The sequence below is a fragment of the Nyctibius grandis genome, chromosome 1 (assembly GCF_013368605.1).
Source record: "Nyctibius grandis isolate bNycGra1 chromosome 1, bNycGra1.pri, whole genome shotgun sequence".
In the NCBI taxonomy this organism is placed as follows: Eukaryota; Metazoa; Chordata; class Aves; order Nyctibiiformes; family Nyctibiidae; genus Nyctibius; species Nyctibius grandis.
Window position 1 is genome coordinate 92,597,544 of NC_090658.1, and position 144,179 is coordinate 92,741,722.

Below are 144,179 nucleotides of genomic sequence, written 5' to 3' on the forward strand. Positions count from 1 at the left end.
TCCTGTGTTCAGTTTTGGGCCCCTCACTACAAGAAAGACATTGAGGTGCTGGAGAGAGTCCAAAGAAGGGCAATGAAGCTGGTGAAGGGTCTGGAGAACAAGTCTTAGGAGAAGGAGCTGAGGGAACTGGGGTTGTTTAGTCCAGAGAAAAGGAGGCTCAGGGGAGACCTTATCGCTCTCTACAACTACCTGAAAGGAGGTTGTAGCAAGGGGGGTGTTGGTCTCTTCTCCTGGGTAACAAATGATAGGATGAGGGGAAACAGCCTCAAGTTGCGCCAGGGGAGGTTTAGATTGGATATCAGGAAAAATTTCTTTACAGAAAGGGTTATCAAGCATTGGAACAGGCTGCCCGGGGAAGTGGTGGAGTCACCATCACTGGAGGTATTTAAAACATGTGTAGATGTGGTGCTTAGGGACATGGTTTAGTGGTGGACTTGGCAGCGCTGGGTTAATGGTTGGACTCAATGATCTTAAAGGTCCCTTCCAACCAAAACGATTCTATGATTCTAGAAGTTCCTAAAATTCGTTGTGATTAATATGCTCGGGTCTTTATTACACAGAAAGGTGTGTGGGGTGCCCCCATGGATGGTACTGAAAGGAATTTTTTTCTGCAAGACTGATTTTCAAGCGACCAGTTCCAGAATATGAAGGGTACAGTTCTAAGACTGCAATCTGTTAGTTTCAAAGTCATCATGATGGTTCTCAAATTTATTCAGGCTTCATAATAGTGAACAGTTCTTATGGTTATAAATGACTTAACTGCAAAAAAAAAAGCAAAAAGAGCATTCAGCTTACATAATAAATCTTTTAGACTTTGTCTGAAGACAAGTAAATATTTCTAAAATATTGCCAGGGAAAATCTCATAATATTTATAAATCTTCTACTCAGTGACTAATGTTATCAGCCAACATTTTATGAAGTCTAATTTTATTCTCCAGACTTGGGATAACAATAAAGAGGAAATGTGATTCCTTTTCTCATTAAACTATTCCAGGATTCGGTAGGTGAGAAACAGTTACTTTTTGGAAAGCTGACAATCCCCACTGGTTTTCTGACGCATTGAGTATGACTCTACAGGTCGTGTATTTCCAGTTAAAATGGTGCATTTGCATTTGTTTTTCTTCGAAGATACTTACAAATACATTTGAGATTTAATTCTTAACTAGGGTTGGTGGTGCTTTTGGAGCTATTTAAAAGCAGTGATCTTCACAGAGGTGATGGGACTTTCAATGACTAACTACATGCCTTCACAAGCCCCTGCGATGTAAAGTGGTTAGATTTCTAAGCCTCTCTTTTCCTGAATTTAGTAGTAGCAGTTACAACGTAGAGCTCTCAAACAGTTCTCTGAAATTGTCTAATCAACTTTATATGCAGTAGCAATCAAAAAACCCCCACAAAACATTGTACATTATCAGGAAGGATATTGCGAACAAGATAGAGGTAGTTGTTTGGCTGCTATATAAAATGCTGGCGCAGCCTCAGATTGATTACTGCATCAGTTCTTATCTTCACTGCTCAAGAAGGATGTAGAGGTGTCAGGGAAGGCACGGAGGAGGGGATGGCACCGCTGCCTTATGGCGAGAGCAGTAACAGCTGGAGCTGTTTGGTATGGAGAGAGAAGGCAGGGGAGAGGACTGATCAAGACTTACAAAATCATGAAAGATATAAAGTTGTTGTTAACCAAATCCCACAGTATGAGTATGAGGCAACATCTCATGAAAACAGTGTAAGCTCATTTTTGAGACATGTTAAGAAAATGCTTTTCTGCAAAGCAGATTGTGAACTTCTAGAACATACTGCCACCGGAGGCTGGGGACTTGGACACTCTCCATAGGTTCAAGGAAGCCTTATTCATATTGATGGCAAACACGTCCGTAAGTGGACACTGAAGGAAATAGGCAGGGATGTACCCTCCAGCACCCCTAACACAGTGAGAGATGCAGGGGAAGTACCGGGAAGTGACCACACTAAGGAGCTCTTCCTAAATAGTATCTCTTTTTACTGATGTTGGAGTCAAAATACTGGGCTAGATGCACCACTGATGCTAGGTGCACTTGCTCTGTAGGACATCTACGTTCATTTCTGTGTAACTATTTCACTACAGAAATTGTGAGAAACCTGTTATAGACAAATTTGAATAAATGAAGCTCACACCCTGCGAATACTTAAGATTATTCATAACTTTCTAGCTTTGTGTGAGCCTTTGTAAAGTCAGGGGCTAAGGCCCTTTGACTAATACTAGGAGTCGATTCTCCTATAATTACATGGATTTTATGTTTGACATGTGACCTGCTTGCTCAGAACAATTTAACCTGCAATATGTACATTGGTTTGTGAAGTAATCAGAAATGAAAGCCACCATGTGGACTAAATATTTTTCTTCCTGAAAAAAGCAAACAAACAACAACAAAGTCCCAAAACACCACCGGCAGAAAGGCATGTAGAGAGTAGAGTCTGCATCTTACAATACTTGAATAAATTAATGGTTTGAAAAAAATACTTGGTTGAGACAGTTTAGCTGACTATTGTCTGCCATATTTTTCCCACAAAAATCTAACCTTACTCTGTCTCTACTTCTTTGAGACTCTCCTAAGACATCTACTTGTTTTTACCAACTCCAAGGACTAAGATTACTTGAAAGTAATCAAGTCCTAGGTAGTAAATTGCTATAAAATGAACATGTGCAAATCTGCCTTTTTGCTTGAAGCTTTGCAGATCATGTTTTCAGATAACTCTCTGCAATCACAGGTGGTCTTATGACTTTCATAGAAAGTAAACACTTAACGTTGCAAAAGACTGTTTTTTCCAAAGCAAAAGCTGCTTTCCTTGGCATCTTCAAATACAGACCACCAACAGCCTCTTACATACTGTGAGGGCGGTGTGCTGGATGAAGCGTGCAGTGGTGGCAGTGCTCAGGAGCTAAGGGACAGTCACACAGGGGTGTCATGGTGAGCTTAGAGTCTCTTGATCAAAGACCTTGTGAGAGGCAGCAGGAAGCTTCACCCCAGAGTGGCAGATGCCTGTGCCAAGGCTCTGTTTGGTATGAGTGCAATGTGATGGCGTTGGAGAGCTGGGTGAATGTGGATTGGGAGGAATTTGAGCAGACCTGTGATGTTTCAAGAAAGGGCAGAGAGGGGGTTGTTCACAAGGCAGGGGGTGGGGGGTGGTGGTGCAATGACGTCCCACAGGACACAGTCCCCAGCACTGACTGGGGAGCCTGCCCCTGGCCCGGCAGAGGCCTCTGCTCAGACAGAACTTTGTGGGCATGGTCGGTTGACCCCAGCCAGCTGCTAGCTCACTGCTCTGCGGGGGGAGAACCAGAAAGGTGAAAGCAAGAAAAGTTGTGGGTCAAGATAATGATGGTTTAGTAAGTGAAGGAAAGAGAGAAAAAAAAACATAAAAGACAATCACTTACCACCTCCCACAAGCAGACCACTGACGCCCAGCCAGTCTCTGAGCGACAGCTACTTTGGAAAGACTACACTCCCAGTTTTTATTGCTGAGCGTGACGTTATGTGCTATGGAGTATCTCTCTCGTCAATTCGAGTCAGCTGTCCTACCTCTCCCCTGCCCCAGCCTCTTCCCTACCTCCAGTGTACTTGCTGGGGGGAGCAGAGTGAGACACTGAGAAGGCCTTGGCAGTTTGCAAACACTGCTCAGCGATAGCTGCAGCATTGGTGTGTTATCAACACTATTTGGTCGCAATCCTAAGCACAGCATCATACAGGCTGCTGTGAGGAAACTCCATCCCAGCCAGACCTAGTACGGGGGGCTGCAGCTTCAGAGGCCTGGGGCTGCAGGGACCACCCTGCAGAAGTGGTGCCCTTGCTTGCTGGATGTGTGTTGTGGTGAGGAGTCGTTGCCAATCTAAGGAGCTTGAGGAGGAGTCCAGCAGACTGTGCAGTACCAAGGAAGGCGAAAAAGAGTTTGACAGGACAATCGGGGCATCGGGGCCAGCCAACATGGGTTCATGAAAGGCAGGTCATGCTCGACCAACCTGGTCTCCTTCTATGACCAAGTGACCCGCTTAGTAGATGAGGGCAGGGCTGTGGATGTAGTCTATCTAGACTTCAGTAAGGCATTCGACACTGTCTCCCACAGCATCCTCCTGGACAAACTGGCTGCCCGGGGCTTGGATGCGTGGACTCTTAAATGGGTTAAAAACTGGCTGGATGGCTGAGCCCAGAGAGTGGTGGTGAACGGGGCAAAGTCCAGCTGGCGGCCGGTCACTAGCGGTGTTCCCCAGGGCTCAGTTCTGGGGCCGGTGCTGTTCAATATCTTTATAGATGATCTAGACGTAGGGATTGAGTGCACCCTCAGTAAATTTGCAGATGACACCAAGCTGGGTGGCAGTGTCGATCTGCTGGAGGGTAGGAAGGCCCTTCAGAGGGATTTGGACAGGTTAGATAGATGGGCCGAGACCAACGGCATGAGGTTCAACAAGAACAAGTGCCGGGTCTTACACTTCGGCCACAACAACCCCATGCAGCTCTACAGGCTGGGGGAAGAGTGGTTAGAAAGCGGCCCGGTGGAAAGAGACCTGGGGGTGCTGATCGACAGCCGGCTAAACATGAGCCAGCAGTGTGCCCAGGTGGCCAAGAAGGCCAATGGCATCCTGGCCTCTATTAGGAATAGTGTAGCCAGCCGGTCTAGGGAAGTGATCGTCCCTCTGTACTCGGCACTGGTGAGGCCGCACCTTGAGTACTGTGTCCAGTTCTGGGCCCTGCACTTCAAGAAAGATGTTGAGGTGTTGGAGCGAGTCCAGAGGAGGGCGACCAAGCTGGTGAAGGGTCTGGAGGGTCTGACCTACGAGGAACGGCTGAGGGAGCTGGGGTTGTTTAGCCTGGAGAAGAGGAGGCTCCGAGTTGACCTTATTGCAGTCTACAACTACCTGAAGGGAGGTTGTAGTGAAGTGGGAGTTGGCCTCTTCTCCCGGGCAACTATCGATAGGACAAGAGGACACAGCCTCAAGCTTCGCCAGGGGAGGTTCAGGTTGGACATCAGGAAGAATTTCTTTTCAGAAAGGGTTATTAGACATTGGAATGGGCTGCCCAGGGAGGTGGTGGAGTCACCATCTCTGGATGTGTTTAAGAAAAGACTGGACATGGCACTTAGTGGCATGGTCTAGTTGACAGGGTGGTGTAAGGGCAACGGTTGGACTCGATGATCCCAGAGGTCTCTTCCAACCTGGTTGATTCTGTCATTCTGTGATTCTGTCTTCCCAGAGATCCTGCAGAAGTGAGAGCCCAAACTGCACAGAAGGAGGAGCAGCTAGAGATTGTGGTCAGGTGTAGGGAAATGGAGGGGAAGGCTGGGAGCTTGTGACTTCTAGCAACAGGAGGACAGCTCCTTCTCACCTGCAGATCTGCAGCTCGAGTATAGTCTCTATGCCCTGATAGCAGATGACAGGGAGAAAGGCTTTTCTGGGGAAGCACCACAGTTGGCCAAACCTGAACCACACAGCAGCACCACCAGGAGAAAGTGGTGGATGAGAGCAGAGTCAGGTTGGCAGATGGGGTCCTCCATCCCTTACAGCAGAGGGGGACACTTGCTGTCTGGGTTTTTTGCTTGCTGGAGGCTTGGATCCAACATGTTGCAAGGACGCTGATGAGGCTTGCCCGTCCCTTGGCCTGCTACCGCCAACTGCTTATCCACGTGAGCACCAATGATACTGCCCTCCCCGTGAAGCTGCGTCTTGGGTATGTGAAGCTCTTGTATGGGCTGGGCAACGGGCTGGGTCAGAGCTTGTGCATCAGTATCAGAAGAGAAGCCAAGAAGGGTGACACCTTTGTGGGAGCATGTTACAGACCACCAGATCAGGGTCAGCAAATGGATGAAGTCTTTTGGTACAACCCAAGGAAGTCTCTGTAGTTATCATGGGGGACTGCCGCCCCTGGGAAGGACGAGCCCCGGGCACCAGTAGAGACCAGGAGTGCCTGGCTGGGGAGCAGCTCTGTGGTGGAGCTCCTGGGGCCCTGGTGGGCAGCAAGCTGAGCTGGCCCTGGCAGCAATGAGGGCCAACAGCATCCTGAAGCAGAGCTTGTAGATCAAGGAGACTGATTATCCCCCATTACTTGGCACTTGATAGACCACATCTAGGAAACAGTGCCCAGTCTTCCCCCCATGCCCCTTGCATGGAAGGTGTCTGTAAACAGGACCAAGTTTGTTGGACGCCATGAGGACAGTTGGGGCTGGAGCACTATGAGGTGAGATGGCTTGGGGGGGGCGGGGGAGTACCCAGCCACAGCCCCCAGTGCCTGTGGGGAGGTGCCTGAGAAGACGGACCCAGGCTCCTCACCGCGGTGGTGTGGCAGGAGGACAGGAGACGACAGGAACATGTTGACACACAGGAGGTTCAGGCTGGGCATAAGACAACCCCGTGAGGCCAACCGAGGCCTGGCGCGCCTGCTCGGGCACATTGTGCAGGCCTCGACCTCGGGGCTTCGGGACCCGACGGGACCCAGCCCGGGGCACCCAGGCCCGGCTCCACAGCCCGCCGCGGGGCGACCAGCGGATGGGCGGCGGCCGCCCTGCGGCGCCTTCCCGCCGCTGCCCCCCGGGGCGTGGCGGGTGCCGAGCTGTGGGCGGCGCTGTGGCGCGCGGCCGCCGAGCTGTGGGCGGCGCTGTGGCGCGCGGCCGCGCCCCGCCTGCCCCGGCCGGCGGCGGAAGAGCGGTCGCTTCCGGGGCGGGCGGCCGGAGGTGTTCCGTTCCTGGCATGGCGGGAGGGTTCCTGCTGGAGATCAGGCGGGGGACGCAGAGCGCATTGCTGGTTATCCGGTAGTGCGCGGGCGCTGCCTGCGTACGCCGCTCGGGCCGTGCGGAGCGGCCGGTGCCGGCAGAGGAGGCGCAGGGCGCGGCGGTGGGGCGGCGGGTCTGGCTTTTAGCGTCCTTAGCCTTAAACGGGGAGGGGGGAACGGGGTTATGTACCAGCGCCTCCCTCTGCCTTTCCCTTCTTGCGCGACTCGGAAAAGCCTGAGTTACCGTGCAAATAAATGCTTCCTGAGAACGGTGGTTTATTTCTCTCGAGTGCTCCTCACCCCCACGGGAGACCCCGGTTTACCGCGTGGGTCTCGGGGCGCAACTCGGGCCGCGGGCGAGCTGCAGGCCGACCCCGGGCTGGGTCCACCCGGGCTGCAGACGAGGCGTCCCGCCCGCCCTCGACGCCGCCTTCGCGTCGTGTCTTCACCGGACGCTGAGCTTTTACTGTGTGGCGCGACCCGCGGCCCCGCTCCGGTGCCTTTAGCGCTGAGGTCGTTCTCGCTCGTTTTGCCCTGCGTGTGTAAAGCAGCAGCTCGTCCCGATACCTCCTTTCTGAAGGTAAACCCGTTACTTTGCCTCCCCAGGGAGGCGGACCTCCTGGGCCGGCCGGCGGACTTCTCGGTGGCCGCGGACTGCCTGGAAGTGAGAAGCGGCGGGAGATGCGAGGCGGCGGCGCTGCCGGCAGGGGTCAGGCTGGCGCCGTCCTCCTGCCGCGGCCTGCGCCACCTCCCCGGCGAGGGCCTGCACCTGCGCATGCGCTTGCGCTGCCCGCCGCCGAGCGCCGGTAAGGCTGGGGCGGGGCCCGCGCTGCGCTGCCCGCGCCCTCAGCGGGGCGCGGGGGCTCGACCCATCGCTTAAAAAAAGAGGCTGCTTTGCTTAGGGTTACCTCACACCTTGCGGCTTTAAGCGACGTGCAAACACAGGCTTTAAAATTTAGATTCTGCAGCATAAAAAAAAACAACGGGAGTTTATGGTTTGCGATGTGCAAGTGCTGTTGCTTTTTCTAAAAGGCTTGCTTTAGCTCTGAGTGGAAGATGTAAACAGCAACTGATAAAATGTAACAAAATTGTCAGTTTAAAAAATCAAAAGTGCAAAAAGTGGCATAATGACAGGGAAACACGGTTGTTGAGTAAGTGTTCCGTGTAGGAGCTTGAGAACTGCTCTCAGTTCCTCCCCCGTGCTTTCCTGTATTACTTCAAAATTATTTTCTTTTCCGTCCTATTTCGTGTCTGGTAGCTGAAAATGCAGTAATATGATTCATCCAGGCTATTGCACTAAGGTTGTCACTGACCACTTCTGTGATTTTGTCTTGGAACTTGTTCTCACAGCCTGTTTGCAGAGCCTGATGCTGCAGGTGACATCTGCAAAGTTACCGTCTTCATTTCCATGATGCTAATTCAGGTCTATGATATGATTGCATAAATAGGAAGCATGGTAATATAGCTGGTGCTTGCTTTCATTGTAGCATCCAAGCTCAATATGTTAAGATTCATTTAATAGGATGTGACACAGAAAGATATATTAAATAACACAGAATTGTCATTCTGTGGCTTCAAAGTAGAAATGACCAATAAAGTATGTGATGTGCAATAATGGTTTCAGCACCAGAAACACACTCTGTTGATTTTATGGTATTGCTGAGATCGCTTCTGTACGTTAATCTGTAATCATGTGCTTTGACAATTTGATAATTACACAAAAATTATTGTGTCTTACTAAAGACTTAAAAAGATGCTTAATGCTTAAAAAGATAAAAGATGAAGTTTTAAAAATTTAGTTTTGAAAGTCATACAGTGAAAACCATGTATGTGAACCAGATGGTAATCGATGTATATGTTAGATAACCTTAGCTTTTAATGTTTTATATTTGTGTGCAAAACTAATTGTCTCTTATATGAAATTCTGGAACCTTTTAAAGTACTTTTCATTTGTGGTTACAACCTAAATCTTCAATACTGAAGGCCAGTGCTGAGAATACACTTTGATTCTTAAGTTTGAGAAAGTGGACAATGCAAAACCTATCATACATAGAGCTAGGCTTACGGTTTTACTTTTCTGCCACCTAATGCTATTTGATAATTTGTGGAGGCTTTTATAGGTTCTTTTTTAATTTGGAAAAGTTTTCTGAGCCGGCTTTAGTGAGACTTCTTTTGCTTTGCTGGCCTGCAGAGGGTATTGCTCACTATCTATTCCTTGAGCGGTACCACAGTGGCTGGTATCTTACCTGTCTGAAAATTTAAAACTAATGCCCTTTCCTACCCCCCTGCCTGACCATTTTGTGTTACATATTGTGATGTACCCTCATATTGCAGAGACACTGATTAGCAGAAATATCATTACAAAAGAGTGGCACTGAATTTTAATTTATACACTCTCTGTAATGATATCAATATCTCAGCTCCCGCTGTGGAGGGGATTTACATCTTTAAAATAATTATTCACATATGCAATTCCTGCTCAGTAATATGGGGCATGAGGTGGAGATGGCAAGTTTTTCCTAAATCTAAGTACTTGCTTCTACAGGTAAATACATCAAGGTTGTGTTTAAAATGTCAGCATTTTACATTGCTTGTTAGATTCGTTTGTTTGTTTTTCTGAGGTACTTGGCAGGATTCTTCTGTACAAGTGACTGAAAATTTTAAACAATTTTGAAGATTAATATGTCTTCTTCTATCTATAGATTTGGTTTTTACTTTGAGGGAGAGCCTGAAACCCCAGAAGAATTACATCTTTTACTGTCAGTCCTGTGGTGACATCATAGTGAAAGACCGGTGAGTACTGCAGTGTCTTGTATTTATAGCAATAAATGCCATCGTGATTGGTATTCATGTTATTTTGTGTGCTTAGAGAGACAGCTAAAAGGTAAGAACACTTTTGAAGCACTACGGATGACTAAAAGCAAAATTACCTGAAACAGTTGTTCACTGTTTATTCATTTACTTCTTGATTTCATTCTGGCTGGAAAGTAGAAGTGCCTTACAATGGGAGTTTGGTGCATTGCCCTGGAAGCTGGGAAATCCGGATTCTTTTCCTGCTTGTCTGCTGTACTTTGAGCAAGACATTTCCTTTTGTAGCTGGACTTCCCTATGTGTAAAATTTCTGCTTTGAGATCTATGGCTTTTTGTTCATGCAGAATCTCTTTGGACTCATCATAATAGATTCTGGTTTTGCTGTACAAATAAAAAGCTGTAACATTTTGGCCTGGAAATATTGCAGATGTTCATAGTTTTCATTGATTTAAAAAATAGTTGTAGTCTATTAGTAGCTGACATCTTTGCTATGTTGAAGGGAATAAAACTGAAAATTTGAGTCTAGACTTCTTTCTTCTTCTGCACTTCAGGGATCCTCTTCAGTTCTGCTCTTACAAATTCCCTTCAGTTATTGTCCCATAGTTATAGAGTGGCTGCTCAGAATGGGGGGGTGTTGACCACAGCTCCCTTCTATCTGTTAAGCAAAGCCAGCCTCCGCATAGTTCAGGGACACTGAATTTGGGAAACACAGGAGCTGTTTCTTAGCTCTTTGTCTTGGCCTTATCTCTGTTCCTTATGAAATCTGCAGAGTGAATGAGAATTTTGATAAAAAGCTGCTGTGTTTTCTGGCTCTTCTGATGAACAATTTTGACAGCTTCTGCCAGATATACACGAATTATTAGAGACAGACTTGCAGCCTTTTATGATTTGTGTCACTCCTAATACTCAAAATGGTAATACAAATGTGGTATATCCTGTAAACTCCTGTTATTTTATCGTCGTGCATATGGATTTATGGCTGACTTCAATGTAACAGAATGAGGATTTCCTGGCTTTCTCTTCTGAAATCTAATCAGAACATCTAGTAATAACTTTTATACATTTGTAGAGTAATGAAACTTCTAGTTAGTAACATTTGCTTTCAAAAGATACTCCACTTTTATACTTTCATCTCTGAGTGGGTGTTTTCCTGAATTTCGCCACATCAAATTCATATGCATGGAATTTACATCTTTTAGTTCTGCATCCTATAACGTGATGCAGTCACACTTTTTGAGAAAGGAAAAAGAAGGCACGTTCATGGCTCTTTGCTTGGCATTTCTCCTTGCGGGGAACCTCTGAGCCCCTCGAATGTTATCACAAAAAAATTACTGATTAAGACAAGGGTAGAAGAGTGGAGCTGCCAGTGTATCCAACACCTTCTGTTCCAGCACTTACAAAAGGAAGACGGTAGCGTAGTCAGTACTTTTAGCTACAGAATTCTCTGTGTTGGTCTCTCCAGGGAGAGCGAGTATGCCAATGGCAGCACAGACGGTGGGATTGAAGGGAAATTGCAGAACTGTGTGAGCGGAACTTATTAAAGTGTGAATTACTAGGAAAGGGTCTGTAATAAGAAAAACCTGAGATCTAGAAAAATGATATCTTTGAGAAGAAAATGAAATAAATTGGATTTAGTTTGGATAAGACTGTGGAGGAGACATAAGAGTCTTCCAATATGTAAGATGTTGCTGCAAAGAAGGTGGCAGTGGTCTTCAGTTGAAGCAAGTGGAATTTAGGTTAAAATGAAAAAAAACCACCTGAAACCTATTCTGAAGCTTATTTTTTTACTGTTAGAGATTGCCTAGGAAGCCATCATTTTGATGACTAGATTAGAGAAATGTGTTAGGAATGGTTTAAATATAAGTGATCCTTCCTGATGCAAGAAAATGGACTCTATACATTTTCTGAAATTCGCTGGCTTAGTCTATTTCCTTCCGTGAATCTGATGGCTCCTCAGAGGTGAGGGTTATGCTCTCTACTTCTTGCCCATTACCCTCGCATTAACCACCCTGGAGGAAGTGATTAGATTTTTTTTTTTGTTCCATGATGTAAGAGCTGCAAAGAATTTGGGATACTTTCTTTCTTCTTTCTCTCCTTACAGTTAGGCTTAGTGTAGCTCATATATAAAATAATTCTTTAACGCTTTATTTCTGTCATGAAGAAATTGTTAAAGACTGAATGTTGTGAAAAATAAATTTCATAAATTGACTAAGCAATAACCCTTTTCCTTAGTCCAAATGCTAAGAATTCATACTACATAAGTATTCTATTGAAAAACTGATTGCAGGGGAAATGTTCTAATTACACTTTTCCTACATAAAAAAAATTTAAGCATGACAATTAACTGTCCAGCGGGACTGTCAAGATTTAGTAGTAAGTAAATAAGGAAGACTGCTGTTGAAGAAATTCAGTTGGATCTTTTGTCTTTCTCTTTTTCTCTGATGGAACAGAAGGGTTATATGTTTAAAAGTCTAAAGTCCATTTTACTTCCAGTTTTCGGAATTTTCAATAGATAGGGTGATATTACTGGGTTCTTGGATATTAATTAATAATGGTATTAGAGATTATTTTTCCTAGTCCAGTCTCATAAGGATCTCTTTGGCCAAATCTTTACTGTAGTATGGAAGCCCACCTAAGAATTACATCCTTATGGCAGGACTCTTTTAGACTAGTCTCTAACTTCTACCTTTTTAAAATTAATTACCTAGACTTCCTCTGTTTGGAAACAGAGAGCTGTCTCCAGAAGGAGATTCAGCCTGACTATATTAGCCACTTTCAGAAGGAGAAAGTTCTTCTTAAAGGTCCCAACCTAAGAACTGTTTGTCTCTCTCTGACTGTGAAGGCAGCTTAGGCGGCTATCTTAAAGTAGAAAGTCAGTTGTTATTATGAGCAAGTCTGGGGTGATGAGTCCCCCTCTTATCAAGGCTTTAACACCGTATTTAGCAGCCTGAAGTTAGTCAGCACCCAGTAAACGTCAAGCTTCTTTTTTTGGTGTTTTTTTTGTTTTGTTTTGTTGTGGTTTTTTTTGTTTTTCCCTGGGAAGCTACATTTTTATTAGTGTTACATTTTTCCAGTTCTAGTGATCCAGAATATGGCTTCCCACCTATGAATGGCAAAAGCCTAAAATATAACAAAAATGCTGTGTTTTCTGTGTAGTTCAAAGTTAGGAGGAGTCTGTTTAGGAAATTCCTACTGGTTGGAGCAACTGCTTTTGTTGGGCAAGAACTCAAGATCTTGATGCTCTAGACTGTGAGGGTAAATAAAGGATAATGTAATGGAACAAAGGATAATGTAATGGAACTGGACAGCATTAGTCTGTAGCTTAAGGTAATCTCTGTCTTTTTTTTCCCCTGTGTGTAACACTTGAAAAAAACATTGCTGAGCAATACCAGCTTTTTGTTGCTGTAGTGTAAAGAGCAACACGTAGGAACGAAGTCGTCTTTTTTTCAGTGTGAGTCTGGGCATTGGAACTAATTGTACAAGGCTGATGAATAATTAGCCATTAGGCCAACACCAGAATTAAGGTCCCACCATGGCAGAATTGTGATTGTATCTCAGGCAATATATAAGACCATGGAGAGTGAAGACAGAGATGGGTAGTGCCGAGAGGTGATCTTATTTAGTTATGGTAAAGCTGGGTCAGAGGACCCAGTTATTCCAACTTTCATCTGCAGGTGGGGCAAGCACAGTTTAAAATGTATTGTCGATGTAGAAGGAAGGAAGTTTTTATAAAAGATTTTACTTTCACCCACTCAGTGATACAAAAGGCAGAAGAAACTACAATGGGAAGAACTGGCATCCTCAGAAAAGAATAATCTGTGAACTGCAAGAAAGGGAGGGCATCTGAACCGTTGGCTTAGCAGCTGTGTGTTTATTGGCAAAGCAGCACCATAAGCAAAGTTGTATTTGCAAGTTTTTGTAAAGAGTAGAATGAAGAAACTCTATATAAAGGTTTCAGGCAACAGCAGAAGAAGTAAGGGGAAAAAAAGGAAAGCATTCAAGGAAACTAGGCAGAGAGCAGAAAGCGCAGCTCTGCAACAAACAGGACATCTAGAAAACTGTTGGAGAGGTGCACGCTGTTAAAGCCATTGCCCATTGTTTTGGTAAAGGGGCTGAATTTCTTCCCAGTGCAGTAGTTTTCTAGAAAACACAGATTAAAGAAAGTGTACATATGTGGACAGTATCCATCACTACTTCTACATTCTTAATAAAATCACATGTGGTGGGATCACAGAATGGCTATAAGGAACTGTAGGCAGGAAAGTATTGAGAAGAGAAGGCTCCGTGGAGACCTCATAGCAGCCTTCCAGTACCTGAAGGGGGCCTACAGGAAGGCGGGAGAAGGACTTTTTACAAGGACAAATAGTGACAGGATGAGGGGGAATGGTTTTAAACTGAAAGAGAGTAGATTCAGATTAGATATTAGGAAGAAATTCTTTCCTGTGAGGGTGGTGAGACACTGGAACAGGTTGCCCAGAGAAGTTGTGGCTGCCCCCTCCCTGGCAGTGTTTAAGGCCATGTTGGATGGGGCTTTGAGCAGCCTGGTCTAGAGGAAAGGTGTCCCTGCCTGTGGCAGGGGGGCTGGAACTAGATGATCTTTAAGGTGCCTTCCAACCCAAACCATTCTATGATTCTATGATTCTATGACCGCTGACTCATGATGACCAAGCTGGTATTTATATAGGCACATGTATATATTCTCACTTTGAGAGTATATTTTACAACTTAAAGCAGTGATTCCCAGACCTTGGCTTATAAAGTCCTCTGGCACCGTGCGTAGCCAAAGCAAGTAAGTTAAAAATGACGCTGATAACGAAAGCAAAGTCTGGTATTGCCTGGAGTAGCCTCCTTTGTCTATACAGCTGCCCAGGAGAAAGGGTTTTGGGATTTTTTTTGTATGAGACTTCTGAAAGTTGAATCTGAATCTAAATTAAGACAGCATTGTCCCCCCCCTTTTTTTTTAATGAGGATATATTGTGGTATTTTTGTCAGGATTTAGCTTTTTCAAAGTATGGTATCTGACTTTGAGGGGCTTCAAAGGGCGTGCTCTCCCTTGCTGTGGCAGCAGTCTGTTTCTGTTGGTTTTATATCAACATTTGGCACAAGGGAACTTACAAGAACTAATAATAAATATAATTGCAAAATGCCCGTTGTTATATTTTTCATAACTGGATAGAACTGTTTTATTTTTGCCATGTGATTCATTTCAACAGAGGATTATTCCAAGTTCTGCCTTGTAATCATTGGAGATTCACCCCTTGGGAAATGCTTCATCGCAAACTTGGCAGGAACACTCAGCCATTGCTTTCTCAGAATTCATCCGAAGAAAGTGCTTTTGACTGAAAGGAGAGTCAAGCACTTTTGGAGAAAATGCCATACTTCCCCCCTTTTTTGTAAGGAGTCCAAGCTCTCTTTCATTCTTAGGAAAGAATATAATATATTGAAATATTTTTTTCTTCTTCCCTCTTAGGAAATTTCTCAGAGTTCTTCCTCTACCAAGTGAAAACTGGAGTGCTTTAGTTGAAGAGTGGTGTTGTCACCCTAACCCCTTTGCCAGAAGCACTTTGCACCCTCAGCGTGATGACTGTTTTCTTGGAGACACTTTTTTCCTGTTGAATTCAGGAAATGAATCACATGTGCCTGAATCTCTCATGTGCTGCTCAGAGACTGGACACCATGCTTCTCAGAGTGGCCCCAAGTTGGTAAAGTATTTTGTTTTAACAATTCTTAAGTGAATGTATTTGGACTTTTTTCCTTGTAAAACACTTTTTTGTCACTGGTTTATTTAACTTGTATGTATTACAGAGCTGTTTTGAAGGTCATAAGGAGTTGTTGACATTCAGTTGTACAGGAGCCAGAAAATATTCCAAGCTATGATTTACATTTTCTAAAGCATGCACCATGGTCTTGATATTGACCTAGATATGCAAGAACTTCTTCCTATGAACTGAATTAGAAACTACTTAATTATGTAGTTCAAAACCCAAGTATTTCCCCCAAGAATATCCTGAGTGAAAGACATCAACATTTAGTAAGATAATAACTGTAATGGGTAAGATGTTTGACAAAGGGTAGTGGATCAAAGAATGAGGAGGAAACTGGAGTAGCAATGCTTTTTCTTCTGAAACTATGGCTGGATACATAACCATAAATATGATCAAAGGAAGGTGTGATTTGCTTTTTTCTTTTTTTTTGTTAGCTTTACAGAATCAGCTAGGTTGGAAGAGACCTCTGGGATCATTGAGTCCAACCTTTGACCTAACACCACTGTGTCAACTAGACCATGGTACTAAGTGCCACATCTAGTCTTCTCTTAAACACCGCCAGGAATGGTGACTCCACCACCTCCCTGGGTAGCCCGTTCCAATGCCTAATAACCCTTTCTGTGAAGAAATTTTTTCTAATGTCCAACCTGAACCTCCCCTGGTGCAGCTTGAGGCTATGCCCTCTAGTCCTGTCACTGGTTGCCCAGGAGGAGGCCAACCTTCACCTCACTACAACCTCCTTTCAGGTAGTTGTAGAGAATGATAAGGACTCCCCTCAGCCTCCTCTTCTCCAGGCTAAACAATCCCAGTTCCCCCAGCTGCTCCTCATAGGACATACCCTCCAGACCCTTCACCAGCTTTGTTACCCTCCTGTGGACTCTCTCTAGCACCTCAACATCTTTCTTGAAGTGAGGGGCCCAGAACTGGACACAGTACTCAAGGTGCGGCCTCACCAGTGCCGAGCACAGAGGGACGATCACTTCCCTAGACCGGCTGGCTACACTATTCCTAATAGAGGCCAGGATGCCATTGGCCTTCTTGGCCACCTGGGCACACTGCTGGCTCATGTTTAGCCGGCTGTCGATCAGCACCCCCAGGTCTCTTTCCACCGGGCCGCTTTCTGACCACTCTTCCCCCAGCCTGTAGAGCTGCATGGGGTTGTTGTGGCCGAAGTGTAAGACCCGGCACTTGTTCTTGTTGAACCTCATGCCGTTGGTCTCGGCCCATCTATCTAACCTGTCCAAATCCCTCTGAAGAGCCTTCCTACCCTCAGGCAGATCAACACTCCCACCCAACTTAGTGTCGTCCGTGAATTTACTGAGGGTGCACTTCATACCCTCATCCAGATCATCAATAAAGATATTAAACAGGACTGGGCCCAGTACTGAGCCCTGGGGGACACCACTAGTGACCAGACGCCAACTGGATGCAGTACCGTTCACAACAGTCTCTTTAGAAAGACTCAGAAAAATCAGAGTGTGTTTTGGGTTCACATGTGGCTGTCTTATACTCTTAGAATATAGTAAGGAAATTGAGTTTGTTTGACTGCTCTCTGTCTAGTGAAAGGGACCTTCCACTCCATCTTCATGTTGATGTTACTGAGGTGTTCCAGGAGAGAATTTATTCATCAGCTGAGTCTCTAGAAGAGGGCTATTGTTTGGCTTAGAAACATCAAAATTTGTTATTGCCTAGGAAAAAAACATTTGTAGGGATACTGATGTTTCAATGGTGGGATAAAACTCGTGAAGAAAGAAAATTCAGTGCTTTGCTCATCTTGGAAATCTAGCACTTGTATAAAAGTTCAAGCAATAATCTTTTCTTTTTCTACCAGAAGAATATCCAGGAACTTTATTCACCAAAGCCTACATTTCTATAAAGCCTTTTTTGTTAATCTGTTGCTTGTCTGTATTTGTGCTAACAAAAGTTGGGCCTGCAGATACCATCTTTTCTTCCAATACCATGTATTAACCCTAATTACTGAAATCCTTCTACAGTTATGGGAACCATTGCTACCTTGGCAACTTGTGTCTGTAATAGCTGGTGACTTGCTATGTACAGATGCCCATCGTGAAACTTTTGATCTCTTGAGAACTTACACTAGAGGCCCTGATTTCTGTCTGCTGCTGCTGCTTATCATCATTAGGGATTTGTATTATCCCCTGTTGAATCACTGGGATTCTTGCAGTTCAGTGGTTGCTGGTGCAATGCATCCAAGCGAGCCATCTGCTTGGGGAGCAGTTCTGTCCTACGGTCCATATCTGCAAGTCTTGCAGCTGTGGTCCCTTTGGTTTCTTGTTCCATTGTTCTTTGAAAGGCAGAATATGGGGAGGGAAAAATAAGAACTGATCCCCTCAAAGGATATCAGCATGGGAGAAGCACATTAATTTGGATTAACTCTGTGGCAATTGGAGTTATTTCTTCTAAGTATCCTTAAGAAGGAGGCTGAGCGGAAGATTCTGAATTTCCAAGAGGACAATGCTTTCTGCCAAAGGTCCCCAAAATGAATTATCTCACATTTCAGTAATCTCGAAAGAGATCTTAGAACAATGGGAACAAAGACGGGAAGAGGCAGGGTGCATGGAGTTCATATTGCAGCTCGAAGACAGGGAAGCAGTCCGCCCAACACACTTCTTAAATCAATCAAAGAGAATGTTAGCCAGAAAAGGGTTGTTTATGAGGCAGAAACAGGATAAAAGGATGTGGGACAAAGATGTTACTGAGATGTGGGTCAAACAAGAATAACAGCAGAACTTTTGAATGAAGGAGGCGGCTATTTTCTGTCAGAGGCATACAATATTAGGTTAGTGTGATGAATTTTCACATTTGCTTCCTTAAGCTTGCATTGAAGTTGAGAATTCTTTCCCTGTTTGTGTCAAACCCCTCTTTCTACATCTTTCACACTTGCAATGAATTCTCATTTCTGTGTTTGCTTATTTCGAGCATCACTTGGTTGCCAAGCAAATGAGCAAAACCGTAAGATCCAGCAGAAACTGGACTAATAAGGAAAAAACCCCTCATACTGAAACAGAAAATTCTTCCATAATATGAGTAATAGAAAGTTACAGGCAAGATAGATTGCTACTGGCATAAATGTTCTTATTTCAGAGAATATTGTTGCAGTCTGCCCCAGCATGAAAGTTCTTTTTTAATTGCATTGCAGTTCTTTGGGAAGTGTTTGCCTATGACCAAAATAGTAGCAGGAATGTACCAGAGCTGCTTAAACAATATTTTCCAGCCTCCCATGGGACCAAGACAGCATCCGTCCGTTGCAAACATATTTCTCACATCTATTAGTCTTCCAGTGTAACACAGTTTTTAAATGTCACATGGTCTTGCAGCATCCTAATAGTATCTCTTGGGGAAAATATTTTCCCTGACACCGTATCAGGGATCCTTAGGAATAGAAACAGAAAATATTAGGCTGGTGATCCACCTCCACCTGCAGATTGCCAGCAGCTGCAAGTTGTCAAATAGATATATTGATTTAATTAGTCTAGCTAAAACTATTGCTTTTTCTCTGGAAGCATGATACAACACGTTAGTGGTGTTTTTTAGGTACCATACTGCACAATTCTCATCTAGCATCTGTAATTGTCATTAGAAAAAAATGTTCAAGTTGTAGCTTTCAAGGAACTACTGTATCTTACATACTTGTACTGTGCTATAGTTGTAGAAACCTCAAATACTGATTTTCACAAAACCCAATCTGCTTATCATTGCTCTTCTTGTTAAGCAAGTAATTTTAATGTGTATGTTTGAGAGAAGTAGCAAGGTAGGAATTGGGAAAGGGGATAACTACATATATATATGAACTAGATGTTTTGTCTGATCTCCATAACAAAGGGGCTGTACTTCCAACATAGTCAGCTTTCTGAAGCTTTAATAGAGACTGTCAGGCTCCCCCAGGGGCTTTTAATTTGATTGCTGGTTTGTGAGGAACAAGCAGGACTTTGTGATCATGAGTTCCATGTGGGACGCTTTCTGTTTTTCATGGAGGTAGAGTGGTCCTTTCTGCTAATTTTATTACTTGCATAGTATAGATCAGAGAACTCTGTTAGGTATTTCCAAAATCAAATCCATCAGTTCTGTCTGAGCTACAGCTTTGAGAAAGACATCCATTATTGATTTAATACTTCAAAAGATGGAAGCTTTATCACATTTCTTGGTGAGCTGTTTCAGTGGTTAATCATCCTGATTCTTTGCTGCCATCTTATTAAATTAGGCACACTAAGAATTGCAAGTCTGTATCTTTTTTTATCTCTAAGTTGTATTTATTTTCTATAAATTATTTTTGTAGCAGTTTTCCAAAGAATTTTTCAAATTTTTAACACATTTTATACATCCATTTTTGCAGTCATCATCTAATTCTGAAGATGTTACATTTTTCTATTTATCCATTTAGCCCCCTGAATTTCTGAAGACTTTTTGAAGTTGTATATACTTTTAATATGAAAAATGCTTTCTGGTGCTGAGTACCAAACTATATTATGCATTGTGTGACAAATACCTTCCTTTTCTTTGATACAAACCAGGTTATAATTTCATAGCATGAGCTATGAGAGTAAATGTTTTTTTCCTCTTCAGCTTTTCCTAAACATTTGTGATTTTATGTATCTCAATGATACCCCTCAGTTTTATGTCTTTCATGCTTTCTCCCATTACGTGTGCTTTCTTGCCGCATATGGAAATTGTTTTTCACTTCTGACAATTATTCTTATTCTTTGTCAATACCTTTTCTGTTTCTGCTTGAATTGAGGGAGACGGGTTGTTCAAGAACAGAATCCACCACACCTTTCTGGAATATCGTGCTATGTTGTGTTCTTCAGCTGTTTCCAAGTGATTCAAAATGCTGTGTGCACATTTTCTGCTCTCTCCTGGGCATTGAACTGGTATTCCTATAAAACTGTCCAGTGGCGAGAACTTTTTACTGAGTGATGGTAGTCACATTGCAGCAGAATATTTTATGTATATATTTGGGAATACTCTTTTCATGTGCATTAGTTTGCCCTTATCAAAATTGAATTTACTTTGTCATTTCATCATCCAGTCACTCAATATTACCACATTCTCCTGTTAGCTGTTACAGGTTGTGCTGTGTCATCAGTATATATTGCCAGATTTTAAAACTAGTATGAAACTTGCAAGCAAGTCAAAGTGTAGAAAGCTGAAATAGTGAATGCAAATCTCTGTGTATGTAAACATAAAGAGAACAGAAACTAGTACAAAGTTCACTATCTACTCTGGATATATAAATTATACATTCCCTTTTCAGAATAACTGAGTGACATTTAAATGACATTTCTTTGTCCTACAGAAAACAAAGGAAAATACCAGAGTGATTTGTAAGCGCTGCAAGTCAATGCTGGGAGAAACAGTATCATCAGGTATGGGATGTACAAACCAAAGTAGACTTCACTGCATCAGCCATTGAGCACTGGAGTTTAAAAACTTTGGAGGAAAGTAGTTTATCAGTAAGGTGCAGGGCTGATTCCTCTGTGTTTGTCTCATTCCCTTCTGGAACATGTGAGGTTGTTGCTTCCAATGTTAGACTTTGAAAGTGATTTACGACAAGGGTTTTCCTCATCCTTGTTTCTGTGGCATATTTGGCTAATTCCAAAGCTTTGGAAGACTCAATCATGGCTCCAATTTACTAGGAATCCCAGTAAAAAAGGAGACCTGAGAAATTACAGGTTGTTTATTTTGTTGTCAGTTCTACATTATAACGGAAAGGTTAATTCAGAACTTGATCAACACAGAACTAGAAGCTAAAGATATGATTGCTAACAGCCAGCATGGCTTCAGGGAAAGGAAGCCTTGTCAAAGAAACAACTCATTTGATGATGAGATGATGAAATTATTGGTTTAAAAGCTGTCATTATATTGAATCAGCAGGGCTTACCTGAAGTGATGTAAAGATGAGTGTCTGGTGGTTTTTAAAATGCAGTTATTAACAGGAGAGAAGCAATGATAAGACTAGCAGGGTTCATTCTTCTACTTGACTGCATCAGTCAGTGTGAGCCTGGCTCAGTTCAGAGATCTGGAGAATATAAAAAATTTTCAGAAAATGCAAAGCCTGTTTAAGAAATCGGTCAGGAGACACAAGACAGAAGGTCTTCTGTTACAGAGGTTCCGATTGTCCTGTACAGGGATGTGAACAGTACAGACTTCAATAAAGCCAAATTTAAGGTAGGATGCATGAAAGCCCACAATGCAGGTTGTAAGACTTTGGGGAAACAGCATTTGGAAAAGAGCTTTACAGATCATCATCAATAATGGATGCCTTAATCTAAGCCTTTGGACAGTTGTAGCAACCAGTAGTTGATGTGATCACAGGGTATGGGAAAAAGCAAATACTATGTAGACGTGCAGGGAGTTGTTCTGGACTCTACGTGGCTGAAGTTAGATAGCATGTCCATTGTTTTACCGTGTTTCTTCAGTACTGTAGGAACTTTATGGAGAGTTCAAAGAACAGACAAAAAAACTAACCAGAGTTGTGTGGTATAAGTCTAGATGGAACCATCTCTGTGAAAAGAGACTAGAGAGCAGACTTGACTGTCATGCTTTGGTACTTCCTCATGAGCAGATACCAGTGTCTTGAAGGTAAAACTGGATTAGAGTGGTGTAGCTGTGGAGGCCAGATTTGGCTTTGAAATTCTTCTGTCAGCTGTTCCTTCCCCCAAGGAAGGAATATATCCCCATATAATCGTATGATTTTTTTCTTGGGAAATCTCAACTTCTATCTCTCTGCAAGCAAACATCTCCTTAATTCCCAATGCCCTTGCAGCAGTAGCACCAATTCCTTACTCAAGGTCACAGCTGGGGAGCTATTGTGACTGAACTGGCTTCGTTTCCTTCTGTCTCCCAGGACTAGGCACAACATGGAACAGACTAAAATTAAACTTAGAAGTAAAATATAATTTCCTAACAATGAGGATAATTAAAAAGGTGTAGTACTTATCTGGAGAAGGAGTGGGATTATTAAGCCTTTGGAATCTTTAAAACAGATTAAGTGTCTTTCTGAAACGCTTGCTTTCATACACTTTTAGTGGTGTGTGTGGACAGAGATCATAGAATCATAGAATGGTTTGGGTTGGAAGGTGACCTTAAAGATCATCTAGTTCCAATCCCCCTGCCACAGGCAGGGACACCTTGCACTAGACCAGGTTGCTCAAAGCCCCATCCAACCTGGCCTTGAACACTGCCAGGGAGGGGGCATCCACAGGTTCTCTGGGCAACCTGTTCCAGTGTCTCACCACCCTCACCATAAAGAATTTCTTCCTAATATCTAATCTAAATCTACCCTCTTTCAGTTTAAAACCATTCTCCCTCGTCCTATCACTACATGCCCTTGTAAAAAGTCCCTCTCCCACTTTCCTGTAGGCCCCCTTCAGGTACTGGAAGGCTGCCATAAGGTCTCCGTGGAGCCTTTTCTTCTCCAGGCTGAACAACCCCAACTCTCTCAGCCTGTCTTCATAGGAGAGGTGCTCCAGCCCTCTGATCATCTTTGTGGCCCTGATCAGATGAGACAATTCCTTCTCCACTTAAAATTTATGGAATTGATCAATCTTTACTGTTGTTTACGTGCTAATGCTTAGTGGAATGAATATATTTAGTCTATATGCTTAACGTGTTCTACTGGCCCTCTGGTTAGGCTGTGTTTGTAGCATAGACCCAGAGCTTCAATCTGATAATATTTGACCTGACTTTATTGATGGGGATTAAATTCTGTACTCAAACACTTCCATTTAGCTGTCTTTTGGGCAACAGTTACTTTGAAATTCAGAATGTATGCAGTATTAGTGTTGAGTTAGAGCGATTTTTGGAAATAAGTTCTATTCTACTCTTTGAGCAAAGAAGAAAATTATTCCCCTGTGTGTGCTGTTATTAAAACTGTCTCTTGTGATTCACTGCAGCATTACTGAGCAGCAGTGGGTACTAAAATACTTATGTAAGCTATGCTGATCTCAGTGCTTTAGGAAAGTTCTTTCAATTCATCTTCAGGTTTGGCTTGAGCTCTTGCTTGCTTTGTTTCAAGATGATTGTTCCCAGCATTAAGTAAGGATCAATATGAATGACAAATCGCTGATCATGTAATTAGCTCAGAGCAGTTTTCTACTGGCAATGTATGTTTTCTGTTATTGGTTTCTTCTCCTCCCACAAACCAAAGCAGAATTTGACCATCTGCTGCACCTCTTAATTGAGTGCTGAACAGAAGTTTAATTAGTATAGTGAGATGGTGACTTACAGTCTATTCTTAAGAAGTCTGTTGTTCTGTTGTGCTTGAAAAATATTTATGTTGTTTTAGATACTGTTAAATATTTTGTCACCGAGGTGATTATTCGGCCATCTGAGGGAAGTTTCAGCACAACACCAAGGTAAAAAAATAAAAATAAAAATAAATCAGATAATGTGCTCAGGTTTATGTTTTGGAAAGGATGCAACAAATGTAGCAAAATTTTAGTTTCCTGAATAATTACTTACAATAACAAAGTGCAGTCAAATTATATGTAATCATCACAGAATTAAGCACTGTAAAGGTAATGTAGTCTGAATTCGCTCATGTACAATTTCGTTTGCTTGTCTTTGTGTATGCTTGTGTGTGCTTGTTTGTGTGTGTATGTGTATGATGCAGAAGGAGAGAGATGGTGTATAATTGGTCACAGTGTCTCACTGTTCAGACGATAAGCCAAAATACAATACTTATTTATTTTGAACTATTCAAGTTTGCATGACATATGGTGACTAACTGTGGAAACGAAGATTACATTATGTAAAGTTAAATTAAGTAAAGCTTGAGATGTTTAATTGGAAGTGAGTTTTTTGAATTTTCAAGTAATTTCATTTGAAGTTGAGACTAAAATGAAACAGAACTTGATCTAGCTATCTGGTATCATGCACTATGTGTCAGTCACAGTTCTTCCTTTTGTGAATTGTATTTGAAATATGTGCATCATTCTGAACTTTGTGTTCATTTGTGTAAAATACGATAGGGAAAAGCTTTTATTCAGCATTTGACATTTGGTATTGGTCAAAATAAAGGATGTGGAGCAATTTAGACTGCTGATCTATTAAAAAGATTCCTGTTGCAGGAAATAGAAAGTCCTCTGGTTTTGGGGGAGAGAAAGATAAAGCTCCATTGCTCAATAAAAAGTGGTTGTAGGATGTGGTGGAATTGACAGTATGGAGATGCTCATATACTTGTACTGCATCAATCGGAATGACTGCCCATGTAGTTGTTATGAAAACATATGTGGTTAATTCTTAAACAGGTCTCAGTTCGTACAGAGCATGGTTGCTCAGTGTCTGGTGGAATTGTCTTCTGCTAAAAGCACGTTTAGATTCACCATAAAAGGGGATGATGGAAAAATCTATATTCTGGTAAGTTTTTTTTTAATCTTAAAAAAGTTTAACCTATGAATCCCAGCTCCTAAAATGTGTTATTTGTGCTGATCACGATTGAGTAAAAAAATAATTAATTCAGTCTTGTGCTGAAGTAGTTCTGAATAGTTCTGTTCAAGTAAGAAGCTCCCCCCATTTTTTAATCATAGAAATACATATAGAAATTTTCTCTATTAATACAGTAATGAAAGTACTACAAATGCACCACAAGTAGCACAGAAGTAACAGTGTATTCTGTTCAGAATATATGGAAAACTTAAGTTTTGACTTTCTAATATATATCTCATCTTCTTGCTCCAGTGCTTATCTTTAATCACCAGAAGTTCGTCAAATTGTATAGCATCTTTCACAAATATTGTCTTAAGTCAGCAGAGACTACTAATGTAGTCAGTACATTGCAAAGTGAAGTGCAAACAAAAATAAAATTGCCTATTATACTTAATGTTCTAAAGCTGTTAAACTTGGTTACGCTTGATATTTAAATAGTGACAGCTCAATTCTTCAAACTTTTGAGATGGATAGAAATTTCGTTGTAGAATTATCTTAATGCTATACACTTGGTATAACCAAGGATGTTTTCTTTTATTCATGAACTAAATATAGGCACAGAATTTGTAATTTTGCAGTTTGTATGAGTAATTCATAGACACAAAGATAAAGAAATACATGATTGTAGATTCCTGCCCTAGATAATCTTATAGATATACTTTGTTGAGGTAGGCAATCTAATTAAATAAAGTGTTTTATATAGACATTGTCCAAGTTCTGTAATTTCCGAACATCCAGATTCTGAGGTGAGTGTATATCTGTTGCTTTTAAATAAATTTTAGCACCAAGGTAACATTTATACAACCACTGAGAAATACTTCTTCTGTGATGGTAAAATAAGGTCTCATCAGCAGACTCATAATTGTCACTATGTATAATCTAATTGAGGAGTCATTAAAAATTGTTGTGATTTTTCCCTTGTGTTTCCAAGTTACCTAATATTCTGATGCCTAAGTTTAGTAGATTATGTATAATGAATCAGTTATTTTCTAACAGAAAAAATCAACTTATTTAGCAGATTGCCATTACTTTTAGCTCTGAGTTGCATTTTTGCCAGCATATTGGTTAGAGGAGCAGGCTGAATTAGCAGAGAGACTGGCTTCTGATTGTCATCCCTTCTTTTTTATTAGTGAGTAATTAGTATTTTTTTGTGTGTTTAACATCAGAAAGCCCTTACTCATGACCAGGGTGAGGTTCTAGGTACTGTGTACACACCAACAGGTGTTCTGGAGTCACGGGTTAAGTCTTAGGACTCAGAGGCCTTGTGGACACAAGTGTAATGTAAGCAGTGTTTGTATTAATGATTGCGAGCAGCTAAATGGTAAAAAATGTAGGTGCTTGAGGCTGTGAGTACAGAGCCAAGTTAGACAAGTCATCCCGTTGCTGATGCATCATGGACCAGCTGTCTCACTTGTTTGTTTTCACAATGAGCCAAAGATTCTCATTCACAGTGCTTATGCTTACGTACCTGAATGCACACAGCTTAGGCTGTGTGTGTGATAATTAAGGTTAAGGTCCCTCACAAGTCCTTCTAATTTTTTTTTTAAACCACAAATATTATGTATACTCATTTTCCTTATTTCCTCTGCATGTGTCACTTAACATTACCAGTTATGTTATTTGTGGATATCTTAATATGAGTTTCTGTTGTTTAAGTTGGTGATAACCAAGTTCCTGAAAGCTATATACTACTTATGGTTTGTTGTGGGTTTTTTGTTTTGTTTTGTTTTGGTTTTTTGTTTGTTTTTTTGTTTGTTTGTTTTTTGTTTGTTTTGTTTTTTGTTTGTTTTGTTTTTTGTTTGTTTTGTGTTTTTTTTGTTTGTTTTGTTTTTTGTTTGGTTGTTTTGTTTTTTGTTTGGTTGTTTTTGTTTGTTTGTGTTTGTTTGTGTTTGTTTGTGTTTGTGTTTGTTTGTGTTTTTGTTTGTGTTTTTGTTTGTTTGTGTTTTTGTTTGTTTGTTGGTTGGTTTTGTTTGTTTGTTTGTTTTTAAAGGATGACAATAAATAAAAGTCTCTTTGTTTCAGGAAAAAAAAATGGTGTATACAGATTTCCTTATTTATCCTAACTATGTCTCTGCCCTCTTCACATTCTCTAAAAGATGAATCACTTGCCTCCTCTCTTCACTCCACTGTTGAAGGGTTCCCTATCTTGAAGTTGCATGACTTACAAGCTAAGAATAAGATGAGGACAGCAAATGGATAGTGAAATAGGAGAACACAAGCAAAATGGTACATTATTGGTCGGCATAGTTTGAAGGATCTTCACCATTTGAAAAGCATCCCAGGAGGCTCCTTCACAGGGAAGTGTTAATAATTTCAAAAGGAAGGAACTCTGTATAGTTAAAGCTAAGTGTGGTGGCAGTGGCCTATGTGTATAGGACACTTCTCTTTTCTCCTCCTTTTCTCCAACACGTCTACAACACTCAGCTTAAAGCTGTGTGTAATGGTCCTGGCTAATGAGGTGTATTTTGCAGTTTAGGCTAGGAAAGTGAACTATGAGTTACCAGAGCAAAACTGATGAACAGCCACTTGCTAAGCCAAGTGCAGTTGCTTGTCATCATTCATGTCCATATGCTAAAGCGATTCTCCTCCTCCCATCCCCTCCCAAGACATCTTTATCAATACATCTCATTCCTCCTTTATGGAGCTTCCACTGTAATGTTCTGAGCCTTGGGCTCTGATAAATTTTGACTGTCACATTCAATTATGACATATACTATGTGACCTGTTAACAGTGGCTTTCTCCCTCCACAGGGGATATCGTGTGTCTGCTACCTAATGTCATGTAACTTGTTTTACTTGAAGCTGATTAGGCCATGAGAAGCAGATTACTCTCTAGTGAGCAGCACTGCATAAATCCTCTTTTCTATGATAAATATTTCATATATAAACATTACATACAGGCTCAGGACTTGTAAAAATTGATTTCCATTTGTAACTCGGATCACTTCACTACTGCAGGCTGTGAATAAAGGAAAAGTCTGACTTTTTTTACAGTGGTTAGCATGAAAGCCCTGAATCCAGTTTGGAACACTGATGCACAATCACACAAAGATTAAATAAGATTCATAATGTGATGCAAAACGTTCAGATTTCTCAAAACTCTCCCCAGTAAATATCCCATGAATTGCTGAGAGCAAGTAGTGCTGAAGAATGGAAGTCCCATTATCAAATTTGATAAAGATTTATTTTCCAAGTAAGGGTCTGCTCCAGCCGTTTGTAAATCCCAGCCTTCCTTTTAGACCACATTAATTGCTGTGTTTTTCCTTGCATGTCTTAGCATTATCCAGTCATAAATATCATGCTGCTTCTAAAAAACCTTCATTTTTGGCAATTCCAGTGAGTAGCCTTTCAGTTCCCTGTCTTTAGCCCTCAGTTGTTCAACACCATATGCTGAACTAATTCCTAAAAAACTATCAGAGAAATAATGCTTTTGGTACTGAAACAGATGACTTGGGACTGTTTCTTTGGTTCTTATCAAAGGGAATGTGCTGCAGCCACAAAAAGAGGCAGCTTCACAGAAATAATGAACTTAAAAGTGACTGTGATAAATCAGGCATCAGTTTATTGTATTAACCCATTGTTCTCCACCGGAGGCTGTGCAGAGTGTGCTGAATAATAAAATGTCAATTTATGTCTGTTAACACTTTGTTAGAAACTTTGTAAGAATGTGGCTTTAGTATCAGCTGATTTAGGATCAGGGTAAAGGAACAAATTGAAATTGACGTCACCTTCAGTAAAATAAATGATTTCTTCATTTATAGATATGGCTTTTAAATTCTGACACATTGCTGGTGGAGTCTTTAGGAAGTTCCTCCTCCCATGGTGTTTTTACACTGTTTGGAGATACTCTCATGCCTAGCTCTGGACCAGTGGGGATGTGGAATGCTGTCAAAGTCCTTTACCAGCCATGCATTAAAAGCAGGAATAAGGAGTAAGTATAGCCTTTTCTTACCTCAGGTTCTGATCTTTGATTTGTTTTGCTTTTTCAGGGCAGCGATATTTCTTTGAGGTTCAGTGCTGGTTTTGGCTGGGATAGAGTTAATTTTCTTCACAGTAGCTAATGTGGGGCTGTTTTGGATTTGTGCTGAAAACAGTGTTGACAACACAGGGATGTTTTAGTTACTGCTGAGCAGTGGTTACACAGAGTCAAGGCCTTTTTTGCTTCTCACACCACCCCACCAGTGGGTAGGCTGGGGGTGCACAAGAAGTGGTGAGGGGACACAGCTGGGAGGGCTGACCCCAACTGACCAAAGGGATATTCCATACCGTACGATGTCATGCTCAGCAATAAAACTAGGGGGAAGAAGAAGGAAGGGAGGATGTTCAGAGTGATGGCAACTGTCTTCCCAAGTAGCCACCGTTACGCGTGATGGAGCCCTGCTTTTCTGGAGGTGGCTGAACCCCTGCCTGCCGATGGGAAGCAGTGAATTAATTCCTTGGTTTGCTTTGCTTGCACTTGCGGCTTTTGCTTTACTTTTTAAACTGCCTTTATCTCAACCCACAAGTTTTCTCACTTTTATCCTTCCGATTGTCTCCCCCATCCCACTGGGGAGGAGTGGATGAGCGGCTGCGTGGTACTTAGTTGCTGGCTGGGGTTAAACCACGACAGGGTGTTTGGACAGTCCATTAATGTTGGAGGTGTATCTCTTTGAAATCGCATACAATTTAAAACTTTTTTTTTTTTTAGCAAAATGCCAGAGGAATAGTATTTGGTTTCTGTTACAGCTAAAGAGAATCTGGTGGTTAAATTTTTGCACTGTAATGTTAAAATGTAGACCAAAGGGTTATGTTGTTCCTAAAGGCACATGTAGATAACTTAGGTATATGATACAAATAGAAGTTGTCTTCCTTATACAGGAGAGTAATGTGCTTTTCATGTATCCATTTTTTACCTGTGTTAACTCACTGTGCACTTTTAGAGCTTGGTCTTTTTTCCGGCTCTGTTGACAGAAGCTGGAAGGATGGTGGTGCTGTGAATCCCATGGAAGGTCAGTGAGTTCTGTCCATAGCGTCAAAATATGCTGCTTTGCAGCTGTAGCTCCAGCTGGTGTAATTCAGGGAGGAGGAAAAACTGCGGGGAGGTAAGGAGCACGGGCTGACGCCTGAATGATGCTTAAGCTTAGCCAGATCTCCCTCTTTGTCTTCAATTTATGTGTTTTGTGTGAAAATCTGATCTCAACTGTCAAGTTACTTATGGGAGTAACCCTCTCTGCACTCCCACAATAAAGAATTTGGACCTCTTTGGTACAGCTGAAACCAAGAGGGTAGAGGTGGGTAGTTATTAGTTTAGCAAATTATACCTGTCTGTTCCAGCTTCAGTCTTGACCTTTTTTGCCTTAAAATTGTGCTTTGTTTTGCAACAGTGAGCTGTTCACAGGACCGGAATTTGTCTGTTTAAGCCAAGTTACCTTCAGTACTACAGGTGTTGTCTGGTGGGTGGCAACAAATTAGCATAATGATCATATCTGTATACACGGACAATGCATCTAACAGTGTCCCTGTTAAAAGGTACTTGTGCATGTAGCGTAGCAGAATAACATGAATAATGCTGTATCAGTGTAGCACACTCTCAGCATAGAGCATATCTTCAAAAGGGAAGTCCTTTTCAGATATGATTCAGAAGTTCATTGAGTTATCAAATTAGCCTCTATGTGTAACTTGCTTTCATCCCGGTGGTGGCATTATTTCAAAAAGAAATGGGGCCCTGAGAGAAGAGGAGAGAGAAGAGGTGAGGAAGGTGGTTGAGTACACTGCCATATAAATGGTTTTTTTGGATGTGTCCAAGACTACTGGAGCCCTCATAAAGGAAACATTTGATTTCAGCAAGCTTTGAAGTCTACATTACAAAAAATATACACTGCGTAACATGTTAAAGCCTTTATATGTTGGAGAGCAAAGATAAGATAATATTGATTAAGCAGTGGCTCCAGTGTTTGCAGGTGATGGGAGTATGATTTTAGCATAATTTTCTGCTTTTGTTTCTGCAGTGATAGAAGAGAAAGCATTGTTTTGTATAAGTCACGCTTAAATAGTGGCTTGGTTTTGTGGTTTTTCCTTTAAACTCTTGGAAACTAGATGACAGTTTTAAAGAGGTATGAATGTATTTAAAATTTAGAAGACATTCCCTCCAGAGTCAGTCAGTACACAACTAATTTATACCCCAAGACCTCATAAAAGTGCAAAAAAAATGTTGTCTCCCACAGACAAGCAAACGTGCATATGAATTTAAATATTTTCGTAGGAGAAGTATATACCTTACAAGAATGTGTGATTCATCATAGTGTTTGTCCTGGATGTTTCCAAGTGTATCCTTTTTATTTTTCAAACAGATCCAATATTGAATAGCTGAAATAAACTCTGACTTAGTGAGAGAATGCAAAATTCTAATATTTAGAGAAAAGGTCATAACTACATTATTAATGTTATTCATGTAAAAGAAAAAATTACCTTTATTAATGTAGTAGCTTCAGAAGTCAGCATTGGAACACCTCTGTGATCTAGATGTTATTTAGTGATCAAAAATACATTTTAAAGTATTATAATTTAAACAGCTTATTCTTAGAATGGGAGATATTGCAAGAACCACTACTTGCTCTAAAATGAAAGATACTTCACTTACCACTCTTAAGTCTTACAGAAGTGTAACTTACAGTTTTGCTTTTCAAGTGTCAGTTCTTTATCACTGAGAGGATTTCATTACCTTAACACATGTTCGGTTACTTTGACATGTTATTGAGATAAAAGTCATATCTACTTAGTCACTTCCCTAGCATTCACAAATGCTTTTCTTGAATCGAGTTCTCAGCAGCAGAATTTTACTGTGAGATTATATTCAGTTCTTTCCATTTCCCCAGACAGACTTGTTACAAATCACTTGTTTCTGAAGACTGCTTTGTTTTTATCTTTGGGATTTTGCAGTGAGCAGGAGGCTGCACTGAGGTTTTAATTCTCCTCTGACTGTGATTGACATCTTCCCTGTCCAGTCCCTGGACAAATCACAGAATCACAGAATCACAGAATGTCAGGGATTGGAAGGGACCTCGAAAGATCATCTAGTCCAATCCCCCTGCCGGGGCAGGATTGCCTAGACCATATCACACAGGAACGCGTCCAGGCGGGTTTTGAATGTCTCCAGAGAAGGAGACTCCACAACCTCTCTGGGCAGCCTGTTCCAGTGTTCGGTCACCCTCACCGTAAAGAAGTTTTTCCTCATATTTATGTGGAACCTCCTGTGTTCCAGCTTGCACCCATTGCCCCTTGTCCTGTCAAGGGATGTCACTGAGAAGAGCCTGGCTCCATCCTCATGACACTTGCCCTTTACATATTTATAAACATTAATGAGGTCACCCCTCAGTCTCCTCTTCTCTAAGCTAAAGAGACCCAGCTCCCTCAGCCTCTCCTCATAAGGGAGATGTTCCACTCCCTTAATCATCTTCGTGGCTCTGCGCTGGACTCTCTCTAGCAGTTCCCTGTCCTTCTTGAACTGAGGGGCCCAGAACTGGACACAATACTCCAGATGCGGCCTCACCAGGGCAGAGTAGAGGGGGAGGAGAACCTCTCTCGACCTGCTGACCACACCCCTTCTAATACACCCCAGGATGCCATTGGCCTTCTTGGCCACAAGGGCACACTGCTGGCTCATGGTCATCCTGTTGTCCACTAGGACCCCCAGGTCCCTTTCCCCTACGCTGGTCTCCAACAGGTCTGTCCCCAACTTGTACTCATACATGGGGTTGTTCTTGCCCAGATGCAGGACTCTACACTTGCCCTTGTTATATTTCATTAAATTTCTCCCCGCCCAACTCTCCAGCCTGTCCAGGTCTCTCTGAATGGCTGCGCAGCCTTCCGGCACATCAGCCACTCCTCCCAGTTTTGTGTCATCAGCGAACTTGCTGACAGCGCACTCTAATCCCTCATCCAAGTCATTAATGAATATATTGAATAGAACTGGTCCCAGAACCGACCCTTACGGAACTCCGCTAGACACAGACCTCCAACTGGACTCTGTCCCGCTGACCACTACTCTCTGGCTTCTTTCCTTCAGCCAGTTCACAATCCACCTCACTACCCGATCATCCAGACCACACTTCCCCAGTTTAGCTGCGAGGATGCTGTGGGAGACCGTGTCAAACGCTTTACTGAAATCGAGATAGACCACATCCACAGCTTTACCATCATCTATCCACCGGGTAACATCCTCATAAAAGGCTATCAAGTTGGTTGAGCAAGACTTCCCCTTGGTGAAGCCATGCTGAGTGCCCCTAATGATCCCCCTATCCTTGATGTGCCTAGAGACAGCACCAAGAACAAGTTGCTCCATCACCTTTCCAGGGATGGAGGTGAGGCTGACTGGTCTATAGTTCCCCGGGTCCTCCTTCCTGCCCTTTTTGAAGACTGCAGTGACATTCGCTTTCCTCCAGTCCTCAGGCACCTCTCCTGTTGCCCATGACTTAGCAAAGATGATGGAGAGTGGCCTAGCAATGACTTCCGCCAGCTCCCTCAGCACCCGCGGGTGCATCCCATCAGGGCCCATGGATTTATGGACATCCAGGTTGCTTAATTGGTCCCTGACCCAGCCCTCATCAACCAAGACAGATTCCTCCTCTATCCTGACTTCTTCTGAGGCCGCAGGGGTCCAGGGCTCCTCAGGACAGCCTCCAACAGTATAGACAGAGGCAAAGAAGGCATTCAGTAACTCCGCCTTCTTTTTATCCTCTGTCTCCAGGACCCCCACCTCATTCATCAGTGGGCCTACATTGCCTCTAGTGTTGGCTTTACCTGCAATGTATTTGAAGAAGCCCTTTCTGTTGTCCTTGACCTCTCTTGCAAGGTTTAATTCCAAGGAGGCCTTAGCTTTCCTAGTTGCCTCCCTACATCCTCTGACAACAGACTTATATTCCTCCCAAGTGGCCAGCCCCTCCTTCCACGATCTGTACACCTTCTTCTTCCACTTGAGTTTGCCCAGCAGTTCCCTGTTCAACCATGCAGGTCTCCTGGTACCTTTCCTTGACTTCCTACCTGTTGGGATGCTCTGATCTTGAGCTCGGAAGAAGCAGTCCTTGAACGCTAACCAACTATCTTGGGCCCCCTTACCTTCTAGTACCCTGTCCCATGGGATTTCCCCTAGCAATTGCTTGAAAAGGCCAAAGTTGGCCCTCCTGAAGTCCAGGGTTGTGATTCTGCTAGCTATTCTGTTCCTGCCACATGAGATCCTGAACTCTACCATCTCATGGTCACTACAACCAAGGCTGCCCTCAACCTTCACCTCTTCAACCAGACCCTCCTTGTTAGTGAGGATCAGATCCAGCAGCGCTCCTCTCCTAGTTGGCTCATCCACCATTTGCATCAGAAAGTTATCATCAACACACTGGAGGAACCTCCTGGACTGGGGATGGCTGGCTGAGTAGGCCTCCCAGCAAATATCAGGGTAGTTGAAATCCCCCACAACAACCAGGCCCTGTAATTGCGAGACTGCTCTCAGCTGCCTGTAGAAGGCCTCATCACCCTCCTTATCCTGATCTGGTGGCCTGTAATAGACACCCACAACAGTATCACCCCTGCCAGCCTGCCCCTTAATTCGCACCCACAAACTCTCAACTCGCTCCTGATCTGCCTCTGGACAGAACTCAATACATTCTAGCTGCTCACTCACATAAAGGGCAACTCCACCACCTCTCCTTAGCGGCCTGTCTTTCCTGAACAGGACATAGCCATCCATGACCACATTCCAGTCATGCGAGGCGTCCCACCAAGTCTCTGTAATTGCCACTAGATCATAGCCCCCCGACCGAACACGGATTTCTAACTCCTCCTGCTTATTCCCCATGCTGCGTGCATTGGTGTACAGGCATTTCAGGGAGCGAGCTGGGCACACCGATTGCACCGAAATGCAAAAATGGAAGAGAAAGAACAGAGGGTTCTTTTTAAGGTTCAGAAACCAAAGTAACTATTGGTTTAGTATTGTTTTCCCATTTTTATATTTCTACTGAAGAACAGTAAAAAGAACATTAATCTGTTTCCACTGATTTATCAGTTGGCTTGAAGTACTGCCTGGATGTGTGCAATAAGACTGAAATCTTTCTGTATTGACCAGGAATGTAAACACAGCAGAAGCAAAAATATCAAAACCAGTACAACTTATTTAATACGACGTGTTTACATTTAGATCTCAAATATTATTTCAAGAATTCTGAACAAAGTGTCTGATTTCTTGAATAGTACAAGTTCCAAATGTTTTAGATGCCCACATTCCATTAATAATTATAATGCTTACCTTGCTTGTTTCCATGCACACACCTGCCTTTGAAATAATGCAAAGGTTTCAGAGCCCATGGTCTGCTTCCTGTGAATGGGGAGTAAGCAAGGATACCTTCTGTGTAGGGAGCAGTCATCAGGAAGTCTGCTTGTGACCTGGACACCAACAGTTGCAAGGGGTAAGCGTGCACTCTAATATCCTGCTGCATGCTAGAGAGCCTCTTCAGTTGTTGCGAGTCACTGGGTACACTTGGGTCCTGTCCAATTCCTGCAGTGCCAGAATCTGGTCTGTGCGATGGGAGGGGAAGCACCTTTCTTACCTGTGGACACTGCAGGGTCTGTGCTGGGTAGTTGGGCCATAGGTTAAGACAGATTAAGGTAAACTAGAAATAAATAATATCTAAATATAATAACATAATCATACATTTGTAAAATGGGGTGAAGAAATGAAAGACAGTCTGTACTTAGTCTACTTACACAAACATAAATCTACTTACTCTGAGCTAAATACATGGTTCTATGGTAGCAGTTGAGGTCTTGGGCTTTGTGAAATTTTCCCCTCACAAGCTGCCTCTGCTAGAGAGACCCTAACTGGGATTGTCTGATAATTCGCATTCAAGCACCCTCTTTTTGAAGTAGCCCTTAGGTTCAGATTCCTTGGGACGCACTTGAATATTTCTCTTGGGGGAAGCATCGTAGCTTTTATACATGATCTTTCTTTTCAACGCTTCTGGGATGGCAGGAGAAATGTATGGTCTCACTCCAAAACTCCTTTTATTCCTTCTTTATTCAGAGCATAGTTTTGCAGTTTTTCATAATTAACATAATGCTTATTTCTCTTCCTCAGATATGGAAGTGTTTTTCCCCTTAAACTAGGAATTATGTCCTGTGCTTCAGTGAGCAACAGAACTCTCTCTCTTTCCTCCAGTAAATCACTGGCATATCTGTCACTGTACCTTTCATTCAGTATTACTCTAAATGTTAACAACGCAAAGGAAACAAACATTTAAGTAGGGTAAATGTTAGTGGCTCATTACTGTCTGCTGAGTGATACCAGCCGCAATGATAATTAAGCCATTTGGAGTGTTTGCTGTTTGGGGGTGGCTGATCCCAAAGCCTGCTGTAACAAAAGCATGTTCTGCATTAGGCTGAATGTTGCTGAGAAGTTGATTACCCTTTGTGTGGCATCTACCTTTTTATCAACAACATGCTGATTCACATTCAATTTGTTGATCTGTGTTGACCATCAGATCCTTTCCAGTAGACTGCAGTCTAATAAGCAGCCTTCCTCTCTGCTTCTGTGCAGTTGTCCTTTGTCAAATTACATCCTAATTTTGTTCAGAACCTTTTTCCCTGTTGGTCATGGCCATTTTGATTCTCAACATGTCATACTGATGGCCCTTCCCAGCTTCATGTTTGTGAGTGAAAGAAGCATCTCTCTTGTTCCAGTCTCCAGGAGAGTGACTGAGATATGGAATAGGACCAAACTAAGAACACGTCATGTGGAGCCTCCATTTATCTTTGTTTGGGCAATGAATTATTAACAGTTGTGCTCTGGGTATTTTCTTCTCTGTATGTTAGGCTGCGTTGCTTAAGAACCTTCAGTAGATTTTAAGGCATTGTGAAGACATGGTTAGGTATATCCAGACATGCTCTTTATAGTGTAGCTCTTGGCATTTCTCCTTGCAGAGCCCTATTCCTCTGGTCTTCCTGAGGGTAGCCTTTAAGTGTTGCACTGATTTGTATCTTACTCCTTCAGCTGTTAAGCAAGGCTAGGAACACTTAGGTGTGTCTTATGTGGGATAGCACGAGTTCTGGGTAGGTCTGTCTACAAGCTAGTCTTCCAGCCCTTGCGGGAGCTTTATGAGCAATCCTTCTACAACAAATTAGTTGAAATTGTATGCTGTCATTTCTTCTTGTCACCTATGAAAAAAGTATGTTACGAGTGTAGTTGAGTCCCATTAGAGAAGTATGCCTCATGCATTTTCTTCTCTGTTCTTACTTAGAACGGATTATGTGTATGTGATTATGTTGGTTCCTCTCCACTTTTCTCTCAGCAAGACTCCTTTTCTCCACCTGCAAATCTGCTGTGCAGACAGAAGAGGTCTTCCTTTCAAGTAACAGGTTCTTGGCAAATAACACCTTATGCAAACAACCTTGACTGCCTGGAGTGATAATGGTAAATACTGCTTAAGTGAGAATGTTGTAAAAATGTGTGAAGAAAATTGAAAATACAGTTACATGGCAATTTGACCATAACTTGATCTCAGATAATATATGTGCATGTACAGTTAGAGGAAAATTATACTTTTCCCATTATAGTAGTGTGCTAGGCACAGCTTTGTCAAAAAGTCATTGATAGTTTTTTATTTCTCATATGCATCTAGAGTCTCTCAGTGGTTTACAGCTTTTGCAGAAGCCTTCTGCTATGTAAGAATTTGCTGCTTATCATTTGACAGTTGAAAAATTACTTCCAGAAATTGTGCGTTTTATTAGCTTAGAGGGACAGAATAAGCGAGAAAATTGAGTTTGTGGCTGAAAACCTGGAGTTTTTGAGTCCCAATGCTTTTATTACAGTCCATGTATAGTGAGCTGTTTATGAAGCTGTTACTGATGTATTCCAGAACGTTGTTTATTTGTCCCAAGAATGGCTTGCATTCTGTATATGACTCCAGAGTAATTCACCTCTCATAAAAGCCCCAAACTTTGTCCTATTTCACTGATTTTTGTACGTCTGAAATAGAATGCCTTTTCCTGGTGTTTCCGTAACTCTTGCCTGTAGAAAACACATGGGAGCACACAGACCAAGAGTTGACTGACTGAGGAGTGACCAATATTTCACTGTTCTGTGTTCTCTTTAAGGTGATTTCTGTAGTATAATAAACTTCTTGTGCTATATCTGGAATGCTTAAATGAGTGGGTGTGATTGTAAAGAGAGCGTGAAGGATCTGTTTTATTCCAGATAATTTTTTTTCTGTTCCCTTGAATTCTTTCATGGTATCAAGTTAAGAGAACTGACACCACAGTGGGGTGGGTTGCCTTAGAAAAGCTGACTGAGCAGTCAGGCAAAGCTTTTTGAAAGATGCAGTCTGATGCCAGGCAGGGTTTTGGGACATGAGTTAAAAAAAATACTTTTCAGAGTTTGATAGACATGTCGAAGTTCTAAGCCTCCTGAACTTTGAATGCTTGGGCTGAAGCTTGGAGGAAGAGATGAAAGCTCCATCTGAGAACTATTATTTTTACCTAGAGATCGCTCTTCAGAAGAAAGAACTGTTCTTCAGTACTGCTAACATCCTTTCCCACCTCTAGGAAAAGATGTATGCAACTTTTAAGTGTAACTTTCAGGAGAAATATCCGTTCTTGTTTATTGAAAGTAGACCTGCCATGTGCAGCACCCTTTTATGGTAGTTACTTAAGAACTTCCTAAACACACCTGAGATATCTTTGCAACTCTTGGAGCTGTCATATTTTTGGTGTCTAATCTTTCCAATTTTAAATAGTCTTAGAAGTACTAACTGTCGTTGAGAAGAATGTTGGAATAAACCCTTCGTCTACCAAATAAGGTCTCTTGTATTTTGCTCAAAAATTTTGCTCATGTTATCATTCCAGCTGAGCTTGTTGCTTAGATTGCCTTTTTTGCTCATCTTTTGAAATTTAGCATTGAAGTCAGAGGAGGTAGGATTCTGACTGTTTTTTTAAAAGTGGATTTGCAATTCCAAAACACTTAGCCATTTGTTAATAATCTGACCAATAGCCTGCCTTTCTTCTTGTGTAGCATGAGAGATGCTGATGTTTCACTACTTGTCTTGCAGGATACTGCTGTTGTACTCTGCATTAGAAGTGTTAAATGCTATATACATAGTAATTGCCAATGTAAAAATAAGAAGTTGACTGTAAGTGCTATTGCTTAGCTACTTGTTATGTTCTAAATTTTAGAAAAAATAGGTAACTATGCTATTAAGATTTATCACATTTAATATGCTTTTGAATCAGGTTTTGTGATTCTGTAATATGGTAGAACAAAAAATTCAATTCAGTCTTCTATATTTTTTTCTATATTCTTCGTATTTATCTGCGAAACACTAATTCAGGTAAGCACAATTTTGGTAGTTCTCGTGTCTCTCTGTTTCACATTGCTGTAGCTCAGCTCTTTTGGGAATCTCAGGATTGGCAATGAGAGAAATGTCAAGTTGGATGGGAAAAAAATGTGAAATAAAAGCAGCAAGACTATCTGAAACTAATTTAAAATGTATAGGCTGAAACAACTGCATTGCCAGGTAGTTAATTCCACTTTTACAGGATGATAAGAATGTAAGAAATGCCGTGCTGGCCCGGAGCAGTGTACTGTCTAGCCCAGTATCCTCCCTTTGACATCCAGAGGTATTCTTTAGAGTAGCATGTGAACCTCAGCACTTCCTTGTACTGATCAGCTCTGTAGTTGTTGTATTAAGGGTGTTAGAGGGTACAGCCCTGCCTCTTTACTATCTATTCATGCATCTTTTGACCATCTATTTGAATAAACACTTTTTGACCTTACTGGTGCTCCCTGCCTTCACAGTCTCTAGTAACAGCAAGTTCCAGAAGTTCACTACTGCTGTGTAGTACTCTTTTAACCTCTTCTAAACTGATCTCCTGTTAGTTTCAGTGAGTTGCCTCTAGATCTAGGACTGGGGGTTTTAGCAAACAACAATTCTGTATTCATACTGGCAAAATGGACGTGAGGATCCTGAACTTTACACTGGAATTAACAGCATGTGGTGTTCTTGCTGATCACATGTAGGAGTTAGATTTACTGGCCAGTTAGTTGGAGGGAGAGCAATGTCACATCTAGTCAACCCTTACTTGACAGGTATATATTTCTAGTAGATTCATTTTGCCTTTTCTTGTAACACTGCTTTTTTGAAAGCCAGATAGCCTAAATGCGATAGTGATGATCTGTTGAGGATAATTTTGTAATTGTAGGTCAAACTGTAGCAGCTTTCCACTTAGAGGCTTACAGTTTGTTTCTCATAGATTTATAAAGACTGTTGGGTTCACATGGGAACTGTAAGTACTCAACTCCTATAATGCTTTTTAAATGACAGGATCCATTTGAGCAGGCAGGAATCCTGTAATGAGCCAAGAGTGGAAAAACAAAACTTATAAAAGCCTGTTGAACAGACTGCTGACAAGAGCTGCTTAAACCTCAAAACTTGATTTACTGAATTCTAAGATCTTGGGCTGTTTTAAATTAATTAGCATTTGTTGTTTCTATTGTATTTCTCCATGACAGGCCGCGTAAACTAACAATACTTAGATTAACAAAATGATTCATACTGCTAATTTTACTTGCAGTACTTTTTAAATCAGTAAGGCTAAAGCAAATTGGGAGCATATGACTTGAGACCAAGGAAGGCTAATTTGTGAAGTTGTTCAGGATCGTTCCATTTGTGTGAGGCAACAATAGGATATTGCTGTTGGTTTCTTATTTTGAATGCTGTAGCATCAAGGATAAACAGAACAAGCAATTCTCATGCTGGCTCCTCTGAATACTGGCCTTAAGCTATAAATGAAATAATTTGTATAACTAATAGGCATAATAAGTGATGCCTATGTGGATATGGATGTTTGAGGCAGGAGATATGACTGGAAAGGTGGAAGGTGTTGTTCCAGGGAATAAAATTGTTGCAGAACTTTAGAATTTCAGTCAAATATATTGCCGAATTTCATTCAAATAATTGCTGAAGGCAGGACTATTAGATCTACTCAGAAGTGAGCTGTTGGATTGACTGGGACCATTTTCCCTCTGTGTATGGTTAAAAGAGTATTAAATTTGGTTTACATTCTTCCCAGAGTGTATGCATTACGATAATACCTGTGAAGCCTTCAAATTTTTCCTTACTTCACAAGAACACTGACTGGATTCTGGTGTTACAGAGTTCTCCATAGTCCCGGAGGCAGGAATGCAGAAATCACTTGAGTGCCCCTGTGGGCCCTGATTTTGCTGGCTTTCCTGGAGAAAGCTAAATTGTACAGTGTCTTGTTGAAGATGGCTCTTCAGGGAAATAACTGCAGGCATGCGTGTTAGCTGGCTGTCAATGTCTCCAGAGCTGCAGCTGGGGTTTTTCAGCTGGTACTGGTGGGCAGCTGCATAGTATCAGTAGCAGAACTGGTTAGAAGTTGGATTTTAAACTAAGCACAATTTTTCTTTCCCCTGTAGACATTGATTTTTCTGAACCCTCCAAAACTGTTTTATTTTAGTATGGAAATGTTGTTGAGGTAGCTGCACTTTTTGTATGTACTTCTTTTTCCTTATTGTCTGGCTTCTCAACTGTCCCATGTCTCTCACAAAGCAATATGGTTGAGTAATATAATGTGTTTCCTCTTTTTCGTCCAAAGTTGATATCTTGTGATGGAAATAATTGTATGGCCTACAGAGAACACTTCTGAAGCATTTCTAAGTATTTTTTACACTATTTTTTTCTGCAGATTTTAAACTTCCTCCAGAAGTTGGGGAATATTTTTTGATTTGGGAAAAAGAATAAAATCCAGCATAGTTTTGAGCAGCTGGAATTAATGCTGGTAATACAAAGAATCATCTTCTGAAAAAGGAACTAAAAGGGGCTCTAAGAAGATTCATCTGATGTTTAATGATTTAGTGCATTTTGAATCTAGTATCATTACCAAATGTGAGCTTTACTGGTTGTAGTCGTACCTAAAAAAATTGTCTGTCGATATTCTCTACTTACTATTTTCAGCTGTTTTTATATTATTGCTGCAAACTGCTGTTCAGCTGTTGTATTTCAAACAGAAGTGGCTGCATGTTGTTAATATTATTAAGGCCTCTAATTTTTCAGTCATGTCATGATGATTAAGAAATACAAACTCTTGTCTGATTTGAGAGATTTTATTGAAAACTACATTTGTTTTTCTGAAACTGATGAAACTCTCACTGGCTACTGCAAGAAGCAGCTGGTTACTGAGAAGCTGTTTTTTGCCTCCCAACATAGAAATTCTGCAGACACTGTTAGCACCTCTGCAGCTCTCCTTTACACTTAGGATCATTGAAGTTAACACAATTGTCCACGTGAGTTTCTTGTATCAGCAATTATGTCTGATGCAAGTCTAATTCAGCAAATTGCTTCAAAAAGATAACTGTAATGTTTATTGACATTATGCCTTCAGTAGAAATTGGAGAGAACATAAAGATATAGTTGATTATGAAAAAGTTTAGACGGGGGATTGGAAGCTTTCTAGTATCAGAGCAGTGAGGTTCCTGCAGAGCCTTCTAGTAGGAATAATATTTTCAAGAAGAATAATATTTTAATTGCTCAGGAGCGATGCATCCCAACAAAGAGGAAGGCAGGCAAAAACTCCAGGAGGCCTGCATGGATGAAGAAGGAGCTCCTGGATAAACTCAGGCACAAGAAGATAGCCTACAGAGGATGGAAGCAAGGACAGGTAGCCTGGGAGGAATACAGGGAAGTTGTCTGAGCAGCCAGGGACCAGGTTAGGAAAGCTAAAGCCCTGATAGAATTAAATCTGGCCAGTGATGTCAAGGGCAACAAGAAATGCTTCTATAGGTATGTCAGTGATAAAAGGAAGACTAGGGAAAATGTGGGCCCTCTACCGAAGGAAACAGGAGACCTGGTTACCTGGGATATGGAGAAGGCTAAGGTACTCAACGACTATTTTGCCTCAGTCTTCACCGGCAAGTGCTCTAGCCTCACCACCCAAGTCGCAGAAGGCAGAGGCAGGGACTGGAATCACAGAATCACAGAATGTTAGGGATTGGAAGGGACCTCAAAAGATCATCTAGTCCAATCCCCCTGCCGGAGCAGGATTACCTAGATCATCACACAGGAACGCGTCCAGGTGGGTTTTGAATGTCTCCAGAGAAGGAGACTCCACAACCTCTCTGGGCAGCCTGTTCCAGTGTTCAGTTACCTTCACCATAAAGAAGTTTTTCCTCATATTTATGTGGAACCTCCTGTGTTCCAGCTTGCACCCGTTGCCCCTTGTCCTGTCAATGGATGTCACTGAGAAGAGCCTGGCTCCATCCTCATGACACTTGCCCTTTACATAGTTATAAACATTAATGAGGTCACCCCTCAGTCTCCTCTTCTCCAAGCTAAAGAGACCCAGCTCCCTCAGCCTCTCCTCATAAGGGAGATGTTCCACCCCCTTAATCATCTTCGTGGCTGGAAGGATGAAGAACCACCCACTGTAGGTGAAGATCAGGTTCGAGACCGTCTAAAGAACCTGAAGGTGCACAAGTCCATGGGACCTGATGAGGTGCATCCATAGGTCCTGAGGGAACTGGTGGATGAAGTTGCTAAGCCACTATCCATCATTTTTGAGAAGTCATGGCAGTCTGGTGAAGTTCCCACTGACTGGAAAAGGGGAAACATAACCCCCATCTTCAAGAATGGAAAAAAAAGGGAGACCCGGGGAACTACAGGCCAGTCAGTCTCACCTCTGTGCCTGGCATGATCATGGAGCACATCCTCCTGGAAACTATACTGAGGCACACAGAAATCAAGGAGGTGATTGGTGACAGCCAACATGGCTTCACTAAGGGCAAATCATGCCTGACAAATTTGGTGACCTTCTACGATAGGGTTACAGCACTGGTGGATAGGGGAAGAGCAACTGATGTCATCTACCTGGACTTGTGCAAAGCATTTGACACTGTCCCACATGACATCTTTGTCTCTAAATTGAAGAGACATGGACTTGATGGATGGACCACTCAGTGGATAAGGAATTGGCTGGATGGTCGCACTCAAAGAGTTACGGTCAACGGCTCAATGTCCAAGTGGACACCAGTGACGAGTGGCGTTCCTCAGGGGTCGGGACTTTTTTCAAGGGCACGTAGTGGTAGGACGAGGGGGAATGGTTTTAAACTGAAAGAGGGTAGATTTAGATTAGATATGAGGAAGAAATTCTTTACTGTGAGGGTAGTGAGACACTGGAACAGGTTGCCCAGAGAAGTTGTGGGTGCCCCCTCCCTGGCAGTGTTTAAGGCTCTTACTCATCTTAGAGGTCATCTACTCAAAGGCTTCTCTTCTCACTGAGCTGGTGTCTGTGACTCAGTCTTCCCATGCCTACTTTACTTCCTTTTGTCAAAGCTGTTTTAGTCTGTCTGTAACATCAACTCCTGCATCAGCATTGACTTAATTGGCTAAACCTAGATCTAATCTTCCATCGAAATCCCCTCTCTCTTCCGTTTTTCTTCTGCTCTTTCTCATGTCCAGAACTCAGCTGCCAGGCCGTATGTTTCCCCTTCGTGTTTCTTGTGCTTCTAAGCTGAGACTAGCTTTCCCTGTTTCTTGATCCATAAAATTTTAAGAAAGCTCAGAAAACTAAATTAAAGGGCCAAAATAATCTGTGTTTACTGATCTGACTGTGTCAAGGTATGTGTGTGTGCCCAATGCAGTGCCCACAGTGCTGTCTCAGAAGGATGGCTGATGGCCCACGTGATTCCTCCAGCTCTGCTTCGTGTCTGCAGCAGGACTCTGGACAGCTGCATAAGTGCTGCAGTGGGCTCCATCAACATAAGCATGGATTATACAGACACTGTTAAATCTCTGCCATAACAGAAGGGGAAAGCCTCAGAATAGTTGAAAGGGAAAACTTGGGAATTAGCTCTGAAGAGAGGAGGTGTTAAAATTAGGGACAGTTTTGTGAAGGATGAAGAGGTTATTTATGGAAGAGTATTTCCATGCACAGAGGAAACCTGACAGACATGTGAGGACACATGGTGACTGAGGATAGGGGAAAGGGGCTAGTGGAAAGTTGATCTTTCCAGATTGGCAATTACTCTGCTGTGAGTTTTCAAAGTGGACTGTGGGGTGTAGTAAAATCTAGTCGTTTGCGCATTTATGACCTATCTCAAAAATGTTGCTATGCCAGTTTATGTTTTTGAATTAACCTTAAGGTTATTTTTAGGAAAGGAAGCTGTGTTCTTGACTGCTGCATTTATTTATTTAGGATTTAATTGCTTGTTAAATTTGACTTGTAGCCACACCTGATTTTTAATGTCAGTGTTGTGTCATACCTGCATAGAGTGAGCATCTGTACAAATTTTGCCACAATCACATCAGCGAAGAGGGAAAATGATAAAAATAAACTGTTTCAGGAAAATTATTATTTCAGTGGGAAAGGGAAAATATGGCATATGTGAAGTTCTAACTTTAGTAATTAGGCTTTTGTTTCACAATGGTTTGATTGAATGAGTGGAAAGAATAAATTTTATTGTCAGCGAATTCTCAGAATCAACCAATTCTGTGATTTGTGGTGTTCCTTACTTTGCTGCAGGTTCATGTAATGACATCTTGAAGTCCTGAATTTCCTTCTCTTCTGAAGTCAGTACATCAGAAAAAAAAATTAAAGCAGCAAGCTGAGAGCTTTTTGTGAACAGTGATTACAGCTTTTATTTGTACAGCCGGATAACTTCTCCCTTTGGATTCAGGCATAATGTTCTGGAGTGCCTGGTATTTGTGAATACTTCTATATGGAATATCAACAGCACTGTGGAATTGATTTAGTTTTACCCAAAGGTTTAAAAACCAGAGGCCAGAAAACATTTTCATCTTTATATTGTAGTGAAAATCCATTTCAACTTCAGAAATGGCCTCCTGCTTGGTATAATAGCTCTTAAAAAGGGGAATTAAGGTTTATGGAGCATATGCAAATCTTCATGTGGCACAGCTGGTAGGAATAACCTGCACGAGAACATCCAGGGAAGTGCTTTGTGCTGTGGCCAGGGAATCCAGGGCTTTAGGTACAGGGCAAGAGAGGTGCTGTGCCATCACTGATCACACAGACCACAGATCACAAAGTTCATTCAACTTTGATTTAATTAGATCTTTTTTATTTTTTTTAATAATTTTTCTTCACCACTTGCCTGGTTGGTTGTGCTGAGGAAATAAGTGTTACTATTTGTTGCTAGTCTAGGGCCCTGAATGCCCACCTACTTCAATACTATTAGGACAGGGTATCAAAGACACCATCCCTCTGGTAGTAGGTGCCGGTGTTGAGGCTGCTGATTGATCCAACAGTGGTGGTGAGGAGCAGTGGGAGGTAGGCAGTCAGAGAGACCTGGTGAGAAGATACTGGCATCTAACATGAGTACAGTTCATATCATTTGCCTAGAAGTTTCAATAGGCAGCTCTGTCCTAATAAGTGATAGATCAGCTGTGAGCTCTGTGGTTATGGGTCATATTTTCTACATAGTGCCTAATGCCATGCTCCCTTGGTTTGTGATTAGAGCCTTCCCTGGGGACTGTGGTGTGACCACTAGTAACAAGGCAAGGGGGTACCACATCGCTTACTGGGTTTGCTGCCTGCCCATGGGGTGTACCACCTCTGTTCTGCTCTCCCTGCCTAGATGAGGGACTTAGTCAGATTGTCTTGCTTAAGCCAACCCTGCTTTTCAGTCATGGTCTTATCTGGGGTTACTGTACCAAATGTTCGGCCTGCTTTTGCAGCACAGACATCTGAGCCACATGACAGTGAAGTCCTCAACTGCTGCAGTTTGGAGCATATGGTTGAAGGTAAATTGTTGCCAATTTTGGATTGCTTAAAGACACTGTCCTGTGAACCATGGCAGTTTAGGAAACAAATGATGAGCAGTTCAGATGTCCAAGCAGGGTCAACAGCTGGGACCAGTATCTTCATCAGCTATCTCATCCCTGCTCATCAATCAAGTCACTGAGTACCTAAAGCTAAGTGATGTGAACACCTCCCAGTGTGCTCACAGTGTGCAGAACCAACAAGTCACACCAGCTTTACAGCATTTAAACACTGATTCTGCATGTCTTCTATTTTCAGCTGAAACTACTATTTTTTTTTAATTAATCATTACTTAATAAACCTATGCTGTTTTATCATAATTGCATCTATAAATCCATTTCTAACGGCTAGATGCATGAATTTCAACAGTCCCTTCCCTAAGGCCACATTAGTCAGCATGAACTCAGACTGATATGTAGACAATTTTTTCCAAACTCATAAGGAAGTGTAAAAAATTTATGATGTTGCTTTAACAAGGCCCACTGGGATTTGGGATTGTTTGTCTAAGCCCTTATTAAAGACAAAACTTTTCTATGTTTAGCCATGCAGAGCAAAGCTGCTCTTCAGACAGGCCAGTGCGCTTTAAAAATGAAGAGAATTTGATAAACATAGAACTGTTACTATTAACCACTAATATAAAAATAAAAATGGAGTGACAGCACCTCTTGAATTTTAAGGCCATTTCACTGTACTAGGAACCAGCAGTGGAAAACTTTTGTCATTGTTAGAAGAAAACTACTTGTGACACTGAAGAAAAAAACAGAAGATTAAAAAGATCTGCCTCATTCCCCAGCAGGAGGATTAATTCTCCTGTACAATTAATCTGATTTCTTAACCTCATTCTTCAGCACCTAAATCTTTATTCTTTCTCTGTGAGGTAATTTTTACTCATGGATACCTCTGTTGGGACCTCAGTTTAGCATCTCCGTACTGCCTTCTCCTAGGAAGTTCTAGAAGGAGAATTAAATGGAATGTATTTCATGAAATACTTTATGTTCAACTCCCTCTTGTTTCCTTTCAGTAATTAGGAAATGAAAGTGTTTCTAAGGGCTTGGAAATGAAAAATCTGATGTAAAATTAGACCATTTAATTAAATTATAAAAATTGAACCAAATATTTTTAGGAACAATATTTTACAAGAGGCCATGGTGTGATTGGTAGAAAGTTTTAAGTTACACACTTCCAAAGCAACAGAGTTGCTTTAGACATTTTCACTCCTTTTGTAATCTGAGCAATCTGTGTATCCAGAAACTTAAAACGCATTCTTTGTCTCTCAAGAAATTAGCCATTCCTCCTTTTGTGGGAGTTACACGTTGGTAAATACCTACACTATTTCATTCAGTCTTACTTTGGGTAAATTTCTGCCATTTTCATTTTCAGTGTTTGCTGGTTTGAATTAAGCTTTGCTTCTGACTTCCTTTTACCAGATAAGAGTGAGAGTGCTCCCCTGCCAGCATTTCAGAGTTAATATGTGATTTCTGTTCTGCAGATCATTCAGAGGCACAACTGAAGCATCAGACACGATGTTGCAATCTCGTGAAACTGAGTTCTCTACTTCTGCAGGCATGTCCAGATTCTATTGTACAGGATATTCTGTCCTCAGATTTAAATTCCAACACACTACAAGAAAAATCCATAACACTGCATATTTGCTGTAATGCCTTAAGGGTATAAATTACTCTAGTAAAGGTGAATTTTACGTCACCAGTGTCAGAAACCTTATTTGGACCTGTGACTGGGAAAATATGCTTCCTCTTCTTTGCGAAGGTCCCCATTCATCAAGGCTTTCTGATAACTAGCTCTGAAAAGCTGTTCAGTGAGGTTCCTCTGAAAGACTTTACATCCACTGGCAGTCCATACAGGGCAGTCTGCAGGTAGATGGGCTGCACAGTCCCAAAAAAGCATTGAAAAAAACCCACAAGCCTGAATGTAGCTGGGGCTGGTATTACCATTTTTGCAAGTAGTGACACTGAATACTGTATGAAAGGATGCAGATGGATAGATGTTCTAGATTATTGATTAAGCTACAGGTGCTGACCTTTAAGCAGTATGTGCATGTGTTTTTACACTGTGTAGATACAACAGGATTATGTAATCTCTCCCATGCCCCAGAGAATAATTAGGTTTTGTTTCAATAAGTAGTGGGAACATTGTCTTGGAACATCGTTGTGTTAACCTTGCTTAATGTGAAATGATTTAGTCTGGATACAAAATTCTGCTGTTTTGGATGCAGAATTGGTAAAATAATCTGTAAATCTGATGAAGCTGCAAGCCATTATCTTTCATCTCTTGAATTCTTCTATTTTTTCTTCAGCATCTGTGACATTTGAGATTTTGTCGATAATAGGTATTGAAACTGGGCACACATGACACAGTTGCTGCCACTCTGTAGATATTTTAATCAGATTTACCAATTTGGAAACCATCTGGTAGCTGTTTTGGGCAAGTGAACCAGGTATTTTTGGACTGACTTCAGTAATGTCTCGGTGAGCAAAGGAGGACTTCAAACAGATGAAACCGGAAAACAAGTCAATCATAGTTGAAACTAGGAGCTGAAATAACTTAAAATAATTCATGAACTTGCATTTGTGATGCTTAGAATTATTGTAAGAGGTCAAGAATAGTAAGTATAGTTGTCTTTAAGTCTTGGACGTTGTATACTAGTTTCTTTTGAAATAGATACACTCTTAAAATTCCTTGCTAAGGTGGTGCAGCTTGGTTCGCTGCCCCTATTTTCATTATGAGATGTTCTACTCCTCTTTGAAAGCTAAGTTATCTTTACTGTCTCCAGCTTTAAATTTTTCTTATGCATTTACTCTTTGAATAATTTGCTCATCTGAGAATTGATTGGGTGAACTGAAGTGAATTAAATGCGATTTCAAAAGAGATGGGTCTTCTCTTTCTTAAGCATCTGACCCTCAACGAGTCCGGGCAGACTGCTTGTGAGGTTTTTGGAACCTTTCGTACTGAACTAATTCAAAAATTTAGCTTTTGTATTTGATCTGCCTTGCCACTGTTTTGAATGATGGATTTCGGCTTTTTGATTGCCTGTTTATCAACCTTTCACATTTTACATGGTGCAAAATAATTCTCAGATACTGAATGTAGCATTTGTACATAGGGAAACTTTCTGTTGAGGTAAAGGGCCCTTGTATTTGTGATAGTATACTTGACACCATGTGTTCTGCAATATGACATCTCATTTTGATGATTTTTAAATTAAGGTTATAGTTTTGCAAAGAGTTGTAAAGGCACTTAAAGAGAGCAGTGCTATTGATAGGATCTGGGCATTCAAAACTCAAGACAGGCCAATATTGATGAATGTGTCTTCCTCCTGAGTCTTACTCCTATATTTTGATTGGAGTTTCCAATCTGTGGGAGGGAAAGGAGGGACGAAAGAGTCTGTGAAATCATTCTTGTATGAGAGTTTGGTGGAAATGTAGCCCAGGAGAGAGCAGAGACGTTTTGTGTTTTCTTTGGGGCTTCTGCCTAGTGTCATGATGCCTGGAGGGGCTGAGAGACAGCCTGTTGTCTCAGCCTCTGGGTGGGAAGATAGGCTGCATACCAGAGATGCTGGCTAGTGTGAGCACAAGTAGGAGGAGGCCCCTTGTATTTATGGTGCATCACTTGAGGGTGAATAGAGGTAACCAGCAGAGTTGTCCCTTGGTAAAACTCTGTAAGTTCTTGAGGTTGGTTTATGGAAAAAATACACTGAGACAAGTATGGTTTATTTCTCTGGGGAAATGAAGTGTGTGTGACAGTACTTTCTGTCTGACTTGCCAGTTACCCCACCCTCCTTCTCCTGCCCCTGAATTCTAAACACATTGGACAATTTTGGAGATAAACGTTCTGAATGATACTTTACTCACAATTTCTGTAAAGCCAGGTGGCTGTATGGAGGAGAGCATCCTTGTTCATGCCCCTGATGAGAAAAAACTATAGGTTGAAAACAACAGTTAGAAGAAGAGTCTGCTGAGAAAGGCAGCTGGTCTACCAGATGTCACTTGTCCCATGAGCAGGTGGAAATGCTTCCTTAAAATTACATGAATCTTTCAAGGAGAGCTCTCTGGAATGACTTTGCATTTGCTGTAGGATAACCATATTGATGGCAGCAGTCGCCATGAAGGAGCTTTTGCGTAGTACTTTGTTTTACTACAGCCCTACTGTGCACTTCTACCCTTCAGGAATTTAGAGTTATTAGAGGAGGCTTAGTCCCATTTGCCAGGGCAGTGGCCCTTATTTTTCTACATACCTGAAGTGTTGAAAGTTTAAGGGAAAAAAAAAAAAAAAAAAGATGTAACCTTAGTATTTGAGTACTCAGTTGATACATGCTGGGAAGGGAGGCTTTTTAGGTCAGTAGTGCTGCTGCTCACATTTGATATTCCCTGTAAGTAAGATGGCACCAGTCAGGCTTTTAGCAATAGGTCGATAGCACACTGCTCTGTGTCCTCTGCATCCATCTCAAGCACAGTAGTCTACAGTTATTGCCATACATTAGGGAAATTATGAGCCATCTGTTCTAATTTAGAGTAGGATGTATCCAGGAAGGAATCAAGAGGTGTTAAAGGTGAAGAAAAGTATTTTAAGGAGCAGGCAAAGCTATCCCTTCATGCTGAGCTGTAAGCATATCCAAGAAAACTGCAGTCTAGAGTCATAGTAGAACTGTTGCTAGTCTAGATGGTGATGACCATCAGCAGCCCCATAGTTCACTATAGTGAATTATCAGCAGTGATCTGGCTACAGCAATCTGATCTTTATTGTTTTCAGAAAAATTATTTGAATTCTTTCCACCTGGGATGCAGTAAGACATTCAAAACTGCAGCTTAAAGTCTTAACACAACCATTAAAGTGAAGCAGAACATTCTAAAGCTTTGGCCTTGCAGTTTTTACGAGAGTAATTTGCATCTCCTTTTAGCAGGACCACGTTGCTTTGCTGCTGAGAAGTCTGCAATTACATTGTACTTTGGAGCGGCACCAGCAATTCTGCATAGCGTGGATGTTCAGGAGCAATCGCAGCAGACTCTAGGCAATGCCCAGCAAGAGCTTAGCCCCTGTGCTTTTCTTGGGTCTGTAAGAGAACTTCTAAATTAACGTGTGAGTTCTGCTCTTGCACCCAGCTAGGCAAAAATGATGCAGGGAATTTTAAAAAGTAGTTTCAAGGAAATACAGTGTGAATCTGTTGAATTCTGTCTGCCATGTTTTCTGCCTGTTACGTCTGTATATGTTTGAGCATCACAAGCCCAGCAGGAGCTGTTTTCTTCACGAGCTTGTATTCCTCGGTCAGATGCTCTAAAGCAGAACTTCGTTGTAACTGATGAAAATTTGCTGCAGTTGTCTGCTTTTACAGCTTCAGCTTTTGTCACAAACTCTTGATCTTGCAGATGAATGAAGAAAGAATTTCACTCCCCCTAGGCAGTTACTATTATGGGTTGGCTCTGTAGATATAGCTGCTGCTGCTGTACCTTTATGCACTGTGGTTTTGGTGGTAGGATGTATCCTGGGAAGTATTTGGCAGGCTTGGGATTTTATATCCAAGGTCAGTTCCTGCAAAATTAAAATTCCTTTTTCTCTTCTTTCTATGATCAGCCTATTTTTGCTTACCTGGTGCTGAAACTAAAGAAAGATGATAATGTCTTAGTTATACTCACTGACCATCTGTGCATGGTTTGAGTACTGTCATGAATTTTAAGTTTAGTACATTTGCAAGTGTTCGTGGACCCACGCATCTGGGTGTCCCATTGAACATAACCCTGCTTTAGACATTGTCGCTTGATTTAGCTTTTCATACATTCATTTTAGATATTATGAATCTTCAACTTAAAGATTGCAGAATAGATGAACAACTGCTAATCCTTCCCTGTGATGTTTAAGCTTTGTTTCAGTGATTCTTGAAGCTGAAATTCTGTTTTGTCTTTTGCAGAGACTGTACAGTTGGTGCTGTTTTGCAGTGGAATGAAAATATTTTATGGGTGACAGGATTTGCAACTTAAAACTAATGCTTTTGAAATTGCATGGCAGCCAGATGGAGGAAGGAAGGCAGTATAGAAGAACAGTTGGTGAACACCCAAAAATCTTTAGTCTGGAGAAGTATGTTGAGTATTATTTTGAAATTACATGCTCCAAGGCAAAGTTACTACTGGACAGGATTAAAATCTCAAGATTTATTTCCATGCAAAAAGTTGCATTATGTCGAGATAGCTTTCTGTGCTTCAGAGGAATAATCTACTTGTAAATAACCTTGTCTGTCTTGGCACAATGTACTGACACAGTTCTTTGGTTTTCTGGTTTTGCCCTTTACCACTTTGAGAAAAAAAAAATTGAATTCTGTGGGCCATATACAGGCTTTATTTGTGCTAATAGCATTTTTTAATAACTGTACCAAAACCAATGTAGTTACATTTAAGTTAATATAGGAGAGTTGAGTCTAATAAAAATGTTGGTTGGTGTGAAACAAAAGAAAGAGAATTTGGCCTATACTTTACAGGTTGAGATAGGCAGTTTTTACTTCTCTCTCTGACTTCCCTTAAATAGTTTAAAATAATCAAAGTGTGTCGAGAAGTAGTAAAATAATTTAAAGTACATAAATAAAATGAATATAGTTGAGATTCATATCCAGTTGTCTAATGCAAACAAAATCATTTAATCCACTGCTACATATTGGAGTTAGAAATGAGAAAACTGCATGTGGAATATCTATTTTAAATCACAAAAGCATTCATTGGAGCAAATAGCATAATTTTACTTAAAAGGCCCTTTGAAATATTGCAAGAACATTTGGTACTTCTTATGTCAGCCCTTCTGCAAAGTATTATGGCAGTGGGCAAACTGTACTCTGGTGAGGTTAAATTTGAATTTTCATTATAAGCTTTTCTTATTAGTATTAAATAACTTGTCCTTTTCAAATGGTGACACACTGAAAGTTCAAGAAGGACTTACATTTTGTAGGGTAAGGTATTTTAAACCTGCTGTATTGTTTTTGTAGCAGATTTCTAGATAACTTCTTTTTGACCAGACTTCAGAAATGAATAGTTTTTCCATTCAAAATATGCATTACTCAGAAAAAAAGACAGAAGACTCTTTAATAATGGTCATGTGTTTGTGTATACAAGTATTATACCTATTTATATTAATTTATAGAAATATGCATAATTGTATAATAATATGATTAATTTAGATATAATTAATATATAAATATATATTATATTAAATATATGTACTATATACTCTATATATGATGTAACTTTAATATAAGGTTTATTTATCAGTAACTTTCTTATAAGAATGCTTTACAGGAGAGAGTATTTAAGACTCCTTGAAAGGATAGAAGTTCAGTTAAATAAACTTTCGTCCTGTCTCTGTAGTGATGCACTGAAAAACATTAAGGTTTAAAACATAGAGATGGAGCTTCTGTTGTTGGCCACTGTAGTCCATTGCAATAAATCTAAAAAAGCACCTCCTCATGTGGGTCCCTGGATTACTGCTGTCTGTCTTCTTACTTCCCTTGATATGTTCCTCTTCTCTTGCTCATTTCCTTGCAAGGTCACCAGTGGGTTAAATTTACATTCTTCCCTTTGTTGTCTCTTATGAGATTTAATATCTGTTGGTTTGGGATACCATGAGACCAGTAAAAATCCCGGGGAAGATTTGCTTGGAAACCACATGTGACACTCCCAGCTATTGAGGATGAATAATGAAGAGCATTAGAACAAGACTGCAGATGTTTGTTTTAAGAGGGAAGCAGTAATTCTGTAAAGAAAAGGTTTTTTCCAAAGGAGTTTGCTGTAAGCTGTGGAAGCACTGCACTTCTTAGGGTTCCATATTATTTCAATTTTGGCAAGAGTTTAGTAGCTAATGCGTATGCATTGATTTTTATGTCATTTTTAGATCACTGCAAGGATAATTAAAAGTATAAATAACTTAGCCTCTCAGTATGTTAAGTATATAGACACATCATCAACCATAATTTAGAATTGTTTTTAGATTAAATAATTTTTACAAATAGTTATTTAATTTAGCAGGTTTGTCCTTTGGTTTAGTAAAGTCATCTGTCATTTATATCAGAGCTGTAGCTCGTGGAAGGAGCAACTTTAACAACATTCAGTGAACTCCGAGAGTCAGGGCTGAGCTTCTGTCAGCTTTTATATCAGATTCTTCAGCACGGCCTTGATTCAGCAAAACACTGAAGCCATAGCTAACATACTAATCTCCTTTAAGGGTTTCACAGCATTTGGAATCAAGTTAATCCAGTGCCTTGGTAGCAACACTGAGTAGTGCTCTGACTAAGAGCTTTTCATTTTCTGGTTTTGATCACTGTAGACTACCCTAGGTTAAAGTATTTATAGAGGTAGCCTGGTAAATCGGAGGTGGTGATGGGGGTGCTCTGGAAAGGAAAAAAAGGCTTACCTGTTCCTCTTCAAAAGCAGACTTGTTTTGTCTGTTGCTGAGACAGTTGCATTTTTAAGTGAATCTCATGCATGATGGAGGGTGATTACTATTGATAAATGGCCTTGGCACTGATGGAAGAGGCTTCTTTTGAAAGAAATGCAACCTAGTGAGATGTCTGGTCCAGTTTTTCAGTGTCTTGTGAGAATCCTTATCGTTTTTTCCTGGTTTTTAAATACAAAGTTTTCTCTTGCTTCACTGACATGCTGTGAATATTGTGGGTTTTGTGAAGACTTAGGACATTATGGGTGGGTTCCACGACCTGATGGATGACTGTTTGTTTGCTAGTACCTATATGAAGGAATTACGAAAGAAATGTATTTCATTATTTTGGTGTCTTAAACCTTGCTTTTAAGGACACAGTTTTCAAATGTTACTCTGACTTGTGTTTTAGGATGAATTCCATAATGAGCAGTGGAGAAATACCATTCTCTGATGCACAGTGAATCAAATGTGCTTGTCTGAAAACATTGTGATAATTACTTTTGCTGGAGAAGTAATTGTCTTATCTTTAGTCTTATGTGAGTAGTTGTTTTCAAGTATTGCTTATCTCTGCTTTCAGAATTAATTGGTTGAGTTTCAGATAACATTTACTGATTTTTTTTAAAAGAAATCCAAATTTCCCTGGATTTCCCATTATTATCAGCTAAACAGCTTTGAAAATACCACTTCATTTTTAAAAATATCTTTCACACATTACTATAGGAATTTTACTTTCCTAGCTATATTTCTTTGACTGGTTATGGGAACATGACAATCATCTCATGCTCTAAATTTCTTCTTCAAACAATCCGTTCCTTAGAGCATTGAAAAGGAGAAGGGGGAAGATGGTCTCAGTTTTTCATTTTTATTTCTTACTTGTTTTGAATGCTCCATTCTGACAGTTTAGCACATAGCACATAGTTATTTCGTCTCTCAATTTGGCTCACTCATTAGGGAGTATGGTAGGCTATGAAGAACATGTTTACTTTGCTTATAGTAGTTGGTTTTGCTAGATAGAAATGTCATATTATTGAGTTTATGCTAACATTGTCCCAGGTAAACATCACTTGATTATCCGGTATATATGTTGCTGAGCTCCATCAGCAGCTTTTCTCTGTAGAGTATCTAATGTGGATTTCTCCTCACTACTCAGACACTGATTTTCAGGAGAACATGAAACTTCCCCAAACCTAATATATTTGAGATCTTTCTTAAGAAAATTTGGTTGAAATAGGCTAAGAGGTTTACAAGTTCTGAGGAAGGAGGGAATAAAGAAAAGAGGGAGAAAATGGGAAGGATGGAGTGACAGACAGGATGCTTAGAAGGATACGGGTTTTCCTGTTGGTGAGATCACTGGCAGGCAAAACTGCATGATGATGATTTACAGAGGTAGATTTAGTGTCCTGTGAAAAAACTCACTCTGACATGTCCTTTTCTTAACTCAGAGCATGCTCCTAGTTTGGACCATTTTACTGGGTGTGTTTTACTACATCTTATTGTTTTAAAGCCTGGATGCTAAAGCTGGCTCACATCTGCCTCAGACACTGTCAAGGTCAATATGTAGTGGTGAGATTTTACCTGTCCAAAAGGCAGTCCAAAGTAGATGCAGTCTTGCGCCCTGCGATGACTTAGGCAATCTGTGTAGAATTTATGGATTTTATTTGATACTGAGGGTCATAATTTTTTTGTTAGACTAGGAAGTCCAGAATCTCAAGCCTTCTTTGCAATGTAGAAAAGTTGAATGTTTGCAGAAGGAAGAACATAAAATAGCATTATTTCTCTTGTTACCCTCACCTTCCTCCAGCTAATCTGTTTTACCTCCCCCTTACTCCTTTCAGCCAGCGTAGCAAGCTGAGCTCTGCTCTTTGGGAATTGTGCTGGCTTTTGCTTGTACTCACAAAAGGAGCAGGCTTCACCCAGCCTGCTTTCTCTTAAACCAAGCTTAGAAGCAAGAACTCATTGCTGAGTAAAGGTATTAAGGAGCAGGGGAAGAAAGCACATGCATGCAAAGACCTGTCTACATCCAAAGTTGCCATGTGCACATCTGAGTCCTACTGGTTTCTTTCCTGTCTTTGTCCTCAGCACTCCCAAAAACTGCTTCTGACAATTTGCCCTATCTTAATGTCAAATTGAATTATTCTTTTTTTAAGATCAGGAGAGTAAAACACAGTTTTGTTTGCATGACTGAGGAACTCTCAGCCAGCTCAGACTGTTGGCATTTGGGATTGGTCTGGGAGGAAGCACTGAGCTGATGGGCTGAGTTGTCCTCCGTGGGTGCTTACTCTCCTGAGAAGCACTATCAGCCAGTCTGCCTCCTTCAGTAAACAGAAAGCAAACAGCCTCCTCTCCTGTACTGGAAGGGAGACAACTCTCCTTATACAGAAAGGTTCTGTGAAACTAAGGTGAAAAAACAGGGAAGTTTTGTGTTTTGTTTTGCTTTTGTTTTAAGCATAGACTTTTTTCTCCTTCCTCTACAATGAAGATTACGGAAACATACTTCCAAGAGTAATAGGGGTAAAGAAGAACAAAGAGACATGATCTAATAAAGCAGTGTCTTCCCACAACCACTTGTGTTAAATGCTGCGAAAGGACAAATCGTAAAGACTAATTCCTAACATGAGTGTTCCTGGAGCAGTAAGTGCTAGGACACACGTGGTTTGTTTGTAATAAGGGAATACACTGGGATTGTTTCAGGAAATACTAGTGATTGAGCCATTAATAAACAAGAATTGCAATATGATTAGGCTAGATGTCTTCATGCGAACAGTCTTTCCCCCAAATAAACCAACAGTCACAAAAAAAAGCCCTAGTGCAGTGTCAGGGCTATAAGAGTTGGACTTCAAAATGAGGAGGCAGATCCAAACAATTTCTCAATTCAAAACACAAGAATAGAATCAGGGTACTGAAGTAAGTTGTGATGTTTTGAATATTGCTTGGAGTACTGAGAAGTTTCTTTGCAGAGAGGGTGTTGATCTGTGGAAACACCTCCCCTAGACCTAGAACCTTAGCATATCACCTCCAATCTCCAGACTCTAGCTGTGTTTGAAGGTGCCTGCAAAGTGCTTTGTTTAGACTTGCTGATTTCTGAAAAACTGAAAGGCCCAGTTTTGCTAGCTTCACCTAAATTTGCCTGTATCACCAGGCAAGACTGTAAAAAATGTAGAACAAAGACCTAGTAAGGAACATATAAAGGTACGTTTCTAATTATGCGTGGAAATAATAATGAAATTATCATTATCATTACCAATTCTGGATTACAATTAACAAGACTCCTTGGTTACTGGCTGCTCAGTGCTCATCATCTGGAGCTAGGTGTTCCTCCTGGAGCATTTGCAGAATCTCTGGACCAGTCAGGGCTGCCTCTCCCTGGCTTGGCCACTTGCATAGTCTTTTAAAAGAATCCTGCTCCCTTTCAATACAGACAAAGTATTTGGGGCTTAACTGGAGACTTGTACCTTTCAATAGTGAAAATACTCCAGCGTGTCTTCTAAACTGCTCACCTTCCTGTCCTAGCAGACAGGGTTTTTTTGTGGTAGCTTTAAACAGCTTTTCCAGCTCCGTCTGGCACAATATAAGTCTCCAGTGACACGCTAAATATTATGAAGGCTTTTAATGTGCAGCAGGTTTTGGCCTCTGTCCTTTGGTATGGTCTTAGCCACGTGTGGAGACCTTAAGTTATGCACTGTCATTAGAAGTGCCAGAGGGTGCCTAGCCCAGGCTGCCTTCCTCCTTCTCCTTACCTTGTACAGTTTAGAACTCCTTATGTCAAAGTGACCCACTCACTTTGGTGAGGGTTGAGAAAAGACATGGTACATTTGGTATTTTAGAAGTGATATAATTATCTTTGTCTTTTATTATGGATTTAAAAAAAAAAAAAGAGTGAGAGAAAGCACTCCTTTTTTTAGGGAGATGGAAGCCCCTCTGACCTTGTGTGCATTATGGGTGTTGCTTCTGTATATTGAAGCAGAAGTGGATTCTTACATGCCCATAGATAAATGAGGAAGGAGGAAAAAATGTAAAGATTAGGAGAGAAAAAAACAAACAGTTAAAATTCAAGAGGCCAGTTTCAGACAAATGGAGGTAAGAAAGTGAAAATACACTGACTCTTTGAAGAAAAATGTGTAAATTATGCTAAAAAGAACATCTTCTAGAAGAGCCAAGGAAGAACTAAGGAGAGTTAATAATGGAAACATATGTACAAAAAGTGTATATGCAAGCCTATATCTAAGAAGCAGGACTTTACAGAGAATCGACGTGTTTGGGAGACTTGAGAGAATGAGAACCATACAGAAGGACACAGATATTGTGAAGAGAGTATTTGCTCAGTTTACTATTCAATATATTCATTAATGACTTGGATGAGGGAATAGAGTGCACTGTCAGCAAGTTTGCTGATGACACAAAACTGTGAGGAGTGGCTGACACACCAGAAGGCTGTGCTGCCATTCAGAGAGACTCAGAGAGGCTGGAGAGTTGGGCAGGGAGAAATTTAATGAAATATAAGAAGGGCAAGTGTAGAGTCCTGCATCTGGGCAAGAACAACCCCATGTATGAGTACAAGTTGGGGACAGACCTGTTGGAGAGCAGCCAGGGGAAAGGGACCTGGGGTTCCTAGTGGACAGCAGGATGACCATGAGCCAGCAAGGTGCCCTTGTGGCCAAGAAGGCCAATGGCATCCTGGGGTGTATTAGAAGGGGTGTGGTTAGTAGGTCAAGAGAGGTTCTCCTCCCCCTCTACTCTGCCCTGGTGAGGCCGCATCTGGAATATTGTGTCCAGTTCTGGGCCCCTCAGTTCAAGGACAGGGAACTGCTAGAGAGAGTCCAGCGCAGAGCCACGAAGATGATTAAGGGAGTGGAACATCTCCCTTATGAGGAGAGGCTGAGGGAGCTGGGTCTCTTTAGCTTAGAGAAGAGGAGACTGAGGGGTGACCTCATTAATGTTTATAACTATGTAAAGGGCAAGTGTCATGAGGATGGAGCCAGGCTCTTCTCAGTGACATCCCTTGACAGGACAAGGGGCAATGGGTGCAAGCTGGAACACAGGAGGTTCCACATAAATATGAGGAAAAACTTCTTTACTGTAAGGGTGACTGAACACTGGAACAGGCTGCCCAGAGAGGTTGTGGAGTCTCCTTCTCTGGAGACATTCAAAACCCGCCTGGACGCGTTCCTGTGTAATATGGTCTAGGTAATCCTGCCCCGGCAGGGGGATTGGACTAGATGATCTTTTGAGGTCCCTTCCAATCCCTAACATTCTGTGATTCTGTGATGCCTACTCTTTTAGGTGCTTAAAAAAAGGCATCTATTTCTAGATAGGACATTAAAACAGGCTCATATGTTCATGAGCAGCAATTCAGTCAGAGTAATTTATTTCCAGAAGAGCTGGAGGAATTTAAAAGTGAAAGCTTATGCTAAAATTATTTATTGAAATCGTGAAGTCTTGGATATGGAAGAGTCGTAAGCATTGCCTTCCAAACTGATGCTCTCAGATCTGCTGACAATAAGTGTCATCCGTCTTGCTCTGGAGTATCTGATACTAGCTGCTCAGCTAAAATTATTGAACTAACTGGATCACTGGTCAGTCTGACAGTTTGTGCATTAAGGAGGAAACAAGCCTGAACAATAGGAATGTGGAAGTGGAATGTTCTTGTGTTTTGGGTTAATCTTGTTGAACTAATCTTGTTCTTCAGCATGTTGTAGCGGGAACAGTTTATAGAAATGTGCTTTTGGAATATTGTTTTTATGACTAGCTCTAGAAATCTTAATTCTTTTAATACATCTAAAGCGGAAAGCTGTATAAAATGAACTGGGATTTAATTTTTTGCTTGGTATAGACTGTCAGTAAGCTTCCAGTGAGAGTATCATAAACATCAATTTGAAAATCACGCCTGGCCTCCTGTCTTTTCAGAAGTGAAAGGACGTTTTTCTTTCTAGAAGCAAAATAAAATGTTGGAGGCATTATGTTCTATGTAGACTACTCTATGTGTAAAAACACTATATGATGGGAAATTGCCAGTGGCAGATGAAATTTGGTTCCAGAATAATCAAACTTTGAATTAGAAACATGAGCAGATTGCTCTAAAGTATGCTAGGTTTTCCTTTCGCATTATGTATCTTTTTGTAAGATTGGTGGTACGGATAAGGTACCTTAAATGCACCTCATATTTCTGGTAAGACACATTTACCTGTGACTTTTACAGGGTAAATGTGAAGAGAATCTTTTATCACAATACTATGACACATTCTAATATTTATTTGAAACTTGGGGTTTAGATATATTTTAAGATAATGAAAAAGTTTTTTTTTTTAACTTTATAGCCTTGCTGATGCATGGGAGAATGATATTGGAATTCATCCTTTAAAGTTTCCATCAGAAACATGTTTGGAATTACTACTGATACTGGGTTTGAGCACCACCTCTCTGCCACCTTCACTTCGATGCATGAACTCTTTTCAGGTAAGGAACAGCTGCTATTTCAGTATAAAGGTGTTACTTCTAGGAAAAAGAGAGATCCTTGGGGTCCATAAACCCCTTCAGAGTAAAGGTTTATCTTCTGTAGTTGCATGACTCTCCATTATATTCAATATAGCAATGGAGAACTTATAGTGCTCAGTTTCTTTCAGTTGGATTTAAACAGTGAATCACTGTTTAAATTAAATTAGATGTTTAAAGAAATTTCATCAAACTTAGACTGGAGTAGCTAGAATCAATATATAAAATCTTCTTGGCTTCAAAAGAAAAAAATCTTCAGCTAAAAATAAAGATTTCCAGTGGTGAACACCTGTAAAATTAGGAGTGAAACGTTCAGAGTTTTGTCCAGTGTTCTTCTGAATGTTATTGCTGAAGGTATCAGCAGTCACAGAAATTTTCCTAAGAAAACATTGTTGCAGGCATGTTAAATTGTGATTTGTATTTATCATGTGTCTGAAGACATACGATTTTTACAAGTGAAATACAGAGACATCTCAATTCATGATGGTACGGCATATCAACTCAACCTTTTTATGATGCTTCTGTCTTCCCTTGTGGTTACATAGTCCATCAGTTGTGTATTGATGCACATCTAAAGTAACCAGCTGTTGAGCACTACGCATAACTGAAGCTGTGTTTGTTTTGACAGCTATAGAGGAATCATCATCTTAGTGGGACTGAGTGTCTTAAACAGTTTATAGCACGAAATCCAGTAGCTTCTATTTGTCCATACTCACAGTTAAGGCACGTTTAATTAGTGTTCCTGAGTTATGTTTACTGAAAAATAATCTTATTGTAGAATTTTGGAGCCAGAAAGAACATGGTCATAAACCAAAATCAAGTAATTGATTTTAATAGAGTTACACTGATGATTCTGTGACGTACAACTGCAGAAAACACGTCTAGATGTTAGGAAATAAGTATGCACCTGCATTGTCTGCTCTCTTTGCATCTTATGATCTTGGAAACAGGGGTCTGTGTACAGTGAACTCTCGGGTACGGCAGCAGCCATTGATTGTTTCAACATGATATTTTAATACCCAAGGTCAGAATTCATAGAATTGTAGAATTGTTTTGGTTGGAAAAGACCTTTAAGATCATCAAGTCCAAACATTAACCTAGCACTGCCAAGGCCACCACTAAACCATGTCCCTAAGCACCAGATCTACACGTTTTTTAAATACCTCCAGGGATGGTGACTCCACCACTTCCCTGGGCAGCCTGTTCCAATGCTTGACAATGCTTTTGGTGAAGAAATTGACTTGTTATTGGGTTGTACATTCAGAGGCCATAAAATTGAGGAATCTCCTGAGTGCCAGCAGAGTGAGATCGCAAAAATTACAAGTTTCAAGGATTGGCTGGTACTAGTTATCCATGCAGTTGAATAGTCCATGTTTCCTACTAAGAAGTAAACATTTTGTTTGTCTAATCCAGGAGGATGTATTCCTTGTCCATTACTTTGCCAGTAATCTGTGTTAAAGTCATCTCTGCTTTACCAATGATAGGTTAAGTAAGAGTCTCTTGTATTCTGAGGCTGTATGTCCTGTCTTGTTTCTGTGCGTACTCAGTCTCAGGTTGCGCACTTAGGATTTACTTTGATTTGTATATAAGGGTAGAGATAGGAAGTGATAAATGACTGTCAACTGGTGCAGATATGAATCTGTAAACTCAGAAAGGGTTTTTACCTCAGAGTACGCAAAACACCAGACTTTTCTTTTTCCTTGTCGGACTCTCCAGGATTGTGCTTGATTGCTCCTGGGTTATTTTAGCTTCATGACGCTGTCTCTGGAAATAAACTGTCACCATAGAGGCCTGCCACGCATGGCCTGGAAGCGAGTCAGGGGTAGGATTATGTCAACCATGAAGCAGGAAGGCCCCATGCATCCCCTGGAGACCCTCTGACCACGACTTTTCAAACTGAAATTTCATTGGAACTGCTGAAAGCAAATGTCACAGTGCTTTGCTGAACTGAAGTACTGGGGGACGGCATCTTCCAGCACTGGCCTGCGCAGATCTTAGTTTGCCCGCCTGTGTGCCAAAGCAGGTGGTGTGACAATATCCAGTCTTGGTTGTGAACGTGATTTCAGGCTGAAGATGATGCATTTTGAGCTGATTCCAAGTGTCTGTGCTCTTACAGCAACAAGAAAGGCAAAATATTCATAGTTTTCGAAAAGCCCAAGTTCTGAAACCCGCTCTAATAAGACAGTTATATTTTGCCAAGTAGGAGGAAAGGAAAATGGCTGTTTTGATAAACTTCTGGCTACAAATTTCACTCTCCTTATGAGACAGTCAATATCACCAAGTGTTTGTCCTGGAGGGCAAACACCATCCAGGAAAATATTGTTTTATTTATTTTTATCCTTGCAAACCTTGTTTGGATCTCAGTTTGGGTATCCATGAAGCAGAAACAATGGGCTGTCAGCCTTATCAGGGTTTTTTTTGCCTTGCTTCTTTGTACTCATGTTCATTTTCTTTACATCAAATATTAGAATTATATGTTAGTTTTTCTGTATTTTTCTTGGAAAAAGTTGGTGAGACCTGTGGAGAGTTTGAATAATTATATTAAATTGTCCTGTTGCCTGAGCATAAGATCCCTCTGCATCCAAAATACTGAAGATTGTGAGTCAAACAGTGAATGATAAAAGGGCACTAACTGAAAACTGCTATTTCACGTGTCTTAATGGAGCAATGGCAAAATGACAGAAACTAGTTTTGTTTTCTTTTGTGGCAGACCTGCAGTGGTGTAGGAAAAAAAACAAAACAAAACAAAACAAAATTAATTCTATATTACAATAATCCTAGTATTTGAACTGAAAAAAATTGCAGAGTTTCCTGTTACCCCATCGTGGCAGTCTTGTTCAACAGGAGGCCAGGCTCTCGCAGGTGAACACTGGCATCTGAATACTGGGGGAGTTAGAAGGGAAAAAAACACCAGAAAGTGCCAGAGTTTTCTCCTTTCGTAAGTGTTCCCACTGTTGGACTAGTGCTGTGGAGCTAAATGGACCACTAGTTTCCACTGACACATTTTTTATGTTCTAATACAGTATTTTAAAATGCATCTAACAGGCAGCTGTATATGTTGTGATCTAAAAGTTACAGTTTAACTCCTGAGATTAAATCAGTATAGCTTTAAAACATCCAATTGTTTGTAATTAGGTAGACAAAAATGATCTCAGCCATACCTCTGTGTTGTTTGAGACTGTATTTACCCTCGCTCTCTATTATATTACAACATTGCAGTGTTGACAAGCCAAAATATTAGTTGGTATACATATGCATTGGAGGATGTTAGGTTGTAAAAAGCACACAAAGGAAATACGCTTAGTTGCTAATCATCTCTGTAATAAACACTGTTCTGCTTTGTGCTCTAGAAGTGCTCTCTGAGACTAGCTTAGCAGACTCCATATCTGTCTTGAGACATAAATTACATTTTATTTTCCAACGGTGTGCTACTGCTTAGTAACGTAATACTTGAAATCACTTTTCAATTCTGTTTTGACCCTGTGAAGATCTTTCAGTGTGATTTATGTTGCTGGAGCAGCCTGGAGGAGAGGAGCAGCAGGAGACTATGTTACATAGCTCTCTGCTGAGCTTAAGGGGGTCGGTGCTCCTTGCAGCCAGCTTTTAAGCTTCCCAGGCGGTGGGTCCTAAGTGCTAGATTGTCTTTGGCTCATCTTTCATTTTACCTGTGCAGTTACGCTGACATTGTTCTAGTGGACTGTAGAGAGTTAAATCTTAGCAAGCCTCAGCCTGGAAGCTCTTGAGGCACCAAAATGGGTAGACAAATTCTTGCTGGTTGATGACTGCCTCCAGGTGTACTGGAGAACATGGATTTGCAGCCCTGACTTTCACCTTCCCAGGCTTGTCATCCCTCACCCATACTAAGGATATTTCAGATCAAGGGAATAGGATTGACTGAGGCACTGGATATGTATCCTGGAGCAATGCAGAAAGCAGTAAGAAGGGAGAGAGGAGTTTGCTACTAGAAAAGATTAAAATATTTTTTAGCTTGCCTTTGCTCCAAGCATTGTTTTGCAGCTCTCTCTTCAGGTCCGTTACACTGTACGGACACCGTACGGAAAGCTGTGTTACCTTACTACACTCTTGATCTATCTGGCTCTCCACCCACCTGAGCTGTCAGCCCTTTACTTTAGAAATGGTTGGGCTTGACTTTGTGTATTATTCTTAATACTTGCAAGCACTTGTAGCTAGCACCCTCTTGAGTTATCGTGTACTTTATCACTGAACTGTTCAGCTACTGCTTCTCAGCGTGGTCTGGGAGGATGTGTTGGTACTTTAGAGCTTACAACACAGAACAGTTAACACAGGGAGGTGCTTTAAAGTGACAAGTAATCTCTGCTGTGTTTTGCTAACCTTATCTCATCTTTCTCTGAATTCAAGTGCAGTGAACAGAAAATGTCCTGGATATCGAATTCTTATGATGATATATGAGGCTTTTCAGCACATTCTCTCTCACTGCTGTTATTGTGGGAAACCAGGCATTTTACTTCCCATATCAAGGCACTATTCATAAGGCCACAGACTGTAACAAGAGTTCTCAGCATTAAAGAGATCACGGTTTTATTCTTACTTTTACAGTTGAATGAAATTGAAAGAAGATTATGATTAAGAACTGCCAAGCAGTTTCAAAATTTTGTTTGAAATAGTCCTTGATATTCTTTGGTGCTACACCCAAAGCCACTGGGAGCTTATCAGCACACTGTCCACTGTGGTCAAGAGAAGTAGAGCCAGTGTTTAAGAAAAAACAAAAAGTGTTCATTCTGTTGTTGCAGTAAGCATTCCTAGAGATGTCTCTGAAGGAAAAACTCATTTACAGTTACTTTGCTTCCAAAAAAAAGGAGGAAAAAAAAAAAGTTTCTCGTAGAGCAGACTATAAAGTTCTCTATCATTTAAAGTCTTTTAATCAAGTGCAGAAAACTTCCTAAAAGCGACAGGTTTAGAGATATAAAGTAGCAAGTTGTTCAGAAAACATAAGAATGAATAAATACAGTATTCATTATAGTTTAATGGCTCTAGTATTTGAGCATCAAAAGTACTCAAAAGACTTAGGGAAGGCAAAATACAAAATTACTGCTATCTCTCAGGTCTACACATGGTCTGAACTAAAGTGGGCCTTGATATTCAGTGATTTTTAATATTGATACTTTTATATTTTGTGTGTGTGTATATATATATATTAAAAAAAGCACTTTCAAACTTGTTGGTCGCAACAAGAAGTTAGCTGAAGATAGAGGACACTTGCAGGTGCACCTGTGTTCTGACAATCCTTTTTGAAGCCAAGTAAAATTATAAAAATCTGCTCAGCTCAGCTCCTCCTTTTGTTCCCTTCTGGTCATTTGGAGCTGGAGAAGTTGTACAGATTTTTTTAAATTGGACTCCACTCCTTTGGAGCACTGTCAAACAGCAGCAAAGACAGGACAAGGAGCTACTCTGTTTCAAAATTACTTGGGAAATACTGATATAAGAAATGAAAATATCAGGAGAGAAGGAATGGCTTTCAAAATTTTGTGTCTTTTATTAAACTATCCCAGAAAGGAAAAATAAGTAAGTCCATTTATGCAGTAAAATAGCTTATTATCTTTTTAAACATATTTAAAATTTGTATTACTTGTTTACTGAGGATCTCCCACAAAATGAATTATAGATTTGAATATGTATATTCTGTAATATTTTGCAGACAATGGATGAGTTCCTAAATACCGTAGGATTTTTTTTTTACAATTAGAGTTTTTTTAATATTTCTCTGAAGCTTGCAGACTGCTAAGGTCTCTGAAGCTCTGGATGAACATTGACAGTAATATGGAGAAACCGCTGCAAATACAGAATCACAGAATCAATCAGGTTGGAAGAGACCTCTGGGATCATCGAGTCCAAACATTGCCCTGACACCACCATGTCAACTAGACCATGGCACTAAGTGCCATGTCCAGTCTTCTCTTAAACACATCCAGAGATGGTGACTCCACCACCTCCCTGGGCAGCCCGTTCCAACGTCTAATGACCCTTTCTGGAAAGAAATGCTTCTTAATGTCTAACCTGAACCTCCCCTGGTGAAGCTTGAGGCTATGTCCTCTTGTCCTATCGCTAGTTGCCTGGGAGAAGAGGCCAACTCCCACTCCGCTACAGCCTCCCTTCAGGTAGTTGTAGACTGCAATAAGGTCACCTCGGAGCCTTCTCTTCTTCAGGCTAAACAACCCCAGCTCCCTCAGCCGTTCCTTGTAGGTCATACCCTCCAGACCCTTCACCAGCTTGGTCACCCTCCTGTGGACTTGCTCCAACACCTCAACGTCTTTCTTGAAGTGCGGGGCCCAGAACTGGACACAGTATTCAAGGTGCGGCCTCACCAGTGCCGAGTACAGAGGGACGATCACTTCTCTAGACCGGCTGGCTACACTATTCCTAATAAAGGCCAGGATGCCATTGGCCTTCTTGGCCACCTGGGCACACTGCTGGCTCATGTTTAGCCGGCTGTCGATCAGCACCCCTGGGTCCCTTCCACCGGGCCACTTTCTAACCACTCTTCCCCCAGCCTTTAGAGCTGCATGGGGTTGTTGTGGCCAAAGTGTAAGACCCGGCACTTGTTCTTGTTGAACCTCATGCCATTGGTCTCGGCCCATCTATCTAACCTGTCCAGATCCCTCTGTAGGGCCTTCCTACCCTCCAGCAGATTGACACTCCCACGCAGCTTGGTGTCATCTTCAAATTTACTGAGGGTGCACTCAATCCCTCATCTATAAAGACACTGAACAGCAATTGCAGTCTCTGTTGAAATACAGTCATTTTTGTTTACTTTAACTGACTGGTTTTACAAAATGTAAACTACAGTGAGGAAACCAAGTGTAGTTAGTGTCAGCCTCTTTTGGCTGCTCCTATTTCCCCCAAACTAAAGGTGTTTTGATTTTTGCAGATTAGGATAAAAGTGCTATTTGCTTTTTCTAGTTTTGACTAACTCGTATAGGTTGCTAGGATGACATAGGATGGATTAATTTTCTGCTTTATTTTGATGGTAATGTGAAAGTTTTTAAGTTTGATTTCAAACAACTTATTTTAAATAGCAAATAAGTACCCAAGCCTTATGTAGTCCTTGGCACGCAGATGTAGTTTTTTAAAATATGCACACAAATATTTTGTTGACTTTAAAATAAGTTACAATGTGTGTATATTTGGGGGTTTTGTTTTTGTTTGTCTGCATTCACTAAAAGCCATGTTAAATCTGTTGAAACACTGCAGAATCATTAGGAAAGAAGTTATAAAATTATATTGAGCAAATGCTGACAAAAGCAAGCGATATTAAAGAGTGTTTCAAAGACACACAAAGAATACTTCTTTGCAGAATGATAGAGATTTCTAAGTTCAATTAGGAGGTTATTGTCTTGTTTTTTTTGTCTGCTACAGAATTTTCCTTCTTTACATTGGTTTCTATTATGCCACTCAGGTTATCCTACTCAGTGTTCACTGTAAGCTATCTTTTAAAAGTCTCTCTAGAGTGTTCCGTTGTATTTCTTGAACATTGAGACTATCCACTTCTTTCAACATTAGCTCTCAGGACTTCAAGCTGAAATGGAACAGTTTTCTTCTTGGACTATAATTAGTATTTTGAAGTCTTTGTTGAATCTGTACCAAAAATGTATCATACTACTGATTCTGCATAAACTTTTTTAAAACATAGTATCTCCTAGCTGAGAGCTGTTTGGCTCTGCGTACACAGGAGCATATGGAGCAATGTCCTGTACCTCCTTATGTGTCCCATATATGACTCATCCATATCTGCAGCACAGGCTCTCATTTCTAGGCTATGCTTTTGTGGTACCTTGTGCTGCTGTGGAGATGCTGATGGAAAGGTATTATCTCACTTACCTAATATGTGGCATGGCTACATTTCCTCTAATGGAAAGGAGCTGCCCATTTATATTGGCCTGAAAGAGAACAAAATCAATCACGTGTAAACCTAAACTGGATCTATGAATGGGAAAAATACAGGATGAGCTTATTTGTGGAAGCACAAAATTTTATGATTACTTCAGTGATGGAGAGTCAGGACCTTAACAGCAGTGGTCCTAAACTGAGATTCAAAATTTTTCATCAGTTTCTCAGAAGAGCTAAATGCTTCTCGTCTTCCAAGACAGTCTCCAACAGAGAAGAAATCAGAGAGAGTGAACCTAGGCATATCCTAAACAGAAGCAGATTTAATTACAAAAACCCCACGAGCTCCCAGTGAGAAGCAGCATACATATAGCACACGGGCAAGTGCCTCCTCTGGAAATACAGTCCCCTGCTGCTTGAGAGGGAAGATCTACTGGAGGAACCAACTCATTTGCGTGCCATTCCCTCTGCCTAGAATCTGGCAACAGCCACCTGTAACATCAGCATCTGGTAATACATTTCGAAGCAGTTTTCTTAGAAAACATGCTCAAATATGTCATTTACCATTTAGATGTGAATGTACAATTGATTGCAAAAATCCAGTTTAGATAGTCTGGTATAGCCTATGTTATGAACCGCTTGAAAGGGGTGAAGACAGAACTAATTAGGAATGAAAATGCCTGATTGATACCACTCATTTTATTTTCTGTTTGCTTCTATTGTGAACGTTCTGCTTTTCCAAAGTGATTTTGAAATCTAGAAGTGTAGCTGTTATGGCCTAATTATCCCGTACTTGTGTCCGTAATGTGCTATTAAACACAAACTGAGAGTTTGTGTTCTTTATCAACAGGCACCAAACTCCTGTTCTTTATCAACAGGCACCACACTGTGAGTGTGTTATGGAAAGAGACCAGAGAAATACCCATGGTTTGTGCACCTGAATATATACATAAAGAAGAGTCTTATGGGAGGCCTGATGCACTTTAGAGCATCCATTTCTGTTTATTAACTGAGGCTGTTGCCTTTGTGACTGAGAAACAGACTCTACTCAAAATAAATATTTAGCCCTATGTACAACCAAATAACGCTGTATGTGTTCGACATGGTTTATAGGTAATTTATCTCTTTAGGGCTGCTTCTCTCCAAAACCTTGGTTTCTCTAAGTTAGTCTTAGCTCTGTCTGGGTCGTAATTAACAAATTGACTTTGTGAGGGTTAAGTTTCAACCCTCTAGCCAACAAGGTACAGAAATCTGGTTATCAGCTGTGTAGAGCTAGACAGCCAGCTGTTGGTTTGAAAATTAATACTGAGTCATTGGATAGCAATGATTCTATAATGGAAATTTTTCCTTAAAGTTTCATGTTGTTATGCTGTGTGCTTTGTGAATGAGTGTTGTTATGAAAAGCTACAATGCTGTTCATTTCCATTAAGAGTCTGGATGGAAGCTTTGACACTACTTATGAAGTCCAAAAAGCTCTGCAGAAAAAAAGATATGTTTATAAAGGTGCTTCTTAGTAGGTTTACAGGTGCTTTAAAAATAGATTGATTCGACCCTATTGGATTGCAGCTGTAGGCTGGAATAGGTATGATGTTATCACAAATTACAATATTTTGAGGGATCCTGAAGGAGGATGTCACTGAATTGTAGTGTTGTACTAGCAGACATGGCAGCTTGCCAAGGCACTCAGAGTAGTTCAAGAGTGTTATGTGTTAAAGAGTTGGAAATGGTAATGATGTCCTCAAGGAGACAAATGGACAAGTATACAGAACTCTGCAAAGCCAGAGCATAATAACTGAATCGATGACTTGACTATGATAAAGTACACAGTGCATGAAAAGGAAGGGGATTTTTAAGTTCTCCTTTTTTTATTGTCAGTTGAAAATGAGCCTGGAATGGATCTTTTGGTGAAGAAGTCAGTAATGCCTCCAGTGAGAAACATACAGTTTGCCTTCCCTCATAAGCAGAAGCCCATCATTCTGCTGTGATGTCAGTAAAGAGAGCACTGTGCTCTAAATCTTCGTGCTTAAATCATAGGTCTTTGATCTGGGGGTGGTGGCTGATGACAAATGGTAGTGCTTGAAAGCTCTTGCTTGTTAAGGAAGAAAACTTTAGGTTTGGATTTTAGGAAAGCTAGAATGGGCAGAAACGTGACGTGCGGAAACATGTCAGATCTTTTCTGTCCAGAGGCAGGGAAAGACCTGAAGGGAAGTGTAAGAGATAAAATGGACCAGCTACTCTTTCAGTAGAGTGGTGCTGTTCCCATTGACATACACTAGCATGGTTCTGACAGACTACAAAGAGGGCAGGATTATTTTCATTGTCTCTGAGTTGCTTGCTGCTTTGACCAGTAAAAAAGATCAGTTGTGTGAATATTTTTTTATACTATAGCTTCAGTACTTTTGAATTAAAGGAAGCTGTTGACACATGGGGGTGTGAGGAGGTATCTTAGCGTATGGATTTTGTAGTGCTCCCAAAATAAGATTTGAAATACTCCTACAGGAAGAAGAAAGAGGAGGGCAAAAGGGTGTGTAAGCATTAACACAGGCTACTGAAACATCAAGACCATTTAGCCTTTGACAGAAAGCTGTTATGCCTTGGGGTGAAACCTGGCAACCATTTAACAGTAAGCTGAAAAACCTTGCAGGAATCTGAAGGTGCCGTAGCCGAGTGAGATCACAGGGAGCGTTGGGTGGGCAGAATGTGATTGCTGCTTGGACTTCCGCCAAGCATTCTGGTTAATGTTTCTTTACCTGTCTCCCGGCAGCTTGACAAGTAAAATGGGAAGTGATTCTGCCTTATGGAAAAAAAATATAAAAATATTACTCCTATCTCACTAGCGTAAACTATAAAAGCATAGAGAAAGAGACTATTTTAAAATACCAGTTCCCAGTCTTCATTATGTTTGTGAGCTGTGGCATTGTGAATTGATGAAACAGATCAGGGACCTATATTCCTTCTGTTGCTTTTAGTGAGCTTGAATTTTATAAGGAAAATAGAAGAAAAAATGAATATTAAGCACTTTGGCTACATGAAAAAGGATCTTGTCTGCAAACTTGTACAAGTGAAGATGTTATTTAATCTTACTGACTATTCTGGCAGCTCAGTCCACTTCCAAGCTCTTCCAGAATGCCTGGCATTCCTAAATATGATCCTGAAAATGACCGAACATTGGTACTGTTCAGATGTTCTCACTTTCTGTGACTAGTACCACTGACCCTAGTTCTGGTTCTTATCAATAACTATTTGCCTGCATAATTCAGTTCTAGACAGAAGTTCTCCTTGCTATTGGTGCTTCAGTCTGACACACTTTATATTTTCATATGTAGATATCCCACCGAATCAAAAAGACAAAAAGCTGTCATTGTGTAATGGGGGGTGACTACCTAACACATTTCTCTTTTAACTCACCACAGAGCCTGCTGCTTACTCTTTATTTCATGTGTTCATACAAAGTCTATTCCATTCATCATCTGCCAGCTTTTCAGAAATCAATTTCTAGAACTGCCTTGTTTTCCTTTTTGTTGACCGCTTTGGGTTTTCTGCACTGATGACTGTCCATGTTACATTCTCGTTTCTATTAGATACCATCTTACGCTTTTTCTGTACTGTTTATGAGCAGACAGCCCTGTAATTCTCTTGCACCTTTTCGCTGGTTAGAAGTTAACTTTTAGTACTTAGAGTTATCTAATTTAATTTGCCTCTGTTCAGGTAAGGTGGAAAAGCTGAGGCTGGGAGGGGAACAACAGGGCTTTATATCCTTCTTTGTAACAAAGTAGAATCAACTTTGCTTCTTATTTTTTAAAAAAAAAAGTCTGCTGAACACACAGAAACCTTCGTACTTCAGATCGCATTCTCTGCTTCCACAGAAAGGAAATGCATTTTCAGCTGTATTTTTATAGAGCGGTAGCTAGTGACTAGTTAAATTAATCAGAAGTGTCTATTCTGCATGGTTATCCTGGGGATATATTCCATTAAGTGACTGCTTTTTCTATTTTAAGGTGATATTTAGAATGTGACTGTCTGTAAAACTTAGTGTTCTGTTCTGTAAACTTTTACTCTCCTCTTCTACTCTTCATTTTCTACCTGTTTTTTCCTTCTCGTGTAGTATTCTTTCTAAAATCTGGACTTAATCCTGGTACCAGTGAACAAGGTTAAGAATTTTTTTCAGTTTGAAATGTTTGACCTATAGTTCTTTGAGAAGAAGTTCAACAGCAAATAAAATTAAATCCATGTGACATGCCACGTAGCTAATAAATCCTCGGGGACTGAAATTTAACCGTATAAGTAAATATGAATTTCAGATAAAGTTTTCTCCACTCAAGTGCTGATGCTGTTGGAGAACTGGAATTTGGGAAGTACTCCACTGCTCCAGCAGTGTACTGCTGCTCTGAACTCTCATAGGAGGAGCCAGGATACTGGTGAGGCCAAAATTTGACAAGATTTGAAATGAAATGGGATTTTTATGTATGCAAGTAAGAAATGCTGAGCTACATGGCTTAATGGTAACATAGATTTTGAAAGAGCTACTGAATCTTGTTCTGCGTTATTTTAAGCCACTCCCGTGTGAGGAGTTTGGGAGCAGACCATTCTCCCATTTGCCTAGTTTATGACCATCTTCTGAGGACTCTAGCATTCAACAAGGTTGTATCCACAACACTAGATTTAGATGAAGCAGAGCTCCAATTCCACCTGGAAAATACTGTGCTCCTGTTATTTAGTTAAAATGAACTGTCAGAAGTGAGACACTGTTTACATATTTTTAAGTGTAGCTCAGAAGCTGAAGAAAACCCTGGTGACACTTATTAGCTAATAATTTTATGTCAGCCTTTCCTGTCAAGGCAAAGCATTCATTCCTAATACAAAATAATGCAGAAGTCAAGTGTGGCTCTTTTACAACAGTACTGATACTGGTTAAAGTACTGATACTTATTAAACTGCGAATGCTAGCACCTGAAAATGTCGCTGTTGGATTATATTCTTTTCCCAACCTACATTCAGATAATTTACAAAACAGCTGAGTGCCTAATTGCATCTTCCATAATAATTGCCAAAACAGTCCATAATATTTTTTTACAACAAGGTAATAATCTTGAAGAAGATGCAAGTCACAGGAAAAAGAATTTCAGGTAAAGATGTTATGTTAGCCTCACGTGCTGCTCTGTTTATGCAAAAGTGACTTTCCAGTCCATTTTTGGCCATTTCAATAAAAATTGCTGGTACTTTGGATTACCTAGAGTCCTCATTCAAATGAACAAATACTTGGTGGTTTTGAAAGTCAGGCAGACTATTTAGGGTGTCCACCTGAAGACTGAGGAGCCTGTTGCTCATCTTGTAGTCTTAAAAATCCCTTAGTAGTTGCAGCTTTGCTTTAATTAGTGTCATATTACAGAAATGCACCTGAAGCATTTGTGATGGTAGCTCAGCATTGTAGGCAAGAACTTGAACCTATTGAAGTTAATGTCAAAACTCTCTTTGGCTTCAGCAGTGCAGAACTGGACTGCAAATGAATAAACCAGCCATCTGGATATATTGCAGAGAAATAATTATTGCAGACTCTCTGAAAGTTCCTCATTAAAACTATTGCATGTGAACTTTGCAAGAAAATGCTTGGAGCTAGTCTCTGATAGCTATTCATTAGACAAGTGGATTAATGACTGTGGCTGCTGGTTCATGCAGGGGGGTTTCTGTTTTTTTTTTGTCATTTCTTTGAAGATTTCAAACAGTATAGATGATTTAAAGGCTTCACTCCACTAGATGGGGAAAAAGATGCTTACAGTGTAGTACTTGCTTACACTCTGCAGTTATTGATATGATGTAATATTTTTATGCTTGGGTAAGTATAGATTTTGAATAAAAGAGTTTAATTAACACTGAATAAATGTTCCTCATAAGGGGAAAATTCTCTAGTTCTATTTCATTAATGCTTCATGCTTCTAGCAGTTAACTAATTTAATTTTACTCCTGGTGTTCAAGGTCTGTGCTTTTCTTTCCTTCTGTCTTTCAGTCTGTCTGTCTTCTAAACAGGCTTTGCTTGTGTTTTATAGTTGGAAAGAGAAGATCAGCTAGAGAAATAAAACAAAGGGAAAACTGCAAACCATTTTTTTGGTTTACTTGGACTTTGTGTGATACACAGTGGACATGTGTCTATGTGCATAAAATGTATGTAATGTGAAAAATGAGGTATTTGGAATGATCTCTGAGATTTAAAGACTAGAAAGCCTGTTTTAAAAAGTTAGCTAAAGGAAAATTAAGTTTTTTAAATAATTAAAGGTAGGTAGGATCAATCACATTATAAAAGTAATTCTTGCACATGCAAACAACCATGCTCATTTAATTTTGCTTACTAAGGAATGTAAGGGTTTTGGGGATCAAAATCCCTTTTGGGATTAGTCTTTTTTGAGTTTATTTGTCTATGCAGTACAATAGGATTTTGTATAAAATACTTAAATTCAGGATACAAAATGAGTGACATGTGGCAAATGTTCAAAGTGAATAAAAAAATATCTGTTCAAACTGTCTGTAAGCAGTAAGGGTTTTAGTGTGAGAAGTCCAGGAGAACGATTGTTTCTAAAGTCTGAGGCAAACATTTTTTTCAGTTTTCTTTTTTTTCACTAACTCAGTACAACTGAATTAAAGGTTTTCATGCAGCGATGTTAAGTGCCTGGTTTCAGTCTTTGCTAGTTCTCAATATTTATCTTATAAAGCTGTTAAAATTTTTAGCAACTTCAGGTTATTTTATTCAGACCTTAAAGTCATGCTATGATCCTCAACTTTGAATCTTGCACATTTCCATGTTCTTGATTATCATCTGTCTACTTTTCTACTAACTTATGCTGTTTTTCATTCATTGAATTTTGTGAAGTGCTATATGTTTTTTATAATGCAGGTAATTAGGTTTTAACAGGATATTTTTTAGTGGCCTTGCTCTAAGGAAGGAGTTTTAAACAGTATTTTGGAAATCTTAGAGCAGACCAATGCGCTATAATAATTCTACTTCAATAATCCAGAATGATACCTCAAGGGACCTATGACTCCAGTGTATAATTTGTTCATATATACTTGTCCTTGATGGTAAAATTGGATTAAAAAGATAAGAAAAAGAATAGAAAGAATGAAGCTGGAAAATTTATTCTCCTTGAAGATCATTAATGTTTTCTAAAAAGAAGATAAAAAATGAACATTAAAAGCTCATTGTTAAAGAAACTGTGCTGGCTTTGTTTTGAATAATAAGATTTTTGTCAGTACAAGAAAAGGTCTCATAATAATAAAACCTAACTGTTATTTTAGACTGAAACTGGAGAGTATTCAGTGGCTGAAAAACAGCCAAAGAAAAAGAGGGGAAAAGAAGTTTGAAGAGAATAATATGGATTGCATGGAACTATGAGCTGAAGGACAGACTCATACTATATTGTAATATAAAGAAAAGAGGGTGTGAAGGAGGAGGGGAGGAGAAGAGAAGGCAAGTTAGCCAGAACTGCCAGATAACGTTTAATTCAGAAGTATTTTCTGTCCAGTATTTGACTAAAGTATCTTTCAAGTGAATTAAAGAAGTTGATATATAAAAGGAAGCTTAGTGTGCAAACTGAAGAGCAAAAATGAAATTTGCACCGCACATAAACCCCCCAAAAAAAGAGCTGAGTGGAAAAAGTCCAGTTTGGAGGTTTTACAAAACATTGGAATGGTTTGTCTTGAAGAATGCGGTAATGACCAATCTTTGTAAATGAGCTTCTTCGCTTCAAAAGTGCGTGCAACAGAAGCATATCTACAGAGTCCCAGAGTCACTGAGGTTGGAAGTGACCTCTTGATATGATCTAGTGCAACCCCCTGTGCTAAAGCACAGTCAGCTAGAGCAGGTTGCCTGGGACCATGTCCAGTTGGGTTTTAAATATCTCCGAGGATGGAGGCTCCACAACCTCGCTGGGCAACATGTGCCAGTGTTCTACCATCCTCACAGTAAAAAAGTATTTTCTTGTTTTCGGAAGGAATTTCATGCTCTTTCATTTGTGCTTATTGCCTCTTGTCCAATTAGTGGGCACTACTGGGAGGAGTCTGGCTCTCTCATCTTCATTCCCTCCCATCAGGTATTTATACACATTGATGTGATCCCCCTGGACCTTCTCCAGGCTGAACAGTCCCAGCTCTCAACCTCTCCTCATATGGAAGATGCTCCAATCCCTTAGTCATCATCGTGGCCCCTTGTTAGCCCTTACCTCTCTTCAGTAAGTCGGTATCTTTCTTGTACTGAGGAGCCCAGACCTGGACCCAGCACTCCAGATGTCACCTTACCAGTGCTGAGTTGAGGTGAAGGATCACCTCCCTCAATTTGCTAGCAACACTTTTCCTATGCAGATGCATGTCCACTTTAAGTGATCTGTAACCTGGTCCTCCTTCACCAAGGGTAAGTCTTCTTGTTCCAGACTTGCCCACTGGTCTCAGGGGCCTGGGATTCCTGCAGGCTGGTCATACCAGTAAAGACTGAAGAAAAGAGAGCATTGAGTACCTCGGCCTTTCTGCGTCCTTTGTCATCGGGGCCCCTGTCAACATACAGGCTAATGCTGTAGTACTTACTGCTTGTGTCTCATTGAGAATCTGGAAAGAACCACCTCCTGGCTCACTTGGTTCTCATCCTCTGCTAAAATAGTTTGCTGTTCATGGTGATGGCTGTCATTGCAGTTAATCCTTTAATTAGAGTGAGTAGGGACCCAAAGAAGCCATTTCCATTCCGGTGATGTAGGGCTGACTGTACCTGATAGCTGTTGCTCTAGATCTCTTCAGTGAGGGTTAGGTTGGAGTGCAGATATTTGTCATGAATACAGCAAGACTTTTTGCTGTTGCTGTAATACAGATAGTAACAAAATGCGCAGACCTTGAGTTGCCTGTATCCTGAGGCAGTAGACTCTAAATAATCTCTTTATCCTAGCCCACTGAGACAAGCAGTCCCTGAATATCCCATACATGTGTGCATATATGTGTAATTGCAGTTAATGTCTTTACTGGCACTGGTGTTTTTACATCTATTTTATTTTGAAATGGGTCTCATTTTAGCCAGTTAGCCAGAGTGCTGCCAAAGCCCACATGTGAGCTGTCCTTTGGAGTGATAAATGAGTACAACTTGTCTCAAAATCCATATGTTTTTTTGCTTGGATCCCTTTTCAGAATACGATGGGTTGCGTACTTCTGTGTGGTTGAAAAGTTATTTTGCTGTTCCTGTGTGATGTTATGGGTCTTGTAAACTGTTGCTCGGTCTTTTGGTGTAGGTGGCATTATTAGGATGGATGTTAATTATTTTCGGGCTGCTGATACATCATTTCTGCATGATCTAAATCTGTCTCTTGAATGTTCCTCATCTCTTGCTAATTATAGGTGGTCTTGAGGGAGCCAGCTTCCTAAGTTAAATAGACTAGTGTAACACACAGAGTGTTTTTGAAGTGTGCTCAAGTGAGAGTTGATTCATGTCACCTACTTGCATGTTCACAACCCCTAGATTTTTTCACAGTTATGGGGTGGGCATATGCTAATTCTGCTACCCACCCTCCTGTTCAGGAGCAAGCTTTCCAAATCCCCTTGCCCTGAAAGCATGTAAATTCCTTTCTCTTCTGTTTCCAGGCTTGTTGAGCAAACTGGTTATTTTGTTTCTGCTTTGAGAAACGGCAAATTTTTGTGTCTTTTTGCTACCCCTTAATATTTTTGCTCTGTTCTGTTACATTTTTTAAAAACAGATTTAAGCTCTTCAGCAGATCTTGCGATTACTGTTACATCAGTCATCTGAAACTGAGAAGGGAAAGAGCTTGTGCAGGGTTTTTTCTGGTTGTCTATTTAGCTTATCTAAAAAAGTCTCTCTCCATCTTTTTTTCCTTCCTTTCTCTTCTCTTCCCCCCACCTGCCAGCCCCTGAAAACTGGAAACATGAGAGGCCTTGTCTGAGCATCAGATTAAGAGCCAGGAAATCCTGACTCTTTCCATGACTCATTGTGTGTGTCCTTGGGCAATCTGTTACTATTACGAACAAAAGCTGTGCATAGCACTTGGCTGAAAAATTAAAAGCACAGTGCATGATCCAGGGAGAATATTTTCAAATTTAAATCAAAGCATGGCAAAAATAGACAGGAAAGAGAGGCTGCAGAAGACGAATACTGGAGGAACAGTTTGTTTGTGAGCTACGTAAGTTGTCTGTGAAGAGAGATGGCTGTTGCTCACAGTAATTTCTTTCTTGTTGAGGCCTTTGGTTCCATCACTGTGCATGTATATGCTGTGGTAGATGATGGACACATAGCCTTCAGTTTCAGAGCTGTTACATTCTTATTTGAAATTAAGTAGATAAATAAGAGTGATGGAAGAAGAAAGGGTGCACTGATGCATAGATGAACCTGCACTCAACTTCATAAGTCCAATTCTCTGATGACTTTCTTGGGAGGTGGGTTTGGTGGTTTTGATTAAATGTATGTAAATGCCTGAGGTTTTTGTGTTGGTTTGCTTTTCTTTTTTTACATTTCATATCTTGAAGGATGTGAACTCTTACTCACAGTTCGGAAGAAATAATGGAGATCTTTGGAGAGAGCAAAGGTCTGGGGTTTCTAGGCAGTGTCACTTGGAGGTCTGGGAAGACAAATGGGATCATTTACCTATATTTTCCAGGATAAATCAGACATGAAAATAACTTCCAAAAGTAACAGAATATGATATAATAGAGAAAGCTGCCTTCTGTATTGCTTATGTGACTTCTTTGGATAAGGCTGAATGACATGACAAGCTGTCCACAAGCCACACTGCTTTCAGAGTGTATTTCCAGCCATTTTAATACCATGTCCATTCAGTGTTCATTCACATGACATTGCCTATAGCTTTATTTTGACTATTTTAATAGCCTTTACATTAGCTCCCATTGCTGTGGTATCGAGCGTGGTAGTTTTGTATTCAGCAGCAACCTATTCGATCTGGTTTGAGGTAGGCCTCTCATCTCCCCTGGCCTCTTGTTCATGTCACCTTGTCTCTTCCTTCTGCTCCTTCCCCATTATCCAGTGACTATGCAGCTGTACCAACACAGCAGGGGGGGGAAGTTTGCAAGAGCATTTGCTTATTGCTTAAACTGCCACCAAAGAAATGCATACTTCTATGGGGAAAAACATTAGTGAAGGCTACTAGGGTCTCTGTATAATCTTTGACATTTCAATTGGCAAGAAAAACGGCTGTACTTGGAATGGGGGGTTTGGTTTTGAATTATTAAATGCCTATGTATTTTTTTTCCTGTTTTTGATAGTGGTGGTTTATTGAGAGGAAGGACATCAGGGTTCTGAGACTCAGAATCTTCTGGTGATGCTAGGGTATGTAAAAGGTCATTGTCTCAAAAGGTCAGTCCTGCCCCTGCAGTGGAGGTTACCGTCCCGGTGCCAGAGAGAGTGGGGTCCCTCTGACCTCTGCTTGCAGAGTGTTATCTTACATTTCCCACTGTTGCTGCTCTGTTGACAGGCTAGGATGGGAATCTGATGAAAAGACTCTTTCAGAAAGGGTTTAGCTCTGGATTCTAGCCTGTCAGATGTTTGTCCTAGCTTTTGTGATCAGTTTTTACCCCATAGACTTGCAGTAGTTGATATGGTTTGTAGCTAGGACCATGTAGAACTCTTGTGTTTCGTAAAGTTTAGTCCCCTGCTATTGCAGATAACATGTCACGTATCATCAGTTAGTCAAGCTCCATCTTAAAATCTCTTTGGTTCCTTGTACAATCCTTCCTTGTGGAAGTCAAATTCATTTTCTTCCAGTGGCTTCAGAAATGATCATTAACTGATGTATTCATTAAAATTTTCCAATTCTGTCCCAACAGATAGTAAGTATTTAGAGTTGTCTGATGCCTGTCAGGGGCAGGAATCCATAAGCCATTTATGAGTCTAGATTTGACTCCCATAAGCACTTCACCACATGAATAATTGCCTCCCTTGGACAAATGAGTTAAATAGAGCTGCTCAGAGCTGTTCAAATGTATATGCAGAATCAATGATACAGGGCCAAGTTCAGCTTCTGAATAATCATGTTCTTGTTGATGAAGTTATTAGAATCAAAAGGACATGTGAATTTGTCTCAGGTCAAAATTGTTTTCTTCAGTATTGTTTTCAAAGAGATAATTCTCTGTTGTCAGTCATTTTAAACCCTTCCTTACTGTCTTGATAATTTAATAGACCAATTCTCTCATGGGTGACTACTGACAAGAAATACTTAGAAAGGCTGCATCTTAAATGTACTGAAGTCAAAGATAATTGTATTAAACCTTCTTAAAATGCAGAAATCATTTAATACCAGCAAAATAAACATCTAGCATGCAGAAATTGCATTACTACATTCTTCAGTCAGTTGTTCCACAGGCCACAGGAAAGCTTTTTCATAGTGAAAGACATAAGGGACTTCAATATACTCTAGGCAAGCATTTTAGTTTCTTACAATATTCTCGGTCTAACTTTTGACTTTTGAGAGTCAACCGTGCTGGGAGTTCTCACAGCTGAGGACCCATGCTGCACACAAAGAGTCTTGCCTGTATCTCCATAGTTAAATTTTATTTATTTTGTACATTATGTCCTACTCTTATATGAAACCATCATGGGGTACGGCAATAAACAAAGTAATAATAAAAACCATACACCTTACAACACCTTCCCCCCTCCCCCCGAAACCTTTGCTTTTAAAAATCATTGCTTTATTTGCTTTTTTATATTGTATGAAATTAGTAGTACATCTTGATGCAAACAGGTTTAACTTGCAGGATTGGGGTTTGAGCACAGTCTGTTTTCAAAAAAACACTTGAAAGCTTTTCTCTTCAATTGTTTTATTGATGAGGGAAAGATATTCTAAAAATGGTGAATACCGTGTTTTCTTATGAAGCTTCAAGGTCAGTAACTCTTCTTTTTACTAAGAAAAATCTGTTTTCATGAGCTTGAGCCTTGAAATGGATGGTTTCAGCTTTTCTTCTGACTGCAGCTGGCAAAAGAGTATGCTCAATCCCTAGAAATAAAAATAAGTTTGACCTAGTAATGGTTGTAGGGATCTCAGAGGCCAGAAATCCACACAGTAAAAATACCTGATATAATTTATGAGCTCAAATCTCAATGATGGGGACCTTAAACTCCTACATCCTTTTGAAGCTTTGAAAATGTTTTATTACCCAACCAGCATTAAGCAATGAACCTGTTGTTTATTGAATGCCTGGCCTTTTAACAGGCATCATGAGATTGTACAAGAACAGGATGACCTGGGACCAAAGAACAACCCTGCTCAGACTGTGTCCCCCTGGGATCGAATCACAGCAGGCAAAGGCATTTTCCTAAATATCCCTCAGTTGTTGTGATTTTGCATTTTCTTTTGGGTGTGTCTCTATTTCGCAGGATACAAATGAATGCCATATTTAAATTATTTTTCCCTTCATCTTCTTGGTTAGTGCTTTTATTACAGCCATATCATCTTCCAAACACCTGTTCCCATTTTAACTCAATCCTAATCACTTGCCAAAAGCTGAACTTGGGTAGGAATGCAGTAGTCCCAATAAGGTGTTAAAAATAAAATAGTAGTTGATACTTAAATACCCATTTATATACACAAACAAATTAATCCTTATACCTCATGCAGGGAGGTATTTATTCTCATTCCAGTTTTAACTGCGAGGAAGCAAAGAGGGAATTTAAGCAGCTAATTTTTCAAACTTGTCTTTTTCCATAAAGTTTCAAAAGCAGAAATAAACTGGAACTTCTCCCACCAGGCCATCAGCAGGTAGAGTATTAACTGGAAGTGGTTGGCTTGTTTCTTTGTTGCCTCTTTGTTTTTAAAGCACTTTACCACAATAGTTTTTAATATAGCTTTTCCTGACAGTCAGTTTGAAGACAGAGCAGGTGACCTCTGGTGCTGCTCTATAGTTTCTCGTGCCAGTTTTACCTGTCTGTTGGATTTTCTATAGCATCTTGGTGTAAGAGATGAGAAAGATGTCTTATGAGTGGCCTCAGACTCTTTAACAGGCAGCTAAATTTGGACAAAGAGAGAAAGATTGGTTTTCATTAAATTAAAATTAAAAAATGCATTGACCTACAACATGAATATCTAATAGCTCTGTTGTCTTGCCAGTGCTGAATCCTGCAGATAACTGTATTACTATTACACTGAGAGTTGTGGAGAGCATCAGGGAAACCCAAATAATTTTTTCAGTGGGTACTTGTGTGATAGCCTTGATAATGCACCACACCATTTACGTATCTGCTTTATTTAGTGCGAATACTTGCCTACACTTCAGTCTTTAGCAAGAGATACTGCTTTCTCCTCCTTTGTCCTTATGTTTCCAGTTCAGTTCCTTGTTCTCTTTAGCTTTCCACTGTGTTGCTTCTAAAATTGAAATAATCCTAGCCTGCTGGTTTTTCTCCTGTTAAGGGCTGGAGGAGCAGGAGAAAAAAGACAAGAAACACAAGCAAGAAACAGGCATCTCCAGCCAGGCCCTGAAGGGGATTCTGGCTTGCAGATTTTACCTGCTGCTGCAGCTGGGAAACAAATAATTATTTTTGTAGTAATCCTGCTTTTCCTAGGGAAACAGTGTGAGCAAGACGGCATGGGGACTTTGTCTCTTACTCTAGTATATGAGCCATAGCATAGGCTGGAGGTAAATCCTGACTGAAGGTGTATTGTGTGGGTTTAGGGGAGAAGGATTGATTGATGTGAGGACAAAAATGTTAGGGGTAGTGGTTAAAAATAGGAGAAAGAAGATTTCAGGTAATTTGGTGAAATTACCACACTGGAGTGCGGGTCTTTGACAGGGTGGCAAACATGACCTCCTCTAATTCAGCCTTGTGCAACACTTTTTGGTGGAGCTAGAAAGTTTTTAGGAGCATCATACGTTCCAGTTTGTTTTGCCATGGATTAATTTGTTCACATGTCTCTAGCTTTAGGATGTAGCTAGCATGCTCTAAATTGACACAGCAGCTTGCAGTGCTTTGTTTTAGATTAATATGTGTCTCCCAACTGCCCATACATGTATGTGCTTAAAGGAATGTCTTTTCTACAGCACTTTAAAACCACTTGATGCAGAAAAATATGTGCTGCTCAGGTTGCCTGATTAGTGTGAAGTTTGGCATGGTAATTACTACAGTGAAAACCAAACATCATCTGGTGTTGACAAAGAAAATCCTAAACTCCGTGGGTTTTGTAGCCCTGTTCGCTTTGGATCAGTAATTATGATGCAACATTAGTACTAAGTTCCATCCCCCCCTGTGGTTTGCATTCAAGAGAGAAACTGTATTTAAAAATTACAAAGGTAAATAATACTGCTGTTTCTGTGCCTGTCTTGCTTCTTGTGGTACCCATCATTAACGTCTGCAGTGGAAATAAAAGAGGTATAGCCTAATGAGGAAGGCTTGGCAAAAGACAAAATAAAGTCATGAAGTTTTGGGGCTTCTCGTATCTAGATGTAAAGAAACAAAAGATTAATAACATTCTCAACTTAACCTGAAAAAAAACCAACCCAGAAAACCTTTTCATTTGTTCACATAAAGAACTACTTGATCTAAACAAAAAAAAAAAAATAGGTTATCTTCATATAAAATAAAAACATGCAGAGTTTTATTTTCTACTGGTTTTGCAGCTGCTTAGAGTTTTCCCTCTAAAGCTTAGGCAAGCTTCAGCATGCAACTGTTACATTAGCAAAGAGATGGCTTGCCGTGCACGTGCACAGCCCGGGACTTTGGAGGAATCTCTTGCTTTTTCTCATTTATCTCTGTCACATTTCAAATCCAGCTTCATTCTTATAAGAATTTAATACTTTTAGGAAGGATGACTTGAAAGAATGTATGCTGATTTATAGATAGTTTTATTTTATAAATCCTGAAGGGGCATTACCAGATTGAGAAATCATATTTAAAAAATAAATCCTTGCTTTGGTTACAATTAATTCCACTAGCAATTAACTGAAAGGAATCTAATTCTCTTTCTGCTTGGTTGTTTTGGTTATATTTTATATCTTCCCCAGCTTGGACAGAAGAAGTGATTTATGAGGGTGACATTCTTCTAGTAAGTTTCTTCCTGCAATGAAGACTGGAAAGCCTTTCCCTAACCTTCTCCTAGTAGTGCTGGGGAATCTGGCTGTTTAGATGATAGGTCTACTGAAGCCAAGTTCTCCCCAGCTTTCATTGCCACCTGTGTTCCTCTGCTTCTGTGGTAGTATAGCACTGACCAAAAATATGTTTCCTGTAAGACCTTAGAGCTACTTGAAACAACTTCTCTTTGAGATGGGAAATTCCTTGCAGAGACATATGCTAAAGAATGACCTTGACCTCCTGTGGAGTGAGTGAGGTAAGAATCCTTCACAAAATGTCCTCTCTTCCACACCCAAATTTGAGCCCCATAGGGGTTAGTGGGTCAGATTGCAAAGCTGCCATTCTACATACCCTTATTCTTCAACCCAATTTGCAGGGTTTTAGCTTGTCAGGATAACACAGTTCCACAACCTGTGCTTCTGTTGACTTCATTATTGCCATCACCACATAGTCCTGTGCAGCACAGTGCTGCTGTGTTTGGCTGTGAGAGTATTCTGGATATATTTTAGTTTCTGTCTCCATTGGAATTCAGGCATGATAGTGATAGTCATGAAGGCTTTTATAGTGACCTTAGATTTTAGCTTCTTATTTGATTAAATAGTTGAAGCTCGGCTTGTCCGACTATATCTGTTCAGTCAAGCTGTAGTATTGTAGTATTGTTTTAGTTACCCTTTCAAGGGGCTCATATTCCTCTAGTGACATTTTTGTTTGAAATTGTTTGTTTTCCATAGTAAAGTATTTAAGACTTACCAGCCTAGCGGTGTGAAGTTCTGCTGCTATGAGCACAGGCTGATGGTTCCTCGGTTTGCTTAGTCCAAAAATGCCAAGGAAGGGTAATTATATAAAACACATTTTCATGTTTTGATGCATACTCAAAACCAGGCTTCTCACTGCATGGCATTTATATCATGTTGGGAAACTTTCCCTATCTGAGAGAACCTGAAAATTATTTTTGACACGTTGTGATAAGTGGCTGCCATTGATTGGCTGTTGAGGGGATATTAGAGCAGCCAAGTCTGTTTACGTGACCACTGTGACATAGGGGAAACAGGCACACAGTGACGTAACGTTCAGCTATGATTCCAAGATCCTGGAGTGTAGAAAAAAGAGAATTAAACATCAGTGTAATGGAGGGCAACTTTGCAGCTGGAGTACAGCCAGGGAGTTTGCAGGCTACCAGGAGGCTATCTTAAGGCAAGTAAATCCTACACTGTCAAGGTAGGGACATTTCTGGCTCCTTTCATTCTTCTAGTAGTGAGTACGCTGCCTTCCTCTCCAGTTTCCTCTAAAAAATGCCTTTGCACTTCCCGGGAGCAGCCTCAGAGATGTAGGGGTAATATGCAACAGCTTGGTAGCATTCAGTGTGGAAAAGACAGCTGCTTTTTTATGGGTCTGTGGATTCAGTGGGGGCGAGTGTAAATATAGCAGTTAATGTTCTCTCACGTCTCTGCTCATCTAATGCCATCTGCTTTGTGTCCATTCATTCACACTGGTGCCAAAACGTATTTCTGGAACAGGTTATTTGTGCATCAGCCAACTTGGTCCCAGACTGTTAGGTGAGAGCAAATGTGTAAACTGTGTAGTATGGGTAGGCAGGCAAACTCTTAAGTTTTAATGTGGCTATTTATAATCAGCCATTGCCAATAGTTGCTAATCCACAGGGTGATGGTAACAGCTATAAGACGTCGCTGCTTCTGATGGTGGTGCAGGAATGGGAAGAGCACTGTCGCGCCTCAGAGAAAGCAGTATTCCTTTGGCTCCTCTGTCCCTCGTCAGCAGCTGTGGGAACACCAGACTTTGAGCAGAGTTTATCAGAAATCAGATATTTATAGAGGTGGGACCTAGAGGTGGTGCAGATGCTTTAATCCTCCCACTCCTTGATCTGTCTTTATTTTACGGGAGTGAGAAATGTATCAGGCAGGATTATGGTCTTCTCTGTGTGTTTGTGCACATTGTTGCTGTAGTTGTACCAGTGCATTATTAAATATGGGGTGGGGTTTAAATGTAGGCTCAGTTATACTCACACAAACATGTTTATATTACTTTCTCTGATTCTTTTTTCAAGGTAGAGGTGTATTCTGTGTACAGGGCATCTTGATTGCACTATAATTGCAACCACCCAAGCAGTTGTACTAGCTGTAATTATTAAGGCTTAAACCATAACACTTAGCACTAACCATAGCTTTTCTGGCAATACAAATCTGTATGTGAATTAGACTTTGGTCTGAGGCTTGGAGTATATGTTATCTCCCAAATCCAGCTGTACATGTGGAAAAACCCCACTATTTTCAGCTCTTCACCCTTGTTTCCACCAGAGCTTAGTCTCTCCCCTGTGATCTGCCAGCAGAATTGTTTGTGCAAGCCCTCCCTTTCTTGTTTCTAGGCTAAATCAATCCTGTTAGCGCAGATCACAGTTTAGCACACCAGTCTGATTTCACCAGACACTGGGTAGAAAGCTTGAAATGGCGTTTTGTGGGGAGAGAGGAACAGTACCTCGCAGCAGAGAGATACCATTGAGCCTGTGACGTTCATGTCTCCCACCAGCACAGCTGGATCTAGGAGCAGAGGTCTGCCCACAGCTGTCCATGTCTTTTGGGGAAAGTTATTCTCTTCCTGCACACATGGATGGCATGGCATTGCTTGATTACCTGTCAGCCTTGAGTGGAAACGAATACAGCATTTGATGGTGATTGTAGGCTGTAGCCTCCTTGGTGTATAATCAGCGTTTCCTCTGCAGTCATTCAGTCGCGCCTGATTTCACACTAGCACATGTGCATGGTTATCTGTTTATGTACAGCTTCTCTGCTTGCAGTAGGTATGATTTAAGATAGCTGTGTAAGTTGTGTTCTTCTAAAACACAATGTAGCATTATGAACTGTGTGTGGTAGTGTTTAAAAGTTGTTCTAATGTTCAAAGAAGACAACAGTAAAATGTCTTTTATGCATTTAAGCTTCAGTTTTGAGCCTGGTGGTGGAGTTCTTCTCTTTGTTGTGCAACGGAAAAGCAAAACCAGAGCGGTCATATTTCAGGAAGCATTAGTAGGTTTAATGGGTCCATTCTGCTGAAACTGAAGCATATGTAACTACTTTCAACCCACTATTTTCCTTTATAATTATGCAGGAGTAAACAGAAGTACAATTCCCTCTCTAATACTGAAGAGAAATTCTGTAGTATGTCTTTTACCTACTTTTTTCTGGCTCTTGGGAGAGATGTAGATATTAGAACTTCTGTGTCCTGCAGCTTTGAGAGACATACACAGATATCTTTATGCGCAATTCACTTGGTCTCCTTTAAAGAGAATGCAAACATAAAAACAGTTTAAAAGTTTGTGTTAGAGCATGGGAATGCATCTTTTGGCATACAGGTTGTTTCCCTGTTTTGTTGAAATAAGGATCTGGCTTCTTTTCTGGTTCTTGCAGCTGATTGAAAGATCAAACTGCTTTTCCTTTGCTTAGCTGAGAATATAATTTTCTCTTAGTGCTGCGTTTCCTCTGTCTGTTGTCAGCTCCACAAGACAGATTGTATGCACTGGATTTACAGATTGCATTTCTTTAAAATATGTTGTTTAGTTGCCTCTAGTCACGCTTCTGCTTCTCTTACAGCAGTCATCCGCTCTGCCCGCTCACCCAGTATTACCACTTGGGCAGAAGAGATTTCTTTCCAGCAGCTTTTGCCATCTGGAACCACCTGCTTTTATCTCCCTATTTCACTAGGTCTCCATAGCTTTTAAAATATTTTCTGAAATTACAACTTTTTTCTTTCACCTGTTACTCCTCAGTGTTTGACTCTGTGACTGGATGCTTAAGTCAGTAGAAAATGACCTTACCCCGCTGTGTTCCATGAGATTTTTATTGTATTAAGTCAGGAAAATGCTTTGAGGTGCAGCTTGATGAAACACTCCATAAAATAAAATGTTATTGGACAGTTTCAGAAAGACTGAAACCTATAACCACATAACTACCTTCTCCCTACTGAGGAAAGAATATTGTCAGCCTCTGTTTTTGTAGCTTATAGTAAAAGAGTTTCCACCAGCATAGTGCTGCTGTTTCACTCACCTGAGTGTGTGTACGTACAAAATTGTCACAGAGTCGCAGAATGGCTGAGGCTGGAGGACACCTCTGGAGACTGCCCCGTCCAACCCCACTGCTCAAGCAGGGTCAGCCAGAGCCAGTTGCCCCGGCCAGTCTCTGATTGGGTTTGGAATATGCAAAAGACAGTTGGAGATCTGTTGCCAAGTTTGACCGTATAAGTACAGTCTCTGTCAGGATGCTTTTTTCAGTCCTCAGTACCGTTCCCGTGTAGTCTGGAGTATGCTTAACAGTTTGACATTTTGCATTTTCCTGTTTTCCTGGGAAAACTAAAAGAGCACAGCTTCTAGAACTGAACATCACAACCTGTGATTTCTTAACTTACCCTGGCTCCGAAAGCTTTTAACAAAGTTGTTGCTGCTTTATTGTTTACAGAAGAAGTGATTTTGTAGGATATATCATTTGTATGTCTGTGGTGCTCTGCTGCTCCCTCTGTATTGATATCTCTTAAAATGCTTGAAAATGTGGAGTTTATGTTTGTTCATTATCCAGAGGTCTCAGCAGCTTATGGCTGTGTGGAAACTAATGGGGTGGAGTGCTGAGATGCACTTAATACTCTGAGAGAGAGTAAGATTATCATCTTCAGAGATAATTGAGAGAAAATGAAAAAACAATGTATCCTGTCATAAAAGTAAGGATGCTAGAGTACAAAAATCATTCTTAACGAGGGATTGATATTAGCTATCCTGAGTGCTTTAAGAAGGGGACAATGTGCTGAAGTAAGGTCAATAAAAAATCCTTGAATAAACTGATTAGAGAACTGACTTTTATTCTGAATTTAGTGATAAACCTTAATTTGTAGATAGATAGCTTTTCAGCACATTATTTTTCTTTCAAACTATACTAGTAGCTGTGAAATACAGCATTTGCAGACTTTGCTGAAAGAGTTGCTACTAGACCTTGAAGAGGCCAGTACTTGTCTGTCTTGCACAGAAAGTATCCTAATAGATGGAGAACTGGGGGAGAACCAGTTAGTCCCACTTTCTCAACCTATGGTAATTCATTTATTATGTAGAACATACAGTTTACTTCTGTTTAGAGATCCAAGAGCATCTACAGTAACAGTTGTGATAAAGAAATACTTTATATGATTCATATTGAACTTTGGATAATGTGAAACTTTGTAAGTGGTTTAGTTTCAGTTGGTTCTGTTCTGAAACATCTTCATGTGTTGCAGGTGTTTTTTAAACAGCTGTCACGGTTTAAAGCTGGGCCGGCTATTAACCCGGTGGCAGACGCTCTCTGTTAACCCTCTCCCCCCCACCCTAAGGGAAAGGGAAAAGGGAGAGAGACTTACGGGTTGGAAAGTTAAAACAGTTTTAATAAACTATGGTAATGAAAAAGAGTATAATAAGAATAATAGAAATAATCAAATATATACAAATATATACAAAACCAAGATCGAGAGCTTGGAAATCCTCCTCAGGCAGAGTTGCTCTCCCCAGCACAGGCAGAGGGGAAAATGCAGTAGCTCCCCCTGCCATCACACCTGCAGGCTTTTAACTGGAGAATTGGCAAAGCTGGTACCAATCAGTGGGAGACAGGAGGGCCCGTGTGTGGGATGGAATACCTCGTTGGTCAATCTTGGGTCACCTGCCCTGTCTGCTCCTCCCTGCAGGTGTGACCCCCCTTCGGCTCTTCACTCGTAAGCAGTGAGGAATTTAGCAGTGACCTTTGTTTCTCTAAGACTAATTGGCCTGGTTTGGGCCAAACCAGGACAACAGCTTATGATTTCCATGTGTTATCCCTTTTTTTGTTGGCTATGTCAGCTGTAGGGATGATCTAATGTGCTCTTTTTATTCACATTGGTAGTAAATATAAATCCAGACAGTGATAAATGATTCCTTTTGATGTTTTTCAATTTATTGGGTAGTAGGGGAGCCTGGCAGCCTAGGGAAACATTATGTTGCAAATAATCCTCTCAAAGGACTGAAAAAGTGTATTTCATGCATTATAAAATATAGCAAGTAGTCAAATTAAACAAATATATTCACTCTAATGATACCTAAAACTGTGTATCAAAGGAGCCTGCAATCTCTGGTAGAAAAATCTGCTTGAAATTTTCTGTCTTGTGTGTTGAGATGGTTATTGCTTTTCTTGATTTTTTTCTTCTTTGCAATGCAAGGACAAATTTATGACCTTGTTAAAGTCAATGTGAGTTTTGTCCTTGACCTAATTTGTGCCAGGATTTCATCCCTAGCATGTGTTACTTAAGACTGTTCTGCATAGGTAAGATTTTACATTTGCTATTAATTATGTGTCTGTCTCTATTCATCTGAGCCACTAGATCATGAGAAAGGTGACAGGCATATTGATTTTCCTTTCATTTTATGTCTTTCAGGGTGGGAGTCTTTGGCCTAGTGGATAAATTTCCCTGCATGATGAGTAGTTTCTAGCTTTTACAACACCCCTTTGTTGAGCTGACAGAAATGTTTTTGATGTAGCAACTACTGTTGGAAAGTGCTCGTTGAGCTGAATGAAAACACTCAGTGGGAATATGTCAGTGTGATGAGATTTTCATGGGAAAGCAGGCAGACTTCCACTCTGGCCAGCTGGCTATTTGCTGGCCAGCTTTGCCTACAGACATTTATGAAAATTTATGTTCTGCATGAAAATTCTTGTTTCTGAATTTTAATTCCAGTTTGGATGAAGAAAAGAATGATTCAGAAATGTGGAAGCTTTCGGGGGTCTCAGTTGTCTTACCTGTACAAACCCTTTCATGTAGTAACATTGCAGCTTTCTAATACGTTAATACTGTTAGAGTAGCAAGAGATGTTCAGGAAGTGAGATAACTTGGTATTTTTTCATTCGTAACCAAGAATTGCTATTGTCATGCCTCGTAGTCATGTTATTTTAGACATGAATCCTTTGTATGAATGATTTTCTGAGAAACTTCTTAGGTATTTAAAACTTACTGAATTTTTTGCATCCTCTTTGGCAGACATATAACTCTCTCTTAAACATTCTTTGGGCATAGGATCCAAAATAAATGTTTTTACTCTGCTTTGCCCTCTGTTCTGAAGACTCAGTAGTAGTTTATGCTTTAATTCAGTTCCTTCTGGTTGATCATGCTTCATGCATTCTTTAGTCATAGCATCAAGCAGAGTGGTGATTGAGGGTCAGCTCTGAAAATCCAAAGTGGTAATTGATGGTAATATGAATCTTCACTTAAGTGACTGTTGAAAGGTCTTGGAGAGAAAATAGGGGAAGAGTATGTCTCAAATGTTTTTTTCTTCGGTGGTTTTCATGGAGTAGGAGAAACAGGTTATATTTTCAGAAGACTGTTGTGTAACCTGGTGGTCTTTTTTTTTTCCTTTTTTTTTTTTCTTTTGTCCTTCTGTTGTGGCATCTGTCCATCTTTTTTTCTGTCCTTGTGATGAGCAAAGTTCCCAATTGAATATCTGAAGCAATCTCCTTGGCAGAGGAGAATCTGGACATGCGATTGTGTTTCAGTCAGCTAACTTAACTTTCTGAGTTAGTATCCTGCAAGTTCTGAAGAATGCTAAACAAAAACAAAACCACGCAGGGGAAACTGCTGCATGCATGTGACCAAGAACAAATGAGTTGGGACACCAGAAATCTTAGAGGTCTCTTGTATTTGATAGATCACCTACCCTCTAAATAGCTGTTAGACATGACAGTCCACTTAGCGCACTAAAACGAAGAGGTACATCATTTGCTATCTTCTGATCGTATGCAAGTATTTGTCTTCTGCCCTAGAGCAGGATTTTGGTTCCTGGTCATTTTAAAATGTAAGGCATTTTTTCTTTATGACTTTGAACTTTTCATCAGGACTTTCCATCCTGACTTTGGGAATCAGGATTTCACTTACAGCAACAGCACTGTTCAAACAAGCTAATGGGCAAAACAGGGATGTATCAAAGATTTAATCTAAGGTAGTTTCAAAATACTTCCAAATAGCATTTTAAGTCAGAAAAGATGAACACCTTGTGCTTTGCTATTCTGGGAAAAAAAAAAAGGGGGTTGATATGTAGTCCAGCAACAAGCGCAGCGCTTGAGCAAAAAGAGTAAGCTTGGGAATTTTTAGGAGACATATTAGGTAGAAAAGTGGTTGGAAAGTAACACTGCTCTCAAATATAGCCTCTGCTCTCTCATTGCGTTAGTGTGTTATTATTTTTAAGTGACAAGATTATTATAATATGTAATTTCAGTTAATACAGTTAAACGTCTTTGTTTTACCTGCAGTGTTGAGACTAATCACAGTATTGGTTTTGCTTCCTTTTGCAGGTTGCCTTTTTGAAGATGTGAAGAACGCCTATACCTGTGTTGAAAACTATTCTCAAATTCATTTTCAACAGAAATGTACAGATACCTTCCCATGGTGTGGCTTCTGGAAAAAAATCCACTGGCAATACAAAACAAAATGGGGCTGTGGTGTGTTATTCTTCATATCTGGATGTGTTTCAAAACCAAAGGCAGAGAGAGTTAACTTTGGCATCCGGTACATTCTTAGATGTCATTTTAAGAGTGACTGACCTGTCACTCCTGTCACATCCAGCTGGGATGACGGTTATGGTCTCTTCGTTGCCGAAAAGAAATTATCTGGCTATCTTAGTGTACTCCCTTATCAGACAGTGTTTGATTGTGACCTCTATGTCCTTAGGAAAATTCACAACTGGTAGCAAAGTGAGGTTTTAAAATATTTAATGTCATGGATACTAGCGTAAGTTCTTTATTTTCTTTATTCTGGTAAAGTTAGAGGTCCAACTTTAAAATATAAAATCTGGTTTTTGTCAAACATATGTTTATCATGTATATTGTGTCCACATTAAGGTTTACCTTCATTCTTGAGAGAGAAGGAAGACAGTTTCTGTATTCCTATACATCATGTAGATTTTTTTTAAATTGATAATGTGTTGGAGAATGAAGGTTTTATGTTTACTTGGAATAATTATCCTTCAACTTCAAAAAAGAGCATGTGTGTGAAGACTAGCTTGCAGAAACTGCTAGAGGTGAAAGATACTTGTAGCAAGCCAATACAGCTACTCTAAATTGTCGTTCTCTGTTGTGGATGCTCAGCTGCCTTCCACATGAACGAAAGCACATTTCTGTGGAACACAAGCTGTTACCATTTTTGGGTTTGGAGTGGACTGCTTACTTAGTTGACAGCAAGTTTTGCCTTCCCTTATCCAGGGGAGCAGGATGGTATAAGTGCATAGGCTAAGGAGCAGAAAAGATGCCTTCTGGCATTTTGCTTCAATTCCTGCTTATTGGGATGGACTGCTCTTGAGCTAGAAGGAGGTGATCCTTTAATATCAACCATCTCTCTTGGACCCCTCATCCCTCCAGGGTCTTATCTGATATCTGCCTAGCTTGTCTGCAGTTTTCCTTAAGCAACTGCTCTTGGCAAATCAGACTCAGGTACTGGAATGGTTCATCTGACCTAGTGTGACAATTCTTGTGTTCTCAAAATGTATACAAAAAGGTGTCCAAACAGAAAAAAGAAAGGAGGGAACCTGTTTATGTAGGCTGCCTTTTTCAAAGTCCGTCTTTAAACTCTTAAAATAAAAACATGCCACCTTGTTGGAAAACAGCTATATTTTGAGAGAATGGGTTCTGAAGGGAATATTCTTGTTAAAGTCGTTCCGTGAATATTCCTGAATTTCAAGGAACGTTAACATGCCCTTTACTCATTTGATGATGAAATGATCATAATGTAGGAAGTACCCTGCAAAGTGTTGGATAACTTCCCTGGGTTTTACACATCCAAAGACAAGTTGCTGAGGCCTCCCAGCACCCAGTCTGGATATCATCTTGGTTATCTGTTATTATTTTAGTTTTCAGTATTCAAGGAAGAACAAAAATATTCTGCGTTTTGTATTCAGGGACTAAATTACCTAGCTATATTTTGTCTATGCACCAATGTTTACTCATTTTATGAATAAAATATATTTTCTAAATTAGTTTACTGTTTGTTCTGCTTAATTTCTGTGACAGTTTCAGCTTCCCAGAATATGACTGAGCAATTTGCAGATGGAAGACATTCGTATCACACAGAAATACTCCAACTTTGAAATCTTTTCCAACCTATTTAAATGACCCCTGTTATGGTTTTGCATGTATGGAGAAATCTTAGGTCAGAGAAGATTTATGCTTTTGAGGTTCAATCTCTGTCATGTCCTGCCTCATTTGGTATTGTGGCCATGAAGAGTTGATCTGCCTCTAGTAACGTACGTGGTTCCAGAATGAGTGCAGACATTTCACCGAGAGTATTTTTTTGGGGAAAAAAAACATTCCAGAGATGAAACATAAATCAACCCCATCCTGTCTGGTGTGTCAGTCACCTGTAGGAGCTAATGGCTCCAGTCATGGTCATGCTTCGACTTAGTCAGTGCTGCAGCTGTCTCAGGAAGCAAATCCTGAGAGAGCACTAAGCCCAGTATGTGCACTTACAACATTAAGCTTTTTAGGAGCTTGCCCTCTGCCTATATATGCTTAAAGCTTTCCCTTGTTTTATACCCTATACATTGGCGTACTGGGTCTGCTGGCGGAGTTAACGTCCTTCATAGCAGCCTGTATGGTGCTGTGGTTTGGATTTGTGGCTCCAACAGCGCTGATGGCACACCAGTGTTTTGATTGTTGCTGAACTGTGCATGCGCAGCATCAAGGCCTTCTCTTTTATTTCCCACACTGCCCTCACCTCCCCCCAGTGAAAAGGCTTGAGGGTAGGCAAGAAGTTAGGAGGGGTGACACAGTGGGGACAGCTGACCTGAATTGGCCAAAGGGATATTCTATACCATACAGCACCATGCACAGCAGTAAAAACTGGGGGTAGAGGAAGAAAGGGGGAGAGGGGTGTCTTCCAAGGTGGTGGTTGCTCAGAGAATAGCTGGGCATCGGTCTATTTGTGGGAGGTGATGAGTTACTGCCCTTGCATCACTTGGTTTGTTTTTTTTTCCCCCCTCTCCTTCACTTATTAAACTGTGTTTATCTCAATGAACAGTTTTCTTGATTTTGCTCTTCCTGTCCTCTGCCTTATCATGCTGGTGGAGGAATGGGGAGGAGGGGGGAGGTGAGTGAGCAGCTGAGCAGGTGCTTAGCTGCTGGCCAGGGTCGACCCACCTCAACTGGAAACAGAATCTGTGAAGTGCCCAACAGAAAAAGAATAAATCTTTCTATTCCAACTGCCCTCCCATCTGGGGACATTTTCCTTCCTCAGCTTCCCAATGGCCACAACTGCCTGTCTGCATCTCTACAGAGGCAGGGCAATTCGACATGCTTAGTGGCCAGCATGTTTTCGTTCTGTTGGTTCTCACTCTGAGACCTCCATTAACATTTAACTGTTGACATTATCTGGAAAATATCAGACCACGTATGATAACATATAAATGCCTTGGACGGGTTTCATTTGAAAATAGATTTCTTTGGCCGTATTAAAAAAAAAATGGTTTTGATACTTTCCCAGGTACGAGGCAATACATTATTCAAAACTCATGTTTCTGAAGACAACTTTCTTGGCTTTTAGTTTTCCCCTCTTATTTCTTACATGATCTTTCCTACTGAGCTAGCAGTGGATTTGAGGTGTGACAGCTTCATTTGTCACTTTCTTGCATTGTAGCTGCCTCATAAAAGAGAAACTTGGACTTTTTTTCAGGATTATCTCAGCAGTGAACCATGGGCTCTCATAAAAAATGGGCTTGGGTTCAGAAAACCTGTTGAGTTCCCGTCAAGGCTCCTTCCTTGACCTTTCCCTATCACTGCTCTTGCCTCCATTTCTCTGCCTGTTGAATAGCATGATGCCATTTGCTTGTTGGCATCAGCATTTTGAAAAGTTGTGTAATTACAAAGTACAATTAGTTACTGTGTTATTTTCTTAGCATCCCTGGTACATTTTAGTCTAGTCTCAATACAATGTTTGGATACATCCATAATAGAAAGCTAGTTTAGTTTAGAAGTGTGGAGACAGTATCTCCGTGCAGATGGAAAAGCGTGTGCCAAGATAGGAGCTGGCCTAGAAGCTGTGCTCTTAGAAAATGTTTGGTCCTACTTATTGCTTCCCCTGTTTCCCCAGCATTTTGTATCTATCTGTCACACTCTGCATTTTTCACAGCAGAAAGTGTCTTAATTTTTGCTTTCTGTGGTGCCAAGCACAGTCTTCAAGTAATAATAATAAATCAGCAATGACGTTAAGAAGTCCTCAACTCACATTAACGGAGATAGATGTGCATTCTTTCCTAATGTGCACTTTCCAAATAGTATACAGCAACAAGAAGATATTAAAAATGTCAGCTTTAATTCTAATATGCTATAAAGTTATAAAGATGGCTATTGGTGTGGTGCACAAACCATGCCTATCTCTCAGACCAGTGCTGTTCTCTCCATTAGCAACAACAGACACCAGTATTGTTTCTGTCATTATCAAGTCACAGGGTGATTATATTAGTGTAGGGCTTGTCACTTCTTTTAAACACGTTTGACCATTTAAATGGGATAGTTAAATTAGCGTGCCAAATTGCGTCCCAATGGGGTTATTTTAATTCCAAAATTAGGGTGGCTTTCTAACTTAGTTTAAATCCCTGACCGAGTAGATTAGGGTAAAAAGAATAATAATAATAACCAATGGGTTGATCAGGGACCTATACTGGTATTACCCTGTGAGCTGAAGGGCAAGTTCTAGCTTACTTCTGTTTTACTTTTCTGTGTAGATAAACTTTTACATATAAGAAGCTACTTTAATTAAAATTTACAATGTCTGTTTTTGCACTCGAACATTCTGGGTTTAAATGCAAATGCTTTTCAGTAATTTTCTTTCTGTTTTGCTGCCTTCATTTTCGTTCCTCCAGAGCATCACTTTGAGGTTTCAATTTTAGACTTTGCGTCCTTTCATTTCTCTCCTAGCCAACTGCAGATGGACTCTACCATGTGTTTGTGTCACTGCCAGCTCCACCAGCTTAGGGGCTTTACACCTTCATTATTGACACCAGTTAATTAAACCCCAATTGGCTGGCCATCTTGTCTTTTACCTTCATGTGTTTCCTCACTTTTAAAACTATGACTGTATCATAAGGGTCACAATTCTCCTATCATCAGTGACAAGGTTGTTTGCTCAGCAGTGCAGCCAGGAAAAAAAGTCCCCGTGTGGCCATAAACTGAGTTACACAGACAGGGGGGCAGACTGTCAAGTATGATAAAACTGCTGCAGCTCTCCTGACTTTAATGGAGCCATTGCCAATTTACATCAGCCAACGATGCGCAGTGTGGACAGGAGGGAGGTGAGGTCTCTTGTCTTCCCCTGTCAGTCCCACTTCAGAATACAGAATTGAGTTGGCGCATGTATGGACATGGGGCTGGATATGTCCGAGAAATGCCCGAGACCACACCTGGACAGACATGGAGTCAGTCGTCATCATTGTGCCATTGTAACGGGAGGGCTCATCACAGCTCACAAGTGAAAATGCAGTAGAAAATTACATTAGACGTAAAAAAATAAGAGGGAAGAAAGAAATTCAGTCAGTGTGCTATCAGCTCTGCATGATGTACTCCTAGATTAGTAGGCTTATTGAATACATCCATGATGCAATGGCTCTTCTCTCAGCTTCTTTGCAAACTTTGTCAAAAGTTTCTGTCCGTGACTAATAGGAAGCATGACATGTAACGATCCAATCATATAGTTAGTGTAGGCTGTTTGCTCAGATTACCAGACTTGCCCTTTACCAGGCTTTGATTTATGTGGACGTAATAAGAGAAAGGCAAGAACAGTCCTTTGTTTGAGCTTTGAAAGAAAACGGAGGTACAGGACAATTTACAGCTTGTGCTTTGTTGCTGAGAAGGGGCTTTGTAAATTTGTTGGAATAAATATTCTCCAACACGTGAAGCAAAATGAAAATGCACTAAATTAAGAGTGCCTTTTAAATTAATGGCTATTGAGAAGAAGATACCAGTTATTGTTTTAGTTGATTCACGGTAATTATTAAGATCATATTTTGTGGTTGAGATGCACAAACACAGCTTGACTGTTACAACCTCTTATCTCGAGTGCACAAAGAGCAGTGTCTGTTCTGATCGAGCAAACACAGCTCTGGCAGCTCTGGCAGTTCTCTGTGTAGGTAAGTAAACAAGGCGTGAGCGAGCCCGGCAGAAGATGGGGAGCATAGCGCGACAGAGGGCTCTGTAAGATGCTTACAGGGAAAATATATTAACAACGTGCTTGAAGGAAATTTTTCCTGTCCTCAAAAGTGCTTTTTAGATTGCCACAGGCATATGAAGAAACATCTTGGTGGGCTGGGCATTTTGGAATTGGCATCATAATTCGCAAATGAAAACGTATTTCCTAATCTGTTGGGTTTTTTCAATGATCACATGAACTCAAAAGAACATTTTGTCATATAGTAATGATGATTTATTTTACAAATATTTCTAATTACCTGTGGATTTACTAGGGCATGCATTACAATCTGTTCCGTCCTCCTCTTCTAGATTTTGACACTTGCTCAGCAAGAGTCACCATTTACACAAGAGTATATTAGCTTTCACCAAATGTTGAAAATTTTTGTTTAAAGTAGAAACTAGAGGCAATTTGTTGTTATAGTTACCAGAAGACTAGTAAGTAAAAAAGACCTCACAGGGGCTATTTGTTTGGTTGTGTATCATTTCACATTTTAAAATGGATTTTTTTCTCTTGCTCTACTCGGCAAATGTTCCATTATTAGTATTAATCATTTTTATTTTGGCCCTAGAACATCATTTTAAAGCATTTTCGAAAGATCTGGAGTTCAGAACCTGTAAGACTTTTCCATCCCTTAAACCCAATCTCTTGTTACGGCTGGCACTCTATCACATGGTTCTCTCTCATATGACCCCTTTCATATCCTGATCCACCCTAAATTTAATCAGGTTTGGTTTTTTTTGGTCCTGCTGTCCTTACTGGAAACCTGACCCGGAGCCTCACTCTTCTGATAGGAATCTTCCAGTTTCTCAGATAAGTGTATCCCTGGCTAATTTACACCCATTTGTTGTTGTGCCAACCGCATTCTTTAATATCGGTAGGTAGGTTTCTTTTGGGGTTCTTAAACCTCATTCCATGTTTAGGGAACAATCCTATCACCTCGGTGTTCATTTTATCAATGTTTTCTTTCCCAAAGATAGACTTTGCTTTCTACCAAATTCTGTGTCTGTCCCACTTTGAATTAATCCCCTTTGTGCAGGAGTGAGAAAATCATGCACAAGGTGTGCATCTTAGCAAAGTGACATTAATGCTTCCGAATGTTATTTCGTTTGGGAACACCACTTCACGCATTAGCGAGTGCTTCTCTTTTTTTCATGTGTGCAGCACACTGGTGGTTCATAGCAAACACCTCAGGTCTTCTTCCCTTCCATTTCCAACTGTGGAGACCCAAAGAATGCCATCATTCTCTGGCAGAAAAATACGATTATTTCATAAGTGCATGACCTTGTGCTTTGTATGTTTGGTCCTTTCCTTAGTTTTCCTGATCCTCATCTTTATCTATGATGCTTCTGACTTTCTGGTTTCCACTGAGAGGTTGAACCTTGGGGATTCAATTCAGACATCAGCAGGAGTCAGGATCTCAATGCCGTCATCCCGAGCCCTCTGCCAGTCCTGACCTACCAAGAAGAATCAGCCCTTCAGCTGTCATCGACACTCACTGGACCATACATGTTCCTGACCATACATGTAACACAAATGCTCCAGTGAATGGAGTCCCCCCACCTGCAGTGGACAGATGTTGGTGTATTATATATTTCAGCTATATCGCTGATTATCTTGTTCTTGTGTAGCGCTCTGTTGCTGGTTCATTAGAGATTTTTTTTTTTTTTTTTTTGGTCCATACTGAATTCTGGAGCAGTTAATTTTAATGTTTGGTACAAAGAGAACGTCATTCCAGTGACTGAATGCTCCTGTAAAAACACAGTGTTATATTCCGGCCCTTCTGCTGTGAGTACCAAACACAGCCTGATGATAAGTTGAGACTGAAGTATAGTAGTGGGAGCAAGATACTGGTCAAATTCCAGTAGTTTTTAATGGAAAATGTTGCTGCTCTGAGCTTAGACACTTGATGTTTTAGCCTTGATAGCTTTGTGGCCATAGACAGGACCTGGGAGATTCATACTATTCCTGACTGAGCGTACAAACTTTCAGAGAGACGTTTGACAGACCTCTGACAGATCTGTGCTTTAGTTTTTCCATATGTATTGTTATTTGTATCCCAGACTAATAATAATGCATATATCCTATATAAGCTTTTTAAAATTATGGACTCTTCAGATCCGGCATTCTGCATGATATGTTTGTCACCACTGTAGAGTCAGAGTGGCTTTGTGCCTTCCATAACACAGGTAGCACCTCTCAAGTGTCACTGACCCTTCCTCGCTGCAGAGGGGTGGTGCAATAGGCCTGTTGTTTTGATCTGGTGGGGGTGAGCAGGGTGCGGTCGCTTGCTTGTTTTAAATGTATGCCCTGCTTGGTGTATCTGTTAGAAGAGGCGAGTGACAGAAGCCTGCCTTGGAGGGGAAGGTGTTTGGGTTTGCCATGGTCCAGAGATTCTCTGTGAGGTCTCTCCATAACTGGAGAGTCCACTGTGAGGTTTTTCTCCTGAGCCCAGGTTTTGAAGTTGAAGAGAGGACTTTGGGGTCATAGACTTGATTCAAAGCTCCATGAGACAGCAGCACAGACAGCAGGTGCTAGGTCATTGACATATTTAATCAAGACTTAGCTGGAAGGAACTTTTTTGTCATCAAGCTGTGTTTAAAAATGTTATCCATTGAGTATACACCAGGAGGTCTGCATGGATGAACAAGGAGCTCCTGCATAAACTCAGGCACAAGAATGTAGCCTACAGAGAGTGGAAGCAAGGGCAGGTAGCCTGGGAAGAATACAGGGAAATTGTCTGAGCAGCCAGGGACCAGGTTAGGAAAGCTAAAGCCCTGATAGAATTAAATCTGGCCAGGGATGTCAAGAACAACAAGAAATGCTTCTGTAGGTATGTCAGTGATAAAAGGAAGAGTAGGGAAAATGTGGGCACTCTCCGGAAGGAAACGGGATACCTGGTTACCTGGGATATGGAGAAGGCTGAGGTACTCAATGACTTTTTGTCCTCAGTCTTCACTGGCAAGTGCTCTAGCCTCACCACCCAAGTCACAGAAGGCAAAGGCAGGGACTGGGAGGATGAAGAGCCACCCACTGTAGGAAGATCAGGTTCGAGACCATCTAAGGAACCTGGAGGTGCACAAGTCCATGGGACCTGATGAGATGCATCCACGGGTCCTGAGGGAACTGGCGGATGAAGTTGCTAAGCCGCTATCCATCATTTTTGAGAAGTCGTGGCAGTCTGGTGAAGTTCCCACTGACTGGAAAAGGGGAAACATAACCCCTGTCTTCAAGAAGGGAAAAAAGGAAGACCCAGGGAACTACAGGCCAGTCAGTCTCACCTCTGTGCCTGGCAAGATCATGGAGAAGATCCTCCTGGAAACTATATTGTGGCACACAGAAATCAAGGAGGTGATTGGTGACAGCCAACATGGCTTCACTAAGGGCAAATCATGCCTGACAAATTTGGTGACCTTCTACGGCGAGGTTACAGCGTTGGTGGATAGGGGAAGAGCAACTGATGTCATCTACCTGGACTTGTGCAAAGCATTTGACACTGTCCCACATGACATCTTTGTCTCTAAATTGAAGAGACATGGACTTGATGGATGGACCACTCAGTGGATAAGGAATTGGCTGGATGTCGCGCTCAAAGAGTTACAGTCAACGGCTCGATGTCCAAGTGGTGACCAGTGACGAGTGGCGTTCCTCAGGGGTCGGTATTGGGACTGGTCCTGTTTAACATCTTTGTCGGTGACATGGACAGTGGGATTGAGTGTGCCCTCAGCAAGTTGCCGACGACACCAAGATGTGCGGTGTGGTCGACATGCTGGAGGGAAGGGATGCCATCCAGAGGGACCTTGACAGGCTTGAGAGCTGGACCTGTGCAAACCGCATGAAGTTCAACAAGGTCAAGTGCAAGGTCCTCCATGTGGATCGGGGCAATCCCAAGCACAAATACAGGCTGGGTGAAGAATGGGTTGAGAGCAGCCCTGAGGAGAAGGACTTGGGGGTGTTGGTTGACGAGAAGCTCAACATGAGCCGGCAACGTGTACTTGCAGCCCAGAAGGCCAGCCATATCCTGGGCTGCATCAAAAGCAGCGTGGCCAGCAGGTCAAGGGAGGTGATTCTGCCCCTCTACTCCACTCTTGTGAATGTAAACACCTGGAGTACTGCGTCCAGTTCTGGGGCCCCCAACATACGAAGGACATGGAGCTGTTGGAACAAGTCCAGAGGAGGGCCACAAAGATGCCCAGAGGGCTGGAGCACCTCTCCTATGAAGACAGGCTGAGAGAGTTGGGGCTATTCTGCCTGGAGAAGAGAAAGCTCTGGGGAGACCTTCTAGCAGCCTTCCAGTACCTGAAGGGGACCTACAGGAAAGCGGGAGAGGGACATGTAGTGATAGGACATGGGGTAACAGTTTTACACTGAGAGAGGGTAGATTTAGATTAGATATTAGGAAGAAATTCTTTCCTGTGAGGGTAGTGAGACACTGGAACAGGTTGCCCAGAGAAGTTGTGGATGATCTTTAAGGTCCCTTCCCTTCCAACCCAAACCATTCTATGATTCTATACATTGCACGATTTTTGCCTTGTCACTGGTGTTTCTAAAATGCAGGCTACATTGGTCAGCTAAAGGATGGTTGGTCTGTCACTGTGATGTTCTGCATTCCTCTGCCTACCACCACCAACTAGAAGTGTTTTGTCTTGCTTAAATCTGTTTCAAGTAACAATTTATGTCAAGCTAGTGTTGTTCAAACATAAGGCTGCTAATGGTAGTGGCCTGGCTTTATGAGGGGAAGGATGGATGAATGAGTAGAGTTTCTGAAGGAATCTTTGTCTGATTAGCAATGTATTTTGTATATTAAAACATATCATGGTCTTTATTATCCTAATGCACACACAACAAATGCACAGGTATGCCATATGTACAGCTACAGAAGACAACATTGGCTATTATTAGTTATTAGTTGAATGTGATCCTCTAATCAAAGATGATACAGTAATGCACAGAAGGACACATGCAAATTTACATTTGGTATTTTCTACCTTGAAGTTTTTTGTCACATAATCTATGTATAGGTTTAAGTTTTTGATGATGTATATGAAAAGGCTTTTGATTATTTGAAGGAAAGCACTAAGGAATTCTGAGCTTATCATGTGTTTAGACACAGCCTCCTATACAGCTTCAGGGTCTGTGCTCACTCCTTCAAATAATAATATTTTGTACATCTGATTTCATGAAGAATTCAAGATTAAACGTCACATATGAGCAGTCTTCATACTGAGATAGTTTACTGATAATAACGAACAATATTGACTTCTTAGCCTTCTAATGAAATGGTGTTGCACACATTGCAAAACTGTTAATTTCATTTTACTGTAATTCATAAAGAGAATAATAGGCAAGCAACTATACACTGGGGTGTTTTACTAGGAAATTGAGGGCCATCTTCACTAGTTTTTCCAGATATCTTTTCTCCTTTCCTCTGTGGTGTTGTTTTTCAGAATTGCATTGCTTTGGTACTATCTCACTTCTGCAAAAGGCAATTTTGTTAAATGTGTTCCCGAATGCACTGATGAAGTTATAACTGTTTGGCAAAGGCTAGGAGATGAAGATGCTGCCGTGAAAAATGAGCCTTGTCAACAGAAAACTGATTTGTGATCACAAAATGTGGACAACGTGGTCAATGTATTATCTGTTTGTCTCCCACTTTCAGGTGTATCCACCACCCTGAGGGAATTGTCACATGTCAGGAGCATCTATGGGCTCTGTCAACCCTTCTTCTTCACTGTCAAATTACATCAGAGCAGAGACTTTTTTCATCTCTCAGCGCTATGGCTTTTGCCCAGTGTTACTGGATATCCTCGGGCTTTGTGGCTGGCACTCTGGGATTTGGGCACTTAGTTCTTCTTTGTGTATCTGTACCTGTCTCTAGCTATGTCTCTCATCTGCACTTAAAAAATGGGAGAAAAGTGGAGTCTAGACTTGAAAGAGATGTTATGGGAGAAATGTGTTAAAGACTGAGTTTTGGGGTAAGCTGTCAAGGATTTAATAGATAAAATATGAATTTGCTCTAGATTGTTTGTAAAAGGTGGTGTACCTTGTTCCATACTGATAGTTGCATGGCATTTTGGCACGTGTGTGAAAAGCTGTTGCTCCCAGCGTCTGCTAGGAGATCATATTATTTCCTTCTCTTAACTCGTAATGTGTTTACCCTGCCTGTGATTTATGTAGCCAGGAACAAGAACTGAAGCACTTACACAGGGGAGAGGATGAGTTCCTTGTATGCCAGAACAGTTAAAAGCTAAATCTTCAGATCTTTAACCCACAGGATAGCGTCTTTAAAGAGGATACCTTAAACATATTTGTATTTATTTATTAGTTTCACTAATGTGTTATTTCTACACTGTTTAACAGCAGCTGATATCTTCCCATATTTTTCAAGATCCCAGGGTGTTTATTGTAGTTGCGATCGTTCTTTTGTTGAGATCAGCGGAGTAGCTGGGCTTCTACAGCAAACGGAGACTGCAGATCTATTTTAGCCAATGAGCCATTAGTGTATGCTAGTCTAGGAAATTCTGCTTTCTGTTAAACTGCAGCAGCTTATTTATACTCTCACAGAGTTGGCATTACTGGTATCCAGTCTTCTTAAAATGTGCACTGCTTGTTTTGTTCTAATCCATCTGTTTGAAAAACAAGTTAAATGGGTTATGCATTATGTGTGTTGCTTTGATGAGAGATTTGGAATTTTCTGCCTTGAATAAAGGAGCAAGTGTTAACCTTAAAAGATGTAATCCCACCTCTGCCATCCAGATCTAACATTTGCCTTGCAAAAGGGGGAACAATCCTGTCTTTGGAAGGGATTCTGGGAGACTCCGTTTCCAAAGCAGAAAAGCTGCACTCCAGATGCTCAGATAAATTGCCTGGGACGTCCCTTCTTTTACAGGCAGCTGTGAAGACCTAGGACGGATGCTGTCTTTCCTTGTTGCCACTGACTGAGGAGCAAGAGGTGACTTCTCAAGTATGTGCAATTTTCGTACAATCTGAGTGCCGTTGTGTTATCTGGGCTGAACATCCTACAGGTCATTAGGAAGGGTATGTAATATAGGAAGGTTTAACAGAGGTACGGGCAAAGAAATGTCCTGTCCCTCATATAGATAGTATCAGACAGAATTTCATATATTTGCTGATGTTCCCTTGCTACTTGAGAACCCTGCAAGAGAAACAACACCTGAAGAGTAAGGCAAGGTCCTAAAGCCAATATTACATTAAACAGGCTAGAAAGCTTAAGGCTGGACTCTTCCAGTGAGTCCTGACGACTGCCTGCATTCTCACTGAAAACCTACTAGCCAGGCTTTTTCCTTTCATGCTATTAATGCACCATGCAAATACTCTTAAGCCTGTGCAACCTGTATCTTTTATGTCGGTAGGAACGTAGCCCTCTAACCTCTGAAAGTAACATCAGCTTCCCTGGGCAATTACTTTGGCTGTTTCGTGCTAGAAATGGTCCTTTAGTACTGTGTTAACTTTAGAAAAGTGTTTTAAATTACCCCGAAGGAAACTTTGAAAGGTAACAAGCAGGGGCGAAGGTGACAAAGAAAGAAGAACAACTATATTAAGACTTCAGTTCTCTGTGTTCTGCACGTAACGGAGCCAAAACAACACAAACCTCCCTTCTCTCTGTAGCAGAAAACATCCTTCAGACCGGCTCTCCTGTGCAGCCACTGTAAAGGAAGTTTAAATATAGCACAAACAGATTTACTGAAAAAGTTGTGAGCGGGCTCTAATTTCCAACGTCCTTGTTCGGCTCTGAGGCATCCGAAATGTGCGCAAGCAGAAGTCACTGCAGCCTAGTCCAAACCCATGCTGATTATGACTTGTGTAGTTGTTAGTGCTGAACGCTTTCCCACCCCCTGACATGCAGGAGGGCTGTTGCTTGGCAAAGTGTCGTGTTGTTGCAATCTATTTGAGATTTCCCCTGGCCGAGGGTTCACGCAATCAGGGGCGAAGCTGTGCTTCCAGGCCAGCGGGTCGAGGGTGTGGAAGGTGTATGCTCCTGGGGGGATGCCTTTCTAATTCTTCCTAGTGGGAAGGTGGATGAGGATATTAATAAACATGGGTCCTATTATGGCTTTTATTAAATAGGAGTTTCAGTTAAAGAAATATGTGCTTAGGAAAGCATAACAGCTCCATGCACTGCTTAAAAGCTGAAACAAATATAAACACTTGCAAAACACTTTTCACAAGCTTTATAAGTCAGAAAATGAAAAAGAAAATGGCATTAAAAAAATAAAAATAGTAATAATTTCACACTAAGGAAAGGAAATTCCAATTAGACAGAAAAATACCCAGTGTCAGAGGGGCAGCACCGAATGCTGTAGAATATCCGAGCCCCCAGCTGACAAAGAGTTTCTAATTTAGGGCCAAATTAAGCTCTCATTTATGCTGGTATGTATCCCCAGGAACTCTTTTCACTTTGTCAGGGTACTTGAGTCTTACCCCTGTGTAGCTGAGACCATAAATGAATCCTTAAGAAGCTTTTTGCTACTGAGAATTCTTTCGGAGCCTTATCATTATTTAAGTTCTTTCCTGAATAATGAACAGGCAGAGGCAATAGGGAGAAAAGACTGACAGGCATGAACCTGCTGTTATAAAACAATGAAATGCCCTGAAACTTGAGGATTCCAACTTTGGTACAGATACCACTATTCAAGTAAGTCCTTATTGTTTACCTCTGACATTTTAATCCACTAAATATTGGGAATCCAGAAACTCCAGATTATTAAGAGGATGAATGGACCCGGTTACAACGTATAACACTGTGTTATTCATATGGAGGCTTTTCAAAATTGTCTTTCAATAACTTCTTTCCAAGTCTAAGTAAAACGGATCTCTATAGCTGGACATGTGTGTAGCGTAGTAGGTATGTTACATATGAGTGTGACCTTCAAACACTAGCTTTTATGGGCACGTCTCTTGTGGTTAACATGATAAATGATGTTACGCTGACTAATTAAATCAATACATCTCATTAATGCCTTGCAGTTTCTGAATTTCCTGTCACTCTTTAGTCCTATGGATCACCTTCCGTATCTGCTTTTCTCAGATCAACATGCAATTTTTTCCCTCTTCTTTGCAGAGATACAGCAATTCCAGTACTCTCCATCTGAAAGTATGTTTGAGAAGTATATTTAGTACATCTAATAAGAGAATAGTTGAAAGGCAACCAGTAGCACCTCCCGCTTCCCCGTTAAATTTATTTTCACTGTTTCACAAATGGAGGCCCTTCTGTGTCTTTTGGACTTAAGTTATGAACTAAACGATGGAAATAACTTTTTCTGTTGAATGTGTTATGAATTGTGTTAATGCAGGGAGAGAACGGGTGCTGAGAGTTGTTATGTGAAAGAATGTAAGGAATCCTACAAGGATTTTCACTGTCTTGCAGCTCTGAAGGGTCTGAGTTAGGAATATGGCAAACAATATTGTCCCTATGCCTATTGTGTGTCTGTCTCTCTGCTTCTGCATAATAGAGAGCCTTTTTCTGTTCCCTTCTTGACTTTTGACATACATTAAATACCTAATAAAAGAGTTTTAAAACCTTTCCACAAAAAGATGGTTTTTTTCCACAAAGATAATAGCCTAAATATCTCTTGGAATATGTTCATTCTTTCAGATATTTTTCACTTTTTTTCTCAGTAAATGGTGTTTTCAATACCACCTCAGAACAGAAACAAAAAGTGTTGGTGTTTTAGGGTTTTGTGTGCTTTTTAAATTTTTTTTTCTTTCTCTTCTTTTAAATCCTTCTTATTTACAAGGTTTTTTTCACAGGCAAAGAATGGGAAGGTGATGGAAGAAATTTCTCCACAGTTAAGCATTTCGGTGGAAAAACTTGGAAGAAGCAGGTTTCTACAACAGCTAACCAAGCCAGATGAGACAAAAAAGAGCAACTGCCAATGTTTTAGGCAAGCCTAGCAACAGCCCATGTCTGGGTAGCTTGTTATGATTCAAGTTGATGTTTTAATAGGGGAAAAACAACGTTTGTTTGAATGCACTGAATACCAGTAATTCCCAAACAGAGAGCTTCCTGGCTGTAGGCAAACACCATGTCTGACTTAGTCGCTGTGGTATAAATGCATTCGATCATCACGCGCTAATGCCTTTACACAGGGACCTGCCTCCATCTCCGCTGCATGCCAAGATGTAGGAACACAGCCTGGCTTCTCCCTGGGATTCCTGTCTTGCCTTTCTTGATTTGGAATGAGAGAACAGAAAGATCCTGGAGTAGAAACTGAGGCAATGACCCTCCTACAGCCACTAACTCTGATCCCCTGAGCTGTGGTGCAAGTGGGAAGGGAAAGGAGAGGAACAAGCAACCTGACCTGTATAAACATTAGGATGGAGTGCTGCCAGGGGAAAACATTAGGATGACTACACTCACAGCATCTTCCTCAAAGGCTTGTCTGGGAAGCCTTTTGCAGGTAACTGAAATCTGCTTTCTCCTGAGCCTAGAGCTCTTATGCAGGACTTTTCCTGCCTTCTTTGCACTATATATAGTAGGTATGTTAGTAAAGGCTCTGGATATAAAATAGGTCCTCAGGTTCTGTTACTTCATCTTCCACTAACCTGTCACATCGCGGCTTGTCCTGCAAGAATCTGGGTTGCAGTCAGAAATCCAGCTCATTATCCAGAGGTGATGCAACACAGCTTTTGCCCATCCTGTTTCTGAAGCTAATAGAGCTGTCAGCTCCACTGTCATTCACTTGTCATCCTGTCCCGGAACATACAGAAAGCCTTAAAGGAAACAGGTCATCCCAAGAGCAGACTCCTCTTGAAATAAAATTGACCCTTATTCAAATGTACATGCAAAACGGCTTGGACTTTTCCCCTCGATTGTTTTTTTTGTATTGGATTTGCTGTTTGTTCCATGGAGAGTTAATGTGTGTTGAAAATACAACATTTTTCAGGAAAATATTTGTTATAGGTGGCAAAGACTGTTAAGTTGTCAATGCTTTGTGATATTTTCATGGCATGTTTGGAAGAAAGGTTTTCCCCTCTGTCTCCTTCAGTTGTCTTAAGCCCAGTGTTACCATCTCATTCAAGGGATAATAAAGACCGTGTTCACTTGTTGCGTTAGATGTTTGTGCCAAGGGTGTTTATGAATGTTCTAGCTGATTTTAAATACAAACTTCAGTACCTAGAGACACCTCCACATTAAAAGCAATTGAGTCACCATAGCAAGGAAGGAGAGCTTAAGCAGGTAAAGCAGCACTCAGTCAAGAAGGTGCTTGTTGGCTAGTAAAGTACAGAGGATGACAGCTGGTCTGACAAAGTGACATTTGCAGCTCCAGAGAAGTGAGACTTTCTTAATTTAACTGGAGAAGTGTCAAGATCATCTGCTGAATAAGCTAGAAGTAAGTTTCAGATGGAAAGAAAGAAAGTTTCAAGAGGAAAAATTAAGTCTGCTCAGAGACCCTGAAAAGAAGATTAGTTATAGATGTTGGTGTGGAGGACAGGTTTTTCTCTAACAAGCGCAGCCTGCGACACATGACACACAGGGAGACAGCATCCCTGACATGTCAGGAGAGCACCTGCGACAAAAGAGCAGGATACTGAATAAAAAGGACCTTTTATACTTTCCCCTGTAAGCAGGCTGAGTATAACCTTCTTTCTTATGCCTTAAAACCCCTTTGTTATTGTGGTGTCTATTTTGGATGCTTTAAATAAATGCTCCTGCTTGGATTTTGCTTTAACCCAGCTGGAGTTAAAGTACTTGGTTAAAAACAAGATGTTTGCTGCCGAAGGCTGCCGCAGCCCTAATAGGCAACGGGGATGGTGGTCTCCTAGGGACGAGGAGGGGAAGTCACCTCTTCCCGCAGTGAGAGATCGCTACCAAGGCTCTTAGCAGGATGGTGGTGAGCATACCTGAATCTCAGTGGTCCTGAGGGAGTTTGGCACCGGTGCACTCGAGTCATGCTGTGTTTTTATTCCTCTCTGAAAGAGTGAACCTCCGTGTTAAGGGTGAGATTATCTTTCTCCATTTCTTTCTTTGTTCATGAGCAGCTCCTAGTTTGCTGGGGATGCAAGTAGTTTACCAGCAATCATGTCAGAACATTTGTTAGCATCGTGCTCCCACTTTTAAGTCATAAAGCAACAAAGGGAATTATTGCACCATCTCTTAAGCAAGGCAAAAAAGGCATAGATGTAATAACGTACACCCCTAAGTACTTACCCAGTTCTTTTCACATTCCTCTTTTTGTTTTCCCAAGCAAAAAGCAGCACTTCCTAGCAACTATTTTAAGGCTGAGGGCACCCTGAAAGTAAGCTTGACAAATGAAAGTGAGATGCTGCAGCACGTTGGACTGGCGGAGAAGCCTGGTGGAATTATGAAGCCCACACTGTTCACATCCCCACCAGGCTGCATCCCCGGGGGCCACAGGGATGGGAAAAATGCAAGCAGCCACCTAAGCTAGCGAGCGGGAGGTGCTCGGGAGACAGGCTCCTGCATGTTAACAACTCTGAACTCTTTCCCTGAGTTAAGCGCTATATTCTTTCTTTTTTTTTGAAAAAAAAAAAAAGAGTGGTGAATATTAGGCTTCCTTTTTTAACAGGAGTGGAGAAACGCAAGTCCTAGTTTTATATGCTGACCAAGTGGGCAGAACACTTATGTGGGCTGTAGAAGACGCAGATTCAGATCCCACCTTTGCCTGAGGAGATCTGACCATCAGCATGTGACGAATAGACTCATCACCAGGACATGAGGTATATAAGACAGGGCTCTTTCCAGATATGGGGCTGTCTCAGTGGTATCATCTAATGGCTCAGTGACAAATGTGGCTCTGCTGTGCCAGCCATGTAGTCCTGCCCTCTTCTCCATGCCAGCTCTGATGGCTTTCTGACCACACAGCACATTGCTATGATTCACTATGCAGAAGAATTCACCTTGGTTTTGTTGGTTTAGTTTCTCCTGGTAGGGCAGAAAAGAGGAAGACAAAGGTGCTGAAGAGCAGGACCTCCTTCCTTGAGTTTCAGTGACTGATTGGACTGACCCAGCTGTACCACTTATGATCTCACCTATTAAATCCACTCAGCATCCTGTGGAACTGTAAAATATTCCCTGAGTGTGAGAAAGACTATTTAGCCCATAGCTGAGATACTCATCTAGGAAAGATGAGACATGGACTCTCTTCTCTTGCTATGTATTTCCCACTGTCATTTTTTTTTCATTTGAAATCATACTGAGCTCGTTTTCATTGTATACCTGTCATATACAGCAAGATTGAGATTCTGCAGTCTAAGAGAATTGGCTAGGTCTCTCAAGCAGAGAGAGAAATGGAGGATTGATTGTGTTTTGATTCACACTGTACAATCTTCAGTTAGTAAGTAAACTAGGAAAGCTGAGTGTTCCCTTCCAAACTCAGTAAAGTGTACAAATTTGAGGGACTTCAGCAAATTCCCTGGCTACCTGCCTCTGGTGTGGCTCCCTGTATCACTTATGAGTACTGAGCTGAATAACTGAAAGCCTTCATATTTTCATCCGTCACTTTGTGCTCCAATGGGTTCTGCTTGCATCAACTGCTACTGAAATGAATCAGCCCTTGGAGGAGATACACAGGAAAATAATAAGGCGAGTGTCTAGCCAAAAAGATATCACTACCAATCCCCACTAAATAAAGTGTCAAACCTGTCAGTGTGACCATCAGGCAGAGAAGTTAAAAGGTAACAAAGCAATCAGTGTAGCTGACTTTTAGGTATATCTTCCAGTTCTTATCAAAAACGGTTGTCATCATTCTTGGGGATCCTTATAGCAAAAAATAAAGAGGCTATATAAATGCAGGATTTTTTCCTCAGAGATTTTTTTTTAATATCAGTGGAAACTTAGTGCTGGTAGAGGCTGCGTGTTTGAGAACCATATTCTATCCATCCCCCCATGAACTGTTTAGAAACTTAATGAGTGATTCAGAGCATCCACTGTCTGGGGTCCACAGTCGTGGCTTATTAGACAGGCAATGATTAAAGTAATTTCAGTGTCCATGACAGGCATCCATAGCAGGATGTTTGAACTCAGCCCTGAATCTCTTTGGCAGCTTTGAAATCCTTACAGGACATCCAATTTGTCACTTTTTTTGGATTGGGGGAAAAAAAATATTATGAAGTTTTATACAAAGACAAATACGATAGAGCTATGAAGGAACATCTTCTTCTTGTCACTGGTCACTGAGTCCAAAAATATTAATATGCACAAGGGTAATAAATGCTACCAAGTTACTTTAATCTGAAGATGGTGACTGAGCCCATTTAGAGTTTAGTCCTCTTGATCCCAGTTACCTTGTTTCTTATACTTACTGGACTTATTCCTACCAAGTTTGTCCAAAATGACATGGTATTACCCAGATATTCCACTTTTTTTCTTGACTGCAGCTGCCTATTCTTCATCAAGGCACAGTCCTGTTTTGTTATTAAATCAATGCTTATTCTATTTCCTCATTGTTTGTTCTGTTTCTTTTAAGGTTCTGCAGTCGAAACAATAATACTTTGTTAGCCTGGCATTAAGGGGGAATTGTCAGATGTAAAATTATCAGTTATTGAAGCAGTATAAACTCTCCTGCTTCAGGACATTTATCTTGGGTTTGAGCAAATAAGTTGTTCTGTAAAAGCCAAATTTAGGATTTGGGGAGCTTCCTGTTAAAGCAGCTTGCTCTGGCTACTGTTGGAAACAAGACAGATGACAGTTCTCATGCAACATAAGAAAGTTTGTGTTCCTTACCAAAAAGAGCTCACCCTCCAGAAGAAACATTGGCCAAGGAAACTTAGGGACTCTGTGTATTTCTGCGCTTGCTTCACTACAGCTTAGTGTATACAAAACTATACGAGAGTTACGTAGTAGGTTTCATTCATATTAGATAGTGAGACATCAGCTGATACTGCCTGTATATTTAGGTTTAAAGTATATGTTAGAAATACAGACAGTCTGGAGCATAATAGAATCAAGTTATGTTTATTTTTTGTAAGGTGACTCCAAATCATATTAGGAGCTGGGGAAACATCATCAGCTCCTGAGGCAGGCACAATAACGATGACTTTATCAGCACTCATTCACCATTTTGAAGAACAAAGGTTAATAAACAGGAGATAGAATATTTATTCTAATATGGATCCCTGGGGTACTAAGTCATCTTTAATGAGAAATGAGGTAATTACCAGTTCTGTCACCTTTCGTCTCTCAAATACACTTGAAACTGTTTAATATGAGGCCCATGTTGTTCAATGGAAAATAAAGACAGAAATTATTGTAAAGTATCGCAATATCACTATATTAATGTAAACACAGTGAAGCCTGAATATGAAAGTATGTATTTAAAGGCGTTTTGAACATTTTTCTTAAATCAGAATGGGATGAGATGTCAGGACAAAAAATGCATCAGTTGTCCTGGTCTGTAATCGCCATAATTATTACAGACTCCTCAGATCCTCAAATTCAAGATATTTTGGGTTTGAAATTGAAAACATAGTGAAAGAATTGGACTGTGACAAATTTTTGAAGGATGAATTTCTAAACTTGCATCACCTGCCTTACATCCAGAAAGCTCATGGAGAGTGATATGAGATCAGCTAGGATGGAAAAAAAACACCCCACAAAGGTAATACACGTGAAGAAAGAACAAGGAACGGCTGCCACAATTAAAGAAAATACAAGCGGTCAGACTTCTGGAAGGCGGGGAGCCTCATTTTCCTTTGCTTTGCTGTATTCACTGGATCAAAGATTCTTAAAGTGGATTTAACTGCCCGTCCCTTTTTGCAATGTCAGAGCAGTGAAAAGGAGATGTGATGTAGATGAGAACCACGTTCTGCAGAATTAGGTTACGGAAAGATAATTACACAAACAGCCTTCATCCACATGCTGCGCAGTGCAGGCAGGTTTTAAATGGTTCAAGTTACGCAGGCTGAAATAAACAGCCGCTATCAGGTCACTGGTGGGTCAGGGACACAGCCTTCTGGAGGACAGTCTCCTCCAGCCATCTCTGCACCAGGAGTGCTGCTTGGAGAGAGCCTGAGCAGCAGTGAGTGACGGGTTTGCTGGTACGTGACTGCTCCCCATGGCAGAGCTGGGAGCGGGGCTCCAGGCTTGACCCCAACTTTGGCTGTGGTTGTGGGCTTCCCCTGCAGGTGAGGCAGGTCAGGGGGGTTGAAGATGACACAAAACTGGGCAGAGTGGCTGATAAACCAGAGGGTTGTGCTGCTGTTTGGAGGGACCTGGACAGGCTGGAGAAATGGACTGACAGGAACCTCATGAAGTTCAACATAGGGGAGTGCAAAGTCCTGCCCCCAGGGAGGTACAACCCCATTCATCAGGACAGGCTGGGGCTGACCAGCTGGAAAGCATCTTGGCAGAAAAGGACCTAGGGGTCCTGGTGGACACCAAGTTGACCATGAGTCAGCAATGTGCCCTTGCTGCAAAGGTGGCGAATGGTGTCCCGGTCTGCATTAGGAGAAGTGTTGCCAGCAGGTGGAGGGAGGTGATTCTTCCTCTCTACTCAGAACTGGTGAGACACATCTGCAGTGCTGTGTCCGGTTCTGGGCTTCCCAGTACAGGAGAGACATGGACATACTGGAGACAGTCCAGTGAAGGGCCACAAAAATGGGGAAGGGACCAGAGCATCTCTTCAATGAGGAAAGGCAGAGAGAGACGGGACTGTCCAACCTGCAGAACAGAAGGCTCAGGGGAATCTTATCTATACATATAAATACCTGCAGGGAGGGTGCAAAGAGGACAGAGCGAGGCTCTTTTCAGTGGTGCCCAGTGGTAGGACAAGAGGGGATGGGCACAGACTGAAACACAGGAAGCTCTGCCTGAACATCAGGAGATACACTTCTTTTACTGTGAGGGTGACGAAGCTCTGGCACAGGTTGTCCAGGGAGGCTGTGGAGCCTCCATCCTTGGAGATATTCAGAAGCTGTCTGGACATGATCCTGGACAACTGGCTCTAGGATGAGATGACCTCCAGAGGTCCCTTCCAACCTCAAACACTCTGTGATTTTGTGAGGACAGACAATTACTCTTGGAGTAACATTGTTGGCACTTACCTCCCAGTTAATGCCAGGAGAACTGTTTGCCTTGAAGACACTATGCTCAACAGGACAACCTCTTTGTGGCTGTGTTTGCTCAGACTGTAAAATCCTGAGGGCAGAGAGGCCCAAAGCCAGGTGCAGGGGCAATGGTGCTGGTGGGATGGCGAATGGGTGCAGAGGGCCAAAGAGAGCGAGGAGAAACAGGATAAATAACATCCAGATGAGGAAGGGCTGAGTTCAAGTGGCCATTTGGCTGAAGGTGCGGGGTGGGGGGGAAAGGCAACAAGCAAAGCTGGGATGACATGCAGACTCCCGTCTTTGCTATAGGAATAAACATGACTGTGACAAGAAGCTGTGAAAATGTCTTGGGTGGCAACAACAGCGTTGGGGATTGGCTGCATGACAAAGGTCATGGCTCATTGGAACAACTGTACGAGCAGAGCAGATTCTGAGGCGAGCAAGACTAGGCCTCAGGCCCTGGCCAAAACTGCAATTCATGCTGATGATAGCAGAACGGCAAGGATACTGAGACCTTGACAGGGATCGTAAACAACTAACTAAAGGGTGCGTGAGAGCCGTGAGACTGAGAAAGAAGCACAGCTGGCTAACTGCAAGTAGGAGGGATATGCAAAAGTAACTTGTAGAGCTTCAGCCAATCAATAGTTGACTAGTAGGCATAATTAAAATCCACTGTATAAATAGATGCTGTCTGGGCTAATAAAGTGACGCATGCTTTATCACTCATAATGAGTTGTCTGCGTGTTGTTCCTCCGCTACTCGCAAATGGCGCCCGAACGGGGACATGAAGGAAATGAGCAGGAGTAGCGGACACAGAGAAGCACCGGTAGCAGCAACCGAGGGGCCAAGATCGACCCAACGCTGACTGGCGCAGCGTGTCGACCAGCGGAGCCTGAACCGTCCAAAAAGGGTTCGCTGTCTGTGAGGGCTGCCGGGAAGGCTGCATCAACGATTTGTCCTACAATGGAGTGCCTTAACCAAGGAGCACGGAGAGATCGCCGGCAATATGGATTTTGAGGTAGCCCAAGAATTATTGCAGCGCTTTTTAGAAAAGCGGGGAGTAGATTGTATCAAACAATTGTCAGGAATAGTTGCCTATGGGAAAGTTAAAGGCTGTTTTCAACAACCCGACTCAGTGTTTGAAGTAGAGGAATGGCGAAAATTCGGTGATATCTTGTGGGACCAAAACCTCCCACGGCCCCGGTGGCTGTACCGGTGGCAGCTCCTTTATCACCGTGGGTACGGACGGCTCCGAAAAAAGCTGAGGAGCGGGGAGCGAGAAAAATAGATACAGATCCATCAGAACCGGTAGTGCGCCCTAAAACACGAGCTCAATTTGAACTAATTGATTCAGACGCTGAACAGGAGACTTGGCAGAAACCCCCTCCGAAACCCCCTCCCTCTCATTGATCTCTCTACGGATGAGGCTGAGCAGGAGGACAAGAAGGAGGGTAAACATGCTTTGTACCCACCTTTACCGGATTCGCCATTTATGGAGTCAGCAGTACCAGAGTCACAAGGACTTAAAGGACTGTTACCATCACGAAATGGACACGAACTTGACATGACAGACCTTGGTAGACGACTGGAAGAATTAAAGACGGAATTGCAGCAGCGTCGTTCAGCCAACGCCTCGGGACACGTGACTATGTCTCCCCCAAAACCCCCCTCTGTGTTTGGGACAAGTATTAGGGCCACCTCAACCTCCTTTACAACTCCCTACTCCACCTTTAGATCAGGGCGGGGGGGGAGGTTTGCGTCCATCTGGTAATGTGGGAGGTGAGGGAGAGGGTCAGCGTCCGCCCGCGTATACAGGGGAAGGGGGGGGAGGTGAGGGAGGAGTGAAATGGAAAGGGGTCATTCGAGATGAGTTATTAGAAGGAGTTATAATTCCACAAGCATATCCGGTGATTGTGGGTGCGGATCCTGAGGGGAGAAATATTTGGCAACTGTTAGATTGGAAAATTGTAAAAGAAGCATTGCCACTATAGTTAGTGAAAGACAACACAGATGAGGACTGCAGAAAAGTTGTTGCAGGGATGGCAAATAGTAATGCCACCTTAACTGAGCCAATGGATGCTTGTGAGAAAGTAGGAACCACCACATTTCAGATGGAATATTTAGCAAAAACTTTTGTGGCGGCAGTTAAGGTAGTTCATTGTTGTTACACATGCGAGCAGGAAGGTCACTTTAAGAAAAACTGCCGTAAGAAGTTGAAGCTGAGTGGGAGAGATAACTCTGTTTTGATGTGTCATTGCTGTGGGAAGCTAGGGCATTTTGTGAAGCTGTGCAGGTCTCAGTATAATGCTCAAGGTCAGCTGATAACAACCAGCTGCAGAATGCAGGGCGGTGGAACCGTATGCTGACACAAATGAATCTTCCCAACCAGTTCCAGGCCTATGCAGTTAACTCGCAGCCCAAACTGCAGGGAGCGCAGGACTGGTGTTTCCACACGGGGTTAACCTGTGCGGCTGCCAAGCCTTGGACCTGTGGCAAACAGGGATAATGCTAATGCTGATTGTCAAAACATCATTGAAGCTTTACCTGGAAAAACAGATTTGAATGCTATGATAAAGGCATGTGCAAAAGTGGGTACTGTGGAACATAAGGCTCAAGTTATGGCTGCGGCCGTACTTGGGGCTTACGTCGTCACAATTGCAGCCTATATTCCAATTATTAACAGGGGACGCAACTTTAACAGCACCACGACACACTACTTCAGAGATACAGCAACTGATTACAGAAATAGAAAGCAGGCTACATTCCAAATTCGTACATCGTATTGATTTGAATCAGGAAATACAAATTATCACTTTGTTTGATAGGCAAATTCCGTATGCAATAATTGGTCAATGGAATTCAGAATGATCAGATTCATTACAGAGCTACTGGCACAGATTATTCATCAAAGGACGGATGCGATGTCGGGAGCTTGTGGCCAGAGATCCCTGCATCACTAACCGTTCCTTTTGCAGCTCAATATTTTGAGTGGTGTATGGCTAATAGCTTTGTTTTGCAAACAGCTATGGAGAATTTCTCGGGACAGGTTGTTTACCACTTGCCCTCCCATCCTGTTATAAAATTGAGTGCGGAACTTCCAATTGCCACAGGAGTGTGATGCGCAGACACTCCTGTGGATGGAATTACCATTTTTACGGATGGATCTGGGGACACAGGCAAGACAGGCCTTGTCTGGTATTCTGATGGCAAGTGGGAATCTATGGTAGTACAACAAAAGGGTTCACCTCAGGTGGTAGATTTACAAGCTGTATTAAAAATATTTCAGAATTTTCCCATTCCCTTTAATTTGATTAATGATTCAGCATATGTAGCTGGCATTATAAAGCAATTGGATAGATCTGTTATAGAGCATATATGTAATCAGTGTGTTTTTGAATTGCTGCGAGCTCTGTGGCAAGAAATTCAAATCCGAACTGCATTGTTTTATGTTTTACATATAAGAAATCATACTAATTTGCCTGGGTTTATTGCAGAAGGCAATGCTCGAGTGGACTCTTTGATTTCCAGAGTGGAAGCAATAGCACAACTGCTTGTCAAAGTGCGTAAAAGAATTACAGACATTACCGGACTAGACTCAGATGTTATCTATTTACCTATCAAGAAGGAATATCTACAGTGGTTAACAAATCAGTCAACTATTTTTCAAATGGCCTTACAGGACTTTACTGGACAATTGTTAACACATTTATCAAAAGATAAAAGCTACAGTTTATTTGCAAACAGGATTGGGAAGAACAACCTATCAGATCAGAGATACCTGTGACTGGACTAACTGTTTTTACTGATGCTTATAGTTATTATGTTAATTTCATGCCTGTTCTCATGTCTTCGCAAGGATCTCGATCGAATGATGAACCAAGCTCTGCTCATACAAAAAGAAAAAGGGGGAATTGTTGGGGATTGGCTGCATGACAAAGGTCATGGCTCATTGGAACAACAGTACGAGCAGAGCAGATTCTGAGGCAAGCAAGACTAGGCCTCAGGCCCTGGCCAAAACTGCAATTCATGCTGATGATAGCAGAACGGCAAGGATACTGAGACCTTGACAGGGATCGTAAACAACTAACTAAAGGGTGCGTGAGAGCCGTGAGACTGAGAAAGAAGCACAGCTGGCTAACTGCAAGTAGGAGGGATATGCAAAAGTAACTTGTAGAGCTTCAGCCAATCAATAGTTGACTAGTAGGCATAATTAAAATCCACTGTATAAATAGATGCTGTCTGGGCTAATAAAGTGACGCATGCTTTATCACTCATAATGAGTTGTCTGCGTGTTGTTCCTCCGCTACTTGCACAGCAGGAGAAAAGTCTGGTGGCCCTGGTGTAGCCTATCACTGGCCAGCACTGCCCCTTTTGCAAAGGCATTGTGGGGATCGGCACCTTTCCAAGCCCTCATGTTTAGTCCTGACCACAGGGAAGGAGACTTGCAAAGGGAGCAATGAGGTCAAAGAGCACTCTGAAAATTCAGATGTGTATTCACAAAGAAGTTGTGTGCATTTCCACACTCCCCTGCTTTTCTCCATTTATTTAGCTTTAAAAAATCACTGGCAAATGGCTGATGGTGGTGTTCTTAGGTTATAGTTGCTAAACCAGCTCCGGTCTTGGTTCATTATATAATAATGATGACTTTGAATCTTCTTGTTTGCTATTCAGTAATTGTCCTCTTGAGTGAAAGTGCCTATTGGCCTGAACAAAACATAATTGTGTCTCCCTTCAAGTTTCAATTTTTTAAATGCATTTCTCCATTGAACTGACTTTCTCCAATAATGATTGTGTTTGTTATAGATTTCTCTGGCAACATAACAGTATGGAAATAAACATTTTTACTAATCCATTCTGCTTCAGTTCGATAGTCATAAGGCGATAGCCATTTTTACATCAACAACCGCTGTCTATCTTTCCCTTCAGTGTAAAGGTGAAAGAGCTCCTCAGCATCACTAGTGCAAATGACATGTGTCTCAGCTTCTCCGTGTCGCAACTTCTCTGTAGCTCCTTGTTCCCATTTACTAAACAAGGATAGATAGCCTGTCCCTTCCTCTGCAGGTGCTGAGGCATCTGCAATGGGTTGGCGCCTACTTTCAGTCTCAACCATTTTTCAGAAGTGCTAGCACTGGTAAATCCACTTAAACACACAGAGAACTTGCAGACTGTAATAAATCCACCCATTTTTCTTCTTATTTGAAGGTTTGGAAAGCTTCCAAACCATGGAAAATTTGGGACCGTACTGCTCCTTCCCTCCTTGTGGTGCACTAGCTAGGGATTCATTGGGGAATTGGCTTCCAGGTGGCCAGGGAATTGCCACAGCAAACTCTCAGCTAACTTCTGAATTTGATATCTTCTCCATACTGAAAGATCAGCAGGTTTATTTAAAACTGTGCAGTATAATTCTGCACAACTAACTACTGTTATCAGTGGCTTGGATCCCTTACAAAAACTGCATATAGCACTTCTGAGTGTAATTTGCTGTGGTAGGTTTATTACTTTAATAGGCAGGAGCAAATTTTCAAGACCACTCCATGCAAAATTAGCTGTTTTGTTACATTTAATTAATTCAGGTTCGTGTGATTTTAGTGCAGCGTAAACAGTTTGATGTTGAGAAATGGAGAACATAAAAATAAAAAGAAAATAACTTTTTTCTCCAAACCTTATGATTTCAGTTTTGTTTAAAGGACTAGAAATAGTTTCTGCTAAGAACAATGAGTCACTAACTAAGCTAACAGCACAGCAGAGGGTCAAAATATTTTTAAAAATTTGCAGTATTGTCACTTGGTGCAGGGACTTAAATATTTAGTTCAAAATTCCAGCATATGCTTGTTCCACATGAAAGGCCATTGTAAACAGTCCCAATTACTGCTAATGGATTTAAACCTCAGAACTCAGTAGGAAATCACAGATGTTAACTGCTCAGCGATGCACTAAAACTTCCTGAGTTTCTCACAAAAGATTTGGCGTAATTGCAAGATACCTTTTTGAAGCCCAGGTATTATATAAATCTGTTCCAGTGAAAGCTGTTCCACGGAAAGCATTGATGTTGGGCTTGTAAGGCTGTTAAGGATAATAACTTTATATTTGTTTTGGGACCTTCACCTTATAGAAGACTGAAGAAAATTTCTAATGTTTTTGTACTGCAAAGAAGAGAGAAACTCCCTCTTTTTCAAACTCCCATGAAGTATTTCAGAACCCTTTAAAAAGAAAGCTGGCTGTTTTCTTGAAAAGCTGAAAAAAAGATGTGGCAGAAAGACTTGAAAAACTCCAGTCAGCAGAAAATAGGTCTCCTGAACTGATATACAACACTGAAGCTTAAGTTATAGGACAGAGAATACAGGGGAAATGTTCCAGAAGTCTTTGATTAAAAAGGCATAAAGGTTGTCTATGGACTATCTGGGAGCCTGAAGTTAAACAATGGACATAAGTGCATAAGCAGGAGGCAGTAACCACTTAAATGTAAATGAAGACAAGCTTCAGCAACCAAATTGCTTCTAGAATTAAAATGACCCTGTTCCCCTCCTCATCCATAGAAACTACGTACAGATGCTATCTAGTGGCTAATCATCATCTTCATTTCCTTTTCTGTTACAGTTATGATGATGTTCTCCCTAGCAGAAGTGATTTTTCTGAAAGTTAAAGAAACATTTTTTTAAATACAGAGCTACTAATATAAATTCTTTAATATCATTAGGAATTCAGTAATATCCCAAGCTGATGGTGAATCTTGCAGCAAGATGAAGTGTTGCAGATCAATTACTGGCAGGTTTCCCAGAAGGTGAGTCAGGAGCTCAGCTTGTGTGGTTAAAATCTCGAGGGCATCTCTGGGTTGCAGATTATTTTTTACTGGGCATCCAGGACCTCAAGGGTTGGTGGCTCTGGCACAGCGCAGACTAAGAGCAATAGCTTGCTGAAGAAAGTGAGTTGGATAAACTGCAAATTAGAAATCAGGAGAACTGGGATCTGCTATGTGACTGCTGTTTTCCCATGCCTCTGCATGCTGTTCGTAAAATAAAAGCATTATTTGTCCCCTGTGAAGCCCTCTGAAATCCCATTAGAATGTGCTGCATGTCAGGAACGTGGTGATCGCGGTGCTGCTGCAGGTCCCAGGCGTGGCTCCCAGCCCAGAACATGACAGAGGGAGAATCCCTTTCCTAGAGAGTGCTCTTTGAGACAGTAATAGCAGCGCAAAGGGAATGGAAATGGCCACTCTTCTGCAGCTGAGGTTATGTTTACATCAGTGCAAGTCATTATGTCTGACAAAGCTATCTGTCCCCGGGTGCACTGGCCAGAAATGTATGGCCTAATGGGCAGAACAACCATAGTTCAGTGCAGTGCAGTGAAAACTGCACTGTGGCCTCAGGTGAAGAGGGCACTGCCCAGTTACACTGGCAGGATTAGGGGGGTCCTCTCTGCCTACAACTACCCTACAGACCATTCCAGGGCAGAAAGCTTACCCTGCCTCTCCTTCCCACCCTGTCATCTCCAAAACCCGACAAGACAGTAACAAAATATCAGTTAGTGATCATCATCCTAGACCCAAAGGGTCGCATAGGTTGGAGAGCACTTTGGGGGTCATCCAGCTCCAAGACAACACTCAAGACTGGGCCAAAATCCACCACGTCCCTCAGCCTCGCTGGGGGACAGCCTTTGTACAGCAGGAGCACAGGCAAGGGGCATTAGCAATGTCAGTGTCCTCCGCTGGCTTGCTCCTCATCATTTGGTCCTTCTTGGCAAGTCTGCTAGACTTTTGGGAAAGGCTCCTGGTTTACTCTGGAGCCTTTTCCAAAGGTGTTGCCTGGACTGGGAGACTCCCTTAGCCTCTCTCTGTACTGTGCTTCAGTACTGGTGCATGTTTTATATTGTGTCCTTCTTACATTATAGTTTTAGGTATGTGAGCTGAAAGACATCCACCGTGTGTGTTGTCTTCCTATCCATCCTCTGAAAAATACAGATGAGAAACCAAAAATGAACAATATTTATGCTGGGAATAGCAGCTCAAGAATCAGGAGTAACATCTTTCCCTGTGTTGTTATGCATACATCTCCGAAATGTTATCCTGCTGTTCATTTAATGAGATTGTACTGGGGAAAAAAAGGAAAAGGATGCAGGTGTGGTGAATGTGTCTAGCAAATCTTTAAATGCCTGAGTGGTGACGATAATGTGAGAATGGGTTTATTGCTCTGCATTTTAGAAATACATTTTAAAAACTTCCAATTTTGCTAGGCATTTATTTGCATACAGGCAGTTCTGCCTCTCATTGCTGTAATTTTATTGCAACTGTAATAGAGATTTTGGAAATGAAATGCATTCCACTATATTTCAAGGCTTTTCCTATGCTACTGGGTGATACCTGATTTATGAAAAGAAGGCAGAATTTGCCCCACCCTCTGTGTATCAGATGGAAAAATACAGTAAATTGAGATTAATATTCCTTGTGTGTGTGGGTGGACATGAGCCAGATGCAGATTTCAGTCTCACAGAGGTTTTTCCTCTCACCTTATGTAAGCTTGAAATGTATTATAGGGGTTTTTTTTCATCTTTACCTCTCCAGTTTCACGCTGGATGCTGATAATGGGACAGTAGGTTTATTGGCCATTGAATCTTCCTTGAGATTGTTCCAATTGCATCTTAGTTCTTTGAACTTGTCTGTCATTCCTGTCTTCTTCAAATTAAACAGGGGATGGGAAGGGAGGAGCTAGCCTCCTCTTCTACACTGAATTGGCTACTGTCATTACACTGCTTTCTTCCAGACTCCCTGCCAGTCCTAGCATCTTTTTTTTTAGAAAATGACTTTTCAGTCAGTATCCTTTCACTAACTGGAGGTATTACTCTTAGAAACAAGTCATATCCCATTATTTTTGTAAGTTATATGTCAATTTTAAATTGAAAGTGGCACTTGAGGTCAGATTTCCACACACATCCCCCCCCAGCCCCCACTGTCTCTATCGGAGGTATTGAGATGGTCTCTATGGATAATTCTTGGCATTCTGGGTTTAAATTGGTGTATGAGAAGGGACAACTTTTGTTCTCCATCCTTTCCAGCCTGCTCTGGAAGCAGCAATACTTGGTGCTGACCAGCACCTAGGAGATTACTCTTTTCTCAATTTATTTTTGGTTACCAGACAGTACTGGATATAATTTTATTAGCCATTTTGCCTTAAGTCAAACTCCGATTACCCGATTTGAAATGTTATTGTGTGGTTTCTGAAACAGTTATTTTTATCAAATCACATTTAACCGTTGGAAGTAGAGCTGAACAAGTTGCAAAGAGAACGTTATGTTGCTAAGAAGTTAAGCAGGGTGTTGATGGAAGATAATGTCTCATAGAAAACTGGATAGACTAAAAAATAACCTTGCTACATCTGGGTACTGATTTTGTCATGGCATTAGATAGCTGTCACAGAACTGTATGCTGTCTTTCCTGCTGTGAAACAAGAGGTGAGAGAAATGAATGTTTAGCCATTTTTACATTTCATTAACAAATGGTCTTACTTGAAAATGCAGTTCTCTAGATCTTGGCTGTAGTGAGATGCTTGTAGGCAGGAGCAGAAATCTTCTCTCAGTGATTTGTGAGGCTGGATATTAAACCTCCAAAATCCTAAACGTACCTGGCCATGTACCGTAAGATGAGAGTGCTGGTAATGTTACTGCTCAAAATGCTCTCCATGAGAACCAGACAATTCCATGGTCATGTAGCAAACTGCAGCCTCCTATTGTCAGACTTGTTTACTGTCTTCCAGATGAGCACAATATGTGAGAAAAAGATAATATCTAGCTTATTTTCAAGCTGCTGTAGCTCCTTAGGCCTTGCAACAGTATAGAAATATTATTCTCAACTCTGAGAATAATTTTAATCTGCCCTTAAGATACCAGCGACTGAAAGTAATCATGTAAATGCTACGATACACCTTTCCTTCTTCTAAATTACTTGCAAGGGATACAGTTATTGCAAGCAGGGAGTGAGTGCTGGGGTGTTCACGTCCCCCCGTGCACGACGGCGAGTGGGCCAGCGCCGTGCCCCGGGTGCTGCTGCCTGCTGCTCGGGGGCGATGTGGCATGAGAGGAGCACGCCCACGGATGCTGCACTTTTGAAGACGTTTCTAATATTAGATTTGTGTTATTGATCTCTGCTCTCCCTGGAGCCAGGAGAAAGCCTACTGAAAGGAGCCAACGAGGAAAATAAGGCAAAATGTGAAGAACAGATTTGTGTTTGTTGTTAAAGAGCGTTGCAAAATGCTTGCGTGCAGCTTAGATCATCTGCAGGAGAGTGATGAAAATCACACTGGCATGGGTGTTATGCAGCATTTATGCCTCTGTTTTGCTCTTAAAATGAGCAAATTTGGGTTATAGAGAAATACATGTGATTCTGAGGTATTGTGCTAACTGAATTTCTCCCCAGATATGTACGAGTATAATGGAATATATCCCTCAAGCAAACTTGCATCACCCAGTGATGAAAAGGCCAAGAAAAGTTCAGATACCTGCTACCAATCCAAAAGCAGAAGTCCATGAAAGGCCACTGGATGCAGGAATGGTGTTCACCTAAAACATTGTAATTAAACATTAAAAGTTATGTTTTAGGCTCAGGTAACTGCAGCGGGTTCCCTTGTTACCACCAGCCCTGCATCAGCATGCTGCCACACGTAACAACATGCACAAGCAAGCATGCAATGAAGCCACGGTAGAGACTTGCAAGACCTGAACCTGAGCTATGTAGTTCAGTACTTCCAGCCTGGGGGCCACAGTGCGAGGATGCAAAGGATATCATGGCTCACGTTTCTGTCCAGGCTGTTAAGTCCCTGCTGTTATTGCTGGTCACATGCAGACAGGGCTGCATGCAATACTGATACTGCATAACGTACATCAGAAATCTTGATAGTTTTAGTGCTAATATATCAGAAACTTCTTTAAATTTTGACTAAGCCTTGGTTGATGTAGGTATAATTAGCCTGGAGTCAACGGACAAGACCGTCTCTAAAGAGTTCAGGCATGAGTGAATTAACCTTTCTGGGACGGTGAAGGGACTTGCTTGGACTTTGGGTCCACGGCTGTGGTTGCATGGCATGGTAAGTCTGCCTGCAGGGCTCCTGATACTGGACCCAAAATGATGCAGTGGGTTGACATGATGTGAATTCACCCTGCGGTTTCAGATTTGTTCCAGAAAAGTTGGATGGGCTAACTTTATACTGAGAAGCTTTACATGAGATGAGGTTTCAGCTGTCCTCTGCAGCCAGCACTCCTGATTGCATAAAGCTGGAATAAATTCTCCGGTGGTTGTGGAGGTTATTCAACAGAAATAAGGCCATCTGTCTGTGCCTGCTCTGGATCATATTTGTACTGCTGAATAACCTGTTAGCATATTGATAAGCACTAGTGATTACAGGACCATGGTCTCAGAGGTATGAGCCTGAGATTAAAAAATATCTTGAAATGTTTAAGTTTTTCCCTTAGCAGTAGCTCTGCTACCTATTGTTTCAGATATTCACTTGCAAAAGAGCAGGGGGTGGAGGGGAGCATCAAAAACTAAAGGGAAGGAATCAACCCAGCTTTCTGCTGCATGATTATCTTGTATATTTGTGAGAAAATGATGCCTTGTACCTTCCTCTCTTCTCCCTAATACAGAGTGGAATCATTAAGACTCTGCTAATGAAGTCCATTTGGGTTGTCTGTGCAATTTCCTATACATTTGACAAAGGAATAAGTTCAATTAAGCATCCATGGGTTAGCTGACCACCGTCAACTGCAACCAAAAGGAGGCAAGACTCTTCTGCCCAAAAGCAACGATGGAGTTTAATCCACTGTTGGAAATGCAGTATTTTACAGTGCTCTTTTATCTGTCCTCTGCCAAAGGCGTCTTTAACAAGAGCTGTATAGACACTTGTCACAGTCCTGCTGTCTGACACCTACCTCTAATTCTTACAGAGCACTGAAATTTATAATGCTACATTAGGCTTGATTCATTACCACTCTCCTTATTTCACTCACAGCAGTCCTGTTTGTGTCAACAGAACTTCATGAAAAACATTGCCTGTTACCCTGAGGGGGACTGATAGCTGTGTTCCTTGTACCACGGCCCTGTTTTTCTAAATGAGATTTTATATGCAGCTATTTCAGCTTTCTTTCTGCTCCTTTATGCTGATTTAAGTTTAAAATGGTAATAAGAACTTCTCAGTAGCTTTTTCTGTTAGGGTTGTTAGTAGGACAAAGACAAAATATTCTTGGGTCTTTTTCTAATGAACATTCCAAGTTTGCAAATCTTTATGACGTGCTTTACCTAATGCCAAGGGGAGGAAAAGGAACACCAGATGAAGTGATGCTGCAAAGCTCAGTCTAATTTAGCAGGCCAAGCAAGGGATAGGCTCTGCCAGAAACAGCTTTTCACGCACTCAGATACCCCAATCAACTGCAACCTGCCCCTCTCATCTCTCCAATGCGTTAGTGATGGGTTAGCTTTGGGCAGTGGCTTGGCTCCAGTGTGTGACGGTGCCAGCTTGGATGCTACACGGTATCAGACATCTGTGTGACAGTGCTACCCTCTTCACCAGCCCTGAGGGTAATTATAGCCATGTGTCAGCACTGGCCACCAGTCCCTCTGGCCATGATGACATCCCGCTACACATCTCTGATGTTTTCAGGTATGCTTTCCTGCCAGGTGTTGGTCCATGGCTCACATCAGGCTCATGCCTCACATCAGGCTCATGCCATGGTTTGCATTGCCCTGTCGGCTGCGGCTTACCACGCTCAGCCCGTTTGCACCATGCCCAGCTCTTGTCCCAGGTGAGGCCACGATACTCTCATGTCACCTGCAATTGTGGAGAGGAACTTCCTGCAGTTAAGCTTTGCATCTTTTGGGGATCTGGGCCTAAATCTCCCCTTTTTGTTTAAATACAGAACTGTTGAAGCACATATATATATATATATATTATTACTGGCTGTTGTATTACAATGAACCAGACCAGAAGACTCACTAATAATGAAGACAAGTAAATAACTCCTTTTTTGTTCTCTCTGACACATTGCCACTTCATTTCCCCTGTCTCAGTTGCAGGGCACTCTTCTGCTTGACTGGATGAGTGCAAGGGTCTCAATGTTTCTGGGGCAGAGACCCATAATCCAGCTACTGTCCTGGGCAGACTTAGGCTCACTTGTCCAGACGGAAGCCAGGGCATGACCAGCCACCTGGATCCTCATGGGCATGTCCCTGACATCCGCCAAAAGTCCTTCTAAATTCAGAAACTTGTGATGGCCAGTCCTGGGAGTCCATAAGACTGGTCTGTCCTTTGGCCTAAAAAAAAAGAAAGTATATGAATTACGTTTGTGTAAAAAAAATATAAAAGGAGGAACAACTGAGAAAGAACTTCAGAAACAAATCCCTTTTCTCTAGTGTGTTTGAGGAGCAGCTGGCTGCAAATGATAATTGTCATCTATTTAGGAACAATAAATTTAGGCAGAGTGAAATAAAGGGCGTGATATTCCCAAAGACCTATCTGATCATTTATAAGCACTTGTAATCACTGTAATTAAATGTATATTAGAAATCTATAAGTACAATATGAAGATAATTTAAAATGACAGTTACTTTCTTGCACCATGTACTTCTTCCTAATGATGACTTGTATTTGATAAAGTTGAATTAACAATGTTTGTATTAAAATGTACTCAGTGCATGCTAGCTGCATGAACCTCTCAGATTTGGTAATGTTGTCCTTTTCAAGACCATCTCCAGACCTTAAAAGGACACTGGCGCTTCTCAGTTACAAAAATACTGAGCAAATTCATATATTACATTGTAAAAATCTGTGGATGCAGGATTGTCCACAACAGAAGCAGAAAAGGAAATACAAATTTTAGCAATCTCTGTATGCTAAAATGCTCTGTATACTAAAATGCTCTGTATGCTAAGTTTCAGAGCAAAGGTGATCACCTTTCCTTTAAGAAATTGCTGCCTGTCACATGGCACGTTCCCTTCAAAATTTTATTACATAGCAAAGCCTAGTTTCCCTTAATGAGATTCCTAATTAATTGTAGAGTACTGTATTGAATTAAAACCTATATTTTTTTTAGAACTAAAGACCTCAAACTGGAGATCTGGGAGCCTGGATCCCCAAGAACAGCAGCAGTCCCTGAAAGTGCAGCAGTAGACTTTCTTGCTTGTGAAAACTAGTCTTAAATCTTCCAATAAATGGTTCCCATTAGCAGCTGTTCGATGGCTAATTGTGTCTCACTGTGGGCTTCTCCTGTTTCTGTGTGTGTGTGTGTGTCTGAGCACCTGCCTTCCTCCTCGCTTCAGAGATACCTGGTGAAGATCTGGTAGGACAGGGAGATAGCTAGTGCTGCTCTCCCAGTGTGCCCTGTGTCTCACCTGTGTGTATCCCCTAGCACCTGCCTAATTAGGATATGGAAGAGAAGTGGGGAAGTTACACTGTGAACACCCTGAGAGCCAAATTAGCCCTCATACCACAAGTCTCTCAAAATGCATTGCCAAATTAATGTACGTCATAACAGCTGATTGCAGCTGTTAAGTAGCCTAGTCCATGCCTTACTCTGTCTTTTGTGATGTGCTCTATATTGTCTTTTTTTGCCTGAAAATAGAAGATGTATTCCAAATGTGAATTTGGAATGTGCATACTTTTTGGACTTGCAACTTTTAGTTGCTCAGAATGTGGTACTATGCTGTGTGACGGGAAAAGAATGGGCTCTGTCTTATGTAAGTCTGAATTTTTTGCAATGCTTGGATCAGAAGGAATGTGCTGGGATAAAAAGTGCTATACGTTAGTTGGAAATATGGGCCAGTTTAATGCCCTGAGGAAAAAAGCTAAGTAAGAATAATGTGGTGCACTTCTGGAGGCCTTCCAGCAACTGGCAGAAAGAAAACTGAATCAGTATTTCATCTGTGAAAATGAAGGTTTCTAATCACTACTGCTCAAATACTGCTCAAGCGCTTTGCTTAATAACAACTGTGTTAAAACTTAAAACACATCTAAAAGGTTTGCTGACATGCTTGACTGGGCTGGAATAAGAAGAGAGCAGAGGTCAGGCAGGGCTTGAGTCTCATTTCTGAAATTTTGGGCTTGACGGAAACTCTCTTAGGGTTGAGAGATTTAGAACACAAACATCCAAACAAAATCTTTTTGTAGAGGTATCTCTGTTTAGCTTGCACCCAGGGCTAAAAAAATAACCAGTTGTTCTATCACCCAATCTCCCCTCCCCAACAGAGAGAGGGAATTGGGAAAAGGAGGGAGACTCGCAGGTTGAAATTTAAACAGATTTCATAAAATAAGAAAACCAATATCAATACCAATACAAAAGACACAAAATTATACTTAGTTCATAGAGTTGTGGCAAGTCCCTCCAGGGATAATAACTCTTGAGAAGGAGAAAGATGAAGAGGAGAGCAAAGCAAAAAAGAGCTCCACCCTCCCCCCCAGCAGCTTTCCCATTTATAGTGAACGTGACGTTAATGTTGTAGAATACACTTGTGGGTCAGCTGCCCTGGGTTTAACTGCTAATGGCCTTGATCACCACAGCTGGCCACACACTGAAATAAAACGTAGCAGAAAATTGATTCTATAAATTTTATCCCTGCAAAACCAGGACAAGAGTCTTAGCTGTGGCTAACAGCCAAACTCCTACCCATCTCCTCACTTCACGCTCTCCAATGGGACAAGGGAAGAAAACAGGAAAAAAACATGAACAAGAGAGCTCATGGGTTGAGATAAAGATGGGAGATTGCCTACCAATTACTATTTCAGGCAAACCAGACTTGACTTGGGGAAAATTAGTTTTAATTTATTGCCAATTAAAATAGATTAGTGAGAAACAAAATGACAAACATTAGAACAGCACCTTCCCCCCTCCTTTTCTGTGCTCAACTTCACTCCTTCACTGCCCATCAGAAGATCCCATCCCACTCAAACAGTGCAGTGGGATGGGAATGGGGGTTGTGGTCAGTCCATAACCGCTCCTACCTGCCGCTCCTTCCTCTGGCTGGAAATGTCTGTGCCCGTCACGGGGCAGCCCCTGGCCATTTTGCACTGGGGCCACCCCCGCAGCCCCCCAGTGCCCTGACACCTGCACCCAATGTAACTCCTGTGCAGTGAAAGGGCAATTTTTGTGCTTTATTGTACTGAGACCAAAGCCAGAAGTTAGCACTGGTTTTAGTTTCTCATCTCATGCTGGATGGTCACCTGGAAAATTAATGGAAACCCTTGGAAAATGAAAGGCTCGCTGTGCAGGTTAGCTAAGAAGTGGTGCATGGTTAGATAAGATCAGAAAGGCCAGCAAATTTCTGATGTCTTACTTCCTGACAGAGGAAAACAATTACTAATGAAACACATACAAAGATGCCAGTGGATATGAAAGAAATGTAAACATGAATATAAGCAAGCCAGCAAGGGCAAGGGTGAAGGTGCAGTGGAGTCAGCAAATGGGAATTTCATGTGAGAAATGGGACAAAGAACAACTTTTGTCGTTGCCTTATTTCAACTAACCTGTATATGCCACCACAATGTGCTGGCATTTCTGAATAGCATTTTGGCAGATAGTTGCATATTGCAAGTACTAAGTATATTTACCCCAATTACATAATTATGTACCATTATACAAGCCGAATAACTGCATTAGAATTGACAAAATTCTATATATGTGCTCTCTTTCTAATGTAATGCTATCAGAGTAACATAAACACCCACTGAAATACAGAAATAGGCACATATGGGAATATTTTCCTTCATGTATCCATATGCTTCTATATTTAAATCACTGCTAATTATGTATATGTATGTAATTTCTTTATTGCTGTGAACAAACAAGAAGAGCTCTGTTCATTTTTCAGGAAAAAAAAAGAAAAAGTCATCAAAGTGAAGCGTTTATAGTATTTTCATACGGACGAATAAAGAAAACATTAGTAAGCGTCTGTCAAGATTTATATTTGATGTCTCTCATTTAAGCTTGAAATTTGAAAATATGAAGATTCCTAAAGGCGGAATGGTACAGGTATGACCTAATGCTCTTTTCAATCCTTCTGCCATTTCAGTGCAAATGATGACTGTACTGAGGGCACAGATGACTCTGAAGACACACAACCCTTCTCCCTCTCTCCCAGGAGGCAAGTTTTAATAAAATCTGGATAAATCTGGGGATGGACGAAGAGTGGGGGCAGGGAGAGAACTGTTTTCCTTCCCTTTCCTAAGACTTTGTGAAACGAATCTGTGCTCTCAACTCTTTGGGAGCGTGTCTAAGAGCACATCCACAGGGGGTCTGTTCCAGTTCTCCAGTTTCTGCCCTCCTGAAGCAGAAGGGGTGGCAGCAGCCGCTGCAGAGAGCAAGACCTGTGGCCCCTGTGACAAGGTAGGGAGCAGGATGGTCTCTGCTCCTGCTGGAGATGGATGAAGAGCAGTACCCAGGTAGGCACACGGTGCAATGGGAAATGCAGCACGTGACTTCCAGGCAAGCCGGTGAGGTCAAGCCAATCCCTTGGAGGTGCCTGTCCCATGCCGCAGAGGGCAGGACACCCATTTCAGGTCACAGGTGTCCTGTCTGAATGAGGAATTTGGAATTTCATAGAATCATAGAATCATAGAATGGTTTTGGTTGGAAGGGACCTTAAAGATCATCTAATTCCATCCCCTCTGCCACGGGCAGGGACACCTTTCACTAGACCATGTTGCTCAAAGTCCCGTCCAACCTGGCCTTAAACACTGCCTGGGCGGGGCATCCGCAGCTTCTCTGGGTAGCCTATTCCCGTGTCTCACCACCCTCACAGTAAAGAATTTCTTCCTAATATCCAATCTAAATCTACCCTCTTTCAGTTTAAAACCATTTTCCCCTGTCCTATCACTACATGCCCTTGTAAAAAGCCCCTCTCCCCCTTTCCTGTAGGCCCCCTACAGGTACTGGAAGGCTGCTATGAGGTCACAGAATCACAGAATCACAGAATCACAGAATCACAGAATCAACCAGGTTGGAAGAGACCTCAGGGATCATCGAGTCCAACCGTTGCCCTGACACCACCCTGTCAACTAGACCATGGCACTAAGTGCCATGTCCAGTCTTTTCTTAAACACATCCAGAGATGGTGACTCCACCACGTCCCTGGGCAGCCCATTCCAATGTCTAATAACCCTTTCTGTAAAGAAATTCTTCCTGATGTCCAACCTGAACCTCCACTGGCGAAGCTTGAGGCTGTGTCTTCTTGTCCTATCGCTAGTTGCCCAGGAGAAGAGGCCAACTCCCACTTCACTACAACCTCCCTTCAGGTAGTTGTAGACTGCAATAAGGTCACCTCGGAGCCTCCTCTTCTCCAGGCTAAACAACCCCAGTTCCCTCAACCGTTCCTCGTAGGTCAGACCCTCCAGACCCTTCACCAGCTTGGTCGCCCTCCTCTGGACTCGCTACAACACCTCAACATCTTTCTTGGAGTGCGGGGCCCAGAACTGGACACAGTACTCAAGATGCGGCCTCACCAGTGCCGAGTAGAGAGGGACGATCACTTCCCTAGACTGGCTGGCTACACTATTCCTAATAGAGGCCAGGATGCCATTGGCCTTCTTGGCCACCTGGGCACACTGCTGGCTCATGTATAGCCGGCTGTCGATCAGCACCCCCAGGTCTCTTTCCACCGGGCCGCTTTCTAACCACTCTTCCCCCAGCCTGTAGAGCTGCATGGGGTTGTTGTGGCCGAAGTGTAAGACCCGGCACTTGTTCTTGTTGAACCTCATGCCGTTGGTCTCGGCCCATCTATCTAACCTGTCCAGATCCCTCTGTAGGGCCTTCCTACCCTCCAGCAGATCGACACTGCCACCCAGCTTGGTGTCATCTGCAAATTTGCTGAGGGTGCACTCAATCCCTACGTCTAGATCATCTATAAAGATATTGAACAGCACCGGCCCCAGAACTGAGCCCTGGGGAACACCGCTAGTGACCGGCCGCCAGCTGGACTTTGCCCCGTTCACCACCACTCTCTGGGCTCGGCCATCCAGCCAGTTTTTAACCCATTTAAGAGTCCACGCATCCAAGCCCCGGGCAGCCAGTTTGTCCAGGAGGATGCTGTGGGAGACAGTGTCGAATGCCTTACTGAAGTCTAGATAGACTACATCCACAGCCCTGCCCTCATCTACTAAGCGGGTCACTTGGTCATAGAAGGAGACCAGGTTGGTCGAGCAGGACCTGCCTTTCATGAATCCATGTTGGCTGGCCCCGATGCCCCGATTGTCCTGCATGTGCCGTGTAATGGCACTCAGGATGATCTGTTCCATCACCTTGCCTGGCACCGAGGTCAGGCTGACAGGCCTATGGTTCCCTGGATCGTCCTTCTGACCCTTCTTGTAGATGGGCGTTACGTTTGCTAATTTCCAGTCAGCTGGAACTTCTCCAGTTAACCAGGACTGCCGGTAGATAATAGAGAGTGGTTTGGCAAGTTCATTTGCCAGTTCCTTCATTACTCTGGGGTGAATCCCATCCGGGCCCATAGCCTTGTGGGTGTCCAACTGGCACAGCAGGTCACTAACCGTCTCCTCCTGGATCCTGGGAGGTTCACACAGCCCCCCGTCCCTAACTTCAGGCTCTGGGGGCCGAGTCTCCTGAGGACAACCAATCTTGACATTAAAGACCGAGGCAAAGAAGGCATTGAGCACCTCTGCCTTTTCCTCATCCCCTGACACTACACTACCCTCCTCATTCAGCAAGTGGTGGAGGCTCTCCTTGACCCTCCTTTTGCTGTTGATGTATTTGTAAAAGCTTTTTTTGTTATCTTTGACTGTAGCAGCCAAATCGAGCTCTAATTGAGCTTTGGCCCTTCTAATCTTCTCCCTACACGACCTGGCCACGTCCCTATAGACCTCCCAAGTTACCCGACCCTTCTTCCAGAGCAAGTAGGCTCTCTTTTTTTCCTTAAGTTCTAGTCTAAGTTCCCTGTTTAACCAGGCCGGTCTTTTTCCCTGACGGCTTGTCTTCCTACAGACTGGGACAGCCTGCTCCTGAATATTTAACAATTCCCGTTTGAAGCATGTCCAGCCTTCCTGGACTCCTTTGCCCTTCAGGACCGATTCCCAAAGGACTCGGTCCACCAGCCTCTTAAACAGGCTAAAGTCAGCCCGCTGGAAATCTAAGGCAGAAGTTCTACTCTTGCCCCTCCTTACTTCCCCCACTATCGAAAACTCTAACATTTCATGGTCGCTACTCCCAAGACGGCCACCGACTCTCACATCTCCCACTAGTCCTTCTCTGTTCACAAACAACAGGTCAAGCAGGGCCCCTCCTCTAGTGGGCTCATTTACCACTTGCATGAGGAAGTTTTCCTCCACCCATTCTAGGAACCTCTTAGATTGCTTCCTCTCTGCCGTGTTGTATTTCCAGCAGACATCCGGCAAGTTGAAGTCGCCCACGAGAACAAGGGCCGGTGACCGGGCAGCTTCTGACAGCCGCTTGTAAAACGCCTCATCCGCCTGCTCATCCTGGTTGGGTGGTCTATAACAGACTCCCAACCGTAATGTCCGCCCTGCCGACCTTCCCCCTGATCTTCACCCATAAACATTCAACCTTGTCATCCTCACCATCTTCCTCAATTTCAACACAGTCCAAGCACTCCCTAACATATAGCGCTACCCCACCGCCTCTCCTGCTTCGCCTGTCCCTCTTAAAGAGCTTATAGCCATCCATAGTTGCACTCCAGTCATGAGAGTCATCCCACCACGTTTCTGTGATGGCAACCACATCATAACCTTCCTGCTGTACAGTGGCTTCTAGCTCTTCCTGTTTGTTGCCCATACTGCGTGCACTGGTGTAAACACACTTCAGCTGGGCTAGCGGCCTTGCCCCCGACACAGGCCTGTCACCCCTAGGTTCATTTGTGGCTGCCCTGGTCTTATCCTCCTCCCCCATCGAACCTAGTTTAAAGACCTCTTGATCAGCCCTGCCAACTTCTGGGCCATAACCCTTTTCCCCTTCTGATTCAGCTGTTCCCCATCCGGCATAAGCAGGCCTGGTGCCATGAAAGCCGTCCCGTGGTCAACAAACCCAAAATCCCACCTCCGGCACCAGTCTCTTAGCCATATATTAATCTGTTGTACTTTCATAGTCTTTTCCCTATTTTCACCAAATACCGAAGGAATTGAAGAGTATATCACCTGCGCACCTACCCCCTTTACCAAACGCCCCAGGGCCCTGAAGTCCCTTTTGATTGCCCTGGGACTTCTCTCTTCAATCTCATCCCTACCCACCTGGAATACTAATAGTGGGTAGTAGTCAGAGGGCCTCACCAGTTGAGGAATCCTCCTGGCAACATCCCTTACCCGAGCCCCAGGGAGGCAGCAGACTTCCCTGTGAGTCGGGTCTGGCCTGCATATGGGGCCCTCCGTTCCCCTTAGCAGGGAGTCGCCTATAACAATTACTTTTCTTTTCTCCTTTTTGGAGCTGGTTGCAACATTCTTACTCGGTTGCTTCTGTTTACGTAGCCCCGTAGAGGGTCTTTCACCTAGATTTGTATCTTCCTGACACTCAGGAAGACGCTCAGGCTCCAGCGCCTCATACCTATTCTGCCTTCTCTTCTCCAGGCTGAAAAACCCCAACTCTCTCAGCCTGTCTTCATAGGAGAGGTGCTGCAGCCCTCTGATCATCTTCATGGTCCTCCTCTGGACTCGCTCCAACAGCTCCATGTCCTTCTTATGTTGAGGGCCCCAGAGCTGAACACAGAACTCCAGGTGGGTCTCACAAGAGCAGAGTAGAGGGGCAGAATCACCTCCCTCAACCTGCTGGCCACACTGCTTTTTGATTTGACCCAGAGCAGATGAGCCTGACACCAAGCCAGTCCACAAAACACTGAAACAGTTCTTATCGCAACTGGACAAGCTTGGAAAATGTGAAACATGAGAGGAAAGGGAAAAGATGAGGGGAGGACTGTGTCCTCTTCACTTGCTGGGTTTGTTGAGAGCAGAGGCAGCTGGCAGAGCTGCAGTGAGTGATCACCAAGACGGCAGAAAGCAGAACACAGCAAGTCTTCCGTGCTGACACCAACATGAAACAAGCAGGGAAGGCTGGTAACACAGCCTGACAAGAAGTACCTTTAAAGACTGAGATGCTAAAAATATACATTTCCATGTCTGCAAAATTCAGGGCAAAATCAATTCAGATATCACTTCAGTGAGGGTTATTATTAATGTGGACGTTGATATTTTTTGAAGATTTGACAGTCAAAGCATAAACTAAAATGTCTTTAATTTCCTTTTAAATAGCTTGCATGCACTAGCATGTATTACTAGTGATATTCCGTGTATGGTGATGGTTTCTTTTTAAACACCTTGGTGTGATAGCAAAACCACAGGTCTTAAGAGCTGCATAAACTGTTTGCTACAGTCTCTCCTGTTTACCGCAGTGGAGAGAAAATCAGAAGCAGAAATCAAAGGATGATGAGATCAGATGGAGAGTCTGAGAGCAAGTGGGACAGTCAAAGGTGAGAGGAACACAGCACAAGAGCAAGGTGATTTCCTCACTTCTATTTTCACCAGAAGATGCCAGAAAGAGGCTTGCTTAGTCTTTTTCCTTATGGAAAGAAGAACTGACTCACTGTTAGAGATTAAAGATGTCAAAAGAAGATGTGCTTGTCAAACCATTGAATTTGACATACACTTTCTGTGCATTTTCTAGACTGTGCTAATCCAAGCTTTAAGAGTCTTCCTAGCAAGTTGACAGAGACTTTAGTATTACACCCCAGGGGACTGGCAAATGCCGAATACTTATTAATTTAAAAAGAAAGCACAAACAAAAAAGCCCAGTAGTAACGGCTTTGGTAATTATGGACCAGTAATTATTTCTTTAGGAAATTATAAAAAATGTTTGAAGAAATGAAAAATTTCATGGACTGCTCACATATCACTCTTTAAATAAACATTTTCCTATGAAAATAGGAGAGTGCCAGCTCGCAAAGACGGAGGACTTTCAAAAGGCCTGAGACAAGAGCCACGTACCAACCAAGACGCGTAGAAGAATGGTGCACAGTCTTGCATGCCTCTACCAGCCAATTTCCTTTAAACACAGAGTTAGTGGAGTAAGTCAGTGGGGAGTGTAGGGTAGGGAGGACGACACTGCCCTGCCATGCTTCCTTTCTGTGCAAGGTCATACCCAAGGATCAGCGCTTTTCCTCCTTTTCACATTGCTCCCAGAGAGCGATAAGGACAGACACCAGCAGTGCAAATTCATCAGCATTTCTGCATGTGGAAAGACGAAGGCATCTCTGAGGAGTCATTCAAAGAGTCTGAACAAGTGCTGAGCCAGCACTTTGATCCAGATACCTTACCCTCTCCTTGATACTTACTGCAGAAACTGAGTTACTTTTAATAAATGGGTCTTAAGAATATTTTATATGGCAGAAAAAAATTAATAGATGGTATCTTGACTGTTTCAAGAAAATACAAGGGACCTTTTTTTAAATGCTATGTGTCCTGAATTTACTTTCACATATATAATCAAAATACTGTAAATAAAGACACTTCTAATAGTAGATCAAAGGAAGAGCAAAATAATTCTGCTTCACAACCATTTATTATCTGCATAATTAAAATAAGGCTGTGGATAGAAGTTCGTTGAAAAAGACATCTTTTTGGGATGTGCAATGAGAAAGGAATGTAAAATAACCCTAAACCTAAGTACAATTCTGTCTCTTGTTTTAGGAGATGGCTGATTAAATCTTGCTCTAAAAATCTTGCTTTTTCCTAGGTCAGTCTGATGACTTTGACTAAATGCATTTCAAACTTTTTAAGGTCATTGTGAAAGAAACCAATGGAAAATTAGAGCTTAGGTTGTCTTTGCCAATGTCCACAACATGAGCTGTTCTGTTTGCCACCATCACCCCTGTGCTTCTTACCTATACTCCTACCTATATGTAACTACTATTGCAATAATGCGAGAGAGAGGAAACCAGTTTCAATAAACCATCTCTATTATAGCACACATAAAACACCCCCCCAAAAAAAAGAGAAAAACAAAAGATCCCCCTCAAACACCTGGAAAATCTTAAGAACTTTCCACATTTAAAATTGCTCAGCTTGGAGAATTGCATTATAACAGCAAAATTTCACTTATCAGGCAGCATTTATTCACCTTCTGTTTTGAAGACTGGTTCATGTTGATGAATGCTATCAAATCATTGCCATGCTCTAATCCCATTAGTGCATGTGAGCTCTCATGGCTAAAGGACACTTACTTTAGCTTCTGCAACATCTAGACATGGCTTATAAGGGAGAAGGACTTGCCTAATCTTTGTGAAGAGTGTCCAGATGCCTGGAAGGAGCTGGTGGGGGGGAGAGGAGAGAAGGGCAAGGGAGCCTTTGCTGGTGGAGTAGCTCCTAGAAGTGTTTCCACTCATCACAAAATTCTCATTCCCTGCCTGAGGAAGATGCAGTCAATTCAAAGCAGATTAGATAAGTAATCTTTGCAGTTTTATTAAAATGGCACATCACCTAATTTTGTGGAAAGCATGTTTCTTATAAATCTCTAACTAAGATTCCTTGGGTTTTATGAGATCAATCTCAACACACGTTTCATTTTTAAGATGTAATACATAAGGTAGCTTTAAGAAAAAGCTGTTCTAAAAGTCAAAGTTATTAAAAGTGTGTTTACTGTATGCTATGGATTTTTTTTTTCCTGTGCTGGCATGTTACACCAGTGGGTTGGTTAATTCTTTAGATTCTGCTGATAAGGAAATTTTTGTATATGTATCTCCTCTTCATTTTTGCTGCACAGTCAAAATTCAAACCTCTTACCATAGTGGAAAGCTCTGTTACAATAGAAATTAACTCCAGTCCTCTGATCATCTTCACTGCCTTCTGCTGGACTCCCTCCAGTAGTTCTTTGTCTTTCTTCAAGTGGGGAGCCCAGAACTGGACACAGTACTCCAGGTGTGGCCTCACTATGGCAGTGTATCGGGGGAGGACAACCTCCCTTGACCTGCTGGCCACGTTCTTCCTAATGCACCCCAGGATATTACTGGCCTTCCTGGCCACAAGGGCACATTGTTGGCTCATGGTGAACTTGTTGTCCATCAGAACTCCCAGGTCCTTTTCTGCAGAGCTGCTTTGCAGCAGGTCAACTCCCAACCTGTAACTATGGGGTTAGTCCTCCCTAGGTGCAGGACCCTACACTTGCCTTTGATGAATTTCATTAGGTTCCTCTCCACCCAGCTCTCCAGCCTGCCCAGCTCTCACTGAATGGCAGCACAGCCTTCTGGTGTATCGGCCACTCCTCCCAGTATTGTGTCATCAGCAAACTTACTGAGGGTACACTCAGTCCCTTCATCCAGGTCATTCACGAAGAAGTTGAACAAGACTGGACCCAGTGTTCCCTGGGGAACACTGCTAGCTGTTCATTTTGGGGTGTACATGAGTGCTTTGGTCTATGCACAGCAAATATTCTGGTGTACGTACTGCTTATTCGTTTAACATTTGTAAAAAGACCTTCATTATGAACTTCTAAACCACAACTGTGGCATGTCAGTACTACAGTAACACTATTTCTAGTAATCCCTGGTGATATCATAGACCTTCTGCTATATCCTCATTCCAGGGTTGAGACTGCTTTAACTGCACAATGAAAATTGTATGTCTTTGGGAAATAGGTGTTTGCGCTTCTGGGATTCCCTTTCAGCAAACCGTGATCCAAAGCCCTGTTGCAATGTGAGAGAGATTCATACAGTTAGGATTCAGCTGCAGGTTTTCCATTTCCATGTAGATTTGAGGTATCTTTCCCACCCATCACACTAGACTCCATGAAGACTAGCTTTTCCCTCCTTTTAAAAACATTTTGCAACTGGCAGAGCTATGCTCCCATGCCCTCGTGACAGGGATGTTCCTCTCTCCCAGATGTTTGTATACTTTGACTCTTGTTTGGTGGCATCGAGGGCCTGTCATGCACTTGGGGTCTGGAGCTGATGGGCTGTGAATCATGCCAACCTGAACTCAGATTGAGTGCTAAAGGCAAGAGTGAAACTTATCTTCCTTCGCAATTTCTGAGTCAGTTCTGGTCTACTTGCTCCTTCCCCAGTCTCTCAGGTCCTTTTGTTCCGCTTCAAATGCTAGGCCATGGATTACTGCAATATAATAAGAGAAAAGTAGAAAAAAAACTTGACACCAGCTTTTGCTGAGAAATTGCTCTGATCCAAAATCCAAGGAAGGCACTGATTTTGCTGGGCTCTGGAGAGGTGGCTCAGATCTCATTTCAGCAGGATTGCAGACGTGCCTTCCTGCGTGTCTCCTTGAAGTCACGATCCAGAGCAGCTTTCTGAAGCCAAGCTTAAATTAGTATGGCAGGCAAGAAAGTGGGAGGGCTAAATAAAATCAGCCTTGCCTTCAGTCCTTCATGGCTGCCACAAAGAACTGCTCTCCAGGAAATCTAAGTGAAGACAGATCTGCTTCATGCAGGTTGTGGGTGAATCCTAGTGCACCAAAGAGGCGCTAATGCACGATGATCTTTCCAGGCTCTCACGTAATGATGACAGTATAGAAGAGCTTGTCGCATAGTGTTTTCAACTTGAAGAAAGTTGCTTCCCTTTTAGCACAAACATAATAGAAGATAAATGATGGATTTATTTCTTAGCATTTACATTGGGTTATGATTCCTGTTCATTGGATGATTACACTTGTTAGATGTTCAGAGATCAGCAGTGTTTGTTTTCTCATGCACCTAAAACATTAGAATGATGCTTAAATGCTGCATCTTAAAATCAAGTTACTTAGATCTTCAGTTCTTACAGAAACTTGTCACTTTCTTGATCTAATAAATACTTAATATTTTTACAAGCTTGAAAAAGCACAGTGCAGAATATTAGATTTACGAGCAAGGGTAGATGCTATTTAAAGCAGAAATGTTTATAAAAGCAGAATACATGGGAATCAACAAGTAACAGCTATTTCACTTGGTGCCGTTTGCTTATTTTTACATCACTTTCTAGTCCAGTCTCCTTCCTGAGTAATCCGAAGGTCATCACCTCACAACTTTGAGCAGCAGGTCATTTAACCTGCTTACTGCTATCAGACATGAAAAGTGATTTTTTTAATGCTTACTTTAAATTTATTTTTCTTTAACTTCCATTTGTGTTCTCCTTATACAATCTTCTGCACTGAAGCTAAAAAAATAAGCTTCTGTTATCTCAGTTATTTATGATTTTGGTCACTTCTGTTAAATCCCTACTTATGAACATAGTTTTCTAACTTGTTCTTATAACTCATTTCTTTTAATCTTAGGATTAGTACTGCCTTTCTTAGTACTTTCTGATTTTTTTTTCCAAGAGCTGCACTTGCAATGGTTTCTTGTGGGTGTTTTCTAATTCAGACTTGGGTTTGTGGTTTTTTTTTTCATAAAATGTTTGCAAGAAAGAAAAGGAAAAAGCAGGAAGTGGTTTGACCAAAGTTAATGCCCAGCATAGCATCCATTCATATTTTGCTTTCTATTAACTAAACAGAAGCATGATGCGGAAGGAAACCTCTTTGGAACATGCAGTTTAATTATTTCATTTTCTCAGATCAAGTATCACTTGTGTTATA

General features: G+C 41.5%; 1 protein-coding gene across 1 annotated transcript; it reads left to right on the forward strand.

Moving 5' to 3' along the window:
- The first annotated feature begins 6,704 nt into the window (after positions 1-6,704).
- Positions 6,705-95,363, forward strand: UBE3D (ubiquitin protein ligase E3D). The gene is made up of 10 exons (XM_068405553.1): positions 6,705-6,778; positions 7,345-7,544; positions 9,441-9,531; positions 15,020-15,251; positions 20,629-20,698; positions 23,620-23,689; positions 24,584-24,692; positions 28,523-28,692; positions 61,313-61,451; positions 93,738-95,363. The coding sequence occupies exons 1-10, from the start codon at positions 6,717-6,719 to the stop codon at positions 93,756-93,758; spliced, it is 1,164 nt and encodes a 387-aa protein (XP_068261654.1). The 5' UTR covers positions 6,705-6,716; the 3' UTR covers positions 93,759-95,363.
- The last annotated feature ends 48,816 nt before the right edge of the window (positions 95,364-144,179 follow it).

What these genes read in the sequence shown, in the direction of transcription:
- UBE3D (XM_068405553.1), top strand. Translation starts at nt 6,717, where the DNA reads ATGGCGGGAGGGTTCCTGCTGGAGATCAGGCGGGGGACGCAGAGCGCA. An exon ending in GGGAGAAACAGTATCATCAG is followed by an intron (nt 20,699 to 23,619) that starts GTATGGGATGTA and finishes ATGTTGTTTTAG; the next exon opens with ATACTGTTAAATATTTTGTC. An exon ending in ATGGAAAAATCTATATTCTG is followed by an intron (nt 24,693 to 28,522) that starts GTAAGTTTTTTT and finishes CTTCATTTATAG; the next exon opens with ATATGGCTTTTAAATTCTGA.